The sequence below is a fragment of the Saccopteryx bilineata genome, chromosome 1 (assembly GCF_036850765.1).
Source record: "Saccopteryx bilineata isolate mSacBil1 chromosome 1, mSacBil1_pri_phased_curated, whole genome shotgun sequence".
Lineage (NCBI taxonomy): Eukaryota > Metazoa > Chordata > Mammalia > Chiroptera > Emballonuridae > Saccopteryx > Saccopteryx bilineata.
The window spans coordinates 107,268,205-107,408,411 of NC_089490.1; the positions used below are offsets into that span (position 1 = coordinate 107,268,205).

Here is a 140,207-nt window from a genome sequence, read left to right on the forward strand (position 1 = left end):
ATGTGCCCAACCGGGATCCACCCGGCATGCCCACCAGGGGCGATGTTCTGCCCCTCTGGGGCGTCACTCTGTTGCATCCAGAGCCACTCTAGCACCTGAGGCAGAGGCCACAGAGCCATCCCCAGCACCTGGGCCATCTTTGCTCGAATGGAGCCTTCGCTGCGGGAGGGGAAGAGAGAGACAGAGAGGAAGGAGAGGGGGAGGGGTGGAGAAGCAGATGAGCGCTTCTCCTGTGTGCCCTGGCTGGGAATCGAACCCGGGACTCCTGCACGCCAGGCCGACGCTCTATCGCTGAGCCAACCGGCCAGGGCCTATAGATGTGTTTTGAAAAAGTCTTCATCCAGCAGAAGCAGCAAGTGCAAAAACCATGAGTAAGTAACACACTTGAGGGGTTCAAGAAATAAAACACAAGGTGGCTGGAACAGGGAGGACAGGAAAAATGGCTGGAGATGTCAAAGTGGCAGCCAGGGACATCCCAAGCCATGGAACCCAACTGTGGAACACAGAGAGACTTCTTTTTCTCTTTCCTTGTAATGTCTTTTTTTCCTTGCTGAAAATCCCCAAGACCTTCTGTAACTGCAAATCTGATTATATACTTCAAGTAAAGCAACATATAACATGACAGTGAGTGCAGAAGCAGATGTGAGAATCCAGCTAAAAATTCAGATAAAATAACCTTTCTTTGTGTATTGTCTGTCTTCTCTCCCAAACACAGGAGGTTATCTCCATAAAGTTAAGGATCATCTCTCTGTTCACGGCTAAATCCCCTGCATCTTCAATAGCATATGCAATACATATATGCTGCTTAAGTCAGTTTTAAAAGTGGGGCAAGAAGCGTTTCTCATAAAAATAGACAGAGGGTTTCTGCTCCCAAAAGAAATAAGGACCAATGGTATAAAAAATAACCAGTATATATCCACGTAATGCAGTGAAAAAACTGAGTGAAGTGCTTTGGAGTAGATCTCTCCGTTTGTGTGACCACTAAGACCAGCAGGTTGCTAGAGGAGACACATACTGGCTCACAAGAGCCAATTGTTAAATGTCCAGGAATTTTGCTAGTTCATTGAGGTCACATCAGTCTCTTGAAATTGATCATGGTGGGATAATTTATACTATGGAAATGGGCAAACTCTACAAATTAATGCTTCTTCTCACATCTCTCCCTGCCCCACTACCTGACCTCAGAGAGCCAGTTGCTAAGTTATTTACCAGCCCTCCGCTGACTAAAGCTATAAAGCTCAGTGTTTTAAAAAATTTTTTTTTCTAGCCATGAATTTCAGTCTTCAAACAAAAACCTTTCAAAAGGCACAATATACTGATGAAATGGAACAGTTTAGGTTAATATGTGGGTTCGTTTTCTAAATCCCAGTAGCTCTAGTTCCTTTCTCTCCACTCTTCTTGACTCAGGCAGGTATACTTCAAGCTGATCCCAAGAACATAACTTGAAAATCACTGCTCCAATCCAATGCCTCCCTCTGCAGATGAGAAAAATGAAATCCAGAACGAGAATACAATTGGGTCAAAATCACAAACACCAAGACTAAGTTCTCCCAACTTGTCATTGGCATCTACATTGGACTAAGACCCTGACTTCCTTTAGCTTGAAAGGATGATTCCCAATTATTTATTAGGCATTGGGTCAGACAACAAGGTCACCTAGTGCAGGTGAAGGGTGCAGGCTGATCCAGGGGTCCACGCTAGGATGTCACAGCAGTGCTCATGTTTAAGAAATGAGTGTGAGAATAAAAACAATGGCAAGCAAGATCCCAAGAGCCAGGAGAAGGGAAACATGTTTCAGCAGGTGAGGCGGAGGAAAGAACAAAGCACTGAGGGCCAGGACATTGCCTGTGAGCAATGTGTTTGGCTATAGTGGCAGAATCATGAGATCAACCAGAATGGAAGCTACAAGGACAGGAAGACCTCGGGTGTAACAACAGTTAAAGCACCAATGTGTGACTGCACTGTAACCTTGGAGGATGACTGTCTCTTTTCATCATGTTCCTTCACTTTGAATTCTCTTCTCAATGATTCCCATTAACTCGTACTCACCCTCGTAGGCAGCACTATTCTGGATCCCCAAAGGACCTGAGCATGTGATTATGAGTTGTTTCTCTAAAAGATTCTCACGTTCTCCTGAGCCCCCCCCCCCATGTCTCTTTACTTCATCAGGATGCACAGGTGTATGTGCTTATTATGAAAAGCCAATCTAAGCAGCAACCAGGGCCAGGGACCGTCTGCCCTTAACGAGGACTGAACCCCCAACCATGGCCTCTTTGGAGCTGACCAGCAGATCCGGTTCTGAGAGCTGCATCTGGCTTTCTGCTTTGCACACATCTTTTTGTCTGAGCTCCAAAGCCTGATGGCTGAAACTTCTGGAATGCCCTAGGCACTGCAGAATCTGATGTTTTTCAGCTTCAGTGATTCACAAATTCCAATTTTCAGAACTTTCTCGGAATAGCTATTTTCTGGAGCCCCTTTTCTCCAGCTGCCTCCAAAAGGAACAGTTCCCCATCCTTGGTTTCTCTTGATTGAGAGAGAGATATTCCGCTGGAAGTTCAGTTTGGGACCAGTCCTGTGTCATCATCCTGCTCTGGGCTCTGAAGACGTGGCAATACTCTCCCTTTTGTGTGGTCGTGGTTGCTGTTGCAATGCCTGGTCCCCGGCAGATGCATGTGGCCCAGCCTGGTATCCTGTGTTTCCATATGGCTCCACGCAGCTGCTTTGAGCCATTAGTCCTCCAGAAGCAGGGTCCCCTAAGGTCGCCAGCACAGGAAATAGCACTTGGAGCCCTGTTGGGGGATGAGTAAGAACACATAGCTTTGGACAGGAGGGACCTAGGCAGTGACAGCCTTCTGTCTCTTTACTGAGTTTTGAGCCACAGCAGGTGCTCAGAATGGAGACTCACTCCTTCATCCCATTCCACTCCAGAGGAACTAAGAAACCAGATCAATTCTGTTCATTCCATCTGCTTAGCTTGGGTCTTAGAACATAAAACCAATGGGGTCCTTGGAGACAGTTGCTTTTTTCCGGTATTTGTTTGGAGAGTGCATTGATTTGGGCCGGTGTCTTCATTCCTGATGGTACATGTTTAGCTCCTGCAGGAAAATACCATTTACATGAACAGGAATAGTGACAGGACCGGGCTTATGGTGAAGGAGGCTGACTTGAAGAAGGACCATCTCAGGAACACAACCAAGCAATTCAGAGCTTGGGCTCAGAAGCCAGTCAGCCAGGCCTATATCAAAACCCAGCTCCACATTTAACAGTTAGGCAACTTGGGCAAGTTACTGTACATTCCCAACCCTCAGTTTCCTCATCTGTATAAATGGAGATAAGAGAATGTGAGGAGCATTGAAAGAGATGATGTCAACAAAGGGTAGAAGCACTGCCTGCAACTCAGAAAGAACTCGGTTAGAATTAGCATTAATGATTTTCATTTAGGCTGGGACATCCCCATGGGAAGCACACATAAGTTGTGACAGAGACACTGTTATGTGTCCGTCTGACTCCATTCTATTTTCTCCTTCTTAAGTACTATAGACTTGAAGATTATCCAGGAACTTAGCTTGGTGTCAGGTGATTGAGTTCTGGCCAATGGGATATGGGCACAAATGATGTACATCACATCCAGGCCTATTCTTAAAAGATCTTGACTTGTGTTTTCTCTCTCCCTTATCTGCACAGCCAGAAATGAAGGGCCCTAAGATGACAGACCCACAGGATGGAAGAAGCTCAGGCCCCCAAGTCTCTGCATGGGAACGACATGATAAGAAGAGCTGCCCAACCTGTAGAGAACATGGTGAGAGTAAGAAATAATTGTTTATCATATTGAACCCCTGACATTTCCAGGCTTAGTTGTCACTTTAGCATAACATAGTCTATCCAGACAAATTTACAAATGAAAGAGAGTGGGAGGGGGGATAAAAAATAGTGGATATTCCCAGTCAGGTAGAAGTGGGCAGTGTACATTTTTTATCAGTAGAAAAATAATGGTCACAATTTAAAAACAAAATTGATTGCTAATTTTTCATACAACTCCCTAGTGGAACCAGACAGATTGGGGCAGGTTTTGTGACATGATCTTTATAGAGCGTCACTGCTGCTTCACTTCCATATCCCACACTTTGCATGATTCTGTTTATTAAAAACATCCTCTCCATAAATTTCAATAAAGTGGCAGTGAACTTCTACAGTGAAAACATACTCTCATTTGCAATGCATGTCATGGCATATACCTCGTCTGGGGACCACCTGTGGAAGGAGGCAGCCATCTGTCACGGAGGCTACACAAAGTCATAAATGATTACAGCCAGTCCACATTTGAATGTGACCATCTGCTTAGCAAAATGGCACACTCCTGGACCATGGTTGTCCTCTGCCAATGGACCAGAAATTAACCCTGTGAAGCTCTGTGTTGAAGACCCCAGGGTCCTTGCACACTGTTCCTACAGCCGAAATGCTTCCTCTTCAGTCCTCTGCCCAAAAGTCACCTCTTCCGAAAGGACCTTCCTAGACTATTCTTTCTATAAAAGGTACCTCCTCCCTTAATTCTTTATCTCTGCACCCTTTCAAGTTCCTTCATAACACTTACTCCAATCTGTACATGGGCAGTGGGATGTTTAGTTATTATCCGTTTCTCTCACTGGACCTAAGTAACCATGAAATCCACCTTATCTCTAGAATTCCAGATAGATGAGCTAATAAAGCCCTTATAGTGCTTAAACAAGTTTCAACTGGATTTTCTCGTGTTATAGCTGATTTTACAAATATCTTTCTTCTCAATAGCACGATATTGTTGTCTTCCTGATCCTAGCTGTATAAAATTAGTCTTCTTTGTATCAGGAATTAATTTTTCACAATAACTCTGAAAGTTAGGGATGATTTAATGCTACTTTATAGACGAGGCCGAAAAGGTATCTTTTTTGTTGGCTCTCAGTCCCTTCTGTTGAGAGTGCTGCCCTCCTCCACGGTGCGATTCTGAAAGACCTGTCATTCTATATACATATACCGCAAGGGTGGGCACATGATCCAGGCTGGCTATTAGGGCATCTCTCTAACTGCATTCTGTGACTGGGCCAGAGGGAGACACCTGATCCCAGCCAATGGACCAGAAATTCACCCTGTGAAGCTCTGTGTTGAGCTTTATGTTCCCCATCTCAGCCTATCTTGCAAGGCACAGGCATGTCCTAATTTGGCGGGCCACAGTTATAAGTGTCCATTCCCCAACCTTCCACCATCGCCAGTATCCAGTCAATGTATCCAATTAAGCCCCATCAGGTTAGGCTGCCAGGTAAAATATAGAATGCCAGTTAAATTTAAATTTTAGATAATTTTTTCAGTATAAGCCTAACCCAAATATTGCATAGGACATTCTTATACTAAAAACAAACAAACATTGTTTAAATGGGTGTCCTGGAGTTTTATTTGCTAAATGTGACAATGCCACATCAGATGTTCTCCCAGTAGATCAGATAAGGAATAAAAGTTGCAATTTCTTTGGAATGTCAGACTTTTCTTGCATGGATCCTGTAACACTACTCTCATCAGTACAGAGCATGACTCCCTAAAGTTTAAATCGAGGAAAGGGTTTGATATCATTTGATATTGTGACCGGGATCCAGGAACTCCTCCAACTCCCCCATTATTCATCCCTCTTTCCAAGAGCTTCCTGAAGGTTCTGTGCACAAAAGGAACAGTGGCAAAATGTGACTCACGATGTCACTTTACCATAAGCAGAGCAGTGGCCTTCCCCATTAGGAAACACGGCCCATGGATCTTGGACTCTGAGCAATTAGATTAGGGATTTGTCTGCTCTTAGGATAGATGGAGGTGCTGAGGACTGTGATTTGGGGAGAGTGGGGGGCAGCAGAGGAGGCTAAGGCCAGGCCCTGAGCACGGCTGGGTTAACTTCTGGTGCTGTGTCTAGTCCGGGTTGAAGGAACTCGGTCAGTAGTCACCTTTATTTTTTTTTATTTTTGTATTTTCTGAAGCTAGAAACGGGGAGAGACAGACAGACTCCCGCATGCGCCCGACCGGGATCCACCCGGCATGCACACCAGGGGGCGATGCTCTGCCCCTCCAGGGCGTCGCTCTGCCATGACCAGAGCCACTCCAGCGCCTGGGGCAGAGGCCAAGGAGCCATCCCCAGTGCCCGGGCCATCTTTGCTCCAATGGAGCCTCAGCTGTGAGAGGGGAAGAGAGAGACAGAGAGGAAGGAGAGGGGGAGGGGTGGAGAAGCAGATGGGCACTTCTCCTGTGTGCCCTGGCCGGGAATTGAACCCGGGACTTCTGCACGCCAGTCCGACGCTCTACCACTGAGCCAACCGGCCAGGGCCAGTAGTCGCCTTTAGAAACTGGAACTGAAAACATGTAAATTTGAAAGTTATCTGATAAGCCATGGTGGGTCACAAAATTGGGGGTGAGGGGTGGGGAAGTCAGGCTATAAAAAGAGAATAAAGCAGATAAGCAAAGAGGAGCAGAAAAGAGGGCCCATGGTTCTCTGAGACCCCACACCTCCAGTTCCGGGCTCCGGCGGCACTGCCAACGGCTTTCCGCCTTCTGAGAACTTAAGCTAACTTGTGTGGGTTTCTGTAACTTATACGCATTTTGTTGCTTACTCAACTAAAAGAAAAACAAGCAAATAAAGAAGCAAGTTCCCAGTTCTGTTCAGTTCATTGCAATTTATTTAATTTAAAAATAAAAACAGAAACAAAAACAAAAAAACAGAACAGAAATCCGTTTCCAATGAAAATACAAACACTTTGGGTGGTTATCCAGCTTTTTTTTTCCCTGTAGGGCTCAAACCAATCAAATGAGTGAAAACCAATTTTGACTGGAGCCATAGCGCATGTTGCACCAATTAAATTACACCTATATATTATTATAATACCTTTGAAATGCCTTTCAGACCAATAAATAAGAAAAGACAAATTCAAATAAAAAAAGTCAACTTTTTATTACCAAAAAAAAAAAAAATAGAAATTAAATAAAAGTCACAACATGGATTTAAAAAAAAAAAAATGTGCAGTCAAGTTTCTCTCTCTCTCTTTTTTTCTTCTAGGAATGATACCATGCCAGTTAATCCCTACAGAACATTTCCAGTTTGGCAATAAGCAGTCAGTCGGTCATTCACATTTGTCCTCAAGACAGCAGGCCTGGGCAACACTCACCTGAACTTCACCCTGAAAAGTGCTCCCTGTCATCTGACGCAGCAGCGCCTTATACCAGGAATGGAAATTCAAGGGGTTCTTAGTATTTTCATTTTGCCTGGGGTCTTGAAGCACTTCCTGAAAACTGATCATGCCTTCAAATTTACCTGTAAAAGAAGTATCATTCTACTCCTTTTGGCAGATGTGTAAACTAAGACACTGAAAGGCCCACAGAGGCAACGAAAGGACCAGGAGACCTGACATCGAATCTTCTGCCTGGTCCACCAGGTCATAAAAATGTCTCTCGCTCGGGATTCCATGAAAATGAATCAGCATGACCTCCTTGGCTGGGGATTGGCTAGTAGGGATGGTAGGACTTAATCGGGAAGTAGGGAAGTTGCTTTTCTGGGCTTTTCCCTCTATTTCAAGGTTTTCCTTGAAAAGACAGAGTCACCATCACATAACATCACCAAGGATTTAGCAGAATGCCAGAATTAGGCAGGGCCCGTGAGACCAGTGAATCCACCCCTCCCTCTGGCTCTCACTGAAAGGAAAACTTCCTCCCCAAAACTGTTCAGGTGCCTAAGGCCACACGTTAGTTTGTGGCACACCAGGACTCAACTCAGAATCCTTGCCTCTGAGTGGAGGACTATCTTTGCCACAATCCAGTCTGGGTTTATTGACAAAAGAGGACATACATGTGTGTTTCTTTTTATGGGGAGGGGGCCTTAATAGTGTCATTTTTATTTAAAGATTAAAAGGCTGCAAAATGCTAAAGAGAGGTAATCACTTGGCAAAAGGAGAAAACACTTAAACCAGTAAGTAGGTGCTATATACTTAAGTCACACTGACAGCTACCAACTAGGCAGCTGCCACCATGAGGACCAGCAGTGTGGCAGTACAGGGTGCTCAGAAAGGGCTGCACAGAACGCAGTGGGGAGGGAGCTCAGAGGTGGCAGAATGCCCTCCAAGCACCCACATGCCCTCCACACACAATTTGCCACCTACTGATTTTGTTTCCCTTTGAACCTATACTGGAGTTCAGGAAGGAGGTGAAATTGAATGAAAGGAAACTGAGAAGCTTCCCACAATACAGTACTCAGCTAGACCACAACCTAAAGGAATGCACAAACCCAAACCCCAAGCTGGTGGCAAAAGGGAGACATGCAGCCATCTCCTTAGGGAAGGGGTAGTTTTGTTCTAATTAATGTTCTTAGTGCCTTAAGATGAATTCTTTCTCATCTCCCTAGGAGCTATTATTGCCTGTTAGTTTTCCCAAAAATACCTCCAAGACTAGTCCTCCTTATATCTCTAGGTGGCTATCAGAAGTCAGCCATCTTGAAACAAGGGTTTCAATTTCCCCAGGCCAGTAGAATCTGAAGTCATCCCAAATTCACAAATAAAAGCATTAATTCCAAACCTCGTATCAGATGTCCCATTGTGGGAGTGACGTCTTGTCACTTATAATCTGGGTGTCTAGAGGTTAAATACCTAGTTACATTACTTTTTGGACAAGAGTCCTATCAGACCTCGTCTCTGTCTCCTCCAGAACCCTGTGGACAGCTTCTAGGGAAATGTCTCCTCTTCTGTATGCTTCCTCCCAACTCACTCTGCTTTGTCAACACCTTATACATTTGAATGAGTAAAACTTTCTTTCCCCCCAAAGCCTAGGAGTTCAAACCCATAACATAGGATATCTAGATTTGGGGGAAAACCACCTTCTGCCTGACTTTCCTTTCCTCATTCTAAGTTCCAACCTGCGCACTAACTCCCTAGAAGCAAACCTGCCTACCTCTGAGGATTCCACACTTGGCGGATGGGGAAGCCATCTGCTATTACTAAGTAGGGTCAATGATTGAGCCAGTTACTCCTTTGGAGACTATGGACAGTATCACACCCAATCTAGAGCATTCGTGCAGGTGAGAACAGCCCAAGAGGTGGCATTCCAGTTAATAATGAGATGTTAAAGAAACTGACAAGTTGATTCCCCTTGCTGGTGTGGGTCAATTTCCATTCATCTGTGCAAGACCACAGAGGTGTCCCAAGCTCTGTTATATAGCAAAGGTTTGACCTTTGACACCACCATCTTTTTTCCCATACACCTAAAGAGCAAGGCAGAGATCAGGAAAGAAGCCAAAAAATCACCATGGGCTTACTTTAAGTCCGAGTTCAGAGCATGCTCTCTCTGACCAAGGCCCTGTCTTCCATTCAAGGTAGAGTAGCAAATTAACAAATGCCACACCAGAAGCATTAAGAGACAATGTAGATCCCACAGGATGCTTTAACCTAACTCCCAGGGCTTAGCCAGATCAAGAATGACAACTATATGGCATGAGTGCTACTGCCCCCCTTCCCATCCCTGTGGCAGCCATGACCATTCAATCATAGCACTTCTTCCCATGTGTCTGGGCTACTCACACCAGCACAGCCAGCAGTCACTATCAACCGATCACTGATGCAAGCTCAAGTTGCTGAAATCTATTTGCCAACACCACACAGTCAGACCAAGCTTGCTAATATGAGGAGAGAAGGCACAGGCTCTGAGTTCACCAAAAGCAGACTTGCCCCTCCTTCAGAAGCAGTTGGACTACTTCTAGGGAAATATTCCCTCTCCCATATGCTTCTTTCCCGCCTCTTAAGTGCTGGCCAATACCACTCCCCCAGACAGCTGGTGTTCCAGGAGCTGCCATAAAGCCAATGCCAATTAGGACCCAAATTCTGATTGGCAGTTGACAGAACTATTCAAGAGCCCCCTTCTCCCTCATAGGTGCTGGCTGAAGGCTGCAAACTTGGCCAAGCGAGATGGCACCAACCACTTTTCAGTCTATTTATCCTGGCCAGCAAAGAGGTAACCAGCTCGTCAGCACAAATCAGTGCTTCCCTTAGTCCTTTCTACCTACCCCCAACCCACCCCTGATCTCCGGGGAGCTAGTTGAGTTTGGTGCAGATCTCTAGTGCTTTCTTATACACCTGAGTCACATCATCCATGTCTGTGAGGAGGGAGAAGCTGCTGTCTCCCAGCCGGTTCCGGTACCGCTTCAGGTACTGGGGCCGGGGCCGGTTCTGGAGCCCTTCAAAGTCCTGGATCTGTAGGAAGTTTTCGGCAGAGACGCAGCTGCGGATGCGCTGGCGGGCGGGGCGATTCTCCTGCAGATCCAGCAAGTCAAAGGAGTCGCTGGACAGGACGCTGTCGTCGCTGATGATGCTGGAAGGCCGGCTGTAGCTCCGCGAGAGGCCCTCGGCGGGGCCGCTGGGCTCCAGCAAGGATTCCAGTGTGGGCATTTCGGGGCCGGCAAGGGCCGGGTCCATTGTGCCTGCAGAGTACTTGCTGCTGTGTTTCAAGATGCCCTTCCTGCGGCAGGAGAGGCTGTGGGCAGTCACCCTGGCTGGGTCCGGGGGGCTAGGGGACGGCACGCCGCTGCCCATCCCATCGTTACTGTCCAACAGCTCCGAGGACTCGCTGCGCTCCGGGGAGGAGTAGTAACCTGATTCTCTCTGCTGCGTCTTTTTCAAGATGCCTTTCTTGGGCATGGTGGCCGACTGCTTGGGGCTGAGCTTACCGGGCACCTCTACCTCAGGGGAGCTTGGGAGGGGCACGGCAGTCCGGCACAGGTCCTGCTCCATCTTGAAAGCAGAGGACAAGGCCGGACTGACAACACCTTCAATGAAGCCAGCGCTGTGCGAGCGATGCTCGCTGTTGCTCCGCTTCTTCAGGATCCCTTTGGGTCTCTTGGAACTCAACTTGGACGGGCTTTCAGGCACCAAGTCCTGGCCAGACTGGGCAAAGTCATTCTCTTTCTTGGACTTCTTCAGAGACCGCTGCCGCTCCAGCATGACCTCAGAGGTCCCAGGTTTCACCAGGCTCTTCATTTTGGCGTCGGCCTCAGCCTGCAGCCCTGTGGAACGGTGGTGCCAGTCGATAATCCGGGCCAGGAGCGGGGACTCGGAGCTGTGAAGGGCATCACAGTCACATACACTGCTCTTGTAGCCCCAGTTCACCCACCAGTGATTGGCGATGTCCTCGATGGTGGCCCGGCGGTCAGGGTTCACCATCAGCATCCACCGAATGAGTCCTCGTGCGTCTACGGGACAAGAAAAAAGAAGGATGATGCCCTGCTGGCAGCTCTTGGCTTTGTGACAGGGATGACATTTTGGGAATGGCTAAGGAAACATATACTATTGGAAAACTCCAACTGAAATGCTGGACCAGCCAAACCCTTCCAGACTGCACCTCAAAAGCATCATCAAAACTCAGAACCACAGGCCAGCATGCTATCACATCCCGGCATGCTTTTCCCTGAGGGAAGGAATGAGCTCCCATTAACTCTGGTCTTTATAAAATGGGCACAACCAGGTACCCAGGAAATAATCCAGACCCAACACCCAGCAGAGCCCCACCATTCCTGTGCTGAATGTCATTTCACCAAAAGGGAAAACAGGTAAAGATTACCATGGCTCTCTTTAGTCCTCCAAAGATAGGCCTGCAAAAATACACAGTGAGCGGGGTCAGCAGGAAAGTGTGTAGGCACAAAAAGGAAATTTGGGGCTGAGAAAAAGGCTCCTCATCTGAGAGTAAAAGACAGGAAAGGATGAAGAGCAGCTCAGACCTGGCACACCTGAGCAGGGAAAGGAGCCGTGCCCCAGGTGGCCTTGGCCAGGTTCTGAGACCCACATCCCGTGAGCTCACCTCCTTTTCCTCGCTGACATAAGCCACAGAGGGCGGAGCCGTCAGATCAGAGAGCTGATCTGTCCACCGTCCGCTTACTGCCTGTCTGAGGAACTCCACGTGCAAACTGCTGCTGCCAGAGAGTCATAGAAAAGCCCCAAAGGGATGCCCAGGAGCCAAGTGGCTCTCACAGCTTATAAACCGACTTCAAAGATCAAACTACGCTTCTCCCATGGAGGCTAAATTATATCCTGGGAAGGCGCCACCTCTCCCCAGCCACTTATGTGGGCTAATGAATTGGGGGCACCCCTGAAAAGTGACAGAAAGATGTTCATTCAATCATTCAAAACAGGAACTCCAGTTAGCTGGTCAGGCAAATAAGACTGCCATAGAGGTCACCCTAAAATTTCTCAAAAAAAACAAACAAATCAGGTTGGCTTATTGAAAAAATAGAGAGATACAAATCTATCTAACTACACATATACAGTGTGTCCGTAAAGTCATGGTGCACTTTTGACTGGTCACAGGAAAGCAACAAAAGATGATAGAAATGTGAAATCTGCACCAAATGAAAGGAAAACTCTCCCAGTTTCATACCTATTCAGTGCAGTTCGATGTGGGCTCACACACAGATTTTTTAGGGCTCCTTAGGTAGCTATCCCGTATAGCCTCTACAGTCTTGTCACTGACTGATGGCCTACCAGAATGGGTTTCTCCACCAAACTGCCAGTTTCCTTCAACTGCTTATCCCACCGAGTAATGTTATTCCTATGTGGTGGCACTTCGTTATAAACGTGCCGATATTCACATTGCACTTTGGTCATGGATTTGAATTTAGCGAGCCACAGAACAAGCTGAACTTTCCTCTGTACCGTCCACATCTCAACTGGCATGGCCGTGGGCTGCTCTGCTGTATACATGGTGTTACGTCATCATCTGCACATGTGCACATACTGCCACATCATCCTACAGAAACTGGGTTTTCCTTTTATTTGGTGCAGATTTCACATTTCTATCATCTTTTGTTGCTTTCCTGTGACCAGTCAAAAGTGCACCATGACTTTACGGACACACTGTACAATAGTCAATCCTCATTATTCACAGATTCTGTACTTGTAAATTCACCTATTCATTAAAATGTATTTCTAACCTCCAAATCAATACTCAGGGTGCTTACTCAGTCATCTGAGTACATTTGTAGAGTGGCAAAAAACTTGAGTTGCTCCAACACACATGTGTGTTCCCAGGCAAGGTCCAACATGGGATGACACTCTGCCTTGGTGTTTCTGCTCTAATACTAACAAGTGTCCTTTTCAGTCTATTTGGTCCATGTGTTTCACAGTTTTGTACTTTTTGTTGGTGATTGAATTGTATGCAATGTCCCCTAGGCATAGTGCTGAAGTTGCTGTCTAGAGTTCCTATGCGCGTCATGGAGAAAATACGGGTGTTAGATACAAGCTTATTTCAGGCATGTGTTACAGTGTTGCTGGCCATGAGTGTGATGTTAAAGCATAATCAGTATGCTTTAAGTGAGGTGTCTTTAAACATAAACGTACATAAAATAAGGTGATGTTTTGTTCAGTTGGCAAAAAACATTGTGACCAGAGGCTCACAGGAACTGAGCCCTGCGTTTCCCTGAGGAGCAATGCTTCAGTATTTACTAGCCTAGGGTTCACAGCAACGTTATAGAACATAACTACTATGAATAATGAGTCTCGCCTATGTGTATGTCTATGTACAGGCATATAGAGTATGTATGATATATACATGAAGTGTCTATGTTAATTATATTCCAAAAATGGCCACCTGGACACACCCTCCCCATACACATATGGCAACTCTCCCATCAAGAGATGGAGTTTACGGTTGTTGTTGCTTTGATCAATGGAATGTGGCAGAAGTGACATTATCTGGCTTCCTAACACAGACATTAAGAAGGCCTGGCAGCTTCTTCTTCCTCGTTCTTAGAGCCCTAAGCTGCCACATAAGAAGTCCAGGCTTCTTCCTGGACTGAGAGGCCAGGGAGGGTATCTCATGGAGAGAGAGCCCACACAGAGGTGTCACAAAATCAGCTCTAGCCCCAGGTGCCATGTGATTACAGAGGCAGAAGAGATCTTAAGCAAGAACAGAGCTCCAGCCAACCCAGGAATTGAGAGGTGTGGTTACACGGTTGTTGTTTAAACCTCTGAGTTTCTTTGGGGGAATGGGATAGAGCTGTTATGCAGCAACAGAAAATGAAATTGGGTCCAGGACCTGGCCACATGGCTCAATGGATAAGAGTGTCATCCCAGAGTGCTGAGGCCACGGTTTTGATCCCCAGTCAGGGCACATAAGGAGAAGCAACCAATGAATGCACAATTAAATGGAACAACCAGGTAGAACAATGAATTGATACTTCTCTCTCTCTCTCTCTCTCTCTCTCATATATATATATATATATATATATATATATATATATTCTCTCCTTTTCACTCTCTCTGAAAGCAATGAGGAAAAAAGAAAGAAAGAAACAGCGCCTATTTACCATACCCCTGGGGCAGGGCAGAGTGGTGAAGAAGGGCATCTGTGACCCTCGTGGCACTCAGTCTAGTTAGGCTGGTTTGTATGTCTACATGGACCAGAAGGGATGTCATGCAATACGTTTTCCAAAATTTTAATTTTTAGTGGAGAAACTGAATCCAAACAGGGTCCTGGATTTGCCCAAGTTCACACAGCAAGTAAACAGGACTCCTAGCCTGCCTGTTTATTCCAAAATTTTCATTTGGGAAAGTTTGGGTAAAGCAGCCAAACAAGCCAGCTTTGCCACAGGCAAAGACCTGGAGAAAAGAAAGGGAAAGCAGGAGACTCCTTACAGACACTAAAACAGACGCAGAAAGGCATGCACTAGGGCAGGTGAGCGGACCACGCCCACCCCACCTCTGCCCCACCCTGAGCACACACCTGAGGGCTGCGTGGGCTCCCGGTATTCTCCGCTGCTGATTTGTCGAATGAGGTTTTTATGATCGAAACCATCGAAGGGCATTGTTCCGTAAACGAGAGTGTAAAGTAATACGCCCAGAGCCCAGCTGTCCACCTGGAGCAGAGACAGGACATATAGAGTTGGGAAGCAGATTCCGGATACCCTCCAAACCATTCACATCAGAGCATGAGCAGCCACCCCCAGTGACCCCAGGAACTGAATTTCGCACCTGCCAGGCAGGTTCCCATGGCAGCCTGACAACTGATAGGGACTGCAGCTGGGCATAGGAACTTTCTCAAATAGATTATCTTCTTTGATCCTCATGACAAGAGAAAAATACTAAGGCACAAGAACCTCAATGGTTTCTCAGAGGTTAAGACTGGGACACAGAGCTCTTCACTCCCAATCCAGAAATCAATTCCTTCCTGTACTGTGAAGGGTGTGGTGATGGTTTACCCACCATCAACAGGCAGCCTCCCCTTGGCTATGCTGCCTCACAGTGACACAGGCCCCACACTGCTAGATCCCTTGGTTCTTCAAGAGAAGTCAGAAACCAGATTTTTATGTAAAATCTCCCAGTTATTAAATGTTTGTTCAATTTTTTTAGAAAGACTAATGTGGCCAAATAAAGCATGCCTGCTGGCCCGATCACAGGCTGCCATCTTGTAACCTCGGAAATAGATTCTCAAAGATCAAAGAAGCATTCATTATCTATGATAAATTTACAGTTTCGAGTTTCTGCAGTTTTGTAAATGGAATCCTATGCTCCTCCCTTACATTCTTCCTTCAGAAAGACATTCTGTTCACTGTAATTGGCAGAGGTTCTTGGCGTCGTTCTCTTCAGCCTCTAGCCCTGCCCCCAAACACTTTCAAACAGATAAATATTTGGAAGGAAACATTTCAACCCAGTGAACAGCTGCTATTTAAAGAATACTGAGTAGATGAAATCTCTCTGTAAAGCAAACCATCTTTTTTAAAGAAAAGAGTCACTCACAACTCAATGGTTTTCAAGATAACATTTCCACATAACACATCTTTTTCAGTGGCCCTGAAGACTTTAGGCAAGAGAGAAATGCATTTCTCATGAATTGGGAGATAAAATTAAAATGTGTTTCCTTAATCAAAAATGACAGGGGCTGTCTAAGTATCTGCAAAAATATAGTCACTCCCAGAGTTAGGGAATTTTTGGTTTGATGTTTGTTTTATCTGTTTTGTGATAATGAGGAAAAACTGAAAATAATCTGACTACCTAAATCTTGGGGAGTGATTAAATTATGGCATATTTATTCACACAATAAAACTTTGTGTTGACATTAAAAACTATGTTTTAATAACGAATTCAGAAAATGTCACAATATAATGTTAATAAAAGGCAATGTATGTATATACAGATATACAAGGGCCTCAATTGCTTTTGAAATGCAGAGATTTACACTGGAAAAAAGGTCTTTAAAAAAGTCACAAAAGCCTGACCAGGCGGTGGCGCAGTGGATAGAGTGTCGGACTGGGATGAGGAAGGACCCAGGTTCGAGACCCCAAGGTTGCCAGCTTGAGCACGGGCTCATCTGGTTTGAGCAAAGCTCACCAGCTTGGACCCAAGGTCGATGGCTCGAGCAAGGGGTTACTCGGTCTGCTGAAGACCCGCGGTCAAGGCACATATGAGAAAGCAATCAATGAACGACTAAGGTGTCGCAACGAGAAACTGATGATTGATGCTTCTCATCTCTCCGTTCCTGTCTGTCTGTTCCTGTTTATCCCTCTCTCTGACTCTCTCTCTCTGTCTTTGTAAAAAAAAAAAAAAAAAAGTCACAAAAATATTCACTAGTTTTCTTTTGAGGTAGATTGCAGGTAACTATTTTCTCCTCTTTTAGGTTTTTCTAAATTTTCCAAATTTTCTCCTAGATGTTTATGTTATGCTTTTATAATCATAAAAGTAAAGGTTTTCCTTGCTGGTTTGGGGGATTATTTTTTAAGTATTTTCTAGATTCAGCTCTTGCCCTCTGGCCTTTTCTTGCCAGCCTACCCACCCAACTATGCACAACTGGCAACCTGCTTACCTCTGGCCCTCGGTAAGGCCTCCCATTGACAATTTCAGGAGATGCATAGAGTGGGCTTCCACAAAACGTTTGCAAGAACTTGTCTTTCTGGTACAGGTTGGAAAGCCCAAAGTCAGCAATCTACGAAAACAAGTAAGATTTAGGGAGGCTGGTTAGCGCCGCAGTTAGTGTCTGTGTTGGACAATCACACCACCCTGCACTACAGCAGCTGAGGCACCTGGCTGGGGCTGCCAGCTGAGTCACCCTCTTCTCTCCAGCCCTGGGTCTTCATAAAAGGACCAGTCAACACGACTGGTCCAGTGATTCTCAACTGCGGTTCTTGGCATCCAACACAAGTTCGGCCGTACCTACACACTACAGACTCTATTGCTTACTTAAAATTACTCCTAACACAGACTCTCTATCTTCACTTCAATTTAGACTTGCCTGAGAAATAGCCACAGAATCACAAGCTTGATGTTTCTGATGAATCGGACATGCAGAACTATAAATTTGGAAAGTGTTCATCTGCAGCAGACCTCACTGCACTGCAGTGGTGTGCATCTCACACTCTGGAAAACCCTTACCTGTGCACCTGATACCACCACCTTTGTATCTACCACATTCTGATCAAAACCCTAGTTTCCCTGCCATGTGACCCTAAATGACACGGACTTAAGGCACTTGGTTTTGAGTCATATTTCAGCCATCTGTGTGACATGGAATAGGTCCCTTAGCTACTCTGTGCCTCAGTTTACCCATCATAAAATGGGAATCCATAATCCTTATCCTGTTCTAGATCACAAGATTATTTTGAGAAGAAAAAAAATCCACCCAGATGAGACCATGAATGCAAAAGTGTTCTATACCTTTCAAGTCTTCATGTCCCATGCTAATGTTTGACCTAACTTTGCTTCTTTTGTATTGCACACCCCTTGAAGTCATTCTCTTTCCTTTAGTTTCTTGAAGTGTTTTATTTATTATCTTAATGGCAGCAATCTTCCTTGCATCTATATATACATATATACATGTGTATATTTTTCACATATATATCAGGTATATACATATGTATATGGATATATATGCATGCATATATAAATACATATATATATATACATGCACGCACACACACATATATAAATTTACCTTGCTTATTAGACTCTGAGTCCCCTGAGGCAGGTGGCAAGTTCCACATCTTCCCCTCATCTTTGTATCGCCCACTACTTAGCACCTGCCCTCACCCCAGAAATACTTGTCACTAGAATAGGCATTATATGATATTTTGAAAAGCGGAAGATAATTAGTAGATAACACAGAATAATAATAATAATAATATACTTAGTTACCACTTACTGAACAACTTCCAAGTATCAGGCATTGTTCTAAGCACTCACCCTCTCTAATTAAATCCTATCCTAAATCTCATTTACACAATAAACTAAATGTATGTCATGCCACTGAACTATACATCTAAAAAGGGTTAAAATGGTAAATTTTATATTATGGATATTTTACCACATTTTTAAAAAAAAGAAAACCCATTTAACTGATGAGGAAACTCAGATTTAGAGAGATAAGGTGGTTCATCACAGGTGAGCTAATGAGTAAGCGTCAATGTAAACCCATGTCTCTAAAGCAGGGGTTGGGAACCTATGGCTCGCGAGCCAGATGTGGCTCTTTTGATGGCTGCATCTGGCTTGCAGACATATCTTTAATTAAAAATAATAATAACTTTAAAAATATAAAACATTCTCATGTATTACAATCCAATCATTTCCTACCGCTCATGTTCATGGTTGCGGGTGGCTGGAGTCAATCACAGCTGTCCTCCGGGACAACATCAAATTTTTATTGGATAATGCGTAACGTACACGGGTCGTTGTATAACTCTCACGGAATTACATTTTAAAATATGTGGCATTCATGGCTCTCTCAGCCAAAAAGTTTCCTGAACCCTGCTCTAAAGTTTCTAAACACTGAGCCACTCTGCCCCAGGGGACAGCAAACTTCACTCCATTCTAAGGCTTCCACTCCAGCCTTGCAAGCTGAACCACTGCAGCTTCTGCCATTCCCCAAGCTGATTTCCATTTGAGGCTTATAAACAGGCTTATTTACATGCCCAGGGAGCCGCCCAGCCTCACCGCAAATGCGCCGAGGCTCTGTTTTGAACGCAGCCCCCAGAATAAGCCTATTTTGTAAAAGGCAGCCCTGAATGAATGGAATGTCATTGAAAGTGGCTGGTGAAAAACCACCCTCAGAAAACGCATTCTTGAGGTTCATGTTGCACTTAATTGCCCTAAATTCCACTTTCTTATCAAGGCCCCAGCCCGGCTTGCTTGCAGGAAGTTGGTTGGAAGCTCTATGGAGTGTGCCCTGTCCATCCAAAGACAAATAAAATGGCTGCAGCCCTGGGACAAGGCCGAGAAGGCGCAGGCGCCATCCTCTCTGACTGCAGTGAAGGCAGGAACTGTCAGAGCACAGCGCACATCCCGAGGGACATACGTCCCTTCCCACCCTGTAATGTCTGCGGTGTCTGGGCACCTGCGAGCTTCCAAATACACACATGTGTGTGAGGCACCAGCCAGCTCCACGTGCAAATTCCTGCATGCACACACTCACACCAGGAGTTCTCCAAGTCTGAGCATCCTTGCTTTCTTTGTAGCCTTTCTGAAAAGCATGTTTATGTTGTACCCAGGCCCATCCTCACAGACTGATGTTTATCAGCCTCTCCCAGTAAAACTGTCAGAGCCACTGACAGAAGATTAATAGAAATCTAGATTAGTCTGTGCTCTTGGCATTTCAACGGAAAAGCAATATTAATCAACACACACACACACACACAGTAATCAAACCTTGAGCCACATAAACTTGGGCTGTGGCTCTAACGTCTCATGCCATATAGAGCTTATAACAAGTGACCACTGGGTATGAAACTTCTCAAAGCCTCAGTTTTCTCATCTGTAAAATGGAGGGAGGAACAGTACCTACCCCCACAAGGTCGTGGTAAAAATTAAATAGCAATGTATGTAAAATGCTTAGAACAATAATTGGCACAGAATTTAGGCTCAGTTTAATATTTGCTTCCCACCTTTAAATCCATAGAAATAACTTTAGTAACTTTATGATACTGGTTTTCCATTTATGGGAATTACATAAAGCTTCCAATTCAAATAAATATATATTTTTTTAAAAAAGTAAATTGAATTAAAACTATTAAGTGGCCTGACCTGTGGTGGCGCAGTGGATAATGCGCCGACCTGGAAAGGCTGAGGTCGCCGGTTCGAAACCCTGGGCTTGCCTGGTCAAGGCACATATGGGAGTTGATGCTTCCAGCTCCTCCCCCTTCTCTCTCTCTCCTCTCTCTCCCTCTCTGTCTCTCTCTCTCTCTCTCTCTCCCTTTCTCTCTCCTTTCTAAAAGTGAATAAATAAATAAAAAAAAATTTTTTAAAGCGTGCTATATTTAAAACTATTAAGTAAAACAGCAGAGAAGATACTAGAAAAAGGCAAAATCCAAGTAAAGAGTGAAAGAAAAGAAATCTGGAAAATGTAGAAAACCTACAACATGGGGGATAATGATTTTGAATGTATCACAAAAATAACCAAATCTCCAAAATGGTTTCAACCTGAAAGAGCCCTAAAAGATGAACTAATCCTACTCCTCGTCCTGCAAGTGCAACAGGGAGAGGTCAGAGGACATAAAGGCTCTACTAAAGATCACAGAGACAGGACAACCCCATGAGTGTTGGGTTCCTCGCCGTGTGTGTGCTTTCTCTGGAACAGAACATCTGTTGGGTATCGAGGGTGACTCGCCACCAAGGAGACATCTGGGCTTGGCTTTTAAAGTCGTATTTTGCTGACACACTTAGGAACACGGTAACTAACTACTCCGCATTTTTTTTCTGGCACTGGATTGTTCCCCTCCCGGTACTAGTTCAGAACCACCCTCTGTCCCCATACTGAATTCAGTTTAGCCTGGACTCTGAAAAGGAAACTGGGAAGTCAAAACTCATGTCTTTAACTTTTGTGGAGTTCTTTGTTTCTACCAAGCCTTTCTAGAAGTGTGCCCTGCTGGATGCAAATCCAAGTGAGAAAGATAAACTAGGAAATGATTATTCACATTTCAAAAGATTTAACCTCACTACAACATGGATGAAACTTGAATACACTGTGCTCAGTGAAACAAGCCAGACACAAAAGGATAAATATGCTATGAGTCCACTTATCTGTGGTGCACAGAGTAGTCAAATTTGTAGAGACAAAAAGCAAAACGGTATTTTCCAGGGGCTAAGGGGAGGAAGAAATAGGGAATTGTTTTTTCTGTAGGGACCAAGTTTCAGCTGGGGAGACACAAATGTTCTGGAGATGGACGGTGGTGCTGGTTGTACAACAGTGTGAATGCACTCAATGCCACTGAACCACACACCAAAAATTGGTAAACTTTATGTTACATATATTTTACCATTAAAAAAAGGATTAACCTGAAATTTCACGAATAATCTTTGTGAGCTCACTGGATGAAAAGGGAAGTATCAGTTTGAATACTGATGATAATGACAATGTCAGCAATGGTCTGAGAGTCATTTGCAGTGTGTAAGAGGAAATGCAGTAAAGTGAACAGATCGGAGGTTTAGGAGCCAGGAGAACTTGGGCTTAGCACCACTAGGTAATCAGTGAGACCTGCCAATTACTCAGTTACCTCATCTGAAAATGGGAACAATAACGGACTCCACCACATAAAGGTGTTTGTGAGGATCAGAGAACACTCATGTAAAGCCCTAAAATAATCTTGTTTCCAGCCAACTCTATAAATCACAGCTGTTATGGTGATGCTTAACCCATGACAGCCTCACTCCTGAGCTGTCAGGAAGTGAAGGTAGAGAGTAGGATAGTGAGCAAAAGGGAATGGGGTTGGCTTTCATCTTCAAAAGATCCAAGCTCACACTGCCTCTCAAGAGAGACTTAGAAATGACCATGGACTGGAAATAACCAAGTCTACATGACCTGGGGAAGCTCTTAGCTGAAGGAACCTCCAAGAAGCAGCCTCTCAGGGAACATGGGGACCCTGTGTTTGGAGAGTCTCTCCCAGGGACAGCTGGATACCAGCTGCTACAGACAAGGTAAGGCCACCTGAAGCAAGGACAGAAAAGTGTCCTCATGTGATGCTTTCTTGTATTTAGGGCAAATTTGGGTGGGAGTGGTAAAAGGTAGACTTTATCAGGTGCCTGGTCTTTAGAGTCAAACAGCCTTAGCTGTAGCCAGCCCTGTCACTGATTAGTGGTGGGAACATCCTCATCTGTAAAATCAGAGTAATCAAATCCACCCCAGCGGAGACAATCTAAGAATCAAATAAAAGAAAGCATGTGGAGGTCTGACACTGGACTCTGGCTTCTAGGGAGGGCTCAACAAAAGTTGCTATTTTTCTAGTTTCCATGCCCTATTATTCCTGTGCTTGCTGCTCCTTCCCCTTAAAAGACCATCACAGTTCTCTCTGTTGAACTCCTACTTACCCTTCAAAACCCAGTTCAATCAGCACTTCCTCGGCAAAGGCTTTCTGGTCTGTCCAGCTAATAGACGCACCACTTCTTGATCAGCATTTCCACAGCATATTACGCAAGGCACACGAGGGACATAGGGGGGCCACCTGGCCCTGACAAGGAACAATGAACAGAGAAAGCTTCCTGGAAGAAGAGGTGCTCAAGCTGAGACTCAAAAGACAGGCAAAAAGCACTGGGAAAAGCATTCATGTGGAAAGGCCTGGAATCCAGAGAAAGCTTGGTGGGTTTGAGGAGTTCAAGTCCTATGCTAGGGACTATCCTAGCTAAATTAGTATGTGCCATTCTCTAACTTAACCCTGTGTAGATTTTCTTCACTGACAGACAATTAATTATATTAGATAGATAGATAGATAGATAGATGATAGATAGATAGATGATAGATAGATAGATAGATAGATAGATAGAGCTTTATTTATTGCTTGTGTCCCAAACTGAAATTCTAAGTCCATTGGGGCAAATACTTCATCATCCTCACTCACCTCTGTATCCTTCTCATGACTCACCGTGACAGATGGGTTAACAAGTGCTAGATTCTGAACTCCAAGAAGATAGGGACCTGGCCATCAGGTTCACTATTAAATTCCCAGAATCCAGCCCAAGCCCAGCATAAGTTCCCAGTAGGAACTTAGTAAACATCTGTGGTTTAATAAATATTGCCCAAAGAAGAGACTCAATTTGCTGAATAAATAAGTGCAGGAATGAATGAGTGAATCTAAAAACGCATGAATAGATATGTGTTCACTCACAGAAATGGACAGATGAATCAACAAATGGGTGGATTAATTATGCATGAATGCACATTCTCACATTCGTACATTTAAAGCCCAGCGGCACACATCCCAAGCTGCCTCACTTGGTCTTGTTAAGCCTCAGAGGCGTCTGCCTCACCTTAGCCCTCGCCATTCAAAGCTCCTTTTCTTATCCGCAGCAGCGGAGTCCATTGTCATCAGGGGCAACAGGCCATCTCCCCTATGCCACTCTACTCTGAGTCCTGGGAGCTCACCAAATTCTCATCCCTCTTTGAAGAGGTCGGCTGACCCTGGTGCCTGGACCTCTTCTCATTGTAAAGCATTTCTACGGGAGCCTCCTATGGGAATTGTCAGCATTCCATTCTCCCAGAAAATAGGATGTGACTCTGGTCCGTTTTCATTCATTGCAAGTTAATGCTATAATGGGTGTCTATTTTGGTAGGCATGCTTCTCCACGGAGTACGGAATGCAACCCAAAGAAACACATTGCTCTCATTCTTTTGTCCAACCGACTATGAATATTTTTAGATGCCACACCCTCTCGCAGTGGCCAGATAAGTAATTCCCAATGCCAGATGTGCTCTTTGCAAATCAACATCAGGCAGGGAAGGGAAGGAGAAGAGCTGCATAGCTCACACCAAAACTGCAGCGACAAGTGACAAGTTTAAACCAGTAGCATTTTTACAGACTTCATGGGCAAAAAGCCTTCTACCCTTGGAATAGGGAATACACGCCCATATTTAGGGAGATACAAAAGGGGGCTCCAAGAGGCCCCTCACTGCTCATATCCCATTGGTTGGTCATAGGTTATCAGTGTCAATGGTCCCCCAGTCCAGACACTGATGACATGGGCTCTCTTTGAATTGGAGACCAGCTTGTGGCCATGTGTCTATGCCTGCCTGCCTTTGTCACCAGTGCCCTTTCCAAATATGTTTTAGCAAATATGCTGACTCGGCAAGAGCTGAGCGTATCCAGCTGGAGGACGAAGCAACACCAGCTGAAACACATTTTCAAAAACCTTGGAAGTGGGTGTGAGATGATGAAAACAGAATCCGTCTGGATTCAAACGTGTCAGTTCTCATCCCAGCTGTCATCCCTTCACTCCAAATCAAACAGTTGAAGAGCACCTACTGTGTGGCAAGTGCTGTGCCATACTCCGGGGAAACAGACACAGTAAGTTCATCTATACTGATTCACTGTGGGTGATCCTGGGAACATCACTTGGACTTTCTGGACAATAACCATTAAAACAAGGCACTGGAGCCTGACCAGGCGGTGGCGCAGTGGATAGAGCGTGGACTGGGATGTGGTGGACCCAGGTTTGAGACCCAAGGACACCAGCTTGAGTGCGGGCTCATCTGGTTTGAGCAAGGCTCAGCAACTTAAGCCCAAGGTCGCTGGCTTGAGCAAGTGGTCACTCAGTCTGCTGTAGCACCCCCGGTCAAAGCACATATGAGAGAGTAATCAATGAACTAAGGAGCCACAATGAAGAATTGATGCTTCTCATCTCTCTCTATTCCTGTCTGCCCCTATCTGTCCCTCTGAGTCTCTCTGTCTCTGCCACAGAAACAAAACAAAACAAAACAAAAAACATAAGGATTCTCAGAACCTAGCAGCATTCCTTCAAATAAGAAGGAGGAAGGCCTGACCAGGCAGTGGCACAGTGGATAGAGCATCAGATTGGGACGCAGAGGACCCAGGTTTGAAACCCTGAGGTCGCTGGCTTGAGCAAGGGGTCACTCGCTCTGCTATAGGCCCCGGTTAAGGCACATATGAGAAAACAATCAATGAGAAACTAAGGTGCTGCAACGAAGAACTGATGTTTCTCATCTCTCTCCCTTCCTGTCTGTCTGTCCCTCTCTCTGTCTCTGTGTCTCTGTCACACACACACACACACACACACACAGAAGGAAGAGGAGAAGGAGAAGGAGAAGAAGGAGAAGAAGGAGAAGGAAGGAGAAGGAAGGAGAAGGAAGGAGAAGGAAGGAGAAGGAAGGAGAAGGAAGGAGAAGGAAGGAGAAGGAAGGAGAAGGAAGGAGAAGGAAGGAGAAGGAAGGAGAAGGAAGGAGAAGGAGAAGAAGGAGAAGAAGGAGGAGAAGGAGAAGGAGAAGGAGAAGGAGAAGGAGAAGAAGAAGAAGAAGAAGAAGAAGAAGAAGAAGAAGAAGAAGAAGAAGAAGAAGAAGAAGAAGAGGAAGAAGAAGAAGAAGAAGAAGAAGAAGAAGAAGAAGAAGAAGAAGAAGAAGAAGAAGGATTAATGTCAGAGAATGGGAAGGTTTGGTTTTTGTTTGGGATGTGTCTGGTGTGTTTTTTCCTGGTAAATGCCAGAAACAGAAAAGCTTAAAGATTAAGAATCCTAACGAAAAAGATATTACTAACACCTTCATTTTTATAATGTGCTAGGTGTCTGCTGTTTCCCCACCTAATCAACAGGGGTCCTAAGTGAAAGGTCTTGGTCCTGGGAGCTGGGAAGTCCAACATCATGGTCCTATTACTTCTGCCAACGAGCCATTCTCCTGGGCTCCTGTCTATTGTTCCCAGCACAAATTGCTTTCAGAATTCTAATCATTCTTCTCCACTGAGCAATGACTCCCTAGGAAGCTATGTGCCTTATCACTTCTGGGACTACATCATGGGGGCAAGAGGTCACACTGTGCTACAGAACCCAATCCCCAAGTGGGAGGCTCACATTCCAGGCCCTGTAAAGACTACATTTACTTTGGAGGGCTCTGGGGGCAGGTGGAAGGGAGAATCTGCAGATAAAGTTACGAGGGTGGACAACACAAAACCTTAGAATGTGTCCCTCAAACCAGAACCCAATCCTCTCACCATAGCCTGACCACCAGGTGCCTTCGGCGCAACTGACTTCTTTTTAATTTCTCTCCACTGGCCGGCCATTTAGGTAGGCACCTCGGTCATAAACAGTTAAATGCTAAGTGCTTTAACTATATATTGTCTAACATCCTCATGTTTGTCACTGATTCTTCAGGACCTGGCACAGGTATAACACAGATAGTACTTGGGAAATACTCACTGAAAAAATGAACAAATAAACAAGCATCAGAGACAGGGACTGGCATCCATCTCTACTGGGAAAATGAGGAAACCGAGACTTAGATAGGCAAGTAATTTATCCAAAATACTGCCATTGGCAATGGGGAGGGCTGCAATTCAAACCCAGGCTATCCAACTCCAAAGCCATTGCTCTTAACTTAGACTCACTGCACAGTGCTCAGCAGTTTATAAAGCAAAACATAGAGTATCTCCTTTACTCCTCCAAACAAGCCTGTGGGCATTACTGCTACCCCGCATTATAGTTGAGGAAGCAGGTAAAGTGTATTTCCCAATGTCAAGGAGCTAATAAGCCACACAGGATGGGATTTTCTAACTCTGCATTTAGGTGCCTTCTCAAATATTCCAGCCACTTTGCCAGAATTGAAGGGACCATAATATTTCACTTCCTGTTTCTAGAGAAAACTGCCTTGACCAATGGTTTCCTCTTTATTCTAAGGACTACACAGAAATATGTGACCACAGTCAACTACTCTCAAGAACAAGAGTCACCGGACATGGCTTCCTGGGGTCTTTCAAAAGATGATGGTGACTAATGATGGTCACTATGATCTGCAAACAGACTCCAAATGCCAAAGCAACTACACCCTTCCAAGCAAGGAAATAGTCTCCCCGTGAAGCACCCCTCAACTTAGAGCAACAACAAAAACAACAACAAAAAGAGGACCATGCAAGGTCATTCCCACGCTTTGTCTGGGGACCAGGGAAGAGGCACTAACGTCACCAGTGGCTAAGTAGAGGGATCTCCTGGTGCCGGGAGTATTAAGGCCATTTCATAATGAAACTCATGCAGCGAGCTCCGTTTATTTTGAAATCGTATTTGCTTATTTTGCAGATGTGATCAAAAGGACATTTGGAGTGCTCTGCAGGAGGCACTTGAATCCTATTGGCCAGGAGAACTTTCTCCAGCTCCAGTGGCAGCCAGCAATAATACTCTCCATAAAAGTAAACTCCATCACTTGACGGGATGCTCTTTTCCAACCACGAACACCACCATCATTTCAATCAGCTTCCTCCCCTTCCATGGAAGGTTTCAGGGGTGGGAGGGCTGGGAGGGAGACGTGAGGTGCGAGTGACAGAAAAGTGGCAGGGATAGAGTCCCGGCTCTAAAACAACTTGGGGCCCTGCTGGCAAATCAAGTGTAGTGGTTCAAACTTGGGCTCATGAGTCAGACAGACATGGGCTTAAACCCCAACTCCACTCCCCACCGTTGTGTTGCCTTGGGTTGTTACTTTAAGTGATATCAGACAACTTAGATATGTAACACATACGCAAAGTGTTATTTTTATAAGTATTTTTATGGCAATGATTGCAGACTATGAACTTGTTGAGGACAGGGACCATATTTTAGCCACCTAATTATCCCAGTATGAAGGAGAAATTCTGGCCTGTAGTTAAAGATGGGTAAATGCTTACCGAATTCAATTGTTCAAACTGAACTAAGAGCTCAAGCCCAGGGACTTTCCCCAGCCGCCCGCCAGGGAAGCAAGTGGCCTCCTTACTTGCAGGCTGCAGTTTGGAGTCGCTCAGCCCCCCACTGGATGCCATCCCCAGGCCCCGCATATCAATCACCGAGGCAAGAGGTTTACCTTAATATTGCAGTTGTCATCGAGCAGTATGTTTTCCAGCTTCAAGTCCCGGTGGACCACACCATTCTGAAATGAAAAGACAGGCAGGGAACTGAATGGGAGTGGATGGGATGAGAGAGAGAGAGAAAGAGGAAGGCGGAGGCAGAGCAAAGGGAAATGTCTGACAGATGAAAGAAATGCCCCAGCCCGGTGGTCTTTGTCCCCATCTTTCAGGGCTGTTCTTACTGTCATGGAGCTCTCGAGAGCCGAGGGACAGAAGAGCATTAGTCACTTGCTGTGTGGTTAAGGGAAAAATGACTGGAATCCATTCTCCCCCAGAGCCTGTAAAACAGCAGGGGGATCCTTTGTCGGAATGTCATTCCACTGTGTGAAAGCAATATAGTCCCAGGCGGTGGCAAACCATGTCTGTCTGTGATGTGATTCCCAGGGAAGAAGCAGATTTCTCTGCTGGGGACTCAGAATGCAGGGCTCCCAGACCTTGTCTGTCTGTCTGTCGGTCTGTCTGTCTGTCTGCAAGCCTGCCTGCCTCCTCAGTGCTGGAAAGAAGTCTGATTCAATCTATTCTGATCCATGGAAACAATCCAGATCTGTTCTGAGGAGAACAAAGGCATGCTACCCTAGGGTGTTTCCTAAGCAGCTAGGAGGAAAGATTTTAAAAGCCCCTCTCTGCTCTACGGGATTCAATATAGGTGAAGGGTGAAGGTGGGAGAGGCTAGTGAGACCATAGCTATTGGGTTACTCAAAGCAGGTCACTGCCACACTGGGTGACCTTTCCATGCAGGCACACTCTGCAAAGGCTGGCAGCTGAGCTGCAGTGACAAGCGGACAGCCAGCTGAAAGGTATAAAGGAGTCCTCAGCCAATAGGCTGTTGGTTTATCCAGCAGAAATAACTGGTGTGCTCAATTCTCTTTTAAAATCCAAAGATCTTTCAAAGGTGTGGGTGGGCATGGGAAAGAGTGGAACCAACTGTTTTGGGCTGGGCAGATCAATAGCAGGGAGAAAGTTTTTCACACCATTCAGTATAAAGGACATTTACAATTGAAGCTGCTTTTTTAAGCAAAAGAACTGGCTAGAAAGTCTTTGTCTTTCAGTCAAGATTTCCTTAGTTCAGCTTGACCAGGCAGTGGCACAGTGGATAGAGTGTCGGTCTAGGACACAGAAGACCCAGTTTCGAAACCCCGGGGTCTCTGGCTTGAGCCCAAAGGTCACTGGCTTGAGCCAAAAGGGTCACTGGCTCAACTGGTGCTCCCTCCTCAATCATGGCAGGTATGAGAAAGCAATCAATAAACAACTAAGAGGCTGCAACTATGAGCTGATGTTTCTCATCTCTCTCCCTTCCTGTCTCTCTCAATAAAAAATGAAAATATTAAAAAAATTTCCTTAGTTCAGAATCTTCCTGTTTATAGTTCTTTATTATTCCCCTTGCCATCTGATAGTTCCCAACATCCCCAAAAGCACTGACTGGAGAGATGACCAAGAAAAAAAATGTATTTATATATTTCTGCAACTCTTTTTCTAATTCATCCTTTCAAGGATGTGTTTTGTGCGATACACAACCCAAGCACAAAACAAAAGGTACCGATTCTGTTCTGTTTTAAATATTGGGAGTAGTTTGGTTTACACTGCTGCATTCCTGGTTTCACAATAAGATGGAATGAGTCTAAGAAAGTCCCATACATAGGAAATCCAAGTACTCAGACACTTCAAATAACAAAAATACTGTCTGTAACATTTTTTGATGATGCCTGATGATAAAACACAAAATGTTCTGTGATCTGAATCACCAGGGCCTTGAGTCAGCAAGGAAAAGTCAAATAATGTTCACATGGGCTGCAGGTTTTAGATCTGAATAATCATTTTCAAATTACTCCCAGAGCCACTATCAACTAAACAGAATATTCAACAAACCAGAAGACCCCATACTGCAATCTGTATGAAGAAGTTGAATCTGTTTTGGATGACATGTTGGATTCAAGTCACTGCTGCCCTTAAAGTACAGGATTGTTCAAGGTATATTAGTTCTGAGGAAAAGTATAGTAAGATGACTAGTAACAATAATGGCTAAAATGTGGCTTGGAATTATCTGGGCACTTCATTGCCTTCTCCAGAGACCAACGGTGGCTAAACGGCAGCCATACTATGAGCATATCCCATTAGGTGTGTTGCACATATAAGTAGCCCATGTGGATGTAACTGATGCAACAAAAGGTACCAAGAGCCCAGAAAGGTTCAGAACCCATGGCCTAGCTATTCCACTTCTAGAATTCCTCTTAAGTATATTATTCAAATGAGAGGAAAAGGTTAATGTAGAAAGATATTGGTCACTATTTATAATAACTAGAAATTGGGACTAACCTAAATGTACAACACTCACAATAATTACAGAGAATTTTTAGTAACACGGGAAATATGTTTAGATGAAAATACTGAGTGAAAAGGCAAGACACAAACTATGTACAAATCATGCCATGTGTTACTCCTAGAACAGAGAAAAGCCATTGGTGAAAAAAGTGATGAACTCCAAATGAAATCTGGAGTTTTGTTCATGGCAATGTACAAATGTTGGTATATTTGTACTACTGTAATTTATTTTGATAAGATGTTACCAGAGGGTTGGCTGAGTGAGGGGTATATAGGCATTCTCTGTACTATTTGGAAAACTGCTGTAAATCTAAATTTATTCAAGATAAAAAGTGTAAATAAAAAAACAAATGTTAAAAGTAGGAGGAAGGAGATTGGAAAGAAACAAACAAAAATGTCAATAGCAGATAACTGCTGAATTTTGGATTTTTAGGTGGTGGTAATTTTCTTCTTTCCACTTTGTAAGTTCACCATAAGTACTACAACGAACAGACCTCACCCTTATAATGTGAAAAGAAGAAATCATGTGATGTCATAAAAACCATCTGTGGCCAAAGCTCTGGCGGGCCAATACCTTGTGACAATAGTGGACAGCGGAGACGATCTGCCGGAAGAAGTGTCTGGTCTCCCTCTCGCTGAGGCGTCTCCGCTCGCTGATGTAATCATATAGCTCCCCTTTGCTGGCGTATTCCATGATGATCACAATCTTATCTTTGTTCTCAAACACTGTGGGGGGAATAGCAATATACAAACACCCTGTTTATCCAACAATCTCACTTATGAATACAGAGAGTGCAAGAGGACAACGGAGATGTCACTGAGTGAGGAGCAGGCAAACAGCTACCGACAGGACACAAGCTGGGCTATTCAACATCAGAAGGAGTTGTACAAGTTTTCCAGCCACGTGGACAATGACATCACTATTGTTACTGGACACACCTTGATCACATCAAGGGAACATGCCTCTCTCTTCTGAGGATGCCACTTCCGTTAGCAGGATCATGCTCACAAGCCCCTCCCACCAGAACAGCACCCCTATAGAAGGGATAACAGCTAATAACAAACACAACTAATGTTTATTAACCATATAAAGTGGACCAGCTACCCGGACCTCATAATCTATTCTGACCCAAAGTGGGTGGCTGATCTTGTCACCTCTTTGCTCAAAACCTTCCAGACTTCCCATCTTACTTAAAATAATACCCAAAGTTCCAAATGCGGCCCACCAGTTCTGACATGATCCCATGGACTTTCTTAGCTCTGCTACACATCTCTTCTGTGTACTTGTTTATTTTCTCTCTTCCATTTTAATGTAAATGAGGGTTGTTCTATTTAATTCACTGATGTATCCCCCCCCCCCTGCACTCAAGGCGCTAGTTGACATAGGGGCTCAATTAATATTTATTAAATGAGTGAACTCAAAACCTCACAAATGCATTCTGGACAAGAATAGTAATTACATATCACTAAATGCTTCTTTCTCCCCAACCTTGATATTCTCTAGCAGTGACGTTCCAAACTCTGCTCATCTGAGTTCTTGAAGCTCTAGGCAGATGCCGGGGTGGGGGTGGGGCTAACAGAACCCTGAGGGACAGGTCCTCAGCAAGGCCTCAACCAAAGGTACTCACTCCATTGCTATGTTCCATATTTTGGGCTTTCACATAAGATGTCCTTTGAGCAAAGAGATAATAAATAGTAATTGTTTTTAAATCTATCACTCTCAAGTGATACGTTATTTAAAAGAAAAAAACTTTTATAGGCTACCCAAGACCTTCCCTGAAGGACCCCTGCCTACCACCCTCCATCTCACCAACTTCTACTAATCCCTGTCTGGCCCACTGTGCCCATCAGTGCGGGACTGTTTGCTGTTCCTCATTATCTCTCTCTCTCTCTCTCTCTCTGCTGTTTCCCTGCTGTTTCCCACCTCTATGCTCTTCCCTCTGCCTCTACTCCTACCAGTCTTTCCTGCTAGGAAAACTCCCAACTCATCAGTCAAGAATGAACCCAAATACAGCTTCCACTTTGCCTCCCCTCTGCCTCTCTACTAATCGATATTTGCATCATAGGACTTTCAAACTACATGAATTTATTTGTTGGTTTCCTCTGCATGGGCTTTTAGACTTAAAAACTATAGTTTGGGAACCAGGCAGAACTAAGTAGAATTCCTAGATCTGTCTCCTACTTGCCATGTGACTTTGGGCAAGTGGGTTGCCCCCTCTGTAACTCAGTTTAGCCAATAAAATATGCATAATATTAGTACCTCTTAGAACTGCTGGGAGACTTTATTGATATTAGGTATGTTAAATGCTTAGAACAAGACCTGCACTTATGGCATGTACTCAATGTTAGCTATTATTGTTGATACCATTATTATTGGACCCCAGGGCCTACCACTGAAACACGCATGCGCACGCGCGCGGGCGCGTGCGCGCGCGCGCACACACACACACACACACACACACACACACACACACACTGAGGACTGAGTTAGACTGGACTGTGCCCCAGGCCTGGGCCCCTGTCCTCCAACACCTTGTCACTGGCTGCTAGAAGCTCAGGCCCCTCCAGTTCCTTTTCGGCTCCTTCAAGTCCAGCCAAACCTCTATGATAAAATGAAAGGGGAAGGAGGAGGGCAGGGAGGAGGAGGAGGAGGAGGAGGAGGAGAAAGAGAACAGCCAGATAAAATTGGCTGCTCCCACATCTGCTGGCCTCGGTGTACCCTACGGCTCTGGCTCCTGCCAGGGATTTCAGCCTGGTTTGCACTTTTCATTAACAATAAACTTTGGAAACTGGGAAAGCTGCTTCAGGATGTATGGCTCGGGCTCCAGTAATGATAGAGTGATATCCCCTGAAGAGGGCAGAGGGTTTTCTCATTTTAAAAGGGGTGGGGAGAGGAAGAGAGAAGAAAACTACTTCTACAGAGAAAGAAAGAAGGAGCCTTACACCCCAAAAAGTCTGAAGCCAAAGACTAAAAGAGGCCAAAGCCAGCAGTCCCCTCAGTGACTATCAGAAGGTGTGGGTCACTGCCTCATATAGACCAAAGGACTGCTTCAGCGACTGGCTACTTCCTTTCCCAACTGGCTGACTTGGTATCCAGAAAACATGAACACAGTTCAATTCAACACACTTCAATATGCCAAATATTTCACTAAGCAGCTTCCATCAGTAAATCCTGATGGTCCTACCTCTAAAATACATCCAAACTCTGTCCACCTGTCTCATGTCCCCGGTCAACCCTTGCTCTGCTGGCTGCATTTGGAGGGTTCTGGGGAACAGTCCCAAAATGCATGTTGCACAAAGCACTGGCTAGCCCTACAACATATTCTGGATGGAAAAAAGGTGTACCGTGGTCAAACAGAGGTAACATGTTTAGAAAATGCTAATACTTGATGGCCCTTGGAGAGTCTGATTTTTTTTTTTTTTTTTTTTGTATTTTTCTGAAGCTGGAAACGGAGAGAGACAGTCAGACAGACTCCCGCATGAGCCTGACCGGGATCCACCCGGCACGCCCACCAGGGGCGACGCTCTGCCCACCAGAGGGCGATGCTCTGCCCCTCCAGGGCGTTGCTCTGCCATGACCAGAGCCACTCTAGCGCCTGGGGCAGAGGCCAAGGAGCCATCCCCAGCGCCTGGGCCATCTTTGCTCCAATGGAGCCTTGGCTGAGGGAGGGGAAGAGAGAGACAGAGAGGAAGGAGGGGGGGTGGAGAAGCAAATGGGCGCTTCTCCTATGTGCCCTGGCCAGGAATCGAACCCGGGTCCCCCGCACGCCAGGCCAACGCTCTACCGCTGAGCCAACCGGCCAGGGCGAGTCTGATTTCTTTAACACCAGAGTTTTGTAGGTTGATTTAGTCATTTCAATATTCCTGTTGAAATCCAGAGGAACTAACCAGGAGCCCATCTGGGAAACACGGTATGGAGGAGATGGCATTCGAGCGATAAAATCAGCCCCTCACAGCTGCAGGTGGGCCTGGTGGGCAGCCAGGTGGGAGAAACGTCCAAGTGGCCAGGCCTGGCTCTGGAACCCTACCTTTATTCCTCCCACAGGAAGCAGCTGGAGTCTCATGGTCAAGGCCCTGATTATAACTCTAGATTAGCTAAAGGCAAAAAGAGTTTAGATATGAAACATCAATGATTCATCAAGAATACCATGTGGTGTCCATACGTGAAGTTTCTTGAGTCCTTCCTAATAAAAGCAGCATTTATTGAAAATCTACTATGTGCAGGCACTGTGCTAACAGCATTTTGCATGAATTATGTCATATGGCTTTGGTCCTATGAGTATCCATATTCAACTGATAGGAAAGGCTGAGAACAGTGAGGTTAGTAACTGCCATGGCCAGAGAGCCCGCGGTCCAACTGCACAGTCCCTGCTCTGAGCCACTGTATTATTATTCACACACACATTAACCTCCCTGACCCTCAGTCTCCTCATCAGTCAAGTGAGGCTAACGATTTCCTCACACAGTTACAGGGGATTCAGTGAGCTCCTGGGTCCAGTGTCCTCAGCACAGCTCCTCAGCCCATGCTCTATAAATGGAAGCTATTCTCATCGTTACTTCATCTGCTTCAGAGGCAGCTCTGGCAAAACAATACCCTAAGGCTGGCCTCTCCTCGCCAGCATCGCTCTTTAAAACATGTTGTAGCTGCTGCAGAACCACGAGATTTTCAAACAGAAAGAACTTTAGAGATCATCTATTATTTTTTCAGAATTTATCATGTATGAGAGAAAGGCCTTGGTAATCTGCTCGGAAGAATGACCGGCGTTGCATCCGTGCCCCTGGCTCAAAGCCCCCTGCCCACAGTCGGGTCACTATCAGCGAGGTTGACAGGAACTCTCTCGGTCATTCTTATGGCAAAAAGGCTGCTTCCCTTGGGCACTTTTACAACTGGTTATTTATAAACCCAGAAATCTTGTCTGTGTTTATGTTATTAGTCACTAAGCAAAAGCTTATTTTCCACCAGTTGGGAAGGGTTTCCTTTCCAAAAAATGAAAGCCTGTGTCTCTTGGCCAGACAGTTTTACCCAGAAGCCCGGTGGCCCCAGGGTGGTAAGGAAAACTATGGCCCTTGACATGCCAGGCCCACCAGGAAAACGAATGCCCTGAATAGAAACTTAGCTCAGTTGGAGTTAGCCCACAGAACTGGGGCTATGTCCATTTGGGGCAAACCTGGATTTTTAGTACAATAACAAATTTTTATGAAGCACCCACTATGTGGATGGCACTGGGGATTCTCAAGGGAATCTTTATGAGGTTAAGAAGGGGAGGAAGAGCTGGCCCAGGAGAGGAGAAAGTGAGTGAGGGCAGAGACGGGAGCACCATGAGCAGAACTAGCAGCAGCCCACAGGTGCAAGGGATCAGGAGAAGAGAAAGAAGCAGGCCGTGTGTGCAGCACAGAGGCCTCGGATGCCTACAGGGAGCTCTGCAGAGGAGGAGTCAGACACATGACCAGACAGTGCCAAGAATAGCTACGTGGAACAAAGGACAGGGTACCATCCAGGACCTTGGACCTGTGAAGTAGTCCAGGCCTCACTTCTCCCCAAGAGCCTCTCTGGACAGTGGCTACTCCTTCTCTGGAAGGCTTACTCATAATAACAAGAGTTAACATTTGCATGCCATGGACTGTCACATTTAATACTAATACACCTGTAAGATAGGTATTAATATTATTCCTACCTCATAAATAGGAAACCGGCATTCAGATCAAGAAACAATGTGGCCAGCACCCTGCAGGTACTCCCATGTCCTCTTTCTGTCACTATCCATCTCCCCAAGTGTGTGGGAGACATACCACACATATATATGTACCAGTATCATGAATATCATAAATATAAGCCTATAACATAGACTAGTTTGGCATATCAAGTTTTATAAAAATGGAATTATGCAGTACATATTCTTTTGTGTCTGGCTTCATTAGCTCAACATTATATTTGTAAGAATAATCTACATTGTTCCATGTTTCACCTTCATCGCTGTAGAGTTCTCCATGTTTTGACTACATCATGGTTTAGTGATCCAGTCTACCATTGATAACATTTGCATTGTTGCAAGGTGAGGGTCCTTGTAAGCAGTGTTGCCATGAACATTCTTACACATGACTTTTGATGCTCATCTGATGCATTTCTGTTGGGTAGATCCTTACTGGGTTTGATCCCAAATGTGTATGCCTCAAAAGCTTATGTTTTTGCCACAACTCCCCACCACCTTCCTCTATCATCCATTTACTTTCCTTACATAATACTCAATACAGTCCCCGAGTTACAAATGAGATAGATTCTGTAGATTTGGAAATGTTTTAAGCATCTATATGCACAGTTAAGACAAACATCTGTTTAAGTTGCATTTAATAGGTAAATGTACCTGTTCCAACTTACATATAAATTAAACTTAAGAACGAACCTACAGAACCTATCTTGTTCAGAACCCAGGGACTGCCTATATTCTCCTTCATTAAAGAAAACCAACATCGTCTCTTCTGAAAAGGCTCCTTTATTAGCCTATCTGAAACATTTATCTGAGCCTTATGCTGTGTTTTAAAGAGGACACAAACATAGTATAAGATACAGTCTTTGTCCTCCAGACTTGCTATCCAGTTAAATAACACTAGTACTTAAAAAATAAATCTTGTGCATACCTATACCATACAAACTTTAAGTACCTAGATGATCAGAAAGACACTGGTGAGGTCACTTGAAGGGGCCTGAAAAGATTCCTAGAGAAAACAGGTGTGGAACTGACCCATAACAAATGACTTGGGTTTTGTTTGCACGAGAGGGTTTTGCCATTGTTTCAGCTTATCCGAAAAAATATACAAACTCTCATTTTCTTTTACGGCTCCAAAGAAGGGCCTTCTTCCCAGACACCAACTTGAATTATTTTCCTTGTTTTCTGTTTATTTTCCATTTCAAAGGAGAGTGGGGATTGGTTGCTATAGCAACAGCTACTTCTCCAAATCAATTCTGAATTTCATCAGATGTTCAGTCTGACAGTCCAGTTCTACCTTCTGATTTGCCTGGCTTTCACAACCACTCTAATTACCCAACTCCTAACACTTGCCTTCTGTTGCCCTCAGGGTTAATAACACAACTGTATAACTTGAGAATATGCATATTATAAAAACAATACTCTGGCCAGGGAGAAAAGCTAGTGAGTGCGGAGACCTTGGGATTTTAACCATCCACTGGCCATTTTAGAGCCAAGTACAGGAGGCCATTTAGGAAGACAATGGTCTTGGGAAGGGAGAGGGTAGGAATTGATTTATGGGATCCTTCGTGAAGAGCAGGTTATAAAAAAAGTGGAGGGTATCTTTCTGGTTTACATGTAACCTCAAGAAGGGAAGATCAGTTTGTTGGTTTTAAGGAAAAAGGCCAAGGGCCCAGAGTGGACCAGTCTGGAGTCTCTCCATGCCTTTGCCATCCATCAACACTAACTCCCAAATTGGTCTCAGGAAGCTGCCATTCCTTTCACGGCACTGCCTCCCCACACAGCAGAATTTTCACTACTTTCTGAAGACCTCAGACAGAAGTACCATTCCATTCCTCAGGGGTGCTCTTTCCTTAAAGGTCAGTAGAACTCTCACAGACAATCGCTTCTCATTTTACAAATGGAGCGATGTTTCCTTTGCAAGAATTGTTTGCAAGAATTGTCGGCAACATCACATCACTGAGTCAATATGAGACTCATGCTTCAAGAGTTTCCTCCCCAGAACTAAATTTCAAACACCTTGGGGGCTCACAGCTTCACAAAACGATCCTCTGTTCCCTCAGGTCTGAAAGCCCAGGGCAGTGAGAGTGAGAAAAATCAACTAGGCTGTCATTCCTTATTGTCAATGAGTTGGTTGGAGTTAAGTCAATGTGCTTCCTGGTTTGAACAATAAAAGGCTCTGTAGTTCACTAATAGTCTTTTCTTAAACCAAAACTCTTTCTAGATGTTGGCTGGCATGTCCAAGGAGAACCAGAGCCAACCAGGCCACCCACTGTCAGCAGCAGACTCCACAGAAGGCAGAAGAAATGGTAGGAAAGTGTATAAGAAACCTACAGAAGACACAGATGCAGAAGGCTTGCCAAGAACCGTTCACTCCTGCTAAAATCATCAGTGCTTTTTGGGGGCCCAATATCAAGTCCGAGGAGGACAGGGGACAGACATGGCCAGGATAGAGAGAAGAATAGCATGGGAGAAGAGATCAAAGACACAATGTTTGACCAGCCATGGGACTGCATCCTTCTTCCGGAACCATTCCTGGCAGTGTTTCCATGGAAACCAGCAGGACTGAGGGTATGGGCTCTGTCAACCATTGCCACACCACATCCACAGTCTCCCTGATCATTTTCTCTATTACTCTGTCTCAGCCTTTTTGTCTTACACACACACACACACACACACACACTCACATGCACACAATCCTGAATCTAAGAGAGCAATAACAATTGATCAGAACATCTCAGAACCACCCCAGAATGAAGCTAAGGCTCTTTTACTTGACACAGTAAACTTCTGAAAAACAACCATGCTCCCCCAATTCAGGCAATGAAGGGGGTAGAAATCCTTCCCTCTGGGAAAGCAACCTTAGTAGCCTTAGTCTTCCTTCTCCATGGAGGGCTTTACTACAGGGGCCTACACCACCCTTCCCACCAGTCAGAGTGGTCGATAACCAGCCTACAGTTATCACATCTCTGCTTCTAGTCTCTGCTTGAACCACCATGCATGGCTCTTCTTGTCAACTATAAATTCCAGTCCACCTCATTGGGCAAGACAGTGTAGTGGTTAAGAGCCTGATTCCCAGAGCCAGGCTACCTGGGTTCAAATCCAGGCTCTGCCACGTATCAGCTGAGTGACCTTGGCAAGTTACTTAATCTTCTGTGCCTGTTTCTTCATCTGTTAAAATAAAGACTATCCTTATTGTAAAGTTTATCATAGCACATAATAGTAAGCATATTTATAAGTGTTAGCCTGCTAATATCAGGCAACAAGTATTAGTTTAAGAATGAACACCCACACCTGAGATTACATATGTGCCACTGAAGGATGGGGGAGAGTTGGGAGAATAAAGGAGACAGTAAACTATTACTCAAAGACAGTGAAGCCTGAGGTAGAGGCAAGCATAGATCTCTTCACTAGGTTCCAAAGCACAGACCTCAATCAGGAGTCCTACCTACCGCAGGAACCTACTGTCAAAAATCAGGGCAAGCGGCAGGACCTTTTCTATACTCTCTGAGCCTTCCTAAACACATGCTGCTGACTGCCTTGAGCCATCCCAGTTAATTCCCAAAGATCCTATATTAAAACAACAACACGATTCCATTTTCTTCCTTTAAAAATTAGCTTCAAGTACAAGCGGTATTATTTGAGGCACTAGAAAATACTGAATTCCAGGAAACCCAAGAGGGTGAGGCAGGACAACCAGGGAGTAGCATTAGTTTTTAGCTGTTTTATTTCTAATCTCCGGCCTTCAGAAAAATGAGTTGGGTGTAATCAAAAGAAAACAATGAAAATAATACACTTGAAGGTCAAATAGCTAACTTAATAGGAAACTCATTAGAAATGTGGCTGGACAGACTCACAGCTGAAGAGCTAGTTCATATGATTAAACGTGAAGACAACTCTCTGGTGCTGTGTTATTAACAGGGGCAGGGCCTTCCTTTGGATCCAGTCTGCAGAGAACTTCGTGTAGAACTTAAACTTGTGAATCTGGCAGCAAAGGCAGTGTGTTAAAAGTCTTAGCAATTCGCCATGGGTTCAAAAGAGTAAACACAAGCATAATACACCACTTTGCCAAGTTCAACAAACTGTTTCATGGGGTTCCGAGTCCCTGATGAGGGCAGCAAGCAAATGGCTAAGTGAGCAAACCCAAGCCCAAAGGTATCGCACACTGCTCACTGGCGACTGCTGCCAGACACAGCGTTCCTCTCTGGATTCACTGCTGACAAAGGATCAGACCAAGATGAGTTTCTAGAGCAGGGCTCCCATTTCCCCATAGTTGCAGGGTAAATCCATATTTCTCAGTCTGGCCAATTAAACCTAATCCCTATGGATTAGATTAGGCAGAGGTATCAGGATTTTTTATAAACATTCCATAAGACTCTAACGTGCATCCAGCTTTCAGAATCACTGACCTAGGCAATCTGGTCTCAACTTTCTCTCCCAGCACCTCCCAATAGAAGTTTCTACTCGAGCCAAAAAGGACCTCTCAGGGCCCTAAAGATCAATCGCATCAAGAAGAATCAGTAGCATTTATTAAGCATGTACCCAGCATTGTGCTCAGCAATTTTATGTATTATCTGAGTTAATCTTTACAACCTTATCTAGACAATAGCTAGCTATTGGCCAGATCTTATAGTTAAGAGAATTGAGCCTCAAAGAAGTTAAGTCACTAGGCTAAGATCGCATAGTGGCAATTGGTAGAGCAACTGGTTCATTCATATCTGAGCCCATTTGGACAATAAATATATACTCACCCTACTAGAACAGTACCTGGAACATAAATAAGTGCTCAATAAATTTTTATAAAAGGAGTGAATTTTTATAAAAGGATTGAATAAATGAAAAAATGACTAAATTGGTGAATGAATGAATGAGAACAATGAAAATGAGAAGAAAGAAAATGAGAGAAGCTTTTAACTGATAGTTTGTCCAAAGTGTATTAATGGTAGGATTTGGGAGAATTTTCTAGAATACAGACTCTTTTATGCCTTCTCACAGACAGCACGTTTCAGGATCATAGGGCAAGGGCACACCACTCACACGCTTATCAAAGACGGCTTGTCAATTTTGTTCTGTTATTTTAAGTTTGAGAAACTCTCCCAAAGGCAAAAGATCGCAGCTGGAAAATGCCACATAGGCTTCCTACTTTGTCCCAGAAAGCAAGGATCACCTTTACCTAAGATAGGAACCATGTTGAAAGGGTCGGCCAGTTCTAGCATATCACAATGCAAAGGGCCAATAAAGAGATCTAATCTTGAAGGGCCAGGAAGAGAGATTTCCAGGAACAAAAGCTGAGGGCATAAAAGGGAAGGCATCAGCCCAACCTCCCCACCCCCTCCCCTTTTTCCCTTTTACCTGTGGGACTATTACCAGATGGGGTGCCAAGGTTCCCTAAGGTATGGCAAGATGTTCATTCTCATGGTTGTGCAGACCGAAAGGGGGGGGGGGCACAACAGGCCTTTGATGTTTGAACTCAGATCCTGAAATCAGAACCTCAGGCAAAAACTGTTTTTATCTCTTCCATCCTAGGCAACCTGGCCAGCACTTCCTTTTCAGCTGCTGTTCCATATTGTTGATTACCTCCCTGCTGAGAGAATGGAATTCCTTTGACTGGAAACAGGGGTCTGGCTCAGAGATGGTGCCAGAGATTTCTTCCTGTTCTCTCACGTTTAGGTTCCTCTTCGTATCACACACTGGAAGGTGGATTTTCATCCTCTTTTATTTGAGCATGAGAAGCCAGTCACGGTTTGTGTTGACAGTGTGGACAGATTTGAGGGTTAAACTCCTCCCCACACTGGGTCAATAAGGAGAGTAACCCCAGGGTCTGGTTTGAGATAGGAACATTTGAAAGGGATTAAGTTTCAGACTGAGTGAACAACATGCACTGATTCAGCCAGGTCGCAGATTTTATGAGCCTGCAGGTATTATGAATAATATATCAATGTATATAAATAACTTATATTTCCATGGACTGCTGTGTGGAAAACACTTGCCCTAGGAGTGTACTGGATTTGGACACCAAGCTTCTTCATGACACGCATGCAGAAATATTTTCTAAAAACTCACAAAGCTGAGATGTAATGCTCTCATGTATTTAAGACAGCAATCTCTGTGCAGGCCAGAAATTCTCCACATCATCAGGTCCAGGACAATGCCCCCAGTCAGCGTTCATTGCAGACCACCAAATGACCTGGTTAGTTTTACAAGCACCAGCTTTGAAACATCCCTGACCTGATTTCATACTCAAACCCACCACTTATTAGTTGGTGCAAGCTTGGGAAAAACTAAATTTTCCTTACCATAAAGCAAGAACGTTAACAGTTTGTATATCATGGATGTAAGGATTAAGTGAGATACTACATGTATACATCCTCATACAGGGAAAGCAATCAATAACTCCTAGTTATTATTAGTATTACTTCAAAGCGTAAAATTAAAAAATGTTATTTCACGGCCCTGGCCGGTTGGCTCAGTGGTACAGCGTCGGCCTGGCATGCAGGAGTCCCGGGTTCGATTCCTGGCCAGGGCACACAGGAGAAGCGCCCATCTGCTTCTCCACCCCTCCCCCTCTCCTTCCTCTCTGTCTCTCTCTTCCCCTCCTGCAGCCAAGGCTCCACTGGAGCAAAGTTTGCCCGGGCGCTTAGGATGGTTCTGTGGCCTCTGCCTCAGGTGCTAGAATGGCTCTGATTGCGGCAGAGCGATGCCCCAGATGGGCAGAGCACCGCCCCCTGGTGGGCATGCTGGGTGGATCCCGGTCGGGCGCATGCGGGAGTCTGTCTGACTGCCTCCCCGTTTCCAACTTTAGAAAAATACAAAAAAAAAAAAAAAAGCTATTTCACTCTTCAAAATCAATGATTTACCCTTATTCTGGGTATAAAATCCATCTTCTCTCCTTTAGCCAATGTGGGCAAGATCTGCTCCTCTCCAACCTCCTTTCTCCTGCCACCATCCTACTCAGTGACACCCTCATCTTCACAGGCCCTCTGTCACTTATCCTAGCATAAGCTCCTCCTCTGAGCATCCACACATGCTGTTCCCTTTGCCTGGAATGCCTAGCCCTCCACAGAGGTCACGCCCTTCTTAATTCAGGCCTCAGCTCAAAAGTTACTTATCTATTCAATTGTCTTCTCACTGAATGTCAGCTCCATGGGGTCAGAGCTCATCTTGTTCGCCCTGGTATTCCTGGTGCCTGGAACAGGGCCTGGTACATATTAAGCACTTGATATTTTTTTATGAATGAATTACTTTTTCTCTGGAACTAGTATTTCAATATCACCAGATAATATAGTCCAAGATGGTGCCTTCTCCTCAAGAAAGCCCAAAGTTCCTGAACATCTGAACATACAGGGAAGTGCACCAGTGCTAAGTCGTGTTGCTGGGGTTATTGTTGCTGCTGGTGTGTGTGTGTGTGTGTGTGTGTGTGTGTGTGTGTATGTGTGTGTGTGTGTGTGTGTGTGTGTGTGTGTGTGTTTAATCATAAAGGTCTTTATTGAAAAAGAAATTACAATGTTCTTTAATAGCTTTAGTCACTTGGCTAATGTCCAAACAGCCACTCAGATAGATGGTATTGATTTTTCATTAAGCAAATTAATGCATTTCTGCACTCTGCTAAGGCTCTCTATTGGTCTGTAAAACAACCAATTAGCTTCCAAAGAGAAGGTTTACTTTCTCTCTGTGAGGGGCAGAGAAACCAGCCCATTAACTCACAGAGTTGGGTCCCACCACCATTGCTGCCACCTCACTGTCCCCACCTCATTCCAGGTTTGAGAAGGATAGAAAAAGCAGGCTGAGGGGAATGCCTGAGGCACAGAGATCAGCTGCAGAGCCAGCAAAACAAGACACGAGGTAAAAAAAAAAATACAGGATGGAGACCTGGCAGAGGGAAGAAAACAATTGGGGTCAGGTGTGTGCTAAGGCCACCAACTAGCTATGACACTGTGTTATGAGCTGAATTGGGACCTCCCAAATTCACACACTGAAGCCCTAACTCCTCAGAATGTGACCCTATATGGACAGAGGTTCTCAAAGGCATAATTAAGGTTAAATGGGGTCATTAGGGTGGGTGTTAATCCAATGTGACCGGTGTCCTTATACAGAGGGGAAATTTGGACACAGATACATTCAGAGGGAAGGTAATGTGAAGACACAGGAAAAGGACATTCATCTACAAGCCAAGGAGAGAGGCCTTAGAAGAAACCAACCCTACTAGTACCTTGATCTTGGACTTCTAGCCTCCAGAATTGTGAGACAATTAATCTCTGTGTTTAAACCTCCCCACCCACCCGGTCTGTGGTGTGGTACTTAGTAGTGGCAACCCTAGCAAACTCATACAACCAGCAAGATATGAACCATCAAGACTTCCACAACTGCCAAATCCTAACACCTGGTCGGCCGACATCAGGCTGTCTGACTTCACTCTCAAAATGGGGTCTTGGGCTGCCCTGGCCAGATGGCTCAGTTGGTTAGAGCATTGTTCCAAAGCACAGAGGTTGCCAGTGTTGGGGCACATGCGGGGACAGAACGATGTTCCTCTCTCTCTCTCTCTCTCAAGTCAATAAATTAAAAAAAAACAAACTTTTTTATTACTGTAATTGGGGTCTTGAGGTCATGGGCAGTGAAGCAGATAAAGTCGTAAGACCTGAAGACTTCAGGGTCCCAGTCAGAGGTGTAGGAGCTGGAGCAATGGCCTGGCACCTCCTGCTCCTTACCCCTCAGGGAAGGGAGGAAGGGAGCTGCCCCCCCCCCCCAGTGATTGAGTGGATGTGGGAGAAACAGAACTTGTGTGGGAGAAGGGAAAGAGAACAAAACAGAAACTGGTAATCTCTAAGAAATTAAAAAGAAAGTGGACCACAGTTAAGCCCTGGGAGTTTTCTGGATAAAAACAATGCCTTTTATTTGTGTGGTACTCTGCAGGTCACAAACCACCTGATGGCAGTAGCTTTTTTTTTTAAGCTATTGAAGTCAGGAATCCCTCTGAGAGTCTGATGAAAGCTATGCACTCCCCAATAAAAAGTAACCCACACACTCACCACAGAAAACATTATATCCCAGCATGGGCCTACTCTGCAAGGATGAAAATGTTCTCTATCTACACTGTGCACCGGGCCAGCCACTAAAACAGGGGGCTACCGAGCACTTACATGTGGCTAGTGCGACTGAGGAACCAAACTTCTAGATTTTTAAATGTCCATTATTTTTCATTTAAATCCCCATCTGTGGCTTCTGGCTTGTGTGTTACACAATGCAGTGACAGATCCTCTGTAGCCCATCCGTGAAATACCCCGGTCTGTGGACCCCAGGTGAAGAGCTACTTATGATGATGACACTGTCTTCAAAGTAATTATCCTTTTGGAACTTGCAGCACATTTACCATCTCATTTAATCCTGCTGACAACCCTAGGCGAGGTAGGACTCCCCCTATTCCACTGAGGCACTGAGAGGCCTGCCTTTCTGCCCGGTGTCTCACGTCTAGCCCACTGAGGAGTGTCTGATGTGAGAACTCCAGCTCTTTTCTGACTCCCTGAAACCAGGTCAGAGTGTTTTATGAATTAAGATGAATTGAGGGTTTCTTAATATAAATTGAGTGAACTTATTTCAAGTTACCCAAAGAACTTTAATTCACATGGGTACCCATCTGAGCAAGGGCCTCTCTTCTCCTTGAAGCCTCCAGCAGGGACTGGACTGAAGCCACCTCAACCTTGACAATAGAATGTTCTCCCATTATGGCTCATCTCTGGCCTGCCCTTGAGAGGTGAACAGATGCCAGTTTCCACTTGGCTTGTGGGATTCCCAAGGCCAAGGAGGGCACGCGCTGTTAGTGATGAAGTCGGGCTTCTCTATGAGAGACTCTGACGGCCACAGATGCCTCCCAAATAAAGAAATAGGGAGCTTCATGCTGGAGAAGATGCTTTCTGCCTCCTGGGAAAGAAGGCTCCTTCTCCAGGTCAGAAACCCCTAACACATCAGTGCTCACAGGCATGTGACCCAGTCCCAACCCATCATACAGGTCAGCCTTCACTACTGCCTTCATGTTTCCATAGTAACCAGATCACAGTGGGCAAGAACACTCAGAATTTGATAAAGGTCACTCTCATCCTGCATTTTGTATATCTACTCACTTCTAACTTCTAGAACAGGGGTCGGGAACCTATGGCTCGCGAGCCCGATGTGCCTCTTTTGATGGCTGCATCTGACTCGCAGACAAATCTTTAACAAAAAAAAGTAATAACGTTAAAAATATAAAACATTCTCATGTGTTACAATCCATTCATTTCCTACCGCTCATGTTGATGGTTGCGGGTGGCTGGAGCCAATCACAGCTGTCCTCCGGGACAACACCGAATTTTTATTAGATAATGCATAATGTACACGGGTCGTTGTATGGCTCTCATGAAATTACATTTTAAAATATGTGGCGTTCATGGCTCTCTCAACCAAAAAGTTTCCCAACCCCTGTTCTAGAAAGTGCCCTCATTCACCAGGCAGATTCAGATTTATTCTATCAGCCTAAAACTCTACCTTTGCCAACTCTTCCTCAAAACAACTCCTCCAAGACCCAGCTCAGATGGCACAAGTCTCCATGAAAACTTCTCACACACAGGCCTCCACGGTCCCAGAATATGCTGCTGACACATCTCCAGAGCACTTTTCCTATCACATCTGCATCACTTCTTGAGCACGAGACCCATACTATATCCCTCTTTAAATTTCACATGGCTTCACAAGAAGCAGATACTCAGTAGACCCATAGTTCCCAACCTGCCCAAACACAGATGATGGGGCCCCACCCCCAATGATGCTGACTCAGCAGGTCCTGTGGGAGGCCCAGGAACCTGTGTGTCTAATAATCCCAATTATACTGATGCTGCTGGTCCAGGGACCACACTTTGAGAATCGCTGCAAGATGTGTCTGTAGGTGAATGAATGAATTATTGAATGAAAATGTTCCTTAAAATCAAGATAAACAATATTACCAGCAATTACTTGTCGGTAAAGAGCAAAAAAAAACCAAAAACAAACAAACAAAAAAAAACAACAGGGAAACAGAAGAAGGAGAATTTTAAATATCAGAAAAACTTTAGTTACCATTTGTGTTCTTTTAGCTCTTACTGTGGAACTTCTCACAATCAGACTAGAAATTAGAAATAGGTTCATTTTTCTGACTCAGCCACATATTAAAAAATATTCTCTTTATGTGTAGAGATGCAGAAATGTAGAAAGAAATACCTGAAAATATGTTCACAAATAATGCTTACTAAGGGATGTTGAGATTTCCATAAGCTTTATAATTTTTGTATCTTTGTATAATATGTGAACTTGTTTTTACTGTAATCATATGTCAATTTTATAAAAACAAAGCTATGTAACAAATACATGGAAAGTAAAAAAAAAAAAAAATACCATACATTCTCAAGAATCACTTTGACTCAGAAAATCCAAGACTAGGAATTTTTCATAAGAAAATAATCAGAAATGAACATAAAAATGATGTCCAAGGAGGGTCACTAAAGTCCAGTTTATAATAACCAGAAACTTGAAACAACCGAAATGTCTGACAAAAGGAATTAGATTCAATAAATTACGGTATTTCCATAAATAGAATACCATAAAGTATTTTAAAATGTCCTCGTAGGGAAATATTTATTGACATAGGAGAAGATGCATTTTACAAAAAAAATGAAAACAATCAAGTTAATAAATGGTATAAACTGTATGATCTGACTTTGGATCAAGACACATACAGATACAGAGAAATAGATAAAAACATAAATATGGATAGAGAGCTTTTTGTCAAACTGGAAGTTAGAACAGAAATTATTTTTTAATTTTAACATTAGTATTTTAATCAACTTCGGCAATAAACACAAACTGTTTGTGTAAAATTGGTCCAGGGTATTAAAAAAAAATGATAAGCTGTGGGAAATTTATACTCTCTTTTTCTTCCCACGAGGAACCAAAGAAGTTGAAGCATGAGCCTTTTTATAAGCTTTTCCCCACCCCAGCCCTTCTATAAACACCAGCTACAACTTGGACTCCATCAGCGCCAATAGCTCCCCCTTCTCCCTCCAAGTTTCCAGGACCTGCTGCTCAAAGGTGATACCTAACTCAAAGAGCCTACCTTTGAGTAATTCAGGACACCACCCCCTGAGCGGTCAGCTTTGTGGAGTGACATGGACAATGCATCCACCCTTACTTGGTCACCTAGCAGGCTCGCCATTTTTTAGAAACCACAGCTGTCTCACATACTGGCTTTCAGTAAGGTGGATGCTTAGCAACCGCCAAGGAACTGGGAAGCTGGAAGAAGGCACCGGCCAGAGGTATTTTATGACCAAAGTGAGCTGTGCTACATGGGTCTGGTTGCATTCAAGGTAACCAAATAAGAGATAACACTGGGCTATTTTTGCATCATGAGGAAAAATACTTGGCTTCTGCCCAGAAAGGCAATTACCTAAAAATCTTGGCAGGCCCTGTGGTATGAGAAATGGTAACTGATACGAGGATGGAAGAAAAAAAAATCACTGACCTTCATAAATACTGATGATATGGGGATGGTTGAGGGATGACATAATCTCAATCTCTCGTCTGATGTGAACCATGTCTTGTTCATCCTTAATTTTGTCCTTACGAATGGATTTTATAGCAACCTGTAAAGTCAGGAAATGAAATGTTACTTGGAGAACTAAACAGATGCAAATCAGCCATTGGGGGAGTTTGGAAAATAAATACAGATGTTACTTGTTGGCAGAATCGACAATAACCAAAACAAAGCTTCGAAATACCCCCTGTCATGTCTTGCATTTATAGCAGAAACACCCTTCTCCCAACAACAGAAAACATCAGGTTTTAACAGCCTGAGGTTGGGGACTGTGGATTTTTTCCCCCCCATAAAGCGGAGGCTACTTCATGTGGCCAAATTCATTTACTCTAGGAATGCTGATCCTTTGAAAAAAGAAAAATGAAGAGCTCAGTTTACAGGGTATGGATGATTAAACATGGATAGGTGAAATTAGCATCACTCAGCTCCTCCGGCAGCTGCCCAGGCGATGGCTACAGAAAGCCCTCTCTGGAGGCCACTTCTGCCCAAACCTTGGGTTTTAATACTCCAGTCTGTACTTTTTTATGCACTTGCTCAGAAGCCAAATCCTTCTTACACCCTTCCTCTTGCCCAAGGCACCAGCAACAGCACGTGAAGTGACAAAAAGGCTCTGCTAGAGGAAATGAGGGTAAAACCAGAGTGACAGCTAGACTCCCTGTCCAGCATCAGTGGATTCCAAAAGCTCCAAACCAATGTCGCCTGCAAATCCAAACCATATACAAGGGCCAGGGCCAGGACACAGAGCAATGACTCAAAAGAATTCCATAAATAAAAAGGCATTATACAACAATGGGAATCTTATAAGGAAACATATGTTTGCTGATAGGTTCATCTTTGCTCATGAACAAGTTGGTTGGTAATTTGATTCTCCATGGCTCTGGAGGGGGGACAGTACAAAAACTACTTAAGGTGAGGAGGTATCCATGGGTAACAAGGAAGCCTGCGAGCCAACCAATTTTGCGGCCCACTCTGAAAGCCTGCCAGGTCACCTCCAACCTGGTGTGCCTGTGGCATTAACCTACCTGTCCCACCCTTTCCTAGACAAAGGTGGTTAAACCATTGCTCTGGATTCCGAAGCCATGAAGCTCCAGAGAGAAAACGTTCTTGTTATCAACTGCCCAGGGTCATACCTCCGCTTTCACAGGGTGTGCCACAGTGGGCCTCAGCAGGGCCCTCATCACGTCTGTGAACACTCATGATTCTGGCATATACCAGGTCCCTACCAAACACTATACATGAGAACATTTCTAAAGTCCCTCTGTAACTCAACAGGAATTGGGAAGCTCTTTGTATTATTGTTTTTGCTATTTACTGACCTCCCCAAAAGTCAGAGGAAGTCAACTAGCTGCTCCCTGTAGTTCTTTGTAGAACCTTCCCCAGTTGCAATTACATCAATATTTGTGTCATTACCTGACGCTACACTAGTGGGGATCTTACTCACTGCTTTATCTCAGTGCTTAGCACCATGCCTGGCACGTGGCAGGTCTGAGAAAAGAGCGTGGGCAGGCAGGCAGGTAGACAGATAGAATGGGAAGGAGAAAAGAGGAGGCAGGAAGGAAGGAGGAGAGGGGGAGGCCAGGGTTGGTGCTACTAGGTGACGAGAGCCCAGACTAGAGAACAGATAGTGGAATTAAAGCAAAAAGGAAGGGACCGCTCCTGACAAACAGCACCGCCGAGACAGGCACGACAGGAAGATGGTTTAGGGTTTCTTGGACATCTTCCCTCTGTGGGCATCCGAGGACTGAAGAAAGCAGATAGGAAACAGGGGACACTCTGCTGGACAAAAAGCGCTGCACAGAGATGAATGAGCTTTCACCTACAAAACCCCTTTTCACCACGCAGCCAGGCTCAGAGCTGCCCCGGGTCCTCACGACAGCCGCATTCAGTATGTAGCAAGAAAAGTCTCTGTGCGCTTACGTCAAATGTAAAGATATGACTAGAAGGCTTTATTTTATGTGAGCAGGGCTGGTGATCCTGAGAGCCAGTTCTTGGAGGAAGCAGACAGTGAACACACACAGGCCTGGAGGATGTGGGTGGCTGTTGGACCAACTCCTACATTCCTCCATGAACTAAAGATGGGAGGAGGGGAGAAACCATCTCTTTGATATGCACCAGGCTGAACTTGGACCTAAGGAGGGCCTATTGTCAAGTGACAATAGGAATACATTCTTTCACTATTCAGGGTCAGGAGAGGGTAGTGACATTCTGGGGGGGGGGGGATAAGAAAATAAGCCCACTTGTCAATTCTCCCCAACAGGAGCCAGAGGCCCACAGTGCATTTGCCGGGGGAGGCTTCTACTCCATCGTGAAAAGGGGAGTGCCCACATTCTAACACAACCTCGCTCAGCACTGAGAAAGCAAAAAGGGCTCCATAAATGTTAATAAGTATGGCGGTTGTCCCTCCACAAAAGCTTCCCTCTTCCAGCAATGAATCTTCTATTGAAAATGTAAAAAAGGGCGCATTCTATCCCCTGTGTCAAAGGGTGGTAGAAGTCAGGAGAAGACAGACGCTAGAAATCACTTAGAACTGTGCAACTGCCAAGGCCGGTGGGAAGGCTTTCAGTTCAACTCCCAAGAGCAGTGAGATGACTTCCCCAGGGTCACAGAGCAGTTCATGGTAATCACCAAAACAAAACAATAACAACAACAGCAGGCCCTGCAGGAGCACTTACACATGGTACAGACACTGCGCTAAGTGCTTTATCCACCTCAGATCTCCACAGCCTTCTCATCACTCAAGCTTCAGCGTCAGGCCCCCTTAGGGAGGCCCTCTCTGACCCCTCTGGTTATAAGGCCGCCCCTTGGCCACCTCTTCTATACTTTTCCCCATTTTATCTCTTTTGGGGTGTTTTGTACCATCTGAAATATCTTGCTTCTTTGCTGTCTATTCATCCAGCCTGTGGGCTAAAATCCAGTTTGAGGTTGTTTCTGTAAGACTCAGAGAGCTAAGAATAGTTGTCACTTTTTTTTTAATACTTGTTTTATTGATTTTAGAGTGAGGAAGGGAAAGAGCAAGAGAGAGACAGGAACATTGATCTGTTCCTGTATGTGCCCTGACTGGGGATCAAACCAGCCACCTCTGTGCTTTGGGACAACACTCTAACCAACCAGGCTATCCTGCCAGGGCTGTTGTCATATTTTTAAACAGTTCTTTAAAAGGAAGAAGGAGGAGGGCCCTGGCTGGGTGGCTTAGTGAATAAAGCATTGGCCCAGATGCCAGAGGTCATGGGTTCAACCCCCCAGCACGGCACATAAGAGAAGCAATCAATGGGTACACAACTAAATCTCTCTCTCTGTTCCTCTTTTTCTCTCAAATCAATGGACATATTAAAAGAGAGACAGAGAGATCTATAAGTGTTAGCTTTCGTAATGGGAGGTAGTGCCCGCTTCATGAAGTTGAAGGATATACTGAGCCAGGGCACATGGGAAGCAGTATTGCCTAATGGTTAGCAATAGTTTTCAGTCCTTGCCAAAATCCCTCACTAGCTGTGTGACCTTGGGCAGGTTACATAACTCTCTGTGCTCCAGTTTCCTCATCTGTCAAGTAGGGAAATAACAGTACCAGCTTCATGGGTCCCTCCCTGTGAGGATTACATGTCAAATGCTTAGAATGTACCTGGCCCAGGGCAGTTGTTCAATAAATGTCAACTGTGTTTAACCCAGGGAGAGTGCCATAAATAGGGTTTCTCTTCCTTTCATCCTCAGAGCAAACCTAGAATTCCTCCTGCTTTCTCCTGGGGCAGTGAGCAAAGGCCTGGGGTGGAAACCACATTTGTTCCCAAAGAACACAACGGGCTGGAGCATCTCTCTCCTGAGTCTTCAACTTATACCCTCATCCGCAATGCTAGGAAGCTCAGAGCAGGTGGGGCCCCAGAGTCTGAGACCAGACAGCAGGTGAACAGCTTGACCCTAAGAGCATCTTTCCTCAACCATCTCCTTTTATGATCACCCATCCGGGCGAACAAGGGAGTACACTCTTCTTCCTCAGAATCAAAAGTCTGGCTCCAGTGACCCACTGCCGCTTTTCTGGATTTGTTCATCCACTTACTCCTTTGAGCACTTATCAGGTACCAAGCACAGTGCTAAGCAGTGGTGGGATTCAGTTGGTTCACTCAGTTCACACAGTTCGGCAGAACCAATACCTAATTTTTGTTGAGTTCGGCAAACTGGTTGTTAAAATGGCACTTGTAATTAGGGTTCTCTCCAACGTGAGTGCCTGGGCAGCTGCCGATTGTGGAAATCACAAATTTACATTCCTCACTCTTTCTAACGTTCATCTCTGCAACAGTGTATTCTAAGTGCCCGTAGTGATGTTCAGTCCATCCATAGGTGAGAAAAATTGCAAATGAGGATGCCAATCAAGAAGCAATATGGAAATAACTTAAATAAAAGTTTTGTTTTTATTCAGGTATTGTTTAATATTTTTTCATTAATATTTTAAAACTCTTTCTTATACTCTAGCTTTGTGCACCTCTTTTATTGTTCTTATTTAAGTCTAAAATGCATGAGATAATAAACCACCTTTCGGTATACAGCTTTACTTTTTTATACTTAAAATGGTCATTAGGGCAGAGAACCGGTTGTTAAATTATCTGAATCCCACCACTGGAGCTGAGACGACACAAGAGGCAGCCACCAGCACTCTGCCCCAGCGCTCAATGTTGGGGGCACAGGGTACAAAGAAGAAAAATTACATAAATAACTACATAATTTCCCTCATGGCCAAATGTTACCAAAGATACGCAAAGAGATGCCAACATTATAGGAAAAAAAGCTGCTCTCCAATTTTCCTCCATCCTCACCACATCTACAAAGAAAGACTGAGATAAGTAAAGAGCTCAGCAGGAAGAGATTACCAAATGTCTGAAATCATGCACCCTCCTCCCCCCAGCAAAAAAAAAAAAAAAATCTAATTTGTTTCTGCACGAGTCAGATTTCACTCTGCCTTCAAAATGACTAGAGCCGGGAAGTCAGGTGTCTGAGCCCGACACTCAGCACAGCAATGTTCATAAGCGTCCTCACGTCTAGACAGCGCCATGTGCCTTATAAAACGATCTGCTTTTCAATGAAGCCACCCCATAGTTTAATGTTTAAACCATATGCAGCAGCAGGTCTGGCCGGGGACCTGCCAACGCTGCCCTGTGGTGCCTGCCTGCCGCTATAAAGAGGCAAAAACCAGCCCGGCCAATTTCCATCCCTTATTAAATACAGAGGGCCCAGCCTCCTCTTCCACAGAGGTAGGGTTTCCTTTTTGTGAATCATCACCCCAAACCACCTGCTCTGCAGCCTGCCACCGTGGCAGCTGTCAACAGTAGGAGCTCGGTGACCTTGGCAGGCTTATGGGGAAGCAGGGCAGCGGGGTGAAAGCTTAGCTTTCACTGGAGGGCTGACCTCAGGCAAGCCTGAACCTCATGGGCTGTAAAATGGAGTGAGCAAGTCGGACCTCCCAGGGCTGTTGTAAGGAGTGGAAATCGTGTATGTAAAGTGCCCGGCACACAGTAGGTGCTCACTGAATGGAGGTGACTATAAATGAGGTCTATCAGACACAGGGTCCTGGACCATGTTTTAGGGGTGAGGAGCCCACAGCACATCGTTTCACAGACCTCCCCCCTCCTCGTTTCCCCCACACGTCTCCTCCCCACATTTATACTGATGGAAGAGCAGGATGAAATTCACATACAGCCTGCATGTCTGCATGCGGCAGACAGCCAGCAGTCTCCCTGGCCTGCTTTGGGGTGTGGGGGACATTCTGGGCAGGATGTGTGTATCTGAGCCTCCAGTCAGAAGAATTACTGCCCTGACCCTCCGCAGCCCCTTCCCATGGGTGCTCCTCCCTGCCCTATGTCAGCCTGCAGGAAGTGTTCCAAAACAGTGCCTCTCACACAGGGATCCTAGACATCTGGTTAAAATGCAGATCCTGAATCCAAAGTCTAAGGAAGGGCCTGGGATCTTGCATTTCTAGGAAGCTCCCAGGTGATGCCAGTCATGCAGGTTCAAGGACCCACTTTGAGCAGTGAGATCTTAGTGCTCTGCCTTTGGCCCTGACATTACCAACATTTTTACATCGGTGACAACATTCTTAACAACAGCAGTGACTAACATTCACTCTGTGTGAACCATGTGCCAGGGGACCTTACCTCATTTAATCCTAACTACAACCCCATTTTAGAGGGGAGGAAACTGAGGCACAGAGGACATAAACATTACCCAAAGTCACACAGCTGGCAAATGATGGAGGTCACACTTGAACCCAGGCAGGTTGAGCCTAGAGGCTGCTGATTCTTGAGGCTGTGGAGGAAGTTAGGATGGACAGCTGGCAGAATCTCCCAAGGCCAATGTGATGGGCCCATCCAAGCATATGCAGTTTTACAGGGTCACAGGTGAGATGCTGGGAGGGGGGTTGGGGAGTGAGCAGCAGGAAAGACATATGGCTGTAAACGCGGCATTAGTATCACTTTAGTGGCGACAAGCTTGCAGTTATCTGGCAACAGGAGCTGGCAGCTTCCCCGCCATTCACAAGGTGTGATCTCACACCCAGCCACATTCCACAGGAGCTGCAGGAAGCCGAGAGTCAGAGGCAGCTTAGGGACCTTTTCTGACCAAAGGGCCCACTGCAAGTGGCCTCTAGGCAGCCAAGTTGGAGGCCAGTGTACAGGTTTCTGTACCTGTCTGGTTGATGGTCAGAGTTCAGCAAGGCTGAGCTCCACACGGGCCACACAGGTCCAAAGCTCCTTAGGAACACCAAATGGCTTTCACTCAGAAGGCCTGTGCCCAGCCACCACCTCAGTGATGCCACCCAAGAGACAACCTTGTAGCCAAAGCCCTTGATTAATTAAATGACCCCTGGCTCTTTGGGAGCAGCCTGGCCAACTCAGGAAAACACTCCAGCAAGTTGCAATGATGCAGCCAGCCCTACAGGGCCCCAGGCCAGCTCTGCCGCGGGGCCCGTGGGCCTCTTCCTCTCCGGCCTGTTGATTCATGTCATTACATGGATGTTTTTTCAGACAGAAGCCAGTTGGAAGCCAAGAGTTGTATCAACAGGCTCTGAGCAGAGGCATCCCGATGCCAGGGAGTATGACGTGTAGAAAAAAAAGGTTTCTTCTTCAAAGAATGGCATCCCACCATTTGCCACCACCAGCCCTTTAATCTTGTAAGAGGTTCTAAAAATATAATCCTCTGTCACTCAGTTCTCAATCCTCTATTTCCCAAAACTCCCCATCAGAGATGACGTTTCCTCAGATGAGACCGATTTTTCTCCTGCTATGAGAAATGTGTTCTATTTCCAGAATGTAAGCAGCAAATCAGATTTTTACTTGACGGCACCAGGGCCTGCTTCGGGGGACTTCAGAGAGGTCTGGGACTTTTTCCCTGCGTGTACAGTCAGTCTTTGATCTCCACCGCCCCCCCTCCAAGGACTGAGCTAAGATTCACTGTTGCACGTGGTGATGCCACAGGGAAGCGGAATTAAGACTAAGAAATCTCTGGCAGATTTACACACCCTGTATGGCAGGCGCTGAGGTTTGTAAACATGAGATAATGGCCATGGCTGACCAAGCAGTGAAAAGAAGGCCAAGGGAAAGTTAACACCAGTGGCCATGCCAGAAGCAAGCAACAAACCAGCTCGGAGCACACACTTAGGTTCTCGAGCGTCTCAGAGCGATTTGCCAGAGGGTGGTGAGCACACCCTGTGCATCAGAGCCCCTGGTTGCGGGAAGAGTGCAGGTAGGGGAAGCTGTCAAAATGCAGAGTCAAGGGCCCACCCCAGATCTATTGAATTTTGAGGGTGGGGGCAAGCTGGTATCAGCATTTTTTATGAGCCTCCCCAGAAATTCTGCTGCACTTTGAAGTTTAAGAAACGCCACCTTAAACCCGAGTAACTATGGCCATGATGGCCCTTATTATTCTGTACCTTTCATATGATGCAGTCATAGTAAACATTAGGTCAGGGGTCCCCAAACTACGGCCCGCGGGCCACATGCGGCCCCCTGAGGCCATTTATCCGGCCCCCACAGCACTTCCGGAAAGGGCACCTCTTTCATTGGTGGTCAGTGAAAGGAGCACATTGACCATCTCATTAGCAAAAGCAAGCCCATAGTTCCCATTGAAATATAGGTCAGTTTGTTGATTTAAATTTACTCATTCTTTATTTTAAATATTGTATTTGTTCCTGTTTTGTTTTTTACTTTAAAATAAGATATGTGCAGTGTGCATAGGGATTTGTTTATAGTTTTTTTTTATAGTCCGGCCCTCCAACAGTCTGAGGGACAGTGAGCTGGCCCCCTGTGTAAAATGTTTGGGGACCCATGCATTAGATGATCAGTGAAACTGATGAGCTATACAACTAGACAGAGGAAAATGAAAAACAAGCTGTTTCCTGGAGGGGAATCGGTGACCTGAATTCATTCACCCCCGGCAAATGGAAGGCTTCTTCCTCCCATCCTCGCCCAAGGCAGGCCTATGGCTGCCACAGGGCAGGGAGCTGGCTGCCGATTCACTCTGCGCACCCAATGGGGGGGGGGGGGCTCCCACGCCTGGTAGAAGTGAATGTGTCCAACAAAGGAGAAAGAAAGTGAGCCCCGGAGGCCACATCTGCGGCCTTGGGGAGACTTCTCTTACCAGGACCCTCTGTAAGTCCCTCGGGGCTCTCTGCTCTAACAAACACCCTCAAGGCCGCCTGCACAAAAATGTCTCTTGTCGCAAAGGAGATGCCACACGGGCAACTAGAGTGGCAGACACACTGAAAATGCAAGGCTTTTTAGCTGGGACTCAAGTGGCCAAGCAGATGTTTGCGGACTTTGATGTTACCTAAAGGCAACATCAAATCTGATGTTGCAAGACCAAATCTCAATTCTCAAGTGCCGCTGCTTTTCTTCCAGGTTACAACTGCGGGGGGGGGGGGGGGGGGCACGGGGGCTGGACCAGAGGGCTGTGCTTACTCACAAGTTGGAGGGCCTCAACTGGTAGCATCTGATCACTCTGACTCTGTTTATAACACAGCTTGGATAAGCTTAGGGTTGTGCAACTTTTATTTATCAGCCTCCAAGCCCAGCAGAGAGCCCAGCCAGAACCGCTAAGAAACCTGGCATCAGCACTTGGGCTTGTACTTGGCCCAGGTGCCCCTGCACAGAGAGGTCCTCAGGAAAGCACATCACAAGCTCAGTTTCCTCATCTGCAATGAAGAAGATAAGAGCACCAACCTCGCAAGCTGGGGCATGCAGAAATCATATCAGCTATGCATATGATGGAGGGCAGAGAAGGCCAAGAGTCATTAGGGCAGAGGCATAATGAGCACCATTATCACCAGCAGATGTTAGAGCTCCCAAGGAGGTTGAAGCACAGGTCCCAAGTTAACAGCATCACTGGAACTGCAGCAAGAGTCCTGAGTCTGCCTGACCAGGCAGTGGCGCAGTGGATAGAGCGTCGAACTGGGATGCGGAGGACCCAGGTTCGAGACCCCAAGATCACCAGTTTGAGCACGGGCTCATCTGGTTTGAGGAAAAAAAAAAAAAAAAAAAGCTCACCAGCTTGGACCCAAGGTCACTGGCTCGAGCAAGGGGTTACTCGGTCCGCTGAAGGCCTACGGTCAAGGCACATATGAGAAAGCAATCAATGAACAACTAAGGTGTCGCAATGAGAAACTGATGATTGATGCTTCTCATCTCTCTCCATTTCTGTCTGTCTGTCCCTATCTATCCCCCCCCCCCTGTGTCCCGATAGATAGATAGATAGATAGATAGATAGATAGATAGATAGATCAAAAAGAGTCCTGAGTCTCACTCCGGCCCTGGATTATTACTCTGGGCAAGGAATCCTAAATTCCGAGCCACAGGCGGCAGCAGGACAGACTCTGCCTCAGCAAGGTTCAACATTTACACCTGAGTCAGGCTCCTGCGCAGTCAAGTCCCCAGAGGCACTGTATTATGGACACATGGAGACGAGGAGTGACAGACACACCTAAGCATGCAGGTAAATTGTGACCCATTTCGCAGCGTGGTGCATTATTTCCACTCCATCGAATGCCGGGAGCTGTCCTCACACACATGCTGGGGACACTGTTTTCAGTCCAATTCAGTCCAAACCTTGTTCCAACTTCGGAAGGCTGATTTGATATTACACATGAATAGGCATACTTGGGAGGTTTTTATCCCATTATTTCTTACTTAATCATTTGAAAACACTGCTTTTAAATATTAACTTCAGGCTGCTGTTGAATCACTGACCTTGGGAGCAATGAACAGAAAGACAAAAAACTAAGAAACAAAATGAGTTTTCCACCGAGAAAGAAAATTAGCCAGTGGAGTTTAGCCGATCCAGATGAACAGAACGAAGAAGAAAAAGTTTTTAATTTCTTAAGATGGTAAAATACATTTAACATGCAACTAAAAAAAGGGCATGGCTTTACATTTTATTTAAATATAATATAAACATGGGTGATTTCACAGCTAAGTGAAAGAGAAGATTCTTCAGAAGTTATTTTTATCCTGACAGACTCCCTCTTAGTCGAAAAACTGACTTATGGCAATTAAAGTGCAAAGACATATCAGACAAGGAAGGAACAATGGCCCGGCTGCAGTCTGTCCCCCTGGAGGCCTCATTCATCATCCCTTCACACTCAGAAGCTTCTTTTCCTTCCAAGGAAAGCTCTCATTGTCCATTACCCAGAGAGTTAACAGGCTGGTTCCTGCTCCACAGCTCCAATGCAAAATCCATCTGGATGCTTATCAGCCAGCTAATTACTGCCCCACAAACCTGCCTGAGATGCTTGTCAAGGCAGCACCTCCGGCTACAAATGCACAGCCCCCCAAGCAAGGACAACCCCAACCCCAAGGAGCATGCTCAGTTCCAGGCAGGTATTTCCTGCCGCCCGGATCAGGATCTCTGCCAGGACCTCTGTCATCTGTGACTGACTTCCGCTACCGCCTCCTTCACATTCAGCCCCTGCAATGAACCCCATAAAGCACGTACAGTCCCCTTTCATAACCTCACTCGCCACCACAGGTAGGTTCCATTCATATAGAGACCACTTCATTCTAACACGTCTATCGTCTATTTCCTTCAGTACAACTCCAGTGCCTAACAGGGGCATGGTGCATGTATTACATGCCGAAATGCTGATGCTGAAACGGACCCTACATATTAAAAATGACTCTTAACATTATGCTAAATGAAAAGTCAGACAGAGAAAGACAGATAATGTATGATTTTGCTTACATGTGGAATATAAAAGATCCAAACTCAGAGAAACAGAGAGTAGGGGCTTGGGGGTGCGGGGAGAAACGGGGAGATGCTGGTCAAAGAATACAAACTTTCAGCTGTAAGATGAGGAAGTTCTGGGGACCTAATTACAGCATAATGACTACAAGTAACAATATGTGTAAGGTCGGTGGATAATGGGGAAAGGTCAGGCCTGGGAACTTTGGCTGGGACCACCAAAAACTCAGAGCGCCAAAAGAAACTTCCCAGGAGCGCTTTGGAAAAAAGCGACCATCTGCCAGCCACTGAGATTTCACCACGTCATATTAGCTCGACCACCCTAGGGACCTTTTAAATATCTCCCACACGGGTCACCACTTGCGACTTCCCTGGCCTCCATCTTTCCTTGGGGCCAGGGAACCTCCAGGTGGGATGCACGCTCTGTACTCAATAAAGCCTTTTGTTATTCCACACTTTGTGGCTCGGACCCCCTTCCTTCCTTCTCGGCGGGGAAAAATACCTTACAATATGTATTATATACTTGAAAGTTTTAAGAGAGTAAATCTTAAATGTTATCACCACACACACACGAAAGATAAAAACGAATTACATGAGGGGATGAAAGTATTAACTTACCATATTGTGATAATAATTTTGCCACATATATGTGAATCAAATCAACACCTGGTCTTCCTTAAACTTACATAACATGTGTCAATAAAACTGGGGAGAGGACCCTTAAAAACCATAAAACAATAGCAGGACATCTTATTATTACACAGGTACCTGTCACCGAGTCTTCTTTTACTTACTAATCTCTCAAGTATTGAATCCAATCTGCCCCTGTCCTGAAATCACTTAGCCTAAACAGCTCTTCTTGAAAATAGAGATGGGCCCTGGCCAGCTGCTAGGTTGGCTAGAGCATCATCTGGATACACAGAGGTTGCCAGTTTAATCCCTAGTCAGGGCACACACAGAAACAGATAGATGTTTCTGTATCACTCTACTCTCCCCTTTCCTCTCCTCTAAAATCAATAAATAATTTTTTTTTAAAGAAAAGAAAATGGAGATGGGCTGGGAGATAATTCACAACAGCTAATAGTAATCATATATCGACCAGTCATCAAGCCCTCAGTACATGCTAGGCCCTGGGCACCATCCCATTAAAGGCCTCAACCATTTACTCATTAAATTCTTGCAGAGTTGATGAATATAAACTGAGTCTGAAGGAGGTTAAGTAACTTGCCCTGGGGCACACAACTAATAGGTAGGAGAACTGAGTCTCATTAAAAACCCCAAAGACCATACCCTCCACCTCCGTACCACACTGACAAAGCACACTGCACGGTGCCTGCACACGGTCAGTGTCTGATGAATGCAAACTCAGCCAGTCTCGGGAGGTGAAGGCCCCACCAAATCCACTCTGCTTTGGCTTTTTTTAAGCTAAAATTTAAACCACTTCCATCTTCAAAAGCGCACCCCCTGCTGTTCCTCGCTGCTCTCTGAGGCCAGCTGATGCAGCTGGCAGAACTGGGCAGCAGGGTTTGGGAGGCATGTCCCTAAAATGATGCAATAATGAGTCAATTCTCCACCAAGCAATTTTGGGAAATCTACTCTAAATAAGGCATTGATCCAGGTGCTATAAAATGTGACCCAGACCTACTCCTTAAGTTGTTTATAAGCCAGTTGAAAAGAGCAATGGGCATGGGCACCTCCTTCCTTCCCTGTACCCATTCACCCTGCTACTAGTAGCCATAGTTTCTGCCAAATAATGCTCACACCAAAAAATATTTACTGTTGTTATTGACCAAATTGTGTTTATTCCCTCACCCCCCCACACACACACACACACATACACACAAGTTCATTTGTTTAAGCCCTAACCCCCAGCATGACGGCATTCGGGGAAAGGACCTAAAAGGAGGCAATTAAGGTCAAATGTGGTCATACGGGTAGGGTCCTGGTCCTACAGAGCTGGTGTCCTTACAAGAGGAAGAGACACCAGGAGTCTATGCACACCTAGGAAAAGCCATGTGAGGACACAGTGAGAAGGCGGCTGTCTACAAGCCATGGAGAAGTGGTCTCACCAGAAACCAATCCTGCTGGAACCTTGATGTTGGACTTCTAGCCTCCAGGACTGTAAAAAAAATTAATTTTTCTTGTTTAAGCCACTCAGTCTGTGGCCGTCTGTTATGGCAGCCTGAGCAGACTAAGACACTGGCCATTCTCCATGCTACTTAAAACACAGTCAATAAGTAAACTAACAAAAGGGAGAGTCATTCATGGTCAATACCAGGCTCAGCGAGCAGAGAATGCCAAACAGGAGCCCTAACTGCTTTGTTCATCCCTGTGTTCCCAATGTCCAGGAGAGAGTCTGGCCCCACAGCAGATACTTCATAAACACTTGTTGAGTTGAACTGAATCAAACATGATAAATATTTTCATAAGGATGACTCCTTTCTCACCCATCCACCCACTACCACCAACCTGGCCCAGTAACTACAAGTTGCTGAAATCAGACACCCCCCCCCCCCAATGATATCCCAGATTCCACTCTGGCCCACACTGCTTCTGTACTTGTGGGTAAGACCACAAATCCATGGGTACAATACCATGGTGTGAAGAACCAACTCCTATGTATACAATGCCGCCCTATTTCACTCTCCCCACCATCCATGAGACAGGCAGGAGAGGGACACAAACAGAGGAAAAGAACTCCCTGAGTCCTCACATGTCATCAAGTCAACACCCAAGTTTCAACCCAGGTACTTGACTTCTGTGGCCAGTGTAGCTTCTGCCAGACCACACCTACTTCCCCATTTCATCAAACCTGTGGAAACACGGAGTAAAGAAGCAACACCCTGAGTCCTGCCATTGTGATGCTTCCTTTCTCTGGAGCTTAGGCCTTGTGGAAAACTAGCTCAGAGATCAGACTGTTCAAATGTCGTGGGCGACCTGGCCAGGGAGCTAATCAGAACAATTTGGGAATGCGGCGAAACAAGGACACCCCTTCCTGGATCAAGCATTGCCTTTGTGGCAACACTTCATAAGAACCATTCTCTTACAACAAAACTGTCAAATCCAGCAACCACAGGCCAGAAACATCCCAGCTGAACCCCGCCAAGCTGCTTTCTGATGTACTGTACACACAAATACCAGTATTCCCCAGATGTTCTCCATGTAAAACATTTGGTTTGAGACACAGCCTTTCTTTCCCCAAAATTCTTACATTTGTTTAATGGACTCATACAGTTCAGCTAAAATATCCTGGAGCAGACATCTGAAGCCAGCCCAGCTCTGATGCAAGCATCCCATCTGCAGGAAAGACAAACAAGTAAATAAGACAAACCTCCCCCAGATTTATGCTCCTTGCATCTTTTAAGCAGGTCATAAAATGCAAGCTATGTGCGGATAGCAACGCACATTGCTTTTAAGTGTGCTCAAACAGAGAATGGGTCTGGACTACTGAAGAGGAAGCTACATTCTCTTTCTTACTCCCTCAGGAGAGAAATTACAAAATCTGTCACCTGAGCAATGTAGATGATTGAGGTAAAGACAGGTTTTTCCTGGATCTAGTCGTCCAAATATAGCAATAATTCCTTTATTCCAATGACCCTTATCTCTTCACCCACAATCCAGAACACAGGTAAGAGGTGGTAAAAAATGTGAAAGCAGCCCAAGAGCCCATCAGCAGATAAGTGGATAAAAAAGCGGTGGTACATTTACACAATGGAATACTACTCAGCTATTAAAAAAAAAAGAAGGAAATCAACTTTTACAACAGCATGGAAGGACCTATAGATTATTATGCTGAGTGAAAAGCCAGTCAGAAAAAAGACGAATATCATATGATTTCACTTATACATGGAATGTAATGAACAAAATAAACAAAACTGAAACAGAGTCATAGATAGAACAGACTGACAGCTGTCAGAGGGGAAGGGGGTTGGGGGCTGGTGAAAAAGGTGAAGGGATTAAGTTAAAAAAAATCTCACAGATACAGACAACAGTGTGGAGATCACCAGAGGGAACGGAGGAGGGGGAGGGAGAAGAGGGCAAAGGGGGGACAGATGTTGATGGAAGGAGACTAGACTTTGGATGGTGAGCATTAATTGTATTAAATATACAATTGATGTACTAAAGAAGTGTACACTTGAAACCTATATAATTTTATTAGCCAGTGTAACCCCAATAAATGCAATAAAAAAAAATGAGGTGGCAAAATGGAAAATGCATTGTATCTTAAGTCAAGAGACCCAGCCAACTTGGCCACATACTAACTGGATGGCCCTGACCAGCCCTTTTTCCTCAAAGTGGCTTAGCTTATTATATCAATATAAGGAAGATGAGGCTTCACTAGATTCACTGTCATGGGCAGTTCAACTGTGAAGACTATGATTAAGGGCAATAAACCCTTAGAAAAGCCAAGAAATGTCATCAAATCCATGCATTGGGCCCCTGCAGACGGCCACCCATAGTTTTCCTACTAACAGTTCTAACAAGCTTGGTCACAGCAAATCTGCGCAAAAGTGGAAAAACAGAATCAGAAAGCCACTAGAGACAGACTCACTGACAGAATGAAGACAGGACCGCTAACTTCACCTTTAATCTTGTCTTGGGAGTTTTCAGTATTGAGCCTGTGGTATTCTTTGCTGTAGGGAAAAGAAGAATTTTGCCATTTAAAAAGGCCACAAAAAGGAATGAGTTGATGAGGGAGAAGATAGATGAATTATAAATAGCAGACATAAGAACTCCAAAACACAGTACTGAGAACCATTTAAGAGTTCACCCAAAGACATCGAGATAAGGTTTAACTACCTTCAAGGTATTTTGTTTTAAGAAGGCAAGAAATGGCCCTGCCAGGTGGCTCAGTGGATAAAGCATCATCCCAACACACAGAGGTTGTGAGTTTAATCCCAGTCAGGGCACATACAAGAAGCAATTAGTGAGTGCACAACTAAATGGAACAACTAAGTGGAACCATGATTTGATGTTTCTCTCTCTCTCTCTTTCAAAATCAATGGAAAATTTTCAAAATGAAGAAGAAAGCAAGAAAGTGTGCATCTACTTAGAAAGATTTCCATAATAAATGAATATAACTTTTTTAAAAACTGACTCTTTAATGAGTGGACTTCAATTACCTGGAAAAATATATTTAAAGCTCTATATTATAATTTATTTCCACTTAAGGCATCAGATTAACCAGTGTTCTCCATTTCCTTGACTGAGGCTCATGCCAGGTTGAACAGTACCAGTTCTTGGGCTCCTCTCTGCATTTCCCGTACCCTTCTGTTCAATCAGCCAACTGTCTTCCGCCTCCGCAGCCAAACCGACGTCTCCAGTGTGGTGACCTCTACAGCCCATGGAACATCTCACTCTCCAACAAGGCCAGCAAATCGTAGCACAACTGTAACTTCCTCCAGATACAAATCTCCAGAATTCAGACTTGTGTTTACCCCCACTACTGCCAAGAAAAGGCAAAATACAGTGAGATAATATACAGAAAATGCCCAGCAGTGTGCCCAACATACAGCATATGCTCCAACACCACTTTTTAAGTTACTATGATTAACAAACAGACCTTATGCAGAAATGCGTGTACATAAGGACACAACAGTGAGATCCTTGGAATGTGAGGCTGAGAGGATGGTGACAGAGAGGACAGGGGTTGGGAGAAAGGGAACAGCTGTACTGTGGCCTCTGTTAAGAGGACATTTCAGGTCACCCCACTAAAAGAAGTCCCTCCAAATGTCCTTCTGTAGCCCTCAGGGAATCAACTGCAGAATGGGATTGTTTCCCTGAAACAAGCAGACACACAAAGGTCACTACAACTGGGGCCTAAAAAGAAAACAAGCGGCTGCCAATTTACGGGCAGCCTCTGATGCAACAGAGCCAAAGGTCCCGGCCCAGGTCCGGCAGGATGGCTTCGGACACACCAGGCCTCCCTAAGGAAGGCACACTGGGCAAGAATGAGGGAGGGGATTCACCTTCCTGCGGGCCAGGCCCAGGCTTGACCAGTCATGGATGGGGGACACCCTCAGAGATACAGACCCTTGGACCTTAGTGGTCACCATGCTATAGCCAGTGGCTCTCAATTTGGACAGTGCATGACAGCAACCTATGGGGCAGTTCAAAAATACTAATGCCTGGGCTGCATCCCCACAGAGCTTTTAAAAGGTCCACAGGGCCCTGGCCGGTTGGCTCAGCGGTAGAGCGTCGGCCTGGCGTGTGGGGGACCCGGGTTCGATTCCTGGCCAGGGCACATAGGAGAAGTGCCCATTTGCTTCTCCACCCCTCCCTCCTTCCTCTCTCTCTCTTCCCCTCCCGCAGCCAAGGCTCCATTGGAGCAAAGATGGCCCAGGCGCTGGGGATGGCTCCTTGGCCTCTGCCCCAGGCGCTGGAGTGGCTCTGGTTATGGCAGAGCGACCCCCCCCTGGAGGGGCAGAGCATCGCCCCCTGGTGGGCAGAGCGTCACCCCTGGTGGGCGTGCCGGGTGGATCCCGGTCGGGCACATGCGGGAGTCTGTCTGACTGTCTCTCCCGGTTTCCAGCTTAAATTAAAAAAAAAAGAAAAAAAAAGAAAAGGTCCACAGGTTATTCTAACGCTCCGCCAGAACTGAGAACCAGAGGGGTAGCAGGAAGAGCCACGGTGGGGAGAGACAGACCTGAGTTTTGAACTCCAGTGCCGCCACAATTACCAGAGCAGATGAATTCCTCTTTCTGAGCATTAGCTTCTTTAACTGCACAGCAGGGATAATAGTCATGACGTGTCACAGAGCTGCCGTGCAATGAGAGGACGCATAACTGCCTCACTGTCTGGCAGAAGGCACACACCAAGTGTTCTGTGAACATTCACTCCTGTCCCTTCCACTCCCCTTCTGTCCAGGTTCTCCATGCAGGTCAGGAGTTCTGAGCACGCTCACCTCTATGGGGTTTCCTGCCTCGCTAAGTGGTTCATAAAGGGCAGAAGGCAGACATATGCTTCCTTACATTGTACCCCCATCACAGATGCAAACACTGAGCCCTATTAGGTGAAACAGGCATATTCTGTGGCAAAACTACATAAAAACTGAGTCACAAGCAGCAAATGAGGGAACTCCTAGTTTTTAAGATTTGGTTTGCTTTTCCTGTCTAGATGACAGACTCATCTTGGGTATGACACTTTCTTGGAATGTCCCTGCCTCTGTATCTGCCCCCCCCCCACCATTCAGCCAGGAGCAAGGCTCACACTTGGAGCACCACACAGGGCTGGCACACAGTAAGCCCATGGGAATGCCTGCCGAATGAATGAATTACTCTTCTTGGGCCCAGGGATGGGCACTTACAGATCAAGAGCTCATAATGCCCAAATGTGTTAATCCCCAAAAGAGGAATTTCATAAATATACTTGAACTCTGATTCTCAGCAACTGGCAGCAAAGGAGATAAAGGCCCCATTCAGCATTTGGGAGGCAGCTGCTCAGTGACCATAAGCAGCACTTCTGTTTGAGTGGTGCAAACATGGGCAAGTGACTTAATTTTCTTAATTCTCAGTTTCTCCACTATAAAATGGAATAATAATGGTGTGTACCTTTTAGGGTTACCATCAGGATGAATTCAGGTCAGTGATCTAACATGCTCAGACTCCTGCCTGGCACCATCACTGCCTTTGCAACCACTTGCTATTCTTATTATTATACCATAGAAGGATAACAGCAAAGAGACCTCCAGCTTCAGAACCAATATAAGGACCCAGGGTCTTAGGGCCCTCCAGTTATCATAAGAGAAGGTATGAACTAAAGAAATGGGGTGGTGTATCCCCAGATAAATACAACAAGTAGCTTTCCCTTGCTGTGTTTCTCCAAGTACAGATCATGGACCAATTCCTCATACTCATTTGAGTTAGTTGCCTAGTTAAAATGCTTAATATTATTCCTGAGTTCTATCCTGGACCTGCTGAGTCAGATTCTCTGAGGTGGGTGCCAAGAATGGTGCATTTTAACAGGCACACCTAATAGACTGACATCCCCTTGCAAATTTAAGAACCATTGGATTGGATAAGCTCTTTAGAGGTTCGTGTCTGTGTGCTCATCACCATATCTTCAGAGCCTCACATAATGCCTGGCACATAATATGTGTTCAACAAATATCAGATGAATCCATTCAGTGGTTACCACTCTAGAATAATTCATTCAATTTTTTGAAGGCCTACTTTGTGTCATGCTAAGCCAAGCTGAATAGACGACTTCATTTATTCATTCTAAAAGTCTTTACTGGGTGCTTACTACATACCAGGCACTATCCTGGACACTGGAGATACAGAAAAGATGATGAATGAGGTTGCTCAGAGATCATTACAGATGGTGACAAGTGCTATGTACGGAGCAAATAAAGCAAAGGGGTGGAGTGTGTCACCACAATCACTAAACTCAGCATCTGGAGTTGGGCTGTCAGAACTTTCTAGGATGATGGCAATGACCTTTTCTGCACTATCCAGTGGTAACCACTAGACACAAATGGTTCTGAAGCACTTGAAAATGTTGCTAATAGACCAAGGGACTGAAGTTTAAATTTTATTTAATTGTAATTCATTTTCATTTTAACAGCCACGAGTCCATATAAGACAGTGCAAGTCTAGAGGCAGAAAGAGATAAACTGGAAATTATAACACAGACAATATGTGCTATGGGTGGAGCGGGGGAGGAGTGGGAGTAGAGCACCATGTGTTACCGAATGCCTCACACCCAATTACCAGATGCCCTAGTGTTCTCAGGCACCGGGAATTAAAGGAGCAAGGTCAGGTACAAGGCATTGTACTTGGGCTGGAATTTTTATGGCCCATGATCAGTTGGAAGTGGTATGCAGCTCCGCCAACCCCAGAGACTGTGGCTTAAGAACACAGTACTGTCCGAAAAGCCTGCCCACAGCTGCCAGAGAGATTTCTTTCTACACCGTCATTCTGCTGATGGTCATTTTGTCCTTGGCTAGAACGTCCCAGTGGGCCTGAGACGCTGCACAGATTTTATGAGATTTCTTTGCTTCAAGCATAAGTACAAACACAAGCCTCCTAAATTCCACCGGAAAATTGGGGGCTAATCCAAACATTTCATAAAATTAGAACTCATTGTGGGGCTGAAAGGAATTCAGACTGTGCCGCCACCAGAGAAATGCAAAATATTTGTTATAATTTTTCTCTTCATGAGCTGTTTTAAGAAGCAAGTGCCTTTTCTACTTGAAGCAAAGGAGTTGGGGAGGGCAGGGAACGGGAGAGTTTTGGTTTGTCTTTTTTTCCTCTGTGGTTTGCAAAAAGTATCTCCAGATGAAAAAAAAAAAAAAATCGAGGAATCCTCCCTGACTTCCTAATCCCTCAGCTAGTGGAGATAATAAACCCTCCCAATCTCGGCTACATCTTGCCTTTACAGAGACAGTGTTTTTCCTAGAAAATGGCACTTTTGAGCTTTAAGTTTTTCCTTGCCCTTTAACCCCAGAATTTTTAGAGCTGAGATTTTGTTAGCAAGAGAGACATCGCAATCATTCATTCAGGCATGCCTGCCACAGGTCACCAATATTTACTTGCCAGGCACTGTACTAGGCACATGGGATCTTTCAGCAAGCAAAACCAAAGGACATCCTGCTTTGGTGGAACACACCTTCTAACGAAGGAGGATGAACAAGGAAGGTTTAGCGTCTGCTGTTTTGAAGCAATCCGGGGATGAGACGTAAGGCCTCACCAAGTGCAGAATCTGGAAGGGGCCAGAATGTAAGCTCTAAGACAACAGGAACCTCATTTGTCACATGGTCATTGTCACTCTCTCCCTGCCGCCTAGAGCAGAATAGTATCTAACACATAACAGGCATTCAACAAATATTTGTTGAATGAATAATGAATCCTAAAACAAAAATCAGACCCAGAGCTCTCGTCTCACAGATAAGTCAGCTGATGCTGAAGCCGTGGAAGGAACATGTCAGCTGATGCTGAAGCCGTGGAAGGGACATGTCAGCTGATGCTGAAGCCGTGGAAGGGACATGTCTTGGAAGCTGAAGTCATGGCAATGGTGGGACCAGCGCCCAAGTCTCCTCACAACATCCCACACTCAACACACTCCATAGCCATTCAACAAATTTTTATGGCATTTTTGTTTTGTATGCCAGGCACTGAACTAAGACTAGAAATACAAGCAGAGGTAAGACACAGAAAAATCGAGATTACAGAACAAAGTTCCTCAAATTGCTGTTTTCACAAGCCTGAAGACAACTTTTTCTGAGCTTTACGTCTGGTTTCAATGAATCAAAGCCGAAAGCTGCAGAGGCTTATAGGGTTCCACACCCATGAGAGGCCCTGGAGCCCAGTGGTTATAACCACAACCATGATGTAGACCAGGGGTAGTCAACCTTTTTATATCTACCATTCACTTCTGTATCTCTGTTAGTAGTAAAATTTTCTAACTGCCCACCAGTTCCACAGTAATGGTGATTTATAAAGTAGGGAAGTAACTTGACTTTATAAAATTTATAAAGCAGAGTTACAGCAAGTTAAAGCACATAATAATAATTACTTACCAAGTACTTTATGTCAGATTTTCGCTAAGTTTGGCAGAATAAATCTTTATAAAACAACTTACTATAGTTGAATCTATCTTTTTATTTATTTATACTTTGGTTGCTCTGCTACCTCCCACCATGAAAGCTGGAACGCCCACCCGTGGGCGGTAGGGACCAGGTTGACTACCACTGATGTAGACAGCCCAGCCCTAAATCCCAGCTCTATGACTTTGGACGAGTCATTTGATCTAAGTCTCTCCTTCCTCGTCTTCAAAATATATGCACTAATAATACAGGCTCCAAGGACAGAAGGCATGTGAAGTAGTTAGAACAGTGCCTGGCATGCACTTCACTTGTCAGTCATTAACTCTTTCCTGCCGTTAGGACTGTTGGGGAAAGGATCCTCCTGCTCTGAGCCTTCCTACATATTCGAGAAGGTGGATACAATTAATGGAGATTTCCACTTAATTCTTCCCCTCTCCAGGACTTCTGCTACCAGCTGCTTACACACCCACACGTTGGGTTCCTCCCTGAGCATTCCATTTGCTTCTGCCCAGGAAAAGATATCAATTAACCTTGAGGAAGATGCAAAGGGGAATTCTTCCTGGAGTGAGCACATCACTGCCCTGCCTTTCCATCCAAACACATTCTGTGTTGGGCTCTGAGCTCAGTAGATAAACCAGCTGTCAGCCTCTTCCCTACCGCTGCTTCTGCTGCTTAGAGAAAGAGTTCACTTTCAAATCTACTAAGACCCATGCAAAGTAATTATGTTGCATCAAGGACTGCTGAGAGTTTCTCAAGGTTTGCTGGCATCTTTTTAAATTGATACTGTGAAAGTCAAGGCTACATAATGGATGTACTTTGGGCAAAGGCATGAATTCTGAGAGATTTTTAAAAAAAAAGAAGGAGGGAGGGAGGGAGGGAGGGAGGGAGGGAGGGAGGGAGGGAGGGAGGAAGGAAGGAAGGAAGGAAGGAAGGAAGGAAGGAAGGAAGGAAGGAAGGAAGGAAGGAAAAGGAATCAGTCTCCTTACATTGACCAGCAAGGACAGGTAAGCATGGACCACAGAGATGGGGATGTGGAAATGACAAGGGGTAGGCAGGTACACGTTGTAGAACCAAGAGGTGGTTGAGCTCCTTTGGGGCAGAGGTTATATCTTGTTCCCTGTTGTCCCCCCAGTCCTATACAGTGCCTGGCCAACAAATACCTGAATAAATATTTTTAAATGTATTATTTCCTAGGAGAAACAGAAGAAACACCTGCCACAAGAAAAAAAATGACAAAGATATTTGTACTGTCTTCTTGGGAAGCTATCTAAGGCCACAGCTGAGAGCTCAGGCAGAGTAAATTTGGTTCCTGCCGTCATCCCCAGGTTAAAAGTAGTGCAGCCCTCTGTTGCCCGGAGGGGTAGGAGTGACAGTGGCATCTCTCTTGGAGGCTGAGTTGAAGGTCGACAAGCAAGGCAGTGAGATGATGCAGGCAATGCACTTACCCTCAGGCCTGGCAAGGATAGGGTGCTCCCTAAAGGTGAGTTTGATGGATTGATTTTGTAAACATATTAGTGGATCAATTCTTCCTTTTTAACTGAGGCTGCTAAAAACATCTCTTGACTTGGGGACAGGACTCCTCCTTAGCCTTTTCCTCATTCTTGCCTCCAATCTACCTGGGTCCTGGATGAAGAACCCAGACTGAAGGAATGCTGAATTTCCCTATCACTGCTAAAGCCTCTGGGAGAACAATGGTGTCTCCAGAAAGAACCAAGGGCACAACTGAGAGCAGAGGCTCTGGCTTCATGGGACCAAACACAGAACCCCTCTAAGTCAGTGATAGTCAACCTGGTCCCTACCACCCACTAGTGGGCGTTCCAGCTTTCATGGTGGGCGGTAGCAGAGCAACCAAAGTATAAATAAAAAGATAGATTTAACTATAGTTAAGTTTTTTTATAAAGATTTATTCTGCCAAACTTAGTAAAAATCCAACATAGAGTACTTGGTAAGTAATTATTATTATATGCTTTAACTTGCTGTAACTCTGCTTTATAAATTTTATAAAGTTACTTCCCTACTTTATAAATCACCATTACTGTGGAACCAGTGGGCAGTTAGAAAATTTTACTGCTAACAGAGATACAAAAGTGGGCGGTAGGTATAAAAAGATTAACTACCCCTGCTCTAAGTATCTGAGGAATAAGCAAAGATCCTTCTAGGCAACCCAGTAGAATGAGAGCTTATCCTCCTCTCAACCCCAAATAAGAACAGAAAACATCTATCAAGACCCAGCTATACATCAGATACTATTCTCAGCACCCTTCCTGAATCCTTACAACAATGTAAGAGGCAGGTTCTATTGTTATCAACCCATTTTACAGTTGAGAAAATGAATGGGTCTCCCCCACACACACACTCCCAAGTTAGAAGCGGGAAGGCAGTCAGACTCCCTCATGCACCCAATCGGGATCCACCCGGCATGCCCACCAGGGGGGCGATGTTTTGCCCAACTGGGGTGTTGCTCCATTTAGGCAGGAGCCATTCTAGTGCCTGAGGTGGAGGCCATGGAACCATCCTCAGCACCCGGGCCAACTTTGCTCCAATGGAGCCTTGGCTGTGGGAGGGGAAGAGAGAGAGAGAGAGGAAGGAGAGGGGGAAGGGTGGAGAAGCAGATGGGTGTTTTTCCTGTGTGCCGTGACCGGGAATCGAACACCAGGCCAACACTCTACCACTGAGCCAACCAGCCAGGGCTGGACGGGTCTTTCAAAGCGAGAATTTTCTAATTTACACATAATCTAGCTCAAAGTCCACCTCACAGACATGCTTAAAAGAGCAGTGCCTGACTAGATCTGACCGGGACCCTAAAGCAGCAGAGAGCAGGGCAGGTGGGGAGTCCTCTTTGACACAGGCTGACCCTCCACGTGGGAGACTTTGCTTACACCTGACAGAGCCTGCACCAAACAATCTCAAAAGGGTTTGAAAGCTGAACACACTCCTCCTCCCGCAACAAGGAGTCCTTCTGCCAAACACCAGGCCACAGGAAATGAAGTCTACTTCACCCATTCCTTTTAGGCGAATCCCAGGATTCTCTTCCAAGGACCTGGAAGGGACTTTGGAGAACATTTTGTCTTGGCCACTCAATTTACAGGTGAAGAAAGGGGGTTCAACACCGGGGCACCTACTATGTGCAATGCACTGTGCCCAGGCTGTGGAGGTACAGACAGCTGAAACCAGACCAGCCTATCCCAAGAGAAAGCCTTCCAAGAACACATAGAGAACATTCACCGTGGACCACACGCTCTTCTGAGAACTGGACATACAACTTATTTATCCTGAAAGACACTCCCATTTCATAGATGAGGAAACTGAGTCAAGCTGGCCATCTCAAGGTTACACAGAAGGTGTGAGGGGGACTCTGTCAAACCCCTGTGCACCCCTTTGGTCTCCTACATTGGATGTTCCACTTCCCTTCCACCACCCAGTAGAAGACTGGGATCAGAGTATCCTTAGGCCCTTGGGGTGAATCACAGGTAAAATTACATCAGCCAGCAAGGATTCCTTCTAGTCTGCTGCAATCAGCTGCCTTTGTGGCTTGAGTCAGCTGGAGGAGCGGGGAGGGACTGGCCAGGAGGAAAGGCTTAGACAGAGAAGCAGTCCCTTTTTATGCCTGGGAACTTGCCCTTGGGCCAAATAGATTCAAGTTGCACACCCTGAGCCATTTGAACACCGCCAGTCCCCTCCCCTTCCTGGGAAAGAGAGGAAGCTACCACAGAGGCTTCTTAGCACCTGCTACCTGGAAACCTCATGCTGCCTCTCATATCTCTAAGGAAAGTCAACAAGTGGCATTCACATTTAAAAGGCAAATTGTGATGGTGTTTCTTCCAGACATACATTACCTCTGCACTCTAGCCAGTGTATCATTCCTTAAGTACTTGATTTACAACCCTGGGATAAAATGTTTTGAAAATCTTGCAAGTGCATTTTGCATCTACAGCTTGCCTACTCCGCAGAGTTGATCACCAGGGTTTCTCGGAGGGGGAGCTGGAGTCTCAGGGAAGGATAAAAATAACCCAAGGGTATGAAAGTAAACCAAGGGGAGCAGCCCCCAAGGGTGGGGAAGAGGTCCCCTCTCCTATCCAGGCTCATGGTGCAACCAAGAAGCACCTGGCCATGCTGGGCTCTCCACAGATGCCCTCACAGTGGTGAGAGGAGTGATCCAGAAAAGGAGGAGGAAGGTCCCATAGGGCCGTCTCTGCTGCCTCCAACCTTCACAAAACTCCTCCCTCTCAGGATTGCTAGTGTACTCTCCACGCAGTTGCTTGTTCGTTTGTTCACTCATTCATTCGTATATTCATTCATGCTTACTGAGCACCTACTATATGCCTGGCACCAAGCTACAGGCCAGGATGCAGTGGTAAAACAGTGGCCCTGTTTCCCTTCTAATGGGCAACAAGGGCAGAGCGTATACAGACAAATCATCAATCCAACACAGTGCGTGTGTTCTAAAGGGAACAGACACAGGTCCAAGGAGGCGGAGTAAGGAAGTGGGAGTTCGGGCATCAGGCAGGAGCCACAAAGGACATGCAAAATACAGAAATTAGTGTCCCTCTGCAACCAAGAGAGGGTCTGAAGCAGAGAGAACCACGCCTAAGATAAGAAGGTCACCTGGTATTCAATGCTAGTACTTCTCACCAAAATAATAATGTTGGCTCCAGTTTTCAAGAGCCAACTATGCAGCAGGCTCCAAGCCCCGGGTTCTCATGGAAACCCCACTTGGTAGCGGCAGTTCTCTAGATGAGGACACAGAAGCTGGAGGGAGCGAGGGAGCGTTGAGCTTGCCCAGATCATCTAGCTGCCAAGCGGCAGGAGGGAGTCTGACCCCAGTCTGTCTCATTCCACAGCATGAGTTCTACTCTGCACCTGCCTTATATACTACCTTGCACGGGTCTCGGCTTACTCCAGTGTGTTAACTATGCCCTCCAACCAACGTCTCAGCATCTCCATGGCAGGTCTTGTCAAAGTCCCTGAAATGTCCCACAGCCCTAGGCACTTTAGTAAGCACTCATTAAATGCACTGGGTTTACTGCTAGAGAGACAGGAAAAGAAAGTCTAACAACCCCCAAAGTATGTTGCGTCTCCATTATAAGGAATCTTCAGCAGAGTAGTGACACATGGAAGCTGATAAGAACAAGGATGAAAGCCACCCCTTGGAGGGGCAAGTGACAGGCATCCAGCCCACACTGTTCACACAGAGCCATAGTCTGGGGGAGCTGCTGCAGGCCAAAGAAGGAGTCTTTTTCAAATCCACCCACCTAGAGAAAGGCTGTTTTTTAATTCATACCAATGTGCCTGTTAGATTAGCCATGGCCATGGTGCATTCACTGCCTGCCTACTCTGTGCCAGGCACCAGACTAAAGGCTTAGCTACAGCACTCAAATCCCCTCAATGGTCCATAAAATAAGAACTATTATGAGCCCCAGACAAGAAAACAGGTTTGAAGGAGACTAGTGACTAGCCCAAGATCACACAGCTATCAAGGGGTGGGATGGATCGTGGACCCAGGCAGCCTGGTTCCAGGGCGCTCTCTCACTGGACCACAGCACACAGGACGGTGCTCTCCACTTCTGACACAAAATACGCATGTGCAATTCGTGGCCCCATGGGTTGGCATCTCAGGGGTCTGAATAGATACAGGCTTCTACCCCATTCTCACTTCCAAACCACCTCCCTGAGCTACAGTTACTTTTTACAACAGACTTATTGAGACCTAATTCACATATGATCAATTCCCCATTTAAACTGTACAAGTCAGGGCCTTTAATATAGTCAGACTTGTGCAGTCACCATCACAACCAACTTTCAAACTTTAATCCCTAAATAGAAACCCCATACTCGTTAGCAGCCACTACCACTTACTTCCAACACACCCTGGCCCTCAGCAACCACAAACCCACTTTCTGTCTCTATGGATTTGCCTGCTTCGGATAGTTCGTAGGAATGGAGTCATAAATTATATATGATCTTTTGTGACTGGCTTCTTTCACTTAGCATAATTGTTTCCAAGGTTCATTCATGCTGTAGCATCTATCAATATTTTGTTTCACTTTATTCTTGAGTAATAGTCCAGAAATATTCCATAAATAAATGAGGGCACTGATATAAATAACATTCATACAGAAAATGAACCTGCCACGTTTTATCCATTCCCCAGCTAATGGGTATTTGGGTTGTTTTCAATTTGGGGCTTTTCTGAATAATGCTGCTGTGAACATTTGTGTGCACATTTCCACGTGGACATGAGTTTTCATCCCTCCTGGGCTGTCCTAAGAGTGGAAGTGCCCAGCCCCAGTTTAACATGCAGCTGAAAGTTTACCAAAGAGCTTCACAGTGAAGTCAACATCTGGCTGCTCCTGGGCTGTTTCCAGAGAATTTTATCAATACAGCCAGACACCACTCACGGGTGGGTCATCTGGCCCAGCCCCTCCTCTTCTGGGGCCTGGGATCTTCTCATTCCTGCACTGCACAGTGTCGTCTGGGCCAGCACAATGATAAATGCATTCTGCTTTAAAGCAGATACTTCACAAATCATAACTTACAGATGCTCCAGGACTTTCATGTGGGAAAGACATATGAGACTTACGCTGTCTGACTCCAGAGCCACTGAGGACAGGAAGCCGTGGCCAGGAAGCTAACAAGCCTGGATAGACATGTCTCCCTCCCTTTCCCTCTCTCTCTCCCTCTCTCTCTCTCTCTCTCTCTTTCTCTCTCTCTCTTTCTCACACGACTGCATGAGCTCATGCAACAGAAAGGGAATTTGTGCAGAAGAGGGTCAGCCTGGCCTTTCAGACTTTGCTATAAAACCTTGCTATTCATTTCCAGCCATTGTCTTTTCTTCCCAACCAATCAAAAAGCTCCTTAAGGTCAAAGATGATGACCTACAACCTCTATACCTCCTAAAATAGTCCCTGGCTCAATGTATTCACTTCAATTCCACTCTACAAGCCTTTGTGGAGGACCTACTATGTACTTGGCACTACGCAAGGCATTGACAGTAGGTTCAAGACAGTTAGACAGGGCTTACCAACAGAACAGACAAGATACCTGACTCAACCCTTATCTCCTCTGCCTCCCAGGAGGAAATGATACCATGAAGACCTGCACTGCGGTGTGGGTGCATTTGTCTGCAAGCAAAAACGGGCTGATCTCCGAGGACCCCTAGGGCTTCCAGAGTCTGAGGATACTTAAGGAACAAAAAACTAAGAGTGTGTCCAGGTGGAGAGCTCCCTGACTTTATTCATTAAAACATACTTGTGGCTCAACAAGCAGATAGTTCTCCAGAAGCAGACATATCTCCTCTCCCCAACATGTTCTGATTTTTATCTCTCATAGCTCAAATCTTGCAAAAACCTCCAGATGGTCCTCCCTGCTCCAAGCCAGCCCACCAGACGGACGGGCTCAGAGCCCCCTGTGAGCAGAACCCAACCCAGCTCTCTACAGGAGGGGAGATGGTCAAGGTCTCTGCATTCATGCTGCCTGGGTCCAAACCCTGATTCTGCAGCTGCCTGTGACCTTGGATAGGCTACTGAACTGCTCTGTGACTCAGTTTCTTCATCTGGAAAACAAGATCATTACAGAATTGTTAAGAGGGTTAAATTAGTTTAAATGTGCCTGCATGTTATAATCATTCAAGAAGTATTAGCTGCTGTTCTTCTTATTATTATTTTATATTACTATCACTCTCAGCCTATTTTACCCATCTCGCCTCCCACCAGGTCCCAGCACGCACTCGCACTGCAAGCAGTCTGGCCAGCTCACCCTAGAATCTGCCCTCTAGCTGAAACGCCCCATATCTCAGTCTTCTAAAATTCAAAGGTCATCATCCACAGCACTTGCTGTCCCTAATCCTGGCCAGTAATCCATGTCCCCTTCTCTATATTCCCTGCTGAACAACAACAAGAAATTCCCTAGGAAAAGAATCTCCCTGTCACTGGTCTTCTCACACCATGAACGGAGCACCATGCCAAAGTCCAGACGTGACTAGCTGGACAACAAAACTAACGCTCTCCATTTATCTAGCGGCAATGGGTTTCAAAACAGGTAGACTTGTTTGATACAGTCTAGCTGTATGCTGCTGGGCAAGTTACTAAACCTCCCTAAAGCATCACTTTTCCTATCGCTTAAATGGGTTTAAGTAGAACACATACATCTTAGCATTGTTGAGAGGATCAGAGGAAATGTCTGTAAAGCAGACACCCCAGGCTCTCCAAAATATCAGCTGGCTGTAATAATGCCAGCAGGGCTACCACAAAGGGGGAGGGGGTCCTGTCCAGGATTGAATTAATATAATGAACTCAGCTTCAGTGACTCCCTTCCCAACTTAAAGATCACCTGAAAGAACTGAGTCCTATATAGAAGAATCCATGGCCTAGCAACTGCTTAATTCTGTCTCTTCTGCCAGATAGTAGGTTCTCTGTCTATGTCTAACATGGTGAGAAGCATACGGCAGATGGTAATAAATCTTTGTTGAACTGAGCAGAATTCATTCAATATTTGTAAGTACATTACATTTTTGCTACAAGATTATAAACTCTTTAAGAGTGAGGATCATGTCTTGCTCTAGGAAAGATTTATTAAATGAGTGATGGAAAAATACCAAACCAGATTCAGGTTTTTCAGACCCAGCTCAGTCACTTACGAGATGTGCATGCAACCTCAGAAGAGTTATTTGACGCTTCTATGCCTTACTTTTCCCCCCTCCAGGATGAGAAGTTTGGACCACATGTTTACCGAGGTCCCTCGCTCCAAGACGCATTGGGTCTTAGCTGTAACATGGCACCTCCAACACCGTGCATGCGACAGCCACACATGCCCTGGCCCAGCAGGCCAACCTGCAGTTCGTCCTCTGATCTGCAGGTTTCCAGCACCAGGCTGTGAATAACGAGGCCAATGCTTAAAACACTCATTTTGTGTCAAATCAGTAGCTGTGCCAAGTGAGGGTGGCTGTCACTCAAGCTAGGGCTCTGGGACCTGGGGCACACTCTGCTTACAGGACCTGTCACGCCCATGCCAGACCTCTCCCACAGACCTTCCCTCCTGCTTACATAACATCAAGTACAACAGATAACCTGCTGCACAGGGAAAACTGAATTTGGCCTTTGGCGATGAGGTGATCACATGACACCTCTCCCCAAAATGTTGTTTTTGGTTTTGGTATTTTTATCAATACTGTGTGGAGCCTGAAGGTCCAGGGAGTTTGGCTCAAAGAAAATGCAAGCCGTGTTATGACACAGTGGTCCATTCGACAGCCCTGCCCAAAATTGAAGCAAAACAAGAGTTATGCAATAAATAAAGCCTAAATTCAGAGCCTATTGGAATCTGGATGCCTTGGCTTCCTATGGGCACACTGCCCTAGCATTCCTTTTTTATTTTATTTTATTTTTTAGGTGAGAGGAGAGAAGAGAGTAAGGCAGACTGCTGCATGCGCCCTAATCAGGATCCACCTGGCAACCCCATCTTGGGCTGACACTTGAACCAACCAAGCTATTTTTAGCACCTGAGGCTGACGTGTTCAGACCAACCACCAACCAAGCTATCCTCAGTACTGGGGCAACACTCAAATTCATTGAGCCACTGGCTGCAGGACGGGAAGAGGGAGAGAATGGGAAGGGGGATGGGGAGAAGCATGTGGTCGTTTCTCCTGTGTGCCCGACCGGGAATCAAGCCTGGGATGTCCATACACCAAGCCAACACTCAATCCACTAAGCCACTGGCCAGGGCCCATAACATTCCCTAATTAACAAGATAAGTTGATTATTTCTTCTACCTTTCTCTGAACAATACAAGGCTAACTGTCCAAAGCATCATGCCTTTCTGATGGTCTTAAAATCTAAATGAAAAAAATATATGTAAATGAAAGCCCAAGTAAGATGAGAAACAAAATCTGCTAAAAGAAATAATTAAAATTGGCTAATTTTCTATTTGAGGCTTTCAGTTGATAATTTTACTCAATTCTCATAAGTGTATGAATTTGGTACCATTAGTTGCCCATTTTATAGATGAGGAAGCTGCGATTTCAAAAAGCTATATAGTTTGTACAAGGCTTTTCGCTCTCCTGAAAGAGTGCCTCATGATTGGGCTTGTTAATCTCTGGAAGAAGCCACTTTGAGCCTCTGTCTCGTGGATGTGCTCAAGCAGTGGCCGCAAGACCACATTTGGGATGGAAGAGGGGAGGATGCCTGGACCATGCAGAGGGCTGGACCAGCCGATTCCAACTTCCTGATTCTGCAACTCTTTTTGGAACTGCCTTTCACAGAACACAGAAGATGCCTCTGTGTGGTATTTTGTTTGATGCAGAAGGCCCTCCAGACATGTAATTAAAAGCCACAACATTCTTGATTTTAAGCACTTCTCTGTCACAGAGGTGCTGATTTCATAGCATCTCCTGCAGCCAGCATCCCTCGCCTGGCAAAGCAGCTTAAAGCCACTGAACCTCTTGAGAAGTGCTCTGAAAAGTGTGGCTACAAATGACAATAAAGCATCACTGCATAATTCTCCCTGAAAACCAAAAGAGCAGAATCGAAACTGTGCTCTTCAATTCCCAATTGTTCCTTCAAGGCAAGTTGAGGCTGTTTAGTACTTCCTGGAACCAGAATAAAACTTCCAGTTTAAATGAAAATTTCTTGCTGCTCTTAACAGATTCTGAGTCATCAAGCACTGTATGGCAAGAGCAACTTGCTGACCAATTTCTTTTTATGTTTGTTTTATTTTCTGTTCAGCCAGGCACAGGGAATTTTCTACCTGACAATTCCTGTTTCTCATTTAAGTTCTTATACCATCTGTGAGCACTGTGCTCAGCAGGGGGAGGACTCAAGGCCAAGGAAGTCTTCCCTTCACCCAATCTCACCCAGTAGTTTTCCCATCTATTTAATGCAAGGTTTTCACCAGATGATTTTACTAACATGGTAAGCTTACCTACCCAGTAGAGGGCAGTTTGGGGACTGCCAATTTCTGGGTCTTGATCTGCTACCAGATTCAAAATCTTTCCATTAATTTTTGAGTAAAACATGAGATTGAGCTGAAATAAATTGTACAATGGAAACTGAACTAGGGCTGGACAATAACAGCAAGACGAATGATGGCTTGCCGCTGAAAAATGAGCCTCTTCTGTTCTCAGGGTGCCCCCTAGTGGGCATTCGACTAAATCCCGCCGGAATGTTCAGTTTCTGCAAATAAAGGGAGACACCCACCGAAAGAGAAGGGCAGGCTCCCCTCTTCTGATGCAGTCCCTTTCACTCTACTCTGTGGATCAGACAGAGAGACAGAACGTCTGACAGGAAGCTCCACTGAAGCTCATAAAGGTGACTACCATAACACAAGGTTTCATTCTTTCACTTTGAAGCAGCTCTCCAGCATTCAGGCTTCTGTGTCGCCTCACAGATCCGGCAGACACACCCTTTACCACTCAACCCCTCACAAACTCACATCCTCAACCTGCCGATCCAACAGCGTCTGTTTTTCATTATTCCACTTTCCAACTTCTCAGCGCGATTCTTCAACAGCTATTAAGACAACACGAGCAAGGAGCTAAGCTTAGTTTTTGCTTATTCAAAATCCAGCCTGGGGAATATCACTTCAGAAGACAAGCATGAATGAAGTGCACATTTCTCAGCCTCTTCTCCCACAAACCTGGAAGTGTGTTCCTCAAAGCACATCTTTACCACCACCTCCTCTAAAATTTTCAGCCTTCAAAAATGGCACCTGCACAGAGTGAATTCTCAACTACTTGCTTGCTTGCTATAGAATGTTTACTGGAGAAAGCTTAAATACGTACTGTAGAATATTTCAAATTCCAATTAACCTACAACAGAGTTTTTTTAAAGCTATAGGATAAAGTTGCTTTTTCTAAAGCTATAGAATAAAGTTGTATCAACCCAATAGTGAAGCTTATAATGAGAGAGTTATCCAGGTACCCAAATACAAGAATTGAGGAGCTAAACTTTGATTGATGTCCTTTCTTTTTCTTTTTTTTACAGACTTGTCCCTGCACATATGCAAAAGGAAAATACTAACATCAACCTACAAATTCATTCAACGATTCATCCTCCCTCTTCTTTGGTCATTTGTTAAGTTCATAAGCAACCCTGGCCCACAAAACACCCCCAATAGTGCACACAAGGAGTCCCAAAATTAGTTCCTGACTTTGGCACTAAATCGATTAAAATATTATTCAATAGGCCTCAAATCAAAGAACCTGTTCATTTTCTGCCACACACCTCACAAAATCTTTCTGTAATAGTAAATCACTTTGAATCCAAGTCTCTAGTCACAAGCAGTGTGAATTTCAAGGGCCCGTTCTACAGAAAGGAAAATGATAATAAACCAAGTAGGTGACAATCTAGACCCCAATGCACTCTTTAGGGTTATACAAATGGTGCTGGGACCCTGACAGGGTTTCAGCGGTCACAAAGAATGGGGCAACTAGGCCAGACCCCTTAAAGCAATTTAGTGGCCCTGCAGCCAGGACCTGAAATGTAATTGAGTCTGCTGCAACTCAGCATCTGTGTGGCTATTCATGCTCTGGGCATTTCAGTCCTCCCTGAAGTCAGGCCAAACTGTCACAACCCTCATGCCTGCAGCAGCCTTTACTTTTGCTACCTAACCTTCTCTCTGCAAAACAGGCAGGAGTTCTTCCTCCTTTGCAGCGACAGCAACATCAGGGTGACAGGGAGTATGAGTGGAGGGGTCGCATTCATCTGCAGGACACGGGACTTGGGGGACCAGGTCTGAACTGAGGACGTGGGTCTGGTTTGAAATTAGAGCAATAAGGCATTCCAGGGCATGATCTGCACGAGTGCTCGCGAGGGGAGACCCTGATGGTCCCAACGTTGCAAACTGTTTGCAAATCATAAATACTACTTTGCTGCTAGGATAAAAAAAAAAAAAAATATGCGCGGACAGGATGTAACAAGTGTTTCAGAAAAATATGCCTGAGTCACGGGGAGTTGGGATGAGAGTGGAATCTGTCTGGGGGCTCCCAGGAAGACCCTCTCATACGACAGAGCCTCAGCGTCCAAGACCCCCATCCCCCTCGGTACCAGCCGCGTCCCCGGATTTCCCCCACTCACCACACGGCCCGAAAACCTCTCGGTGGCCCTCTTGACTTTGCCGTAGGTGCCTTTCCCTAGGGTCTCCTGCAGCTCATAGCGGTGCTTTAAGTTGTGCTTGTGGTGATGACGCTTCACCCCGTGCGGTTTCTTGGGCTCCGCGACCACTGCTGCGGTGGCTGCAGTCGCCCCCGCCACCGCCTCCGGGAGAGAGCTCGGCGTCCCCGGCCCCAAGTCGGGACCGTCCCGGGCCGTGGGCGCAGCGGCCCCCTCCATGTCCAAACTCAGGGAGAGAGTGATGGAAAGGGCAGACCCGGCACAGCGCTCTGGGTGTCGGGGTCCCTGCCCAGGGAAGTCAGAATGCGCTCAAGGTCGACCCCGCAGCATTGGGGAGACAGCGGGATCCCTCTAGGGCTGCGGCTGGGTCACTGGCGGCAGCAGCTGGGACTACACATCTGGCGCCCCCGGCGCCCACGGTTCGCGCACCGCCCACCGGCCGCTGCGAGCTGCGGAGCGTCGGCGAGGTGGCGGCGGTGGTGTTTGCAAGAGGGAGGGGAGAGGGGTGGCTCCGAGCGCAGGACAGGGAGTGTTATGTGGGCGCCGCGCCCCCCGACCCCTCCCCGGTAGGACGGGCAGACGGGACGGGGGCGGGGCGGCGCGCTCGCCGGTCCCGGGGGAGGGGGAGCGAGAGGCGGGACGGCCGGGGCTTCCCCCACCTCACTGCAGCCTCCCAGGGCCCGGGGCTACCCTGAGCTGGGAGGGGGCTGGGTGCCTGTCGTGACTTGCCCTTTGTGCCGCGCGGTGTAAGGGCCGCGCGACGTAGGCCGCAGTAGTGGCAAGGGAGCTTTGTCCTCACTCGGCCGAGATGGGGACCGAGGGTTTCCAAGCCCGGGCGCCCCCTCCCCGGGCTTGCCCGCCGCAGCTACCGCGGACCCTCCGCCGCCGCCGCCGCCGCCGCCGCCGTTGCCGTCTCCTGCTCCGGCCGCTCGGCCTCCCTTCTTTCTCGCGCCCGGGCGGCGGCGGCTGCTCGCCGAGCCCGGGATCCAGGCAACTGAGAGCGCTCCGAGCCGGGGGCCGCCTGGGCCCGCTCGCGATCCGGCCGGGGGCGCCACGGGCTCGGGCGCCCCTTCATTCTTTTAGGTGTCGCCGTGGCCGCCAAGCCGGAGCTGGGGGAGAGGTTGGGGGAGGGGAAGCAGAGCGGGTGTTGGGTTACAGGCAATGAGTCACGGCCCCCCTCGCGCCGCATGCGCACCCCTCCCGTCCCGCAGGCCCGCCTGGGCAGCTGCGCGCTCCAGAGAACCCCAAATGGGTGCGTCGACCCGGCCCTGCGCTCTCCCCAAAGAAAGGAGAATGGGAGGCTCGGAGGTTGAACCTAGGGCCCGCTGCCGGACTGCCGGTTCTACGTCACCATCTAAGACTACGGCCGGGTCAGCCGCCTGGGAGAAGAGGCTTAGGGACGTGGAAGAGCTGGAGCGCTAGAGGCTCCAGGACAGAGCTGGGCGCCTACCCTGTCCGCCAAGAGTGCCTTCGGAGGTGGGAAAGCCAGGGACCTCTGATGGAACCGAGCCCAGGGCCTGCTCAGCAGGAGGCAACTTGCAGGCCTCTTGGCCCTTTGGGCCTTGACTTACACTTTAACTGAAAGTACCATCCTGGAGATGGTAACTGCGACAGTACCCCCAAAGCTGAGGGTCAGGCTGGGAGGGCCTCCGACTGCAGCAACGCTGCCTCCTCCACCCCACCTTGAAGAGGCAAGAAAAAACAAAGAATAAGGAAAGAGAAAAAGAGGCCTTAGGGAATTTTTTTTATAAATGGTGCGGTATAGCAGACGGGGATGGGAAGAGTAAGGTATGAAGAACGTCTGGTGCGTTGCAGATCGCCTGGTGGTTCTTCACTTTTTCACCAGCAAGCTGGCTCAGCCTTCCTCTGCAGCTCTCAGGTTCATCCCTTCTGCATTCCTGCTGTCTACACTCCTGTCTCCCCCTATCACCTTACCCTGGACTCCTGCAATGGCATGTCCTCTCCATAAACCCCCTCCCTGCTGTCAGAGTAATGGCCTAACACACAGCAGTCATCCTGTCCTCCATGCCTGCCCCTCTGCCACAGTCCAGTGCTTGGTCTTATCTGTCCACACTTCCCCTCTACTGAGGCTTCAAATTAACCCCTTTGACCCTTCCTGCCTTCCCCAGGAGCATACTAGTTATTGCATAATACAAATACAAAAGCCATGTTTATTCAATTCCTATTCTGTCCTCCACACTTGCAGTACCTCCCTACCCCCCATCCTGAAACTGTATTCTGCATTGATACAAAGTCTGCAGACATTGTGCATGTAAAATAAAGAGAGTGAGTAACATAAAGGCTGAGCCTGGCTCCCCAGTGAATAGGCTGTGTGACCCTGGTCAAACAAATGACTTAACCTCTCAGAGCTTCACTTTCCTCTTCTTAAAATATGGATTACGAATCTGTTTTACAGGTAAACAGTTATGTAATTAAAACTGTTCACCAGGTATTTTCTGGTTCTTTTCCTTCCCAAGGATGTGGTAGGAGTCCACTACCCCAACCTCTTGAAATTAGATGTGGCCATATGCCTTGCTTAGGGCGATGGGATGAGAGCATTGCTTTTAAGTAGAAACTGTTAAGATCCAATGGGGAAATCCCCAGGTCTTGGCAATTCTGAAAGTACAGTCTTGACAATTCTCTCTTGACAACCCTGGAAGTACAAAGATTGAGCCTCCCCCAGCCAGGCTGGGTTTCTATAAAGATGGCAGAGTAGTCCCAGCTAACCTGCATTGGAAAAGTAATGTGAGTGAGATTCAGAGGAGTTGTTTGTTACAGCAGCATAACTGCTTATTCTGGCTGATGTTATTGCCCACAAGTGCCTGGGACTTTATCAGAATTTGTTGAGTGAATAGCACCTACCATAGGCTGGTGCCATTTTAGGACAGTAAACCCTTTACAGTGGTTATAATCCCTATTTTCTTTTTTTTTTTTTTTCTGTATTTTTCTGAAGTTGGCAACAGGGAGGCAGACAGACTCCCGCATGCACCCGACCGGGATCCACCCGGCACGCCCACCAGGGGGCGATGCTCTGCCCATCTGGGGCATCACTCTGTTGCAACCAGAGCCATTCTAGCACCTGAGACAGAGGCCACAGAGCCATCCTCAGCCCCTGGGGCCAACTTTGCTCCAATGGAGCCTTGGCTTGGGAGGGGAAGAGAGAGACTAAGAGGAAGGAGAGGGGGAGGGGTGGAGAAGCAGATGGGCGCTTCTCCTGTGTGCCCTGGCCAGGAATCGAACCCGGGCTCCTGCACACCAGGCCGATGCTCTACCACTGAGCCAACTGGCCAGGGCCAATCCCTATTTTCAATTGAGGAAACCATACCAGAAAGGTTAAGTAATTTGCCTGAGATTATAGAGGCTGTAAATAGTGCCTGGATTTAAACTCTACCTGTCCAGTCCCAAACCTTGTACTCTTCCTCTTCCACAGATGCTGTGCTGCCTCTCCTTAAATGGGAAGGATGGAAACACCCAATACAATGCCTGGCACACAGTCCTGTCCAAGCACTGGGTGTTCCTCTCCAGACTGAATTCCTATAGCATTTATAATTTGAACCACACTTCAGCACAATGTTATCATGCATTGTATTCAAGTGTTTTCCATAGATAAAGCTTTTCCTCCAAAAAGATCCCACACTCCTGGTTTTTAGATAGAGTTTGCATTCTGGAGTCAGACTGCCTGGGTTCAAAGTCCTGTTCCACCACTAGTAATTGGCAGTCTTGGGCAATTCTTTTCCCTCTCTGTGCCTCAGTTCTCTCATCTGCAAAATGGTGATGGTAATAATATAGGTGGTACTGGCAGTGGTAACAAAAATATGTACCATGGGGTTAGTGTGATGATTAAGGAATATAATATATACACTCAATAAATCATGGCTGTTAATACATTTATTTTTTATTTTCATGGCTCCTACTAGAATTGCAATTACAAGCAGTTCAATCATACTACTTGTTTAGACTGTGATTTCTGGCTTCATTCTGGATAGAGGACAGTTTGGAACATCTGAAGTTGGAAGCATAACATCCACATGGTCCCACAACTTATATTTACATAGGCTCATTACTTGTTCTTTATTACACTTTCTATTTCCAAAAAAAATTTAAAAGAAAGAAAGTATCTTTTCTCTTTCTTTTTTTTCTTAAGTGAAAAGCAGAGAAGCAGAAAGACAGACTTCCACATATGCTCCAACCCGGATCCACCCGGCTAGCCCCCTATGGGGCGATGCTCTGTTCATTTGGGGCCATTGCTCCATTGCTTGGCAACCAAGCTATTTTAGTACCTGAGGTAAGGCCATGGAACCATCCTCAGTGCCCAGGGCCAACTTGCTCTAGCCAAGCCATAGCTACAGGAGGAGAAGAGAGAAAGAGAGAAGGGAGAGGGGGAGGGATAGAGAAGCAGATGGTCACTTCTCCTGTGTGCCCTGACCTGGAATCAAACCCAGGACATTCACACACCAGGCCAACGCTCTACCGCTGAGCTAACCAGCCAGGGCCAGAAAGAAGGTATCTTTCCTTTCTTAAGAAATCTTTGTTCAGAAAACATAGTAATACTAGTTACCATTTATCTACTATCTACTGTCTTCCATGACCTTGGTATGTATTACTTCTAATCATCATAAAATTGCCATTTGGGTGTTATGATCCCTGTTTGGCTGTTAAGAACACTGAGTCTCAAAGAAGTCAAGTTGCTTGTGTTCCAGCTGCGAGTAATTGCCTGAATCAGGATTTGAACCCAAATTCGTGACTTTTAAAGTTCTGCTCAGACCCATATTCCAAGATGCCTGACATCCCAGTTCACATCAGTGAATGCCTGTGCTTTGATTGACACTAGTCTTCTATTTTTTTCTAGACAAAGTTTTGAAAAGTTACATAAGATTGTGACATGTCTAATTTAAGCATGTTGTCTGGTAGACATCTTGTATTAAAGAGCAACCTAAGAAGATGCTTATCCTTCACTGTGGCAGAAGATTGCTAGCTACCCACCAAAAATTCATGCTTCTCCTTTTACAGGGGAGCTGATGGACAGCTGCTCAGCTGGGGCTTTATTTCCCATCCTCCCTTGCATCCAAGCATGGCCATGTGACTAATTCTCTCTAATGAAATATGAACAAAGGGATGGTCATTACTTCCAGGCCAGGATGTTAAAAAATTGGTTGTGCCTTCTCCACTTTGCCTCCCTGGACGCAGAGGATTCCAAAGCCCCAGTAGATGTTGGACCTGCTAGATAAAAGATGCCTGGGTCCCTGCCTCACCTTAAGGAATGAAGCCACCATCTGACCAGGACATTGCACTGGTACGTGAGTGAAATATAAACTTGTATTGTGTTAAGCCCCCAAAATTATAGGGTGTTTTTGTTACAGCAGCAAGTATGGCCCTCACTAATGCATACAGTTTATACTAAGCCATATTTGCATATAAAAAGCAAGACTGGAGATTATAACAGCCATTTGAATACTTGAGGATGTGCTGGGACAAGACAGGAATGGTCTCATCTTCATGACACTTCTAGTCTGTGGGTAATAAACACAATTTACAGCATTCAGCTGACCTCTGGCCACCATACTTCTTGGGAGCATTCAGGCTATTTGAATATGAAATAGCTTGCTAAAATAAAAATGAAAATTTATTCACAGATCAAAACAGAAAGCTGTGTTTTTCTCCCTGCTGAGTAGCTAGAAAAACAGTAAGAATAGTAGTTAAGAGCATAGGTTCTAGAATCAAAACCACGGAGTTCAGATCCTGACTCTACAATTTTTTTTTAAATTATATATTTTTTGTGTGGCAGAGAGAGAGAATCAAAGAGAGGGACAGACAGACAGGAAGGGAGAGAGATGAAAAACATCAATTCTTCATTGCAGTTCCTTAGTTGTCCATTGATTGATTTCTCATATGTGCCTTGCGGGGGGAGGGGGGGTACAGCAGACTGAGTAATCCCTTGCTCAAGCTAGCGACCTTGGGCTCAAGGTAGTGAACCTTGCTCAAACCAGATGAGCCCGTGCTCAAGCTGGCAACCTCGGGGTCTCAAACCTGGGTCCTCCACATCTCAGTCTGACGCTCTATCCACTGTGCCACGGCCTGGTCAAGCCTGGCTCTACAATTTTTAAGCTGTGCATCTTGGGCAACTTTCTCTTTGTTTTCTCAGTTTCCTCATCTTTAAAATGGGGATATTAACAGTACCTAGTTCAAAGGGTTTTTGTTGAATACCAATTGAGTTAATGCAAAAAACAAAACTAGAAACAGCATGAGGCCTGGCCTGTGGTAGCACAGTGGATAGAGCATCAACCTGGAATGCTGAGGTCGCAGGTTCAAAACCCTGGGCTTGCCTGGTCAAGGCACATATGTCAAGCAATCAATGAACAACTAGAGTGAAGCAACTATGACTTGATGGTTCTTACTACCCCCTTATGTAAAATCAATAAATAAAATCTTTTTTAAAAAATAAAGAAAACAGCATGAGATGGGCATGAGGTGGGCATTAGAACCCAATAAATATTACTGTTTATATTATTTGCCACCTTCACCTTCCCACTGGTATTATATTTTGTGTTTAAAAGGACAATTTACCATGGCCTTTCATGGGGTTGACAGATGACATCAGGAAACAGATTTATTAATAGAACCAGTGGATATTCCAACAATTCTACTGAAATAAGCCAGACTGAGATCTTATTTTTTGTTTTCTCATCCATTTGGTGATTAAGAGGGCAGAAGGATCCTGTTTGGGAAGGGCATCAATTTGAGCATCCACCATAATATGGGGACAAGGACAGGACTTCAGACCTTTGGGGTACCCGGTGGTGCCACCTTGGGCAGGTGCTACCTTGGGCAGATGCCTCTCTGTGGAATGATGTTATCAGGCGAGGTGACGTATGATGACACTCCAGTGCTTACAACTTTGAGCCTTCAGCAGATTTCGGTTTTACAGTCCTTATTTTCCTACCTTCTTTGTGCACATATGCAGACGATGGGGCAAGAGGACAACTGGCAGCAGTTTCATTTGCTTTGTTTTCTCTGTCCTAAACTTTAGACTAAGAAATAAGATAGCTTCTTCCTGAGGGGGGAAAAAGGACAGCAGGGATTCCTTAGAAGGCTTTATTATGGAGAAAAGAAACTGAAATGTGATAAATTCCCCATCAACAGGGAAAGCACTCTGGGAGCAGAAAACAACACCATACCACCCTGGATAGAGCAGCCACCAGAAAGTAAATCCATCACATGCAGGAACGTACTAGGGTCAGGTGGGGAAAACACCTCTGATTGGCTACAATGGAAGAGACTATGTGTTCCATTGAGATTCAATAAGGGATTCTGGGCAGGGTAGGGGGAGATATAAAGAGCTCCTCTCTGCATCTTGCTACCTGAATGGGCGGATACATTCAGCCACATTATCTAAGTTCTTACCATGGGCCCATCGTGAATCTAGTTACTGGGGACACAAGTGATCAAAAATGAAGACCCTGTGTATAGATAGATAATTTACCATGGACAAATAAACATATTAAATGTCAGGTAATGGTAAGGCTGGTATGAAGAACAAAATAATAGGAGGTAGGGAATGATGATGATGGTGGTAAAGAAAAGACTTTCTGGTGATAAGGTGACATTTGAGCAGAGGCCTCCAAGAAAGCGAGGGAGTGTACAATCTGGATATCTGGGGGACAATGTGAATACCTGGGGAAGAGCCTCCCAGGCACAGGGCATAGTAAGTGTAAAGGCCCTGAGGCAGAAATATCCTTAGCATGTTCCCGAAACAGTGAGGCGGTCATTGTGAGTGAAGTGAAATAGAAGAATACAAGGAGTATAAGCCAGAGAGTTAACAAAAGACCAAATCCTGTAGGGCTGTGTGTAATGATGTAAGAACTTTGGGTTTATGTTGAGTCAGGCAGGAGCTATTGGCCAATTCTGATTATAGCAGTGACATAATCAGACTTGAGTTTGGAAAGTCTCTCTCTATCCACTGTATTGAAAATAGACTTGGGAAGAGAAGAATGTGATTGGGGAAGGGGGCTATGCAAATGCTAAGGAGAGGCACCTATAAGAACTAGAAAGCAAGAACTACAGCACTTTAGTCAGCCTCCTCTGTGCTGTCCCTCCTCCATATAGTCACCATAGGTTGTTCCTAAAACATACATCTGACCCTGTGTCTCCCTCCTCCAAGATTCTGCTGATCTCCTGTGGCCTTCAGGTCAGAGTCCAAACTCCTTAGCCTGACACAGCTTGACAGGACAATGAAAGCATTGATATTAGCATCAGACAGATCCTGATTAGAACCCTGTGCTGACTGGTCATCAGGTATGGGACTTTGCTCAAGTCACTGGATCTCTCTGACCTGGATTTGTTCTCTTTCCTATTTGTCCTGACATATATGTCAGTTTCCTGAGAGCAGGGACTTTGTATTGTTTCCTGCCCAGAACAATGCCTAGCACATACATTAAGAAACATTATATATTCAGTGCCCAGAACAATGCCTGGCACTTAGTAGGCACTCAACAAGTATATGTGTAACCAATGAAAGAGCTAATGTAGGAAAAAGCTTTGGGCACAGTGCCTGGCACACAGTTGCCCAGCAAATGTGACTTTCTCTTGCTGAGTAATACTTGTTGCTGTCTCCCTGCACGGTCTGACCCTAACAGGACTCTCAGTTTGTATCTGCACTTCTTCCCACCAAACACCCTGCGTTCCAGGCGCACTTCTCACTGTTTCATGCCTCTCCGCCTTTGCGCACACCATGCCCAATGTCTAGGATGCCTTGTTTCCTATCCTCCAGATGACAAACTCCTTCCTACCCATTGTGGAGACCTAGCTTAAGACGTCACCTCTCCTCTGATCTGCATTAGACAGAACTGACTCAGTTCTCTGTTCCCAAATCACTCAGTTTCTGAGTCTACTAAAGCACTTAACTCATAGTATTACAATTATTCAACCATGTGCCCAGCTCTACTCAGTTGCCTGGGAGCTTTAGAATGGTCAGGTCTACAACATTACTGTCCAATAAAAATATAATGTGAGCTACTTATATTACTTTAACTTTTCTAGCAGCCACATTAAGAACAAGTAAAAAATAAATTAATTTTAATAATGTATCTTATTTAACCTAATATATCTCAAATATTACCATTTCAATACGTAATCAATATGTAATCAATATAAAAATCTGTTGAGGAGATATTTTACATTCTTCTTTTTTTACTGTCTTTGAAATGTATTGTGTATTTTACCCTTAAAATAACCTCATAGTTAAGTTAATGATTAAACTGAAATGCAACCCTAGTAAAACAATGAAATTGTAGTTAAAAGAAAAATATTTTTCACTGCTCCAGGGTTTCTTAATTTAAAATTTAGTTAATTGCATAAAATTAAAGTTTTTGTTCCCCAGTCACATTTTAAGTCCTCAATAGCCACATGTAGCTAATGGCTACTGAATCCAGCAGCACAGGTCTAAAGCTTACTCTTCTTTCTAATGAAAGTATAGATCTGGTTTGTAATGGGCGCCAAATAAACATTAAATGGATGGATGGATAACGGATGGATGGATGGATGGATGGATGGGTGGGTGGGTGGATGGTGGATGGATGAATTTTACCACCTTTACTTCCTCCCTAGTTTACTTTCTGATTTCTTACCCTGTTATGCTGGTTCAGGAAAGAGAGAATAAACTTTAGAGAAAGGTGATTCCATAGAAATCATCCTTGTCCTCCCAACTTTTCAGTTTGTTCCACTGGACAAAGTTCAAGTGCATCAAAGTTCTACTCTCTGACTCATGCAGCACCACTGCTCCTTGCTCAGATGCTACCCATCAGTGGGGTCTGCCCTGACCATCCTGTTTAAAATTGCAGCCCACCTCTCCTCCCTCCTTCCAGCACTGGTGTTCCTTAACTGCCTTCCCTGCCTTATTCTTCACTGTTGCATTTACCAGCATGTAATTTATTATATAATCTACTTATTTCTTGATTTTTCTGAACAAAGCAGGGGTTTCTATCTACATTATTCACTTATGAATGCTCAGAACCTGGTATATAATAGGTTCTCATTAATTATTTGTGAATGAATAAATGGATGCATGAATAGTTTGAGTTCCAGCTCTTTTATCTATTATCTCTAAAACCCCAGTAAGTAATTAAAGATTAAACCTCAGTTTCCTCATCTGTAATATGGGTATTCTACTTATGTTATAGAGCTGAGTGATATAGCCCTATAGGGTCAATGCTTACCTTATCAGACTAAAGAAGATAATCTCTATGAAGTGTTTAGCATAGTACCTACATGGGTATGTGATAAGCACTGATAAAATGGTAACTGTTATTATTACTGTTTAAATAATAATATCATTAGATTTAATCTACCAGGTCTATAATATGTAAACAATATCAGGTCAATAATAATGCAAAGCAAATATAATTTCCCAAGTACGGTAATTCTGTCCCAAACAAACAAACAAACAAAAATACTAGGTCAGGGGAAAATAGTCTTGCAATCTAGATTGCCTACATAATGCCTATATTTACCTGCCCTGCTTTTATTTGTATTTCTAACCATGGGATACAGGTCCCTCCTCCCCACCCTGCCAAGACCCAGGGCAGCTCAGTGTCCGGCTCTGCATTCATTATGTTTACTGTCACCAGGGACTTAGGCTCTAAGAGCAGGCATGAGAGGGTGAGCATTTCAGGCACGTCACCAGCCTATCCTTGACGGCAGAAGCTCTTGACCCACCTGCTCTGGAATAGTCACATGGACCTTAAATGGCCCAGGGCTTGGCAGCCGAGTGTGAGCCGAGCCAGGCTGCCCAGGCAACCAGCTGGGGAGGGACAGTGAGCTGCCTTCCTGGCAGATGAGGCACGTGCTCCAAGTTCCTCTCAAGGGCCTGCTTCCCCAGCTCCCTCTGCAGCCTCATCCTTTGAAACCCTTAGTTTAACAGGCACATTTTCAATCTGCTCTTCACTTCATGATCTCTGCGTCCACTTGTTCATTCATTCATCCAACAAATGTTACTTAAGCATCTCCAAGATACAGTTATTGTGCAAGGACTGGGGATAGACAAAGCATTAGATAAGACAGTCCTCTGCCCTTGGGAACTTTCCTATACCTTCTGTCAGTACCATGCTTTACAGTTTTCACCTGAAGGGTCTCTTTTAACTCTCATAATGATATCTTACTTGGAATTAGATATTTTTATGTTCCCCGCATTTCATTTGATGTGTTAAGAAATTGAGTGCCTTGGCCCTGGCCGGTTGGCTCAGTGGTAGAGCGTCGGCCTGGCGTGCAGAAGTCCCAGGTTCGATTCCTGGCCAGGGCACATAGGAGAAGCGCCCATCTGCTTCTCCACCCCTCCCCCTCTCCTTCCTCTCTGTCTCTCTCTTCTCCTCCCGCAGCCAAGGCTCCATTGGAGCAAAGATGGCCCGGGCACTGGGGATGGCTCCTTGGCCTCTGCCCCAGGTGCTAGAGTGGCTCTGGTAGCAACAGAGCGATGCCCCGGAGGGGCAGAGCATTGCCCCCTGGTGGGCAGAGCGTCGCCCCCTGGTGGGCGTGCCGGGTGGATCCCGGTCGGGCACATGCAGGAGTCTGTCTGACTGTCTCTCCCCATTTCCAGCTTCAGAAAAATACAAAAAAAAAAGAAAAAAGAAAAAAAAAGAAATTGAGTGCCTTACCTGAGATCTTGCAGTTCACGAATAGGGAGCCAGGACTCAAACTCAGGTTTTCTGGTTACAACATAGCTTATATCCAGGCAACACCACATCTCATAAACAGCAGTTCTTTAAAAGTCACAGAAAGTCAGAAATTTGAAAGATAAAAGCATCCCCCACTGGGTTGCTCAGTGGATAGAGCATTGTCCCAGCATGTTAAGATCATGGGTTCGATTCCCAGTTAGGGCAAAGGCGAGAAGCAACCAGTGGGTACACAACTAAGTGGAATGATAAGCTGATACTTCTCTCTTGCTCTCTCTATCTCTCCCTCTTCCTCTCTCTCTCTCTCAAATCAATGGAATAGGAAAAAAGAAGAAAGGGGGGAAAGGAGGGAGGAAGGGAGGGAGGGAGAGAAGGAGAGAAAGAGAGAGAGAAAGAGAGAGAAAGAAAGAAAGAAAGAAAGAAAGAAAGAAAGAAAGAAAGAAAGAAAGAAAGAAAGAAAGAAAGAAAGAAAGAAAAAGAGGGAGGGAGGGAGAAATAAATAATGGCCATTTGACTGTATATCTAAAAGCTCCAAAAATAAATTGCATGTTATACATAAAGCGGAGAAAGACCAACTCTGTCCCCACAGGAACAGGGATGAACGGGGCCCTTCCCCAGACCTGTCTTTCCCTGGCCTCTCCAATACAAACACCTCACTCGGGATTCCTGAAACCTCTGAACTCAAAGCCCCAACTTCCCCAATTAACAGGATGTGGACAAATGCTGGAACTCATGCGCAAGTATGAACCACACCTCCTTCCTCCACGAAGCTCCATTTTTGGAGTCCCTGCCTTTAAACCTGAAGTTCTCCGAAGAAAAACTTCCAGGCGGCTCAATGAGAACAAACACCCTCCCACAGCGCCACCAAGTGGCTGAGTCTCTGCCTGCTAAAAACACCATGAAACAGTCTGAAGAAGTCTAGTTCGCTACAGGACAAGCCAAGGCACAAATACCAAGAAAAAGAACTTGGCAAAGGGGAGGTGGGGTGGAGAAATTCAGGGGAGATTTAGGAGGTGTGGACAGGCAGAAGGCAAGTAGCCAAATCTGTTTATGAAGAAGCAATGTGGCAGCAATTCATTGACTATTAGGGCTGCAAGTGGCCAACCCTTCCTTTAAAAAAAGTTTTTTTAAATCTCAATTACAGTTTATATTTTGTATTTAGTTTCAGATGTCCAGCATAGTAGTTAGTCATATTTCCAGTACCCACCTGGCGCCAAACAGTTATAATATTATTGACTGTATCCCTATGCTGGACTTACATCCCCATGACTATTTGGTAACTACCAAACTGTGCTTCTGCTCTTTCAGCCAGTCCCCAGAACCCCATCCCCCCACAACCCTTCCTTTTTATAGATGGAAAAACTGATGTTCTGGTCTCAATCTCCCAACCCTTCATCTTGAATACTTCCTCCCACCCTCATCATGCCATCTCTCTGGGCCTCGGTTTCCCCATCTATCACATGGGGATAATGATACCCTTCAACGTAGGGATATGGTTAAATTTTTTTAAAAGGTACATACGTGAAAGCCACATGTACAATCTTCATATGTAGCTAGTTGCAGGGTCTCGGTCTCCTTTTTGTAGCAGGAAGCATGGCATTTTCAGCCTGCCGATTGGAAGAGTACTGCAAGCCAAAACCAAGAGCCAGAAAAAGAACAGGACAAAGAACCCCAGCCTGGCTTCAGCCTGGCCTCCTGTACTTTCAAAAAGAGCAGCCGCCTCAGTCTTCTTTCAAAAGGGCAGTTGATTGGGTTCTGGGCGCCTTTATTTGCCAGAAGGACATTTAGGGAAATTAATGTGTCCTTGGGATATTTCCATCTAGCAGTCTCCTTCCAGTCTTGTACTCTGCTTCTCACCTCTGGCCTTCTCAGGTTACCATCGGGCTTCCTCCAAATCAGACAGGCAACAGGTGATGAGTGGACTCTGGCCCAAGGGTCTAGATCCCTACACTGACAAAGAATGGACAGGGACAGTCACCCAGGCAGTTGGTAAAGAGAGGTAAGGATCTGCTGCTGAGGCAGGAGACAGTGATCAGCCCAGTTCTGAGACACAGCAGTTACCCACAGAGTTTGGGCCCCCACTACCTTTACCCAAAATGTCCCAGCAGCTCTCACCATATTGCTTGGGTCATGAGCCTACTTGCTGTCAATTCTCCTTTCACAGTGTGGCTCTAACATCTGGCAACATCTGCCTAGAACAAGTCAAGCCAAAGTTGAAAGGAATAAAGCACAGAGAAAGTCCAATATAGGTGAGGCCATGGGTATTGAGAACGGAGGCTCTGAAGCCTGTTCTGGGTCAAATCCTACTCTTTCCATTGCTAGCTGTGTGACATTGGGCAAATAGCTAAATTTTTCTGGGCCTCAGTTTCTGAATCTGTAAAATGGGGACAATACCTAACAAATATAATTTGGTGAGGATTATATTAAAGTAGCCTTGTGTCTGGCACATATAACTGCTCAACTAAAAGTGGATAGTGTTATTTTTTACTGTTGGGGCAGTAATTTCTCCTTAGGCATTTTGGTAGCCCTTTGTCTCTCAGATCAGAACTGCTAAAAATAACTGGATAATGGTGAATTAATGAGTGAATGAATGAACTGACAAGCACAAGAGCAACAGACTTTATTCTGCCTGATAACATCTAGAAGAGTCATGCCATTGCATTAGTGGGTTCAATTTACAGATGAGCAATGGCAGTGTCACAGTCTTTCTCTTGCTTGAGTCAATTTCCCCACTCCCTGAATCTAGGATGGCTTCATGACTTACTTGGCCAATAAAATATTATGGAGGCCCTGGCCAGTTGGCTCAGTGGTAGAGCGTCGACCTGGCGTGCGGAAGTTCCGGGTTCGATTCCCGGCCAGGGCACACAGGAGAGGCACCCATCTGCTTCTCCACCCCTCCCCCTCTCCTTCCTCTCTGTCTCTCTCTTCCCCTCCCGCAGCTGAGCCTCCACTGGAGCAAAGATGGCCCTGGCGCTGGGGATGGCTCTATGGCCTTTGCCTCAGGCACTAGAATGGCTCTGGTTGCAACAGAGCAACGCCCCAGATGGGCAGAGCATCGCCCCCCTGGTGGGCGTGCCGGGTGGATCCCGGTCGGGTGCATGTGGGAGTCTGTCTGACTGCCTCCCCGTTTCCAGCTTCAGAAAAATACAAAATATATATATATATTATGGAGGTGAAGCCTGGACCTCACGGGATCTTATTCACTTCTACTTTTTCTCGAGGCCTTGGGGCACTGCCACCAGAAAAAGTCTGGATTGGGCAAGCCTGTTGCAGGATAGGAAGCCACATGCACCAGAGGTGAGCCAACCCAGCTGAGGCCATCCTAGACCAGCCAGCCCTCAAGCCATCTAGCAGCTGACCACAGATGCATGAAGCCAGCAGCCATAAGTCCCACCTGGCCCAGATAAGAGAAATAACCAGTCACACAGAGTCTCAAGAGCTAAATAAATGGCTATTGTTTTAAGCCAGCAATTTTCAAAGTTTTTTTTTTTTTTGTTACACAGCAAAAGCTAACTAATACAATTAGCAATACTGGTGTACATAGGGTGGTAGTGACAATTGCAATGACCATGCACAGACCCTCTTAAAGATGAAGTTAGGCAACAACCAGCTTAACTGCTTTCCTGGTCAATTAGGTCAAAGACCACAGTTCTGCCTCTTCCTTTTTGCTGTCACTCCAAAGATAAGTCACATGGCCTGCAAGATGATAAAGAACCACAGTGTTTCCAAATACTCTGAAAATAAGCCAAACAGGCAAACAGGTCTTTCATTCCAGTCCCCAAGGGTTTTAACACACTGGCTCTCAAACCCTGACATAAATCTTGCTCTACCAAGAAGTGAGTATTGTGTATCCCAGAATTAGAACATTTCAAAGGAATGCTCAATGAATAAAACAAAGTGCCAGGAAACCCTCTTATGTAACTCAAAGGAAATTAAATCAGTCCCTTTGGAAGTGACTTGGATCTTGGAGAGGACACCTGTCTGTTTTTTGGTTAGTGAACAAGGACTCAGCATTTCTAGAAAGGGATGAGAACCTTGCTGATCTCTCACCAAGTCTTGGCTCCTCCACCCCAAAGCTGTCAATTTTCACTTAATGGGCTCTATCTCAGTAAATGGAGATGACTCTGATCCCCTAGGAGAGAGGAGCTGTCTTTTCAATTAGCTTCTTAATTGCTCGGCTGCATTAATATAACCCAAGTTCATAGCCTCAAGATGCATTCCTAGCAGTGTAAGCAGGAGGACAAGGACAAGCTTTTCCCAGCCTTACTCGTTTAGTCCCAGTAAGCTGGCACTGTGCTAGGCTGTGGAAATAAAATGGGGAAAAGACACAGGACCTGCCTTCCTGAAGAAGAAGGAAATGGAAAACAGAGATGCAATGCAGAGATCTTCTAAGCAGTGTGGGTTTTGTTTCTCCGGTTGGTGTGTTTGATTTGTTCTGTTTGAAGTTTTTGTGTATTGAGAGTCTGGCACTGCACCAGGCTTGAGGAGAAAAGAGTTTGGTTTTTTTTAAGTGAGAAGTGGGGAGGCAGAGAGATAGAGTCCTGCATGAGCCCCAACTGGGATCCACCTAGCAAGCCCCCTATGGGGTGATGTTCTGCTCGTTTGGGTCTATTGCTCTGTTGCTCAGCAACCAAGATATTTTTAGCACCTGAGGCAAGGCCATGGAGCCATCCTCAGCACCCAGGGCCAACTTGCTCCAACTGAGCCATGGCTGTGGGAGAGGAAGAAAGAGATAGAGAGAGAGAAGGAAGAAGGGGAGGAGTGGAGCAGATGGTCACTTCTCCTGTGTACCCTGATCGGGAATCAAACCTGGGACAGCCACATACCAGCTGATGCTCTACTGCTGAGCCAACCAGCCTGGGGTAGAGTTAAGCATATAAACAGAATCCACTTTCAGAAAGATAATAGTAATTGTGTTTTAAAATGGTTTCATTTTGTTTGTTACTTTTTTGTGAAAAAATATATATTGTATAAAATTGACCATTTTGATTATTTCTCAGTGTTTAGTTCAGTGGCATTAACTGCATTCACAGTGTTCTGCGACCAGTCTCCAGAAGTTTTTCATCTTCCCAACTGAAGCTTCGAACTCATTAAACACCAATCCTCCACTTCCCTCTCTCCAAAGCCTCTGGCATCCTGCATTCTACTTTTATGATTTTGACTGCTTATTTCACTTACATAATATCTTCAAGGTTCATCCCTATTATAGCTTTTGTCAGAATAGCATTCCTCTCTAAGGAGGCTACTGTGAATAATGTTTCTATGAGCATGAGTGTGCAAATATCTCTTCATGTTCCTGTTCTCATTTCTTTTGGGTATGTAGCCAGAAATGGAATTGCTGGATCATATGCTAATTCTTCATTTAATTTTTGGAGGAACCACTATACTGTTTTCCACAGTGGCTGAATCATTTTACATTCCCACCAGCAGAGCACAAGGGATCCATTTTATCCACATTCTCACCAACACTTACTATTTTCTGGTTTTTATATAATAGCCATCCTAATGGGTGTGAGATTTGCATTTTCCTAATGACTAGTGATGTGGGACATCTTCTTGTGTGTTTATTGGTCATTTATAAGTCTTCCTTGGAGAAATGTCCATTCATGTCCCTTGGTTTTGCTTTTCATGAGCATATGCTGCATTGCATTGTTTTTTGCCAGGTACTCAAGCAAGCTCCACAGATGCATGTTTGTATTGCATTTAATTTCCCTGAATTGAGAGGTTACTGTTCCCATTTTACAGGTGAAGAAACTGAGGTTCTTCTCGCAACTTACAGCCTAGTAAGGAACGGAGAGGGATCTGAGGCTGGCCTGGCTGACCACATTGGCCTCACTCCATGTCAGACAGGCATTGGAGACCTGAGGAAAGACGGCCAGAAATGCACACAGGGTGGTGGTGGTGGTTGGGGGTGGTCTTTGGGTTTAAGGCATTCCCTTTTGTGCCTTTTGCAGCACTTTGCTCCTCTTCTGTCTTCCTTTCCTTCTCTTCTTCTCTCCTTTCAGATCTGAGCCACTCGATATCTACTCCATTCTGGCCAAAATATGATCAATTCTTAGCCCCTCAGTGAAAATGGCTCCCTCCCCAGGAGGATTTTTGTTTTCAGAGACATGAACTAGAAGAGAGGTACCCAGAAAGACCTTTTGGAGGTTCACCCCGGGGGCCCCAACTGGGAAAGCTCAATCTAACCTGGGGTGAGAAGATCAGAGAAGAGGGGGGCAAGATGGTTCCAGCCTCACCCACATGACCTGGTGACCAGAAAGTGTTACCAACTATTCATTATCTCCTACTGCAATGAATTGTGGGCATAGCTATAAAGTAACTGAGTGCTTACCATGTGCCAGGCACTGTTCTAAACACTTCACACATAGGTATTCACTCACCTAATCCTCCCAACCACTACTGGTCCCACTAAGAGATAAGAAAACTGATCCTCTGAGAGCTGAAATACTCCCACCACTGGTCAGTGGTCCAGCCGGCAATCCAACTCAGTGTCTGGTTTCAAAGTCTGCACTTAGCTGCTACTTCATGCTGCCCCCAATTTTCTCCTAGAAGAATTTAGAGACAGGAATACGTGATGGAGATGGAGGGATGGACGACGATGATAGATAGATGATAGATAGATAGATAGATAGATAGATAGATAGATAGATAGAGAGATAGATAGATAGGAAACAGATAGGGGAAGGCAATGGAGGGGCTTTTTCTCCATCCTGCCTGATTTTACTCCCTTGTGGAATAGCTCTACTATCAAAATGAGCCTCACTGTGGCTCCTCACTCACATCTCCTAGAGCAGGGGTTGGGAAACTTTTTGGCTGAGAGAGCCATGAATGCCACATATTTTAAAATGTAATTCCATGAGAACCATGCAACGACCCATGTACGTTATGCATTATCCAATAAAAATTTGGTGTTTTCCGGGAGGACAGCTGTGAATGGCTCTAGCTACCCGCAACCATGAACATGAGCGGTAGGAAATGAATGGATTGTAATACATGAGAATGTTTTATATTTTCAATATTATTTTTTTATTAAAGATTTGTCTGCGAGTCAGATGCAGCCATCAAAAGAGCCACATCTGGCTCGCGAGCCATGGGTTCCCGACCCCTGAACTAGAGAAAGAAGTTCATGTTGTCTATTTGTTTGCCCTTCCCCCCAAAACCAATCCATTCTCTTCTTTCTCTGGCTGGGGAGGCTAACTGCTATGGGCCACACCAAGGCCCCCTTGACCTCTGGCTTCCAGTTGGGCACAGCCAATGAGAGGCAGTAGCAAGGGACATAAAGTGAGAAGTGTCCTACTGCTGGCAGTTTCTGATCCATCCTTCCGGGGCCGGGGAGACTGCCCTGTAGCCCCCTCCGTGGTACAGCATCTCCCAACTGAAAACCTCTGCTTCCCTGGCATCCTTAGGGGAGGTAGTCCTTCCAGTTGCTAGCTAGCCTTAGGGTGCCATACCTCAGGGTGTCTGTTCCTTATCTCTGCCTGCACCTCTGTAAAGCTCCCTTCCTTAGATCTTCCTTACAGGCTCTGCAGACTCTCTCAGAAGGTTCAGACATCAGACAGCAAAGAAGGGCTGTTTTTGTTGGACCCTACACATAATATATACTCACATATACACAGACACACATATATATGTGCACACACATATACACATGCACATGCATATATACATGCACTTACACATAGATACACGTGTATACACACACATACCAAGTACAGGGAGAGCGCAAGCCAAAATGCCATCAGTGATTTTCTCTGGGCAGTAGGATTTTGGTGATTGGTTTTTTTTTTCTTTATGCAGGTTTGTATTTTCTATGACTTTATTTCTGTAATGTTATTTTTTCCCCAAAGAAATACTGATTCACAGGTGAGAAGGCAAAGCCAATGGAGATGCATGGTGGGGGAATATGTTGAGAGGTCAGAAGATTCTCATTCCCCTAAGATCATAGTAGGAAAAGGTGGCCGCCCCACCTATGCATCAGTCCACCCCCCAGCCCTCCCATGGGGACCACTGACCTGTCTTTGCTCTCACCAAGGCCACGCTGAGGCCTTGAAAATAAGAAAGGCCTCAAGAGCTCTTCATTCTCCCCAAATGGCCAAAAGTGTCAGCTAGACATATGCCTGGGCCCCTGTCCCCAGGATCCTCTGCTCTCAGGTGTGAGGCACGCCCCCCCCCAGCTCCCTGCTCCCCAGCTGAGAAGGAGCCACATCTGAGGACAGACTGGACTTCCAGACAGGCTACATAAAACTAGGATCAGGTGAAGATTATCAAGCAAGAAGGTCAAATGCCCCTGACCCAGTAGGGGTTGGGCCAACAGAGCCCCCCAGCCCTCACTATAACTGTACATGAGAAAAATGTGTTTCCCATGACCCAGGTCCTTACTCCCTCCTGTCCCTGCCACCCACCGCACTCCCCACGCACTCAGTTCAGTTCTGTCAGGACCAGCCCTGAGACCTCAGACCCGCTCAGACAATAATAGCAGGCCAGAAGGAAAAGTGTTGCTTCTCCCAGGGGTATTTACATCTGAAATCAAGAAATCACAGAAAAGCAACCCCAAAAGGGCCTTTAATGGAGGAATTCCAGCAGCGGTGGGCACAGTCTGTTGAGGAGCAGAGGGCATCGTTCTGCCCTTGCACCAGACCAAAATCAACTTTCCACTGCGTTTCAAAGTAGGTTCAACCGCGGTTAACTAGGTCAGTGCCCTTGGCAACTCCTGAGCCACTGCTAACCTTTCAAGGATCCAGCCACAGGGGAGGCAGGAACCAGTTATTCAGAAGTAAAACTAGGTCCAAATCAATAAGTCCAATCCTTCCACTCCATTTCCCAGCTGCATTAAGTCCATGAGATAGCTGCGGTCAGATAGCTGCATAGGGTAGAAGGGGAGATGTGTGTGTATGTGTGGAAGTGGGGGACAGCCCCTGGCCTAGAAGTTTAAAAAATCCTGTGCTCTGCACCTAGCTATCTCCTAATTTGCTGTGTGGTGTTAGGCAAGATACTAAACCTCTCTGAACCTTGTGTTATAACTGGCAACATGATGAGTCTGGATTAGATGGTTGTAAGGACCCCTCCAGCTCCAGTGTGCTATAATCTTCTCCCCCTCCACCTTCTTCCCACTCCCCAAGACATGCAAACACACAGACACACAGACACACACACACAAACACACACACCTACTCCAAATAATGCACATCAAGACAAAGGCAGAGAGTTTGGCTCAACTCGGCCCAGAGACTTCTGGGAACCGCAATAAGCCTGCAGTTCACATTTGGTCAACCATGTCCAGCTGTCTTAGGGACTGAAAGAGCATCTCTCCCCATGTCAACAAAAGGTTCTGGCCTAGATAAAAGGCCTGCCCCATGCTCAGCTAGCTGAGTTGTTCAGCCTGCATCCAGGATTAACCAAGGATTCTCACTGGCTCTCTGGTTTCAAAACAAAACTTTGAAAGAGAACTGCGCTCAGTGGAAAATCCCCCAGTAACAAGGCCGCTGGGAGCATTATGGGAATACCATCTGTCAAGCATCGCTTCGCACAACCTGTGACCAAAACAGCCTTTTAATGTCAATACCAATCATGATAATCACACCTCGTGTGTTTAGACAGCACTGCTGACCTTTCGAAGCCCTTCATCTGGGCTCAATTTGGCCTTGTGCAACTTTCTGAAGGAGGAGCAAGGAACTTTCAAATATCTTAGTCCTGTGTTAGAGATGATGAAATTAAAGCCCAAAAATAACAGAGGTGAGAAGAGAGACATTCCAACCTGGACCTAAGTCCCCTAAGCATAATCCAGTGAGTTCTCCCCACACCAGTACATCCCAAATGCCATCGGCAGCTGCTGCCCGGCTGGCTGTGTCAACCAGCACAACCACTACACTGATGTTAGAAGACTTGGATGTAACCCCAAAAAAGTATTTGTTAGTTTCCCTAGTGATGCACATGTTTGGAAGCACACTATGCTGTGTCCACAATATCTTGGAATCCTGGAAACTCCAGGCTACGAGGACTATCTGAGCTCATTGAGTGTAATCAACAGCTCAGCACAAATCACCGGTCTGCAGCTTCCCCGGGTGCTTAGGACAGAGGTTCTGCTGTAGTGACAGAGACCACAAATAATAACACCTTGAATGGAGGGTCAATTTCTTTCTTTCCTGTATCATCTTCCAGATGTAAATGGTACAGGCTAATAGGGAAGCTCCCTGGGGCCGGGGACACAGGACTCCTCTCTGCTTTGGGATCTTTGGGGAGTATTGCTGTTTGGGCCCCCAGAAGGCAGATTCTGAAATGGAGGTTAGCATGCAGGGTCCATCCTTATGGAAAAGGGTACCTGCTGGATGAAGCAGAGTGGGGAGCTGGGCTGAGATGCGGTCACAGCCAAAGACTCAGCTGCCCCTTAGGGGAGCCCTGAAGCTGTTAATAGTTGTCCAAGTTGAGGCAAAGCCTTATTCACATGCAGAGAGACTGGTTGTTGGATGCTGGCTGACCCCAGAAAGGGATGTGACCTTGGACTAGAAGACTCTCTTCAACCGAGAGCAATTCTCCACGAGGGCTGATTGCTGAGGGCTGGCAGCTGTGGGAATAAATCTTTTGGTCCTGAAAAGGGATCTGAGCAGTCCAGCACAGTGTTCATTGTGAGGGTGGTAGGGATTGGATTGTGTCTTCTTCATAAATGCATATATGGAAGTTCTACCCCCAGTGCATCACAGTGTGACCTTATTTGGAACTAGGGTGGTTGCAGCCATAATTAGTTATGCTTAGATGAGGTCACACTGGAGTAGGGTGGGTCTCTAATCCAATATGATTTGTGTCCTTACACGAAGGAAAGTTTAGTATGAAAATGCACACAGAGAGAATGGCATGAAGGAAGAGATTAGGGTGACACTGCTACAATCCAAGAAATGTCAGATTGACGGCAAGCCACCAGAAGCTAGGCAGGATGCATGGAAGGCTCTCTCCACAGCCCTCAGAAGAAACTAACTCTGCCGACACCTCGATCTTGGACTTTAGCCCACCAGAACTCTGAGACAATAAGTTTCTGTTGTTTAAGCTACTAAATTTGTGGGACTTTGTTATGGCAGCCCAAGAAAACTAGGCGACTAAACATGTCACCTTTAACCACATGGTCCAAAATGGTTTACTGCATGTCACGTGCCAGCCATTGGAAAGGAGAAAAAAGGAAGAGGAAGGAGGACAGACCTCTTCCCTCACATCAGCCCATTGGTCACAACTTGATCATGTGGCATTTGCTACAGGATGCTGGGAAATAAAGTCTCCATTGTGACAGCCATGTGCCCAGTTAAGGACTGTTATTAAGGTGACCAAAAAGTTCCGTCTTCCCTCAAAAAGTGTCCTCTGACATGTCCTCCTTTTTGATATTGGAAGACTAATCTGTAAATGTCCATATTCGATAGATGCAGAATCGATCCATTGCGTGTGATGTGACATATTTGTATTTGACATAATGATTCATCAAGGATCAGTACAGTGAGGCGAGATGCGATTATGAGATGCATGCGCTCCGCATGGGAGACCTTGAGAGAGCGTGCGTTATACCAAGAGCGCAAATGGCTTTGTGTACTTCTTACTGAAACACAACATGGCACATACGACATTGTAGACCAGGGGTCTCAAACTCAACTCAGCATGTGGGCCGCAGAGCAAGATCACAGCCGTTCGGCAGGCCGCACTAGGTCTACAAAAGGCAACTGTTATGCAACACTTTTCTCACTGCAGTTGAAAACAAAAAAAATCAGTACAACAAGCACAATCATACATGCAGTTTACTCAGTGTCACAAAACAACCAGAAACTGTAGTTCGCATCACAACTGCTGTTAACTAAGCTAATATCTAGCTAGGATGCTAGAGAAATGAAAAATACAAGTAGGCCCCTAGGCTTATTTAATTTTATCCAAAATATTTTGAACTTCATGGATTAGTCTGCGGGCCGCACAAAATTGTTCGGCGGGCTGCATGCGGCCCGCGGGCCGCGAGTTTGAGACCCCTGTTGTAGACTCATGATTGTTTCTTTCTCAGTGAATATCCAATCATAGACAATTCACATTTTATTAATTCATCATCTATTTAATAATTTCCAAATACGTATAATTTTATTTACAAGTATTTTCCTGAAACTTGAGTTTTAAAGTGGAAATCTAACCTCAAACCATATCTATTAATAACGCATTTTGATTAAATAGTTGCATAAAACAGACATTGATTTTTTTTGTGTTTTTTTTTGTTTGTTTGTTTGTTTTACAGAAACAGAGAGAAAGTCAGAGAGAGGAATAGATAGGGACAGACAGACAGAAACAAAGAGAGATGAAAAACATCAATCATCAGTTTTTCGTTGCAACACCTTAGTTGTTCATTGATTGCTTTCTCATATGTGCCTTGACTGCGGGCCTTCAGCAGACTGAGTAACCCCTTGCTCAAGCCAGCGACCTTGGATCCAAGCTGGTGAGGTTTTTGCTCAAGCCAGATGAGCCTGTGCTCAAGCTGGTGACCTCAGGGTCTTGAATCTGGGTCTTCCACATCCCAGTCCAACGCTCTATCCACTGCGTCACCGCCTAGTCAGGCAAACAGATGTTTTTTTAATTAGAAAATGATATCTGTCTGACTGTCTCTCCCCGTTTCCAGCTTCAGAAAAATGCAAAAAAAAAGAAAAGAAAAGAAAATGATAAATACACCTGAATATCACTTCAAATTAGTGGTTTTGTTTGATATTTAGTTTTGTTAATTTAGCTTCCGGAAAATTCACTTACCATGATGTAATGTTTTCAGTTCCTAATGTGTTTGCATTGTTCGTGTAGCTCTATATTTTATTTTTAATTTTTAATTTTATTTAAGGGATGGAAAACTCAAAAAAAAGAGAGAATGCCATTTCAATGATAAGTTGAAAAAGAAATTTTCATTCTTCATATCGAAAAAAGATACCACTATTTTCTGCAATATTTGCAGCGAAGAATTTTGTATTGCAGTTGGGGGCAGAGCAGTGATAATGAAACACTTGACCACAACAAACATAAGCAATTATTAGATATATCAGCTTCCAGTTGTAAAGTAACAAGTTTTTTTAAAACTTTAAATTATTCTGAAGATGAAAAACAGTTGGCTGCAAGGAAGGAACATTTGCATTTCATACCATAATTCACAAAGTTTTCATAGTATGGATTGTACAACTAAATTATTGAATAAGTTTCACAATGCAAAATTTTTATGTGCCAGGACAAAATGTGAGGCTATTTTGAAATCAGTATTTAAAAATTACTGTGACAAAATACTTACAGAGGACTTGGAAACTGCAGCATTTGTTAACAATTTTGTCTGACGTATCAAATCATAATGAAATTAAATTGTACCTAATAGTAGTAAGATATCTTAATGTTACAAGGGCATTCAAGTAGAAATTTTAAATTTAGAATCCATCGAGGGTGAAACTTCTGAAATTTTGTCAAACCATCTATACAGAATAATAAATGAAAACAATTTGAAATCCAAAGTTGTTGCACTAATGGCTGATAATACAAATACAAATTTTGGTGGGTGAAGATGCAAAGGGGTGAATAATATGTATGTAAAATTATAAGAGTTGGCCCTGGCCGGTTGGCTCAGCGGTAGAGCGTTGGCCTAGCGTGCGGAGGACCCGGGTTCGATTCCCAGCCAGGGCACATAGGAGAAGCGCCCATTTGCTTCTCCACCCCTCCGCCGCACTTTCCTCTCTGTCTCTCTCTTCCCCTCCCGCAGCCAAGGCTCCATTGGAGCAGGGATGGCCCGGGCGCTGGGGATGGCTCTGTGGCCTCCGCCTCAGGCGCTAGAGTGGCTCTGGTCGCAATATGGCGACGCCCAGGATGGGCAGAGCATTGCCCCCTGGTGGGCAGAGCGTCGCCCCTGGTGGGCGTGCCGGGTGGATCCCGGTCGGGCGCATGCGGGAGTCTGTCTGACTCTCTCCCTGTTTCCAGCTTCAGAAAAATGATAAAAATAAATAAAAAATTATGAGTTACTCCAAAAGAAAATACTAGGAATAGGTTGTAATGCACATATTTTGTCAAATGCAATCACACAGCGTCATGTGCCATGCCAATTGATGTAGAAGTAATCATAACTACAATTTATTTGCATTTTAGTCATTTTACCATTGTGTTGCTACTTTAAAACAATTTTGTGAAGAAGCAAATGTTGAATACAAAAAACTTTTAAGATATTCAAAAGTTAGACGGCTTGCTCTAACACCTGCTATAGAGCGTGTTCTACAATTATTTGAGCCTCTCTGTTCATATTTTTAAAGTTTAGACAAATGTCCTAAAATCATGGAATCATTTTTCAATAATAAAATATCTGAGATATTGGCCCTGGCCGGTTGGCTCAGCGGTAGAGTGTCGGCCTGGCATGCAGGGGACCCGGGTTCGATTCCCGGCCAGGGCACACAGGAGAAGCGCTCATTTGCTTCTCCACCCCCACCCCCTCCTTCCTCTCTGTCTCTCTCTTCCCCTCCCGCAGCCAAGGCTCCATTGGAGCAAGGATGGCCCGGGCGCTGGGGATGGCTCCTTGGCCTCTGCCCCAGGCGCTAGAGTGGCTCTGGTCGCAGCAGAGCGACGCCCCGGAGGGGCAGAGCATCGCCCCCTGGTGGGCAGAGCATCGCCCCTGGTGGGCGTGCCAGGTGGATCCCGGTCGGGCGCATGCGGGAGTCTGTCTGACTGTCTCTCCCCATTTCCAGCTTCAGAAAAATACAAAAAACAAAAAAACAAAAAACAAACAAACAAAAAAATCTGAGATATTAATATATTTTGTACATAATCAAGCATCTATTTTTCACAAAATGATTCAAAAGATTGAAGGCGAACACATTTCAGCTATGGAAGTTAGTCTTCTTTTGAATGACTTTATCCTTCTATATAAATCTTCTTTTGAAGAAAAAATTTATTTCTTTAATTATGAAAAAAAATTGTCAAACTTAGAGGAGTCAAATCTGGGCATAACAGAAAAGTTTATCAAAGAAGTGCGGAATTTTTACCAGACATGTTTTCAACATATCGAAGAATGGTCTGAAACAAACATCACAGGAAATAACAGTTTTCAATGGTGTTTTTTTACTTCATCACAAGTATATTGGACAAATATTGAATCTTATCTTGAGTTTTTATCTAAAGAAATGCCAGACATCAAAATAGACAATTGTCTCTTTGAAGAAATTAGAAAACTGAATGTATATTTAAATTCTGAAAAATTAATACAATGGGAAAATGAACACATTGAAATTGATAAAAGATGGGTGGAAATATTCAGCCATTTTAAAAATGAACATATTGCATGTGAAAATTTATTTATTCTTGTTCAATGTACATTGTGCTGTCCTGGAACTAATGCAGCAATGGAAAGAGTTCTTTCAATTGCTGATGATTTTTGGACAAGTGAGAAATCGAGATTGAATGTTTATAGTCTAGCTGCAGCACTTGCCATAAAATTCAATATGAAGTATATTTCTTTTTCAGATATTTCCAATATATTGTTACAAGATGATACAGTGACAAAAATATTCATTCAGTAGAAAAGTACTCATTTAGATAGTATTATCTAATTAGTACTTTTTTCTTACAATTATTAAAAATTAATAGGCTTGTAAGCATAATTACAATATAAAATATTACAAATGTTTTATTATGCATTATTATATTATAGTATAGTATTGTTGCAATGAATAATATGTTTCTTTTATTTATGATATTGTTTTTTTCAATTTCTTTATGTTTTTCTTTCCATTGTAAAAAAGTTGGTCACTTTACTGTTATGAAAGATGAAAAAAGCCTCTCACTAAAGTGAAGTTAATCCTTTCAATGAGTTCAAGTGAGCTCAGGGGTCAGTCATAAAAGCAAACACTTCACTTAGAACACCTTGTCAGGAGGTCGCCAAGAAAGAAAAGCATAAAGGACAATAGGAGCACAGAAAAAAATCATTCTCACTCTGCCTGAGAGCTGGGCAGACTTCCTGGATGAGGTGACACAGGATCTGGGTCCTAAGGAACAGAAAAGACATTTCCAAAGTAGACAGAAGAGGAGGGAATTTCAGGAAAGGAAAAAAGCATGCTCAGTGAGCAGCATTCAGAGCTTTACATTCATTATCTCATTTCATCTTCAGAACAACCCTGCAAAGCAATCATAATTATCTCCATTTCAGAGAGGCGGAGTCTGAGAGGCTAAATAGAGAGGTTAAGTAACTTAAACAAGTTTCTGTCAAAGGTCACAGACCTAGTAAGAGGCAGAGCAGAGGCACAAATTAGGTCTTCTGAGTCCAAGCAAAGGCTCTCCTTGTAACCTAGAAATAAATTGGGGACCCTAAATCTCGAGACCTATATAGGACTGCCATTAGGTCACAGATACAGCTAAAGGACACTAGTCTTTTCCAAAACGTGGGCACATTCCCAAGGACTCATTTATCCATGCTATCCTGTCTCTGCTTCGAGAATCCTGGGCCTTCAGGAGCTGTCTTGGCACACCCTGACGTCAAATTGGATATAAAACTCTTCACTTGTTTCCTAAATAAGTAAGTAAAATGTTTATCTAAGAGCGGTAGTAAGGAGGGATCATACCTCTCCTGAATGACCATCTCAATAGTCTCATCACCCGGCTCCCTTCCAAGTTCCACCACCTTCTTTGAAGCCCTGATGATCCAGGAGACCTTTGATAGGCCTGGGCCCATAATTTGCCTACTGATTTGCAGGATTGCAGCCGCCTTTTTCTGCTCTGGTCTGTACACCTGGAGCTAGGTAGTATGCAAACTACACTTCTCAGGCTCCCTTACCAGCTGGCTTCCTGGTTAGTTCCACCAATGGGAGGTACTGGTGGGAGATGAGCCAGTGGTGGGGCCACGTGAGAGGCTTCTGGTTTGGGCACTCAGACAGGTGGAATTGCTGGGGCTTGCTCCGGTGACAGCAGAGGTTGGGTGAATTTGGATTCCAGAAACTGTGGCAGGAACAACCCCATGTTAGCAGCCCCAGCCTAACCTAAGGAGTCACCTATGGGGCAGCTGTGTTAGGCTTGCTCGGAGTGGGGGTGAGGGGTGGAGGGCTGGGATTACCAGCTGCAAACACTTTGCCTGATTGATACATGAGTGCATGGCTGCACCACGTGTGTGTGGCCTATATAAAACTACGGGTGCTCACGGGAGATTAGGGATTGCGGATGCACAGATTGCCTGTCTGCCACTGTGAGGGGCCATTTTTGCTGTTTATTTGCCTGAGGGGCCGTTTCTCCGTCTATGTGCTTGTCTGCTGTTGTGAGACTTTATGAAACAGAATGGCCCAACCCTTTCCGGCTCCACAGTTTTTCTACCATCTGCCCGAATCCAGTGTGGACCTGCCTGGCCTCGGCCACCGGCATCACAGCACCTCTCCAAAGGACCCAGATGTCACTGCAACTTCCCCAACAGTGAAGTGACACCAGCAGCTCTGGGTGCCCAGGTGTCTTCCCTTCTGTTCTTCCTGGTCCCTTCCCACTTCTCATTTTTGTTTTTCAGCCCTTCTAACATCTTTATAACAATGTCCTTTATTAAATACCCTCTGTTTGAAATACCTACTATGTTTTTTTTTAATTTTCTGACTGAAATGCTTCAAACTCAATATATGTTTTCCTCTTTCAAGAAAAGAGTGAGAATAGATTTAATATTTCCCTCTGCTTCCAGTGAGGAGCACTAAGATCTGTATGCATCTTTCTCAGAAAGATAAGTTTTCCATTATTAAAGCAAATTAAACATAACATATGGGAACATTATTATAAGTAGTAATTATTCAATAATTAGGTTAGAACTTTAAAAAGCCAAGGGGAGCCCTGGCCAGTTGGCTTAGAGGTAGAGCGTCGGCCCAGTGTATGAATGTCCCAGGTTCAATTCCTGGTCAGGGCACACAGGAGAAGCAACCATCTGCTTCTCCACTCCTTGCTCTCTCTCTTTCTCTCTCTCTCTCTCTCTTCATTCCTCCCTCTCTCTATCTCTCTCTTCTCCTCTCCTCCTACAGCCATGGTTCGACTGGAGCGAGTTGGCCCTGGGCACTGAGGATGTCTCCATAGCCTCCACCTCAGGTGCTAAAAAATGGCTCCTGTTGCAATGCAGCAAGGGCCCCAGGTGGCAGAGCATCACCCCTAGTGGGCTTGCCAGGTGGATCCTGGTTGGGGTGCAGGAGATGCAGGAGTCTGTTCCTGCCTCTCCTCCTCTCACTAAATAAAAAAAAGCCAAGGGGGACCCATTAAAGCCACCTCAATTGAATATGTGGAGTTACAATCTAATATCATCCTGCTAATAATATTTTCCCCCAAGATTTTATAAAAATGCCATCCCCTTCTCAAAGCAGACAACCATTTGTGAGGTGGTGAGTGGGAAAGAACTCTCTGGGTCTTCCCCCACCCAAACTAGGAATCTCTTCAGACAGATTAAAACAAGAACACATGTCCCCGGCCGAGGACTGAGGTGATGTGGTAATAGCCAGATGTTAGTCTGAGTTAACACTGAGAACAATCTTGGGGTGGCTGCTGCCTCCCCTGGTGGATAGATGCTTCTTCCTAGTTACTTATTTCAAAAGATTTCAAAGTTGTCCCCAGCCTAGAAAAAGGATCCACCCAGGCTTTTGGCGAGTCCCTAATACTCCTGGTATGAGCTCCAAGGGATCACACCCCAATCAGTTTCATCAATGTTTTCACAAATAAACAGTGTGCTCCCCAAAAGGAATTCTTATCAGCTGCTAAGACAACAGTGTTCTCCATGGTTTTATTACCACCTTAACTAGGTCACCTCCACTGCCCCAAGCATGGCTCTCTAAAGGGGTCTAGCATGGCTCAGTAGCTGAAACCATGAATATCATGGGTTACTTAGATCATTCTGTGGTCAATGAACAGACTTCTCCCTCACCCCTAATGCAGGTGTCTGAAAAAGGCACAGTTATGTTTGGTTAAAGTCCTATTTTGTCATTTATCTTGGTTGAAGGGTGCAAAGACACAAGCCGGGACTTCAGTGCAGGCTGGAGGGCAGGGTGCTTTGGGGGCTCTGGTTATCATTTGAGTTGGGGCTGGAATTGAAGTAGGAGGGAGTTGGAGAGCCAGCAGGTGACATACCAAGAGAGGCTCAAAAAATACTTTAAATGAGGACTCAGGAATGACAGTTACATGAGGTAGAGCATATGAGGCTTTGGGAAAGTTTTGGGAGGAAACCTGACCCTCACCTGTTCTTACATCTTTCAAATCACGGTGATTAAGTCCCCCGTTCGTTCATTCGCTCCTGCACATTCAGGGAAGCAGTATGTGTCTTCTAGGCAGTCATGCCTCGTGATTACATTGTGCCCACTGCAGAGTCAGAATCCCTGAGTTTGACTCTTGTCTCTGTCTCTTCTTACCTACGTGTCTTAGGCAAATGGTTCAATCTTTCTGAGCCTCAGTTTCCTCATAGGTAAGGAAGTAGGGGTAATAATGCCTCTTTCAAAACTTTGCTGTGAGGATGAAATAATGTCACGGGTGCATGGCTTACAGAAACACTCACTTAACAGTAGTATAAAACACCTGATCGGGTCATGGCAGCAAGCACATTGCCTGGTATGTAAGAACTTACTTAATGCTTGCTGACTACTTGACCTTTGCCCCCATGGCCCCTCTCTAAGAACCCTGACCCAAATGGGCCAGTGGGGTTTTGTCTTTCTAAAATTTGTAATTACTACTCAGAAATGTTGGTTCTTCTCTGTTGGTGCTTGAACCAAGATGACAAGCAAGAACTGAGATGGCCATCATATGTCCTGTATCCAGAGAAGCAGAGAAAGCCTAGTGGGGGGAAGATGGGCAGGCAGAGTGGAAAAGATGAGAAGACACTGGGGTGTGAGTAGGGAGGAGGGTAGCAGAGGAAGGAACTGAGGGGAAAGTAAAGGAGGAAGAAGGAAAAACGAGAAGGAAAAAAGAAAGCACACTTGGTTTTCATAAGAAACCCCAGGATCCCATGGAGATTGGTTGCAGCCACTGTGAAAATCAGTAGGGAGATTCCTCAAAAAATTAAAAATGGAACTGCCCTTTGACCCAGTGACTCCGCTTCTAAAGAAACCCGAGACACTAATTCGAAAAAATATCTGCACCCCTATGTTCACTGAAGCATCATTTACAACAGCCACACTGTAGAAGTAACCCAAGTGCCTATCAACAGATGAGTGGATAAAAACACTGTGGTACATATATACAGCGTAATATTTCTTGGCGATAAAAAAATAATGAAATCTTACCCTTTGTGACAGCATGGATAGACCCACAAGGCATTATGCTAAGTGAAATAAGTCAGTCAGAGAAAGAGAAGTACCATACAATTTCACTCTTTTGTGGAATCTAAAGAACATTATAAACAAACAACACAGAAACAGACTCAGATACAGAGAACAGACTGATGGCTGCCAGAGGAGAGGGGGGTTGGAGGACTGGATGAAAAAGGTGAAGGGATTGAGATGAACAGATTGGTAGATACAAAGTGGAAAGTATAGTCAATAATATTGTAGTAACTATGTACAATGCCAAGTGGGTGCAAGAAATATCAGGGGAACACTGTGTAAAGTATATGATTGTCTAACCACTATACTGTACACCTGAAACTAATACAAAATAATATTAAATGTAAAATGTAATTGAAAAAGAATTTTAAGTTAAAGAAATAAGAATTAAAAGAACCAATGCAAAAAAAGAACAAAACAAAAAAAGAAACCCCAGGATCCTCCGATTGCCCCCTCCCCTCGCTGAAGCTACCTGGTGAGCCTGATCTAAGACATCTGTTCTTCCAGGTGTTTCCTCGACTTACTGATTCTTCCCCTGTCCCTCAGATTTTATGTATCCTGGTTCCTTCTTTGACAGATGAAGATGTGACATTTAGAAAGGTTGAGTGTCCCGTCAAGGGCACACATCTGGTAGCCTCCAAGTCAGAACTCAGACCCTGGTCATCTGTCTCCCTGTGGAATGAGCACGGAGCAGGAGTCAGAAGACCCTAGTTGGAGGGGCGGGCAGTCCTGCCACTCCCAGCCATGTGACTTGGTCAAGTCTCTCAATCACTTGAGTGCCCCACTTACTTATTCTGTAAAATGGGAATAGCAATGTTTCTTCCCTCACTCTCCAGGGTCATCGGTGAAATACTATCTGTGAACCTACCTTTTACTGTAAAGCATTATATGATACAAATACTAGCCATTATTCACTTATGTATCTTTGTATATCTTTGATCATTTTAGGAGATTTTTAGTGAAAATCCCATAGATTGGGACTGTGTCTACTTAAATGCCCAGAAACTTCCCCGGAAGCCTGCTGGTCCTTGGAAAATGTTAAAATATTTCAAGTTGAGAGATCACAGCATATATATTTTTCTGAAGCAGATGATACAGACTTTATAAGGAAAATAAATATGTCTTTTAAAATTACACTCTTTCTTCACTCACGTTCCCAACTGTTTTTTGAAAACACTGTGGATGGCATTTGAAATGACTAACAAATAAGAAATAATTTATGAGAGTGTCTGTGTGTTGCTTCTTAAAGGAGCTATTAAAACCCAACTGAACAGCATGTGTTTTTCCATTCTCTCGAAAGCAAGAAATATAGAGCTGTTTTTACTCAAACTTTTCCAAAACAAATCACCTTTGGTGATGGAAAATGATCCCTTAAGGAGAGAAATTTTCAGAAAAATTATGAGTGAGTGAAAAAAAAACACATAAAACAGTGCACCGAATAGAAGCCCTATTTAATGAGAACAAGAACCTTGGCCAGTAGATCTGACTCCATTTGCAGCCTGTGTCGTTCAGCTGTCTCTCGTCTGTATGAACATTGAAGTCAGACAGACTAGGGTTCAAATGCAGCTGTGACTGTTGGCTGAGTAGCCTGGGATACCTCGTCACTACTCCAGACCTGTTTCCTCATCTGTAAAATAGGGATAACTTCTGGAAAGCTTAAAATGAGAGTGTGTATTGAAAGTACCCACCATATGATAACCTTTAGATGCATCGTCATTTCTCCGGTTGCACAGGGCATGTATAATCCCACAGAACATAAACCACTGCCCTGTGAAGCATCACCTTGGTCTCAGAACCACTCTATTCCTAGGGATGCCTACTAGAATATTCTAGGTGCCAAAACTGAGTTTTTAGGCCTCTTATCTTGGTATCTGAAAGAATAAGGATTGGATATAGAAAGATAAAATGTTTTTGTTTTCTTATCCTTATATTCAGAAAACACTGCTGAGTGCAAGAGAAAGCTGGGAAGGGGCCCCACTAAACACAGGGTCGCAGTGCCTGTGGCGTGTGAGGGGGGTAACATGGAGAGAAGGAGGGAGGGGGAAGCAGACTGAGAAAGAAGGGAAAGAGAATTTGAACTTTATCTGTAATTTTAAAAGTTCAGCCATATAAAAATATTTGTGGGAAATAAGATAAAATGTTAGCAGCAATTTCATATGGGGGTATAGGGATGTTTGTTACGGTATTCTTTGTACCTTTCTGTATTTTCACAACCAAAATGATTTCCATCTAAGCAAATTATTTATTATAACCACAGTAAAAATTTTTAATGGAAAGAACTTCACCATATCCTGCTGCCCTAACAATCGATATCGTTGACATCCTGTTTCTTTTTTTTTTCTTGTGTTTACACATGCGCATAGCTATTTCACAGAGTAAGTGTGCAATCCATTGCCACTTAGGCATATGCAAGGACAGCAACATACCAGCCCCAGGGGCGTTTTGTTGGGCACTTTGCTTAACCCGCATGATAGGGCAGAAACTGGATTGTTCACATTACAAACAGTCTGGCACCTATTATCTCAAATATGGCCAGCTTGAGGAATGTTCTTTTTCTACAGCCTGGTCCTTGAGTTTGCAAACGACACATCATAACATCACATCTTCCTGCTTTAGCTCACCAGTCATTGATGTATCCACTCATTCCAGATGTCTCTAGAGCATCTCTAAGTACTTGGCCACATGACTTGGGCCAGGTGGCCATTCTCAAGTAACTGAGGGACAAATGCAAGAGATGGACAAGTAAGCAGCCATGATAGGTTATGCAAGGTGATGAGGTGTGATGATGGAGCGAAGCGGAGGTATGTGGAGGGCACCAAGGAAACGGGGGGTCTGGGACAACCCCCCAGAAGAGATGATAGCTGGAAAAAGTCTTGAAGGAAAAGAGATTGCTAATTAAAACTTGGGAGATTATTCTATGTTTTTTAAAATCCAGATACATTGGTTTATCTTTCAAAAAGTCGGATGATCTGGCAATACTGGGAGAGAGTCGGCTGGCCTCAGTGCAGGGCCGCTGTGCCTGAGCAGAGGAGAAAGTGTAAGGTGAAGGGACCCTGCCACCAGATGTCATCAGTTTCAACTGGGCTGGGGCCTTCACAGGCCCCTTTGGTTGCTCTCAGCTTTGCAGGGAAGAGCACGCTGCCCCTCCAGGCAGAGGGGCCAGAGAGGTTCCAACCCAGGGTGCTCCAGGGCAGAGACAGATTTCAAACTGCACCCTTTGATAGTAAGTCCAGAGCTCCTCTCTAGGCCAGAGAAGCCCCCATTGGTGAAGATATTGGGTACCAAGGGAGGCCAGCTGGGAGGCAGTTTACAAGGGCAGATAACTGGTTCTCTTTATATCTCATAGCCCACTTCCTTTCCTATGGCCTCATGGAGAGACCTTCCTGGGCAAATGAAGAGAGAGAAGAGGTTCACTGAGACCTTTTCAGGCCCTCAGGGAGCTGAAATGAGAGGACCGCCAATCAAGACATGCCTTGACCTATGATTGAGAAAAAGTCTGTAGAATATCTGAAGTGTTCATACACGCAAACTCAATAATGTAATATATTCTGTTGTGGTGGTTGCTGTTCATCGCTATGTACCATGCCTCATTCCAGCACTTACCACTGAATCCTTCCCTGAATGCTGGGAGGAGGCTAAAACTAACAAAGCAAAGGTAGATGAGGGTACATGACTTATCCAGGGTCAACCAGCTACAGAAAGGTGGAGCTAGTTGTCCAACTCGAAGACCTATGATCTTTCTATTAACCTTAGTCAACTGCCTCCAGCATCTGGAAACCTTGCCCAAGAAGATCATCTTAAACTTGGAGTAGTATTAAATGTCCTTTTCTAAGTACAGTTAAGAAGAGTTTGTGATAATAAGTAATTGTTATAATTTATAGGAAAATGCCAAGTACACCATTACATATATATATAATGATCACTGGACAAAAAAAAATGCAAGAAAATATGACTTCAGAGCTTGCAGTCACTGTATTTTGCTGTTAGTTTTAGACTAATATGAATTTAATGTTTTTTCTTTCCATTTTCCAGATTTGCACTTATAAGTATGGATCACTTTTATAATAAAAAGGAAACACTTGGTTTTATTTAAAAGAAACCCTGAATTTCAGAATTCCAGCTGCAAACAAGGAGGACATGGAACTAGAACGTGCTGGGAAAACTGGAAAATGGACCCTGCCCAAGGGCCAGCCCAAGGCAGGTGCCAGGGAAAGGGACAGCTACTCCGGGACAAAGGCTCAAAGGAAAAAGCAGGGTGGACAACAGGAAGATCTGCAAGGGAGAAGGATGTTTTGGGGGTGGGGGTGCTGCAGAAAGGGCCTAAGATGAGATAGGAGCAGGCAAACCAGGAGCACACATGGAGTCTGTAGAGCAGCGGTAGTCAACTTTTTATACCTACTGCCCACTTTTGTATCTCTGTTAGTAGTAAAATTTCCTAACCGCCCACCGGTTGGTTCTACAGTAATGGTGATTTATAAAGTAGGGAAGTAACTTGACTTTATAAAATTTATAAAGCAGAGTTACAGCAAGTTAAAGCACATAATAATAATTACTTACCAAGTACTTTATGTTGGATCTTTGCTAAGTTTGGCAGAATAAATCTTTATAAAACAACTTACTATAGTTAAATCTATCTTTTTATTTATACTTTGGTTGCTCCGCTACGGCCCATGATGAAAGCTGGAACGCCCCCTAGTGGGTGGTAGGGACCAGGTTGACTACCACTGCTGTAGACAGTTATTTCTTGAGCACCCACCTACTGTTTTCTATGTTCAGGACTATTCACATATTATCTCACTTCACCCTTATTGTGAGTCTGTACATTTTACTGTTTCAGTTTTACAAGTTGATAAAAAAAACTGCTATGAAACCAGTTTAGAGGTGGAAAACACCTGTGAGTTCATTGATATCAGAAATTTCCAGAACTAACAGTATATCACAAACTTAGGGATGCTTTTTAAAATATGGAAATGTCATTTGACCAGGTCCCTCAGCTAGCAAAATGGCTAAGCTGAGACACAAACCTAACCACTTTGCAGGCTATGGTATAGGACCCAGAGTTTGGGGAGTCCCTCTATGCCTCAAGGTTGATGTCATGAAGGAGATCTCGCCTACCCAAAGGCACCCCCTCAATACTCCCTGAGCCCACCAGCCCAAGCCTGATCTCACCAGCATTCCTGAGTTTTTATTGTCTATTTACTTGTGCTGTACCCACTCAAAAACTCATAGTTATGGAATATTAGAGTTGGAAGACGTCTGAGAGATGACCTAGTTCAATCTGACAAATGAGAAGATTGATACCCAGAAAAGTTAATAAACTCGCCCAAGGTCACACAGCAGGTGGTGCCTCTCATCCTAGTTCTGCAAGGACCAGAACCCAAATGCTTTGACTTCAAGCCCACTTTCCATTTTCCCTCTCTTTCTTCATTCTCTCAAGTTCCATTTCATTCTTTTATGAAAAAAGAACTATTTGTCCCAAATGCGAGAGAGGAAAGTTTTTCTGTCCCCTAAAGATTTTCTTTCCAATATTTAGGGAATTACCACAAATAAGAAGTAATATTAAGTTATTAAAGCAACCTCATATAAAATGAAAAAATGTCATTTCTCAGAAAATGGATTCAAAGTCGTTTTTCAGAAATTAGAAAAAAAAAACAAAATAAAGACTAGAAATAGGGCAGGAAAATCACAATTGATCCTAATGGAACACATGGAAGGTCTGCCAGGGCTCAGCTGAAGGCGGAGAAATAGCCAGTTTCTTTCAATTACCCCCATTTTCCATCCTCTAATCTAGACAAAAACTGTCATTTTATTGGCTTGTCAATCTTTAGGAAAGTTAAACTGTTTTTCGTTTATTCAGGTATCTCCCCAGCCCTCGTGCTCCAGCCAGAGGTGAGCGTGGAGACCAGCTTGCATGGGGCACAGCTAACTCGCACGGGGCCCAGCTAACTCACATGCAGCTCCTTTACCCCCATTTTATTGCCCAAGGAGCTGCTTATTTCTTTCCTACATTACTTTTCATTTTCTGACATCCTTAAAGTTGATGCTCATCCCCCTACTCCAAGAGTATGGATTTTGGAGTCAGCCTCAAGTTGAGTGTTAAGCCCAGAAGGGCCATCACTACCTGGCCTTGACTATTTGAGCTCTCTGAGCCTCAGTTTCTCAGTCAGTAAAATCACACATGACTTTTGTAAGAAATAAATAGGATTACATGTATAGAGTAACCAGCACATAGTAAGCACTCATTCAATAAATGCTGGTTGTATCCCCCATGAAACTTTGTGTGACACACATAACAATCATCCCTTTGGCTCAGGATACCTGACAAGTTAACTTTCAAAGTACAGTCGTCCACCTCCATATCGCGGTTCACTTTTCACAGTCACACTGTATTGTGGATTTTTAAATTGTATACATCTAATTTTGTATCATCGATTTTTCACTGTATTGTGGCATTTTGCAGTAGATAGCCATTTTATCTACAGTGTGTCCGTAAAGTCATGGTGCACTTTTGACCGGTCACAGGAAAGCAACAAAAGATGATAGAAATGTGAAATCTGCACCAAATAAAAGGAAAACCCTCCCAGTTTCTGTAGGATGATGTGGCAGCATGTGCGCATGCACAGATGATGACGTATCACCGTGTATACAGCGGAGCAGCCCACGACCATGCCAGTCAAGATGTGGACGGTAGAGGGGAAAGTTCAGTGTGTTCTGTGGCTCGCTAAATTCGAATCTGTGACCAAAGTGCAACGTGAATATCGGCGCGTTTATAACCAAGCGCCACCAAATAGGAATAACATTACTCGGTGAGCTAAGCAGTTGAAGGAAACCGGCAGTTTGGTGGAGAAACCTCGTTCTGGTAGGCCATCAGTCAGTGACGAGTCTGTAGAGGCTATACGGGATAGCTACCTAAGGAGCCCTAAAAAATCTGTGCATGAGCCCACATCGAACTGCACTGAATAGGTATAAAACTGGGAGAGTTTTCCTTTTATTTGGTGCAGATTTCACATTTCTGTTGTCTTCCGTTGCTTTCCTATGACCAGTCAAAAGTGCACCATGACTTTACAGGCACAGTGTATTTATTATTTTAATTATTTTTGAGGTAAAATAAGCATTTTCTAGCCTTAAAAATTTGAAAAATATTAATTTTAAATATTAATTATTAAAAGAATATTAAATCGAAATAAAGCCTTAAATATATATATAAATAATAAAATAAATATGAAGTCGCTATTTCGCGGATTTACACCTATCGCGGGGGGGGTGGGGTGGGGGGAGGTGTCTGGAACCTAACTCCCGCGATAGATGAGGGACCACTGTATCACAAGATTCCAGGTACTTTACGACTTGGGGGACACAAAGGGAAATAGTTACAAAAAATGAATAGAAAAGTAGTTTTTTCTTTTTAAAAACATCAGAATTGGTAATTCTAAGACACAAAACTGGAGATGGAATTAGATAAGAAATCCGCTAAAGGCACCGAGAAGTCCTGCAGACAGAAATCTGTGCCCCTTGTTTAACTAAGCATTTTCTTTATTCTGTATTTCTTTCTTTCTTTCTTTCTTTCTTTCTTTCTTTCTTTCTTTCTTTCTTTCTTTCTTTCTTTCTTTCTTTCTTTCTTTCTTTATCCCTTTCTTTTTTCTGACTTTCTGTCTTTCTTTTTTTTTTTTTTTTGTATTTTTCTGAAGCTGGAAACGGGAAGAGATAGTCAGACAGACTCCCGCATGCGCTGGACCGGGATCCACCTGGCACGCCCACCAGGGGCGACGCTCTGCCCACCAGGGGGCGATGCTCTGCCCCTCCGGGGGGTCGCGACCAGAGCCACTCTAGCGCCTGGGGCAGAGGCCAAGGGACCATCCCCAGCTCCCAGGCCATCTTTGCTCCAATGGAGCCTCGGCTGCGGGAGGGGAAGAGAGAGACAGAGAGGAAGGAGAGGGGGAGGGGTGGAGAAGCAGATGGGCGCCTCTCCTGTGTGCCCTGGCCGGGAATCGAACCCGGGACTTCTGCACGCCAGGCTGACGCTCTACCACTGAGCCAACCGGCCAGGGCCCTGTCTTTCTTTTAACTAAGCATTTTCTACACTCATTTGGTCATAGAAACTTTTGTCAAGTGATACCTATTAATTCCCAACACTTTTAGAACTGTTGTTAATTATTTTAAGAATATTAACAGCTATCACTGGTCAAGCTGACCTCTATGTGTTGGGTGTTTCTATGACTTCATCAGGGCTCACACCTGCATGAGAGACATTGTTGTCCCTATGAGGCAACAGTCAGTTGTCCAACATCACACAGGCAACACGGGCATAACTCTACCCAAGTCTGCCCAACTCTGACGTCCATGGCCTTTTCCCCACACACCACATACCCTCCCAGTTTTGTCTGATTTCTATCTCCTTCATCCCAACCTGATCTGCAGCTAATCCTCCTCCCTCTGTAAATGCCACCAAGTCAAACATTTAACTAAAGCTCCATGATCAAGCTGACACAGAGTTTGCCTTTAGTAAGCAAACACACATGGTGATGCCCTGCAAGACACTGCTCAGACTGCACCCACCCATGGACCCTTCCTTCACAGAACATCTCATGGGACATGCTTCCAGAAACACTTGTCAAAGTTTCTCTGGGAAGTCACAGTGGAGTTGGCATTCCAGTTGTTTTAGCATAGTCGTGTCCTGACTTTAATATGTGAGTAAAGTAGAACTCAGGGACTGAGTTCTTGCCTGGTGCTATCTCTATGGACAGGTATGTCCTTAGGCAAAATCTCAAGACTCCCCCTCTCTAGACTTGTGATATAGCAGCTATGAAATGAATAGGATATACTAGGTAGCTTTGGGGTTCCCAATAAGCACTTAGGTGATTAGATAATCTGAGTTTATTATTTCATGGAGACTTGGGTTCTAAAGTCCAACCGCTTGGGTTGGAATCTCGGCTATACCCCTTTGTATGACTTTGGGCTCCTTACTTAACCTCTCTGTTCCTTAGTTCCCTCATCTGTCAAACGGGATTAAATCAGAGAACTTACTTTGAAGGGTTAAGTGACTAGAATATTGTTTGGCACATTTCAAGTGCTTAATAAATGTTAGCATTATTATTAGCATTAGCCTTGTTGCAAAGTGCTGCTCAAGGGGTTACAATTCCAAAATGCCCCAGTTCTCAGACAGAGCTGACCTCTCACCCACAAAACTCCTTCCCCCTTCTCTCCCCTCCCACTCCTCCTGCCACCCCACCCCTTCCACTCTGCCCCATCTACCTCCCCAGCCTCTGAGTCTGAACCCCTCAAAAAGGAGCCTGCAGGGAGCCTAGATGGAAGCCACCTGCCTGAAGGAGCCAGAGAGGCTGACCTCTCACTGCTGGACCAAGCTCACAGTGACCAGTGGAGCCACACAAGGTTGGGGGGAACAGCAGGGTCACCTGAGAGATTGGCCAAGTTGCCAGCCTATTCACTGACACCTGGTATGCTGCCTGTCCCAGGCCTCAGGGTCTCTGGGGCTATTGTGACAGAGGAGTTCTTCTGCTGGGGTCAGCCACCTGTGCCCCACAAAGGCCCTGTTGACCAGAGCTTCCCCTAAAAGTAGCCCACACAACAGGGGTTCTCTTTGCTGCATCTGGACCCAGGAGGAGCTGGCAGGGGGAGGAGGGGACAATAGTTAAACACACTAGGGTTTCTGCCATGAACTGGACTCTTTACACAACGAGGAAGAATGAGCACTAGAAAGAGAAATAGGTGAGATCAAACATGGCTTCACCACTGCCCACACTGACATATCTCCACGTCATCAGCCCCTCCATGCCGCAGCTCACTGAGAGAACCGAATGAAATAATACGTGGAAAATTCTTAGAAGACACGGTAAACTCACAATAAATATTAACTGTTACTATCAACAATTATTCATTGATTCCTCACAACAGCCCTCTGAGATAGAAATTATTACCATTTCCATTTGTCTGAGGAAAAACTGAGACTTACTGAGTGTGTAAGCTGGAGCCTGGGTGCAAATGCAGCTCTGCCCGAAGGTCCACATGGGTGCAATGTCACCCCCTGTTCTGGAGTTTCAGACTACCTGTCTCTAGCACATTCTTTTCTGATGGAGACAAAACCTATACATTTTGTCCATTCAGCCTGTACCTGGAATGTGACAGGTACTGACTACAGGATCAGAGATATAGGAGGAAGCAAAGACTCCATGTCTACCCTCATGATGCTTATGGCTGTGACTGAGACACAGGGATCAAACCAACAGGAGTGAAAACATAATTCCAACATGAGACAAACGCTCTAAAACTGTGCCATCCAATATGGTAGCCACTTGCCACATGTGGCTATTTTAATTCAACTTTGAATTAAAATTAAACAAAATGGATAATTTGGTTGTCCAACCACATGAGCCAAGTGCCCATCAGCCCATGTGGCTTGGGGCTTCCATCCTGCTCAACACAAAGATAGACCATTTCCATCATCACAGAATCTTCTATTGGAGAGCATTGCTTAAGAGGATAGGGACCGGAACCATGAGCTCTGGGGCTTCAGACGCTAAAAGGTTTCCCTGAGGAAGTGGCATTCGAGCTGGAACTGAAGATGAGGGAAAATCCAGTGACGCAGAAGGTTGGAGAAGGGCAGGACAGCCTGCCATGGGGGGGGGGGGGGACAGCACCCATCAAAGCCTGTGGTGGAGAGAACCATGTGACTGGAATGCAAAGAGAAGTAGTTAAGAGCGGAGTCTCCAAGGGAGAGCCGCCTGGATTTGAATCCCAGTTCCAACTTTTCCTAGCTGTGTGTTATTGGACAAGTTACTTGCCTTCTCTGTGCCTCACTTTCCTTACCTGTAAAGTGAGTTTAGTAATAGTACCTCCCTCCTGGGGCTGTCCTGAAAGTGCTTGCACAGGCTCAGCGCTGTGTGCGTGTTTGCTGCTGTTATTCCTGGTTCAAGACGGGAGGGGAAGGCAGGAATCCGACTTGCAGGCCTTGTGGGCCATGGGAAGAATGTTGGCCTCTATCTGAAAAGCAACGGGATGCCTAGAAGGTGTTAAATGGAGAGGGCAGAACGTGACTGTGGACAGTGGAGAACCACAGCCGTCTGAAGGAGGTGACAGCCACCCTCAACACCAGCCAGGCCCTGGAATGTGGAACTGTGGACCCAGTATAGCCAGAGCATCCAGTCTTCCAAAAGAGGCTGGAAATTGAGATTTCTAAATGTAAACATCTCTTAATTTTTAAAGTAATTCTCTTATTCCCCAATTTTTAAATATTGTGAGGAACAAACCAGCCACTTGCTAGGACTTCTGGTCTACCCCACAATCTGCAGCTCCCCAAACTTCAATAAACCAAAGTTTATACTAAAGCCACATCACCTGGTGAGCCAGCTGGCTCCAGGAAGAAGCCGGGAGATTGCTAAGAACAAAAGGGAGATCAAATTAAATCAAAATCAAAAACGTCACCAAATTAAATCCAAACCAAATTTCCACACACACGAATGGGCTAGAGGCCCTCAGAGCCTGAGTAAAGGGGCCTCATGATAAAAGTGAGCACAAGCTGCAGAGCCTTTTTATATTTAACTTTTGGGTAGTAAAAAGAAACTATAGAAACCAGTACTCTCTTCACTCTGAGGTTGTTAAATGAAAGTATTCTTAGCCCCTCCATAAAGTCCATCAATTCTTTCACCCAAAAATATAGGAAGCAGGTGTTCATTTGGGAGGTCTGTGGTTTGTGTCATTTCCTGGTACCAGGTTATAAAACAAAACCACTTCATTAGGACGTGGTATTGGGTGGGAGCCAGTGAGGGCACGGAGACGCAAGACTGGTTTGATACACGAAAATGCTTGAATGAAAGCCTCAGGCCTGAGCAACAATCAGGTATTTTAGGTTCCAATTCTTAAGATTTTAATCCTCATTAACCATTGCTTTTTCATAGAATTCCTTCTTTCAAAAATATTGACTATCTAACGTTTGCTAGGAACCGGGATACAGAGCCCTGAGCCCTGTCCCCAGGTAACTTACGGGCAACCACGTGGTGATTCCTGTTCCACCAGATTAAGGAAGAGACCCAGCTAAGTACTCGTTCTAGGTGACGAAACATTTGTAACGAAGAGAATAAAGAAAAATCCAACTGGCTTTAGCATCTTATTAAACCCTTCTTTCCCTGTCCAGTCCCCCAATCAAGGAAGGAAAGTGAGGATTGAGTTTCTTAGGGAAGATTTTATGAATACTGGGAAAGCAGAAACTGCCTCTGAAGAAAGAAGCTTCTAGCACATCCTCCAAGGGTCAAGCTCAGGAAATATTAATTTAGAAACACCAGGCTGCTAAGAAGGGTGGGAATTTTACTGGGTGAAGTATGTCAGTTTAGGCTGACACTGGACTAAGCTAGAGGCTGGAGCTGAGGCTGTGGGCTACCAGCAGAGCTCCATCCAGCCTCCTTGCCAACTGCCCCTACATCACCCCAGGACCCCCCCCCCCAAGTAACTAACGGACAAGTAGGCTATGGGCTGACTTATGATGACTGTATGTCTGTCCAGCTTTGAGAGCAGAAAAAGAAAGGGGTCATGATACAGAAACATACAAAATGCTTCCAGATCTTAGGTCAAGGGCATCTAAATCCAACCAGGACAGAGTTTCTAACCTGTATTCCGTAAATCAATGTCTCCTTGAACGTGGACAAGAAAAACTTCATCTTGATTTTTATTAACCTCTAACTGAAATGAAGCATGTATTTCTATTTTGAGTGGAGGCAACAAACCACAATGGTTATTGCAGTACTTGTGAATTTCCCACAAATTATAATCACAGATATTCTTATATCACATTCTATTTGTGGCAGAAAGAACATTTATGGACATCATTGCGTCAAAACTGGGGTAGTTACTAAACTTGCTGTTGGATATTGTTATTTAATGAATTATTAAAGAAGTACATAAATTACTCTATCACTAAGTCATTTTTTCAATGGGGTCCAAGATATAAAAAGGTTAATAACCTCAAGACCAGAGGATGCAGATACAGTGTTTTGAAGGATTGGTTGCTTGAATTTAAAAGGCATTAATTAAAGCAGGCAAATGAAAAGGGCAGGGGAAAGGCATTTTGGTCTAGGGAATAGCACTTGGAAAGGCACATGCTTCTCAGACACTGTAACTGCTTAGCAAGGGTGCAGAGGTCCCAAAACGCAGGCTTTGGATCCTAATCATCAAATGAGATGTATGACCATTTAAAGTGCACCATAATTTTTCTACCCCTGTTTTGACATGTCTTTCTTTTTCTTCAAGGAATCCTTCTTGACCTCTGAGGGAGTGAGGCTGGCCAGGAGGGAAGGATTTCCTGGAGGTGGGGAAGAAGACAGACGAGGTCAGCAAAGTAAACAGAGGCCAGATCAAAGAGTTGCATTTCTGGATTTGATTTTTTTTTTTTTTAAGGTTTTCTTTTTTTTTTTTTTTAATGTAATGAAAGTGACAGAATCTGTATAGTGCTCATTTGCTGATTTCATTGCCAACATCTATCCCCTTTCTCCTGACAACAGTAGCTCAAATTTCAAATGTGACCCCCACAGTGCTTGATTTAGAGGTAAGCCTATCAAAATAATTCCATCGTTGTGACTTCAGGGATGGATACTCTTCCCAAGTTGGTCCAATCAGAGCAAATTCTGCAATTTATGTAAATACTATTGGTGGAAGGGTGTCTTTTTTTAGGCTGGGTTTGATGTAGAAGGGTTTAAGCCTAGAGAAGGTAGCTAGGGTAACTCCCTTGCTAACATACAAAGCCTGAGAATGAAGTCAAAAATGGGGAAGCAGAGTCAAGAAGAGATGGAGTCCTGATGATAATACTGCACCTCTGGATAAAGCTGGGCCAGATCTATCCTAGACTTCTATAACAGAGCCCCAAACTGCCAAGGGTCCATGACAAAGGTTTATTTCTCACTCACATTGCTTTTTGACTGCAGGCTGACTCTGGCTTTGTGGCTTCATTCTAAATGTCTTCCCCATTCCAGGATCCAGGCTGGGGGCAGCTCCTATCTTAGTCTCATGCCAGAAAGTAACAGAACAGTAACCAAACCACACAATGGCTCTTAAAGTTTCTGCTCAATGGTGGCTCTGTCACATTTGCCCACATTCCATTGGCTAAAGTAAGTCTATGGCCAAGCCCAACATCAACAGAAGCCCTGGAAGCTGTGTGACAATAGGCAGGGACGTATAATCCTCTTATGAAAAAAGGCAGTGACTAATTGGAACAGTACTAGGATTCACTGCCAAGAGCGTGGAGGGGATTTGGTTCAAGCACCACATTTCACACATGGAGAAACTGAGGCTCTGATTAGTGAAGTTGCTCACAGTCACATGGGTCGCCAGTGGCAGGGAAGGGCAAGGACACAGTTCCTCTGGTTCCCAACCCCGAGCTCTTCCCTGCACCCTGGCTGCTCCCCTTTGGCAAATGACCCACTTTGGCAAATGAAATGAGATGGTTCAGGGTCCTCTGTTCTCTTCCATTCACTTGCACAGTATGTTCCCAGCACAGACAGCTGGATGACAGACAGGGCAAGAGAGAAAATTCTCCAGGATTGCTATGTGAGCTTGTTTCTCCCAGGCATCTAGTGAAAACAGAAAGTTGATCTAGGGTGAGTGGACAAAGCCTTGGAAACAGTCACAAGAAATAACGATTCTGCAACATTTTACAGATTTAGATTTGAATTGGGGGTTTGGGACTTCTTACTTTTATTCTGATTTGTTTTTGTATTTGACAGGGTTTTTTTTTGTTTTTTGTTTTTCTTTGTTTGTTTTATTGTGTTTTTTGTTTTGTTTTGGTAGTTTTCTGAAGTTAGAAGTAAGGAGGCAGTCAGACAGACTCCCACATGCACCCTACCGGGATCCACCCAGTATGCCCACCAGGGAGCAATGCTTTGCCCATCTGGGGCATTGCTCCTTTGCAACTGGAGCCATTCTAGCACCTGAGGTGGAGGCCATGGAGCCATCCTCAGTGGCTGGGCCAACTTTGCTCCAATGGAGCCTTGGCTGCAGAAGGGGAAGAGAGAGATAAAAAGAAAGGAGAGGGGAAAGGATGGAAAAGCAGATGGGTACTTCTCCTGTGTAGCCTGGCCAGGAATCGAACCTGGGACTTCCACACACTGGGCCAGGGCCTTTTTGGCAGTTTTTAATCCTGCAGAGAAGAATGAAATGTAATGGTTATTAAACATCCAGAGGTGTCAGGCACTGATAGATTTCCTACATAAGTAACATTTACTACATGGATTTTCTTGTGTAACTGGGAATTTTAAAAAACATTTCTCAAATGACATGTTTCTCTTCCCTCTCTACCCTTTTTTATAGCACTCCTAAGAACACACAAAATATATAAGCCCTGCTTTCATACCACACTAGGTTCTACCACCTAGACTTTTGATCAGCCGATACTCTTTATCAGCTGATCAGCCCATACTCTATATAAAATACTTGAAGCACCACATGTATAAACTGATTATAGACTCTAAAATTTTTGGAGAAGTCACACTCTGAAAAACCCATTCACATTAGTGCAACCAACACTGATCTTCCAGATCTGGGCATTTGGGTCTGTGGTCAGTCCCTCAATGTCCTGTAATTCTACTGGACCCAGTGACCTACCTCCAGTCCCAAAACCATATGTAAGAGAGACTTCCTCAGTGGAGTCAGCGGAGGGTCTATGAACCCCAAGCTGAATATTGAAGCCAAGTAGGAATCTTCACCAATCTCCCTTGCTGGACCTCTAAGTCACTGATCCAGAAAGAGAGGGTGGACTATACAGCCACCAATGGTGACTAGTTAAGGAAATGAATCCTATACCCTCACTAGCCCTCACCTAACTTGCCTAACCCTTCTGGCTCTACTGTCTTTATTTTCCTTTCTCCCAAAATCACCATCAATTCCTTGAGGGTATCTCTTGGTGAATTTTTTTTTTTTTTTTTTTTTTTACAGAGTCAGAGAGAGAGTCAGAGAGAGGGATAGATAGGGACAGACAGACAGGAATGGAAAGAGATGAGAAGCATCAATCATCAGTTTTTCATTGCAACACCTTAGTTTAGGGGTCAGGAACCTATAGCTCGCGAGCCAGATGTGGCTCTTTTGATGGCTGCATCTGGCTCGCAGACAAACCTTTAATAAAAAAAATAATAACGTTAAAAATATAAAACATTCTTATGTATTACAATCCTATCATTTCCTACCGCTCATGTTCATGGTTGCGGGTGGCAGGAGCCAATCACAGCTGTCTTCCGGGACAACACTAAATTTTTATTGGATAATGCCTAACGTACATGGGTAGTTGTGAGGTCAGGAAGTAAACTTTCTTCCTTTTAATCAAGCAGTTAGCTAGCTAATTGCGAAAACCCTTTTGACAAAGAAGATGGCTAAAAGAAAAAAAGATGAAGAGTATCGTATTTTTCAGCAGGAATGGACAGAGGAATTCACCTTTGTGGAGGGAGCCGGTTCTGCAGTGTGTCTAATATGCAATGATAAAATTGCATCAATGAAACAGTCAAATATAAAGCAGCACTTTGACACACGCCATACTACATTTGCATCGAAATATCCAGCAGGAGACAGCAGGAAGAAAGCATGTCAAGAGCTACTGTGTAGAGTGCAAGTTAGTCAGCAGCAATTCCGTGTTTGGACCCAACAAGGTGACTGGAATTTGGCTAGCTTTGCTGGTGCTTTAGCAATTGTGAAAAATGGAAAGCCATTCACAGATGGGGAGTATGCCAAAACATTCATGCTTGATGTTGCCAATGAACTTTTGATGACTTTTCGGATAAAGACAAGATAGTCAAATGAATAAAAGACATGCCTCTGTTGGCAAGAACTGTTCACGATCGTACCATCATGATGGCAAATTAAATTGAGGCAACACAAGTGAAGGACATAAATGCAGCACCATTCTTTCTCTTGCTTTGGATGAGTCAACAGACGTAAGCCTTTTATCCCAGTTCAGCGTGATTGCAAGATATGCTGTCAGTGACACACTATGTGAGGAAAGTCTTGCTGTTTTGCCTATGAAGGAGACAACAAGAGGGGAGGATTTATTCAAGTCTTTCACTGAGTTCACTAAAGAAAAAAATCTACTGATGAATAAACTTATTTTGGTGTGTACTGATAGTGCTCCGTGCATGGTGGGGAAAACAGAGGATTCAATTCGTAGCGCTTCTTCGTGAACATGAAAAGAGACCCATCCTAAGTTTTCACTGCATCCTACATCAGGAGGCGCTTTGTGCTCAGATGTGTGGTGAGCAGCTTGGTGAGGTGATGTCACTGGTCATTCGGGTGGTCAACTTTATTGTTGCTCAAGCTTTAAATGATTGCCAGTTTAAAACACTGCTGGATGAAGTTGGGAATAATTATCCTGGTCTGCTTCTGCACAGCAATGTGTGTTGGTTGTCAAAAGGGAAGGTGCTCAGCCATTTCGTGGCTTGTCTGAGCAAAATCCGGACTTTTTTTGAAATGAAAAATGTCAAGCATCCTGAGTTAGCTAACACTGAATGGCTCCTGAACTTCTACTATCTCATGGACATGACTGAACATCTGAACCAGCTCAATGTGAAAATGCAAGGCATTGGAAATACAGTCTTATCCCTTCAACAAGCAGTATTTGCATTTGCAAACAAGCTGGAACTCTTCATCATGGACATTAAAACAGGTCATTTACTACACTTTGAAAAACTGGGAGAGTTTAAAGATGCATGCACAGCAAGTGACCCTGCTCAACATCTTGATCTCCAGCAGCTAGCAGGCTTCACATCTAATCTCCTGCAGTCATTCAAAGTATGCTTTGGAGAATTTCATGAGCGCATTTGTCTTTTTAAGTTCATCACCCATCCACACAAGTGTGCAGTGGACAGCGCCTACCTGAGTTACATCCCAGTGTCTCCATCAGAGATTTTGAGCTACAAGCTGCTTACCTGAAGGCCTCAGATATGTGGGTGAATAAGTTCAAGTCACTGAATAAAGATCTGGAAAGACTTGCACGACAGCAAGCAGAGTTGGCAAGCAAACACAAGTGAGCAGAAATGAAAATACTTCAACCTGCGGACCAGCTGATTGTCAAAACTTGGAACATGCTTCTCGTCACATACCACACACTGCAGTGTGTGAGTATTGCTGTACTGACAATGTTTGGCTCTATGTATGCATGTGAGCAGTCTTTCTCACATCTAAAGAATGTTAAGGCCAACCTACGATCACATTTAACGGATGGAAGTCTCAACGCCTGCATGAAGCTTAACCTCACCACGTATCAACCAGACTACAAGGCCATCAGCAAAACCATGCAGCTCCAGAAGTCGCATTAATGGTAAGAAGTACCTTATTCATCATTGGTTAGCAACAGCATAACAACATTATTAAAAAGAATTCAGAGACTTATTGTACTTTAAAAGTGTTGGTCTTACATAAAATACACACATTTACTTGTATTTAGTGTTAAACATATTGTATGGCTCTCACGGAATTACATTTTAAAATATGTGGCGTTCATGGCTCTCTCAGCCAAAAAAGTTCCTGACCCCTGCCTTAGTTGTTCATTGATTGCTTTCTCATATGTGCCTTGATCGCAGGCCTTCAGTAGACCGTGTAACCCTTGCTCGAGCCAGCGACCTTGGGTCAAGCTGGTGAGCTTTCTTTTTTTGCTCAAGCCAGATGAGCCTGCGCTTAAGCTGGCCACCTTGGGTTCTCGAACCTGGGTCCTCTGCATCCCAGTCTGACGCTCTATCTACTGCACCACCGCCTAGTCAAGATGAATTTCTTTATTAACTAGTACATTAGTTAATCCAAACCTCATAACAAAATCTGTGTTATAGATACTATTATTTCCATTATGCAGATAAGGAATGTGAGGCTCAGAAAGGAAATGGACCAATTTTGGCCATATGATTGTGGAGCCAGTATTTGACACTACATCTGCCAGACTCCAAATCCAGAGAGGCTAAAATTCATTCATTCACAAATATGGTAAAGCACCTGCCATCTCCAAGTCCTGTGTGAAACCAAAAACAAATGGTGGGCAGGATGCAGTCCTCATGTAGCTTATTCAAAATTTACTCAACAAATAATGTCTGAGCTCCTACCATGTGCTTATGCCATAGTAGTTTATAAATTACTAGCAAATGTAGACAAAGTCACATGCAACTAAGTGCAATTTACTAGGTCTACTATAATGGTAAGTAAAGGGGTTCGTGAGAGCAAAGAGAGCGAAAGCCACATTTTTTACCACTTGCCTTGTACTGGGTTTGAAAACCTTCACATAAGCCTACCCAACCCCACTCCCTCCGATTCTAATCATTCCCTTACTTAACAGCTCATCAAAAATAGAGACCTGCAGGGATTTAGGATATACTGGCCTTTGGCCTATTCTTTGCAGCTATAGAAAAATGTATTGGAGCAGTGCCCTAGGCCAGAATCAATTTCCGTCCAAGAAGCCAGGCAGTGTACTTACAGCTCAGTAATGGGAGGGTGTGGAGAGAAAGTCTGAGATGATTCTGGAGAAGTCCAGAGATGGCTCTGCAGTCAATTATGGATGGTGAGTGAAAAATGAGGTCAGTTCCCTGACAGCAAGGCCCGAGAGAGGCAGAGAAATACCACAGAACCCCCATTCTCCGTGGCCCGAGGACATAGCATCTAAAAATAGGCACACAATAACACTGGATCTGCTGTGGATTTCACAACTGCTGGCCCAGCACAAAATGTTTGGCTTTGGCCAAGTCAGGATGCAATGAAAACCAGCCGGGAAGCTAAGCATGACCAAGATCAACATTCCCCAGGACAACAGCAACCCCTCTGTCCATCAGGCCTTGACCATGAAGCTAAATTACCCACTGTCCTAAGGCTTTGTTCAGCTTGCTCTGCAACTTACAGAAGACTTGCCCTGCATGCCAGGGACTTTCTAAGACATTTCATTGCAGGGACACTGGGGCGAACTTGTGGAAGATTGCCCTGAGACCTAAAAAATTAGTGAAAAATGTCCCTGATTTCAGGGTAAGAGAAATACAACTGCAAGCGTGGGACGTGGGTGGAATGGGATAAGAAAACATTTTAAAGAGAAAATAATTGCAAACACATGAGAGGGGAAAAGGGCATGGCCCAGGCTGGAAGTGTGTAAGAAAATAAAATGAAAACAAGAAAAGATTTGGCATTACATTTGTGGGTTTAAAACCAATTTTAGAGTTGACAAGTCTACTCTACTGGCAAATATCTGGTTTTATAATTTATGAGATCTTATTTACTGACCAGGTAGCATGTGCCAGAAGCTACTCTCAAGCCGTACATGCGTTATTTCATCCAATCCTCACACCAGTCTATGGGACAGGCACTAAGGCTATTCCCATCTTTCAGATAAGAAAAGCAATTTTTTTAAAAAAGTTTTTATTGTTGGTTTGAGAGAGAGAGAAAGGGGGTGGGGGCGGAGCAAGAAGCGTCAATTCATAGTAGTTGCTTCTCATATGTGCTTTGATGGGGCAAGCCCCAGATTTCGAACTGGCTACCTCAGCATTCCAGATCAACACTCTATCCACTGCACCACCACACGTGAAAGACAAGGAAAGCAATTTTAAAGCTTGAACAAACCTTGAAAATTATCTTCATCAGTGTTTTCTAGGCTGACTGGTACATCAGAAGTATCTTATCTTAGAAACACTGCAGAATATCTGGGACCCTATTCTAGACAACTCTACCCCAATCAGAATGGTGATCAGAAGTTGACTGCAGAGCCCAAACTCTGTGCTTACAGAGCACTGACATGATTCTCACATACAGCCTTCTTTGGAGTCCACTTACCCATCCAACTGACCTCTTTGTTTTCCAGACCAGAAAAATAAAGCCCAGAGAGTTCTAATGACATGCTCCATATAACCAGCCTCCTTAGAGTAGAGCCAAAAAAACATGGAATCCAGAGCTTATAATATGATGCCCTTGCCACCATATCATTCATTCTTCACTGGAATCTTGCATGGGGAAAAGGTGGTTTCTTTCTCTCCCATGAGATCACTAGACTTGTAGTTCACCCAACTCTTGCCCAAACCCTTTCACTGAACTCTGCAACAAAACAAAGTTTGGCTAAGCACCTCCTCTGAGCTACATACACACTGTCTTTGCTGCTAGTGACCCCAGGGTGAACAAGGTTATCACGAGACCTTGCCCTCAGAGCGCTTACAGTGCAGCAGAAAAGAACAATTTTAGAACTGAAACCAGCTTACTGAATGAACTGAAATCAGCAGAAAGCAATTTTATTTTCTCATCCCTACCACTTCAATCCTGTTCCACCTTCCTATGTCCTGGAAATCTTAGGTGTCTTAGACAGATCTTATAGTTATCCTGGCCACTCTTAGGTATGAAAGAATAGCCTCATGTTTCAAGCCAGTTGTAAAGCTCCATTTGGTCCAAAGGCAAAGCTGTAATCTCTCAGCCAGTTAAAAAGTTCTTCCCCACCCTTACTTTGGGACTGGCTCGGGTTTGGGAGCTGCCATGGAGAAGGGGATAGTGTGGGTTCTTGCCCTTCTTTCTGACTCTCTGGGGCCAGGATCAGAAGCCCAGAGAGCAGGAAGGAAAGACCAGAGCAGTAAAGAAGGTGAGAAAGTCTTATGGAGCCAGGGTTGCCTATACAACTCTAATGTCCTCACTCATGGGAGATGTCCAAATGCTGGTTCTTTCTCCCATGAGGACTTCCCCTCCACTTCCTCCAACTAGTGATGGAATTGACCTCCTGCAGTTCCCTGATATGGGCCATGCTTCTTCCCACTGACTCCTCAGCCTCTCATTTCCATCCATCTATCCTATTCAGACACTCTGTTGGGGTTACCTTGTGCCTCATAAGGGATCTCTTGGATAAGACTCTTTCTCAAAATGTCTCAAGCCTGGATTGCTCCTCCTGGAACAATATTGGGAGGACTGCTCCTACCAGCATAGTCCTTCATCCTCTCTCTCAACAAGGCAGCACCAGGAGGCCTCTTTCTTTAGAGCCTCCAGGCGTGAGTTGGACACCAGTCACTAAAGCCCTTCCATGCCAGGGAGTTTTCCAGATGATTCTCAGAAGTCCTCCTCATTTGGCTTGGAGGGAAGGAAGAGAAACACTCCCTCTCTTCCCCCACTCTGACCACTGGCTCTTCAATCTCTCTCAGTTGATTCACACCACACCCGATTGCATGTCCTCCATGTGGGTGGTGAGCTAAGAATTTTTTAAATAAAAACCGATTTCACAATCTCTTAGCATGTACTGCACAGATGGTCTCAACCCTTGGGTACTTTGCCAAAAGAGCAAAAGTCAAATATAACATCCTGTTACACAAGAAATGACAAATTCAGAGTGCCAAGGGAACAAGGGTATTTGGGACCAGCCCACTTAGTTACTAATATCTTTCCCTCACAGCCCCCAGGTGAGTCACCTCCTTTCTTCTCTGGGCCTCAGTGGACACTGGCTTCCCAGAGGGCAGATAAGTAGCTCTCCACTGTCACTCACGATTCACCCATCCCACTCCTTCCAAACACCTCCGCTTTGCATTGTACAGTATATATTTAAGTTTATACATGTGCAGCCTCTATATACTTCTGTTCTGTATCTTTAAAATCATGGATTGCAAACTTCTATGAAGAAATCTGGGACATCTCTAGGATGATGATGATAATGACAGGGGTGACATCAGTTAGTAATTGTTAATAGTGGTTAGAGGCCCTAGCTGTTCTAACTATTAATACATTGTCTAGCCTTCTAGATCCAACTCAAAAATCTGTCACTTCCATTAATACCATTCCAAAGATACGAAACATTTTATTGAGTATCTTCTGTGTCTAAAACGTGCATTGTAGTAGCCAGCCTACAAGAGAGTCCCCATGGAGCCTCACCTTCTGGTATTCATACGTTTGTGAAGGCCAGTTCCACAGTAAATAGGGCCAACCCCTAAATAAAATAAATTAAAAAAAAAAAAGAATGTTGTGGAAATAATGGTGTGTGGCTTCTGAGGGTAGGTCATGGAAATATAAAAACTTCAATTTTCACCTTGCTCTCTCTTTGAACATGAAGTCAGGAGAAAGCCAGCTGCCATGTTGTGAGGACAATCAAGCAGCCTTATGGAGAGGGCCACGTGATAAGGAACTAAGGCCTCCTGATGACTTGTCAGCCATGTGCACAAGCCATCTAAGAGCCAGACCCTCCAGCTTCAGAAAGGCCTTCTGTTGACTGCAGCCCTAACTGACACGTTGACTTTAATTAACCTCATGAGAGACCCTGAGCCAGAATGGAAGACCCTGAGCACCCATGGTAAGCAGTTCCTGAATTTCTTTTTTTTTAATTTTATTTTTATATTTTACAGAGACAGAGAGTGAGTCAGAGAGAGGGATAGACAGACAGGAACGGAGAGAGATGAGAAGCATCAATCATTAGTTTTTTCACTGCACGTTGCAACACCTTAGTTGTTCATTGATTGCTTTCTCATATGTGCCTTGACCACGGGCCTTCAGCAGACCAAGTAACCCCTTGCTGGTTCAGCGATCTTGGGCTCAAGCTGGTGGGCTTTTTGCTCAAACCAGATGAGCCTGCGCTCAAGCTGGCGACCTCAGGGTCTCAAACCCGGGTCCTCTGCATCCCAGTCTGATGCTCTATTCACTGTGCCACCGCCTGGTCAGGCTGAATTTCTTACTTATAGAAACTGTGTGAGATAATAGACATTCATTATTGTTTTATGTCCATAAGTTTTGGGGTAATTGGTGACCAACAATAGATAGCCAATATAATGGTTAAATGCACAGGCTTTGGAATTGCAATGTCCGGGTTCAAATCCCATCTGTGTGATCGTGGCCAAATCATATAATGTCTCTGAGCCTCTGGTTCCTCATGTGGAAACAACAATACTTGCTTCCTACTCCTGTGAAAAGATTAAATTAAATGAGATGTGCCTCTAAAGCACTCAGCACAGGGCCTGGCATGGAGAAGGCACCAAATAAACATTAGTTATTACTGTTAAGCCCCTCAAAAACTTTCTTGAGGTCCCACATAAAATGAACCCTTTCTGCTCTGATTTCTGAGAGCATTTGCCATTGTTTTGCAAAAACATAAAGGGAATGAGAATAGAGTTGGCATTACCTGAACAGGAGTCACTATCCTGGAGACTTGGCATGGATTATCACATCTGATCTTTGCACAGTCCTGTAAGTGTAAGGGAGCTGCAGCTGAAGCATTGAAGTCATGTTCAACCTAATATTCTGATGCACGGCTTGTCCAGCAGAACAGATCAATGGGCTAGCCTGCCACAAGGTTATTTGCATGAGACACCAGAGAGGCCCCCAGGAAATATGCTACCTTGAGGTAGCATTAAAGACGACAAATTAAAGATGGCCATAAAGTCTTTTACACTCCATGCACTGAGAGGTAGGATCTATTTCACCGCCCCCCCCCCTCCTGAATCTGGGCTGGCCTGTGATTGTTGTGACAAATAGAATACGGTGAAAGTGACATCATGACAATTCTGGGTCTAGCCTTTGAAGAAGACTCACAACTTCTTTGGTCTCTTAAACCCTCCAAATCAGACCACCTATCAGACAAATGCTAAGTGATTCTAGTTATTATCAAGTAGAGCAGCAGAATCACCCAGCAGAACCCTGCCCAAATTCCTGTATATAGATTTGTGAGATATAATGAAAAGTTGTTTAAGCCACTAAGTTTGAGGTAGCTTATTATGCAGCATAATATATATCAGGCATGTCTGGAAAACACATATCCTAAAATACCTGTGAATAGAATTCAGGAAGTCCATAAATTTGGAGGAAAAAATTATATCTTTACTTTTACTAACCTATAACTGAAATAAAGCTTTTTTTTTTCATTTAGAGCATACATTTATAAAATCTGTATTTTCCGATGGCTTTAGACGACCCCTGTGTTTTGGTCGTTTGACCCCCGCCAGGGTCACGACCCACAGGTTGAGAACCGCTGATTTATAGTATAGGTAGCAAACCTCAGTAGTGTTGGTTGTATTATGACTTTGACACTGA

At 44.9% G+C, this 140,207-nt stretch overlaps 1 protein-coding gene across 2 annotated transcripts; it reads right to left on the minus strand.

The window, feature by feature from the left end:
- Positions 1-6,668: 6,668 nt before the first annotated feature.
- Positions 6,669-84,986, minus strand: NUAK1 (NUAK family kinase 1). Of its 2 annotated transcripts, XM_066263465.1 has the most exons (8): positions 84,738-84,986; positions 83,252-84,396; positions 48,359-48,479; positions 30,708-30,859; positions 27,772-27,837; positions 16,831-16,950; positions 14,755-14,887; positions 6,669-11,230 (listed from the first exon to the last, which is right to left on the minus strand). In XM_066263465.1, exons 2-8 carry the CDS (start codon positions 83,504-83,506, stop codon positions 10,077-10,079), a joined length of 2,001 nt encoding a protein of 666 aa, XP_066119562.1. In that variant the 5' UTR covers positions 83,507-84,396; positions 84,738-84,986; the 3' UTR covers positions 6,669-10,076. The 2 variants fall into 2 exon arrangements, with proteins under 2 accessions (XP_066119562.1, XP_066119552.1); XM_066263455.1 differs by having other exon boundaries at positions 83,252-84,986.
- Between the last annotated feature and the right edge of the window lie 55,221 nt (positions 84,987-140,207).

Coding starts and splice junctions, on each gene's coding strand:
- NUAK1 (XM_066263465.1), bottom strand. CDS start 83,506: ATGGAGGGGGCCGCTGCGCCCACGGCCCGGGACGGTCCCGACTTGGGG. Junction 27,838..30,707: donor CTGTCCACTATTGTCACAAG/GTATTGGCCCGC, acceptor TTTTCATTTCAG/AATGGTGTGGTCCACCGGGA. Junction 14,888..16,830: donor GGCCTTACCGAGGGCCAGAG/GTAAGCAGGTTG, acceptor TCTCTGCTCCAG/GTGGACAGCTGGGCTCTGGG.